This window comes from Pelodiscus sinensis, chromosome 8, assembly GCF_049634645.1.
Source record: "Pelodiscus sinensis isolate JC-2024 chromosome 8, ASM4963464v1, whole genome shotgun sequence".
Lineage (NCBI taxonomy): Eukaryota > Metazoa > Chordata > Testudines > Trionychidae > Pelodiscus > Pelodiscus sinensis.
The window spans coordinates 57,873,998-58,018,176 of NC_134718.1; the positions used below are offsets into that span (position 1 = coordinate 57,873,998).

Genomic DNA, 144,179 nt, shown 5'->3' on the forward strand with positions numbered 1-144,179 from the left:
TTTTAAAGTGCCGTGTACACCTATGGTGCTACATTAATAAAATCTGTGCATTAAACTATGCACTAATGTATATTTATTGTATTGTTATGCTAGGCCAAGAGGTCCCACTGCTAAAAGCCTAATGCCCATTAGATAACAAGGCACTCTCCCCAGAGTATATGGAACACTCTGAAGTAACTGAGAGCTAGATGGTACCCAGGTACACTGTAGGGCTGTGTCTAGACTGGCCAGTTTTTCCGGAAAATCAGCCACTTTTCCAGAAAAACTTGCCAACTGTCTACACTGGCCGCTTGAATTTCCGCATAAGCACTGACTTTCTACTGTAAGAAATCAGTACTTCTTGCGGAAATACTATTCTGCTCCCGTTCAGGCAAAAGTCCTTTTGCGCACAGCTTTTGCGCAAAAGGGCCAGTGTAGACAGCTGAGATTTGTTTTCTGCAAAAAAGCCCCGATCGTGAAAATGGCCATCGGGGCTTTTTTGTGGAAAAGCGCGTCTAAATTGGCATGGACGCTTTTCTGCAAAAAGTGCTTTTGCGGAAAAGCGTCCGTGCCAATCTAGACGCTCTATTCCAAAAATGCTTTTAACGGAAAACTTTTCCATTAAAAGCATTTCCGGAAAATCATGCCAATCTAGACACAGCCTAGGTGTGGTCAGGCACAACTGCAGCTTCTCCATTTTCCTGTAGGGTCTAGCCCTCCCTCCCCCAAAAAAGCGATTGGCTGGATGCATCCATCCCCTCAGAGAGATAGCAGGAGGCATGATCCCCCTGAATACTGGGGGTTTCTGGAAGATATGCCTTTCCTGAATGCCTACTTTTCCTGTTTCTGCTCTCAGTTCTTATACATTACTCAGCAGGGCCATGGCCTTCATTCACAAAATTACTATCATAACTTTGTTCCATGGTACTTGAAGTCCCAGGGCTCTATTAGAATGGTTTAATTCTGGAATAACCCAATAGAGTTACTCAGTATTTACATTGTATTAATTAACAGCAGAATTTGGCTCTTTCTTTAGGAATTGGTATGAATGAGTATAGTAGGGTAAATGTTTGATTCATGGACTGTGTCATATTTGTAGACACCAACTACTATAATTATGTATAATTATGGAATAAGACACTGTAAATCATGTATTAATTGTTTCCTGTACTGTGTAATAAATGTTCATCAAATTTTTGGTCTAATCTGTGCAGAGCAAAGGTGACCTTACCACTCCTTTGTTCTTGTTTGTGCTCTGTTCAATGACTATTCCTCCATCTCATCAGAGCAGTTTTTAGACCAACACTAAGTAGTCCCAAGAACCCAGAACTGCAGCCAAATCTAATTAGATTCACTCTTATTCACAAAACCATCTGTAAAATAAAAGAAGTTGGATTTGGAGCTTGACTCTGGTCTTGCTGATATCAGTATAAATCTGAGTCAGTGGAGTTATAGTGGTGTCAAACCAGAACCAGGCCTCTAATTTCTATCTTGAATCTTTAGGACAGTATTTTCTACCTCCTAGCAAATTACAAACATTCTCACTATGCTAGAAACCCTTGACTTATTGTACTGCATTGGAAAAAATAGAGATCCTGGACCTACCCCAATCTACAGTCAAGAAACTGAAAAAGATGGCTTTTAACATCCTAGATGTATTTCTAGTCTGAAACTTGCATCCACCCCAGCAGACATTTCCCAAATTTAACTGACTCTCAGCTGGTCTCTAGCTGCTCTTGATTTCAGGATTGCCCCATTGTTTTCCATAACAGCTTCACACTCCTCTTACACTGATTAGATGTTTCATGAAGTATGTAATTTTCTGAACGTCACAAAGAGCCTTGTTGTAATTCAGCTGGTTAGATGTTCTGGGATGAACTTCAAATTCTAATGTTTGAACTGCATGGTTTTCAAAGATGGAAACTGAATAATGTTTACTAAGCAAATACTGGGACAGATCCCTCTTGCAACAACTGCAGCTAACTCTTGGAACTTCTTTTTGCTTCCAAGGGTGCATCTACATATCACTCTAAACTCGATATAAGTTACACAATTTGCGTTATGCAAATTGCATATCTTATTTTGATTGAATTTCAAAATATGCCAAATTTCAAAATAGCCTGTCTACACAGCACCAAATTTTGAAACAACATGCTATTTCAGGACATCCCTTAACCCTCGTGGAATGAGGGTTACCAGGATGCCAAAATAGCACGTCCATTATTTCAAAAAATATTTTGGAATAATGGGCAGCTTGTCTAAACATGGGGTAGCTATTTCAGGATACCTTTGGTAGACGTAGTTAATGTAGCACTGGTGATTTGCAACACTTGTTATGGTTTACTAATGCAACCAAATTGGTGAACTTTCTCCTTACCAAAAAAAGATAACATGTAGATGTACAAAAACCCACATTTATGTGCAGTTTTATTGGTGCATTACAACATTACATTTCCTTCACATTAAGAGAGCATGAAATTAAAATACATTGATCTACAAAATGCCTTCCTTATGCTGACGTGCACTGGTAGTTGTAACTCTTATGGACCAAGTTTTATTTCATTAACTCTTTCATATTTTAATTACACCTTAATCAAAGCTTTTACATGGCCTGTTTTATTACTTTCCATTTAATTACATCCATTAAAAGTGCTTTATTTGCTGCATTGCAAAGTCCTTTTCTTCTGTTTATCTTGCAATATAACTTATGCTAAACAATATTTCATATTCCAGCATTTTCACAATTGTGTTTCTTCTCAGTGCTGTGTCAGCCTTTTACATCCCAACTAACAAGGGAAACAGAGCTTACTTGTATCAAAGTCCATTAAAATAGCAGGAATTTATACAGCACATTTAGGAGGCTCTACTCATTTTTAAGAATACAGCAGATTCATATAAAAATGTGCAAAATGCACTATGCCTCAGTAATAAACTTTTGATATGAGTTTCAGAATTTTTGAAATATTTGCATACATGCCAGAAGCCAAGTTTTTCCAGTGAAAGACAAAGCCAATGGAAAAGTCCTACAGAATTTATAGAAATGATAACTTTGCCAGAGGGTTTTTTTTTTAAAATCATCCTATATAAAATTAGTTCTCTGATATAGAATTCTATCAAATGGTGCAAAAAGTCTATATCAGGGAGATCAGTGCTTATTACATTTTCTCAGGTTTCTAGAGTAATGACTGGTCTACTCTAGCTGGGTTTTGTAGGTCAAGCTAAACTGGGAAAACCCTTCTAGTGAGGATGCAGTTAAACCAGCATAATTAGCTTATATTGGTTTAAGTGATGTCAGTTTGAGGAACTGGCATAAGTTATAATGGAATGGAATATAAAAACAGTTGTGCTGGTATAATTGTATCTTTGCTAGAATCTATAGCAGCTTAGTTATAGTGAGAAAATATGCCATCCCTAATTAACATGGTAAGTCTGGTATAAGTCGTAAGTCTAGCCCAGACCTAATTTTTATAGAATCCTTATTGGTCTCATCCCTATTACATTTTCTGTGACTTTTCCATATTAATGTATATTTTACAATTTTGTAGGTTTTCATCAAATGAGTTTGGCAGTATTCTTTGGGGTGCATTTTTTATTTATAAAAAGGGTCTTTAACTTTGTTTTTCTTCTATAAAAATTCAAGTGTCGCCAATCAGGGAATAGCTCGTCTCAAAAAATCTACAACGTTTACCTTTGACAAAAATAAATGACAAGCCTTTACACTGACACATACAGCTTTTTTGAATCACAAAACGCCTACAAGGCCAATACATATTCCAACAGGAACACATTAGTTGTAAGGTAGCTATGGTACCGGTCTCCTCCAGTCTAAAGCACCATAATGGATATTGTTGATCAAAGCTGTCACGATCACCTTCACTAGATTAGCTAGCCAAGAAATGTTCTCCTGTCAGGGTGTGATTTTAGAACATTTTACCTGCTCTTTCATAATCCATCTATTAAAAGAAATGCTGGAAGTTGACAACTCTGCCATTCCACGCACATTTCACTGGAGTGTGATATGTTTTTAGTGAATGGATATTGAATGGAAATAGGAACCTAAAAAAGCCCCCAAATTAACTAACATAGGTTGGTCAGACACATAGTTATCTCTTCTGCACCTCACCCAAATCTTATTGAAATGATTTCCATTGATTTAATAAGCTTTGTATCAGGCAACAAGATGACCCTTACAAATGCCTTGCTTATGACTACAACAAATTGAAAATGGGGAATGAAGTAATGGGGAATGAAGTAATATTTATCAGAATTCATTCAGGCATACAGTGCTGGAAACAGACAGAAGTATTCATACATATGAAGCCAATGCTCATGAGCCAAAGTCCTTACATTCTTTAAGAGCAGCACCAATGCTGCAGTGAGTCAGTAGACAATTCCACCAGGACAAGCACACAGATTCACAGAAAACATGGTATTTTTGCAACTGCACAGTTTTAGGATTTTTGCTTGTTTGTTTTTAAGATTGCAGTTTGTTGTATGTCATGGGAATTGCTGCAGTTTCATTCAATCTGGAAAATAATTACTGCTCGAGCCCTCAGAAAAAATGCTAATATTTTAATACCCAGTTTTTAATCCAATCTCCAAACATATGTTATTGCAACCTGACAATTTCCACAGTTTTGGCTCACTCTACTGTCAGCATCATCCTCCAAAACCCCTGATGTAAGTAGACTTGGCTCCTTTCAGACTCTTGCTCTTCATACATTTCAGCAACTGTTTAATTACCGAGCTCAGAATAACCCTGCCAAAACTTGACAAGGAGCACAAAGTATTTGAGAGATTGATTATGTTAGAAGACCACAACATAAACATAAGGAAGTTGCATCAAATGATATTAAGATATTAAGAAACAGACCAAGAGCTGATTCTAATAGTTGCTGAAAGGTTTTGGAAAGTGATGCCTACACTCAACACCTGCTGAAATCACTCAGGGTATGTCTACACTACCCCCTAGTTCGAACTAGGGGGGTAATGTATGCATACCGAACTTGCTAATGAAGCCCGGGATTTGAATTTCCCGGGCTTCATTAGCATAAAGCCGGCGCCGCCATTTTTAAAAGCCGGCTAGTGCGAACCCCGTGCCGCGCGGCTACACGCGGCACGGACTAGATAGTTCGGATTAGGAAGCCTAAACCAAACTATCTAGTCCGTGCCGCGTGTAGCCGCGCGGCACGGGGTTCGCACTAGCCGGCTTTTAAAAATGGCGGCGCCGGCTTTATGCTAATGCAGCCCGGGAAATTCAAATCCCGGGCTTCATTAGCAAGTTCGGTATGCATACATTACCCCCCTAGTTCGAACTAGGGGGGTAGTGTAGACATACCCTCAGAGTTTAGGACAATCTACTTTCTAGGTGGTACTCAGCATCAAACATCATCCACTGTTTTCAAATTGATTGTATCTTCAAATACCTCTCAAAACTATTCCTTTAACGAGCCTGGATTTGGCATGTTCTTTCTACTGACACTCTTCTCCCTGGATTTTTTTTGCTCTGGCGATGGACTTAAAACAGACACCTAGACAATACATTATGCATTGAAAACTGAACCTTAAAAGTAGGAGGATGTTACAGTGTGAAAAGGAATATCTTAAAAACATCACTGCTCGATTGTAATGTAGAAAACATCATGTTAAGAGGCCAGTTTGGAGGAATGTGAGAAGGGCTAAAAGTTCACGGTGCACATTCATTAGTCATACTGGTCCTTCAGTTATTCCCTCTAGAGGCAGGCCAGTTGCATTATCAGCTGTAGGTCTCTCTTCTTTCTTTGTTGAGGTCTGAACTAGGAGGCTGACATAAGGTTTATGGCAAGCCATGTTACCCAAAGGCGGGTAGTGCTGTCTGTAGCAAATATAAGCGAAAATTAGGCCAATGATTCCTCCGACAAAAGCATCTAGGTAGGAAAAGCAACAAAAAATAGTTAGTATTGAAATAGTAGCCAGTATTGATGGGAGTTCATGGGAAAATTAAAGCCTGCCTATAAAAAGATGCAAAAGATTTCCCTGGGTAGGAGCACTCAGCATCCTTTAATCTGCTCCTGGATTTATCCTCATACAGAGCACTCACAATGGAGGCCCACAAGAAACTGTGTGGGTTGCTGCCCAGCAGATGGCATCCTTATCCAGGGGCAGGTGGCTTGAGTCCCTGTGAGGAAATCTTTAAAAGTATTCATAGAAGCATAGAGCACTAGAACTAGAAGTGACCATGGGAGGTCATCAAGTCCAGTCCCCTGCACTCATGGCAGGACCAAGCACCCTCTAGACCAGGGCTACTCAATTTTGAAAGCCCTGGGGGACACATTGATACTCACAGCACATGCCAAAGGCTACAACTTAAGTGTGGTTTCATATACATGGAAATATATATGCAAATAGCTTCTTTCACACTGTCAGGCACAAATACAAAGATTAAGCGTTAAGCCGTGGCGCCGACCCCAAACATGGCCAGTGTAAGCCAGTCAGCACCTCTCAGACTCTGACCACAGGACGAAGTAGCCAGCACTTCCCACAATGCCCTGTCACTTCTGGCGCCTCCTCCCTGGGGTGCTAAAAATGCTAACACCCTGTACCCCTCTGTTCCAGCCAGCCCATCCACTAGCATCTTTCAATGCTCACCCCATCTGGGAGACACCTCTCCATTGTGGAGTGTGTTCCCAGCGGAGGCCATGTTCAAAGGATCCAACCCACAGGCCATGTGTTGAGCCCCGTGTAAACCCAAACTGTACTGCGAGCCACAAACAAATGGACTGTGGGCCGCATGTGGCCCGTGGGTCACGTGTTGTGTAAACCATCTCTGGTAGGTGTTTGTCTAACCTGATTTTAAAAATCTCCAGTGATGGAGATTCCACAACGTCCCTAGGTAATTTATTCCAGCACTTAACCACCTTCACAGTGAGGAAGATTTTTCTAATGTTCAACCTAAACCACCCATGCTGCAATTTAAGCCCATTGCTTTTTGTCCTATAATCTGATATTAAGGAGAACAATTTTTCTCCCTCCTCCATATATAACACCCGTTAGGTACTTGAAAGCTGTTATCATGTCCCCTCAATCTTTCTTCTCTTTTCCAGACTGAACAAACCCAGTTCTTTCAATCTTCTCTCATAAAGCCTGTTTTCTAGACATTTGATCATTTTTGTTGCTCTCCTCTGAACTTTCTCCAATTTCTCCACATTGTTCTTGAAATGGATGCCCAGAAATGGACACAATATTCCAGTTGAGGCCTAATCAGTACAACAGAGCAGAAGAATTACCTTCTGTGTCTTTCGTTAAACACTTCTACTAATACATCCCAGAATGGTGTTTCCTTTTTTGGCAACAGTGTCATACTGTTGATTCATATTTCGCTTGTGGTCCACTATGTCCCCAGATCCCTTTCTGAAGTATTCCTTCCTACATAATCGTTACCCATTTTGTATGTATGCAACTGATTGTTCCTTTCTAAATGGAGTACTTTGTATTTGTCCTTATTGAATTACATCCCATTTACCTCAGACTATATTCTCTTTGTGCACTGAAAATTATGAGGGCTGTGGCTGGTATGAGATGGGTAGGATTCTGCATTGCCTCTTTCCCTACAAGAGTTATGAGTCACTAAATGCACATATGGCTTTAAGAGTTTCTCTTTGACCACCACTTGCCATCTATAATTGTATACCTATTTGAGGTTTGCACAGAGCACCCCCTCTTAGCCTCTCCTCCTGTGTCCATCAGCCACTCAGCAACTTGCACTATTGGGCCATAACAATAATTTGCACCATTAATATCTTTTAGCCATTATATTCTAAATTGGGGGAGGGAAATATTCTTAAAGTTGCTAAGCTATATGGATACTGTAGCCACAAAATAGTTTTTATTGTAGCCACAGCAGTGGCATTTTTATATTTTTAAAACAACACATTCATCTGAAAACTAATACAATTATCTGGAAAGACAAACCCTTCATTAAACAGTTTGGCTTTTTGGTCTTTTCTTTCTGCTTCTGCCAGACATCACTCCCCTCTCCACGCCTGCAGTGATGCTTGGCAACAAAACTACTTTGAAGTCCTGAACACACCTGCAGGTATTAGGAAGGCACTAGCATGCCTGGGTTTGAAAGGAGAGTGATCATTAAAGTTTCTTCTCCCTGTAGCTTTCCTCTCCTGGGTGCCATCACTACAATGAACAAGATAACAGACTTCTTTGCAACACAACGGGATTTGCTTCCTAGGTTTTTTTTGTGGAACCGTTATTCTCTGTCTGAGAGAACAACAGTCTCTCATGTGCAAAATGCTTTCGCTGTTTGTCAAGGTATTTACTACATGCCCCTTAATACTAAATTTTCTTTGGGAAATTATTTATTTTCAAGTGAAGGGAAAATTCCCTCTAAATACACATAGGCTCGGAAAGGCCCCATATTTTCAAATGTAAACCACAGTGAAAGACACTGATTATTAAATGACATCACATGTTTAATATTGTTCAGGAACTTTAGCCTGATCAAAAAGGGGCCTAACAGATTTCTTTTGCACTTTCTTAAAGGAAATGACAATGTAATAAAATAGTGAAATTATTGTCTAATTACAAAGAGGAGCAAATTGCTAAAATAAAAAGCTTTTGCAGTCTTAAATGTGATGAGTAATTTAGAATTTAAACCTTAATTCAGTCAGTCTGGTGTAGATTAGAGCTATGGCTTAAGGTAACGTATGTATGTCACTCAGTCAGGCCTGCCAATGGGAGTGGAGCAGGCAAAATGGCACAGCTGCCCTAGAGGCATGGCAGTTGAAAAGGGCCCATGGGCTTCTGGCTGCTGCTACCGCTACTGCAGTAGTTATGGCGACCAAGGCTTTAAATAGCTGGTGGAGCGCTACATGGCACACTCTGGGCAGTGCTGAAGGCCCAGCTGGGGAAGGTTAGCTCCAGCTCTGTCCCTTCTGCTCAAGGGCCCAGAGGTGCAGAGCCGGCCCTCCTTCCCATCTTAGACACCCCAAAAAGTCATCGAGTCCAGTCCCCTGTCCTCACGGCAGGACCAAGCACTATCTAGACCATCCCTGATCAGTGTCTATTTAACCTGCTCTTAAATATCTCCAGTGATGGAGATTCCACAACCTCCCTAGGTAACTTATTCCAGTGTTTAACCACCCTGACAGTTAGGAAGTTTTTCCTCATGTCCAACCTAAACCTCCCTTGCTGCAATTTAAGCCCATTGCTTCTTATCCTATCCTCAGAGGCCAAGGAGAACAATTTTTCTCCTTGTAACACCCTTTTAGATACTTGAAAACTGCTATCATGTCCCCTCTCAGTCGTCTCTTTTTTAAACTTGCACAAGGCCCTGCAAGTCTGTTGGCCTCCCAGCACTTGGGGTGTGATTTAGCCATTCCCCTGAGCAACATAAATTAGGCTGACTTAAGCCCCAGTGTAGACAGTGCTGTGTTCATGGGGGAGTTTCTTTTGTTGGCTTAGACTATCCCCATAAGAGAACTGACAGTGGTGCAGTGACTTAGCATAATTCCCCTTGAAAGTGACCTGAAAATCCCATCTTTGATCTTTATTTCCTGACTTCAATCTCATCCCAAGGATCAGGGTTACAAAAAATTAACAATACCCCGTCACTTGGCAGAAATCACTATTCAGTGACTCCAATATGGGCAATAACATAGACTTTCAAAACTGGCTATATTTAACAAAAAATGTTTAGAATAAAATAATTTACACTGCAGCTACATGAAAGATTACTTGTGTCAGATGGTGTCATATCAATTCCATTAAAGTCAAAGAATGATTGAATGTGGATAGCTTTCTTCAGGCCTCATCAAATTCCCATTGAAATTAATGGAAAGACTCATACGTGAATGTAAGGAACATTAGACTGGGGCCTCGTAAGAACATAAGAATGGTCATCTTGGGTCAAATCAATGGTCCACTTATTGTCAGAGGCTTCAGAGTGAATGAACAGAAAAAGGCAATTTCAAGTGATCCATCCTAGTCACCCAGTCCCAGTTTCTGGCAGTTGGCAATGAATGGCCTCCCAGAACATAGGGTTGATGGACCTGCCCTCCATGAACTTTTTTGGAACCCAGCTACACTTTTAAGCCTTCACAGTATGCCCTGGCAAGCAGTTCCAGTTTCTGACTGTTGATTTCATGAAAAACTTCCTTTTGTTTGAATCCTTTGGCCTATTAATTGCTTAGGAGGATCCTTAGTTCTTCTGTTGAAGAGACATGTGAAGTGGCAAACAATCGTTCCATATTCACTTTCTCCATGGCATTCTTGATTACATAGACCCTCTATTATAGTGATCTCTATTCCCTCTGTCCTAACTGATAAGCATCACGTTGGAACTCCTATCAATATAATGACAACTCTCATTATCTTAATGAAGATGAAAGAGCAGCGCTTTTTTCATTTAGAGAGGCTACTAGGATACCCAGCGTATCCAGAGCTGTAAGCATACTGATAATCATTTATGTCCTTTTCACCGTGATCAACACAGTTAGCTTCAGAGTAATGAACTCCTTTTGACTGAAACTTCTCCTGACAGCTTTGGATTTTACAGATCAAGCATGAGTATTTGTTCTCTCTCTCAGGTTCTGCAAATACGAACACACCTGGGAAACCTGGTGTGCTGGTCCTTTCTAAAAGAGCTCATCCTTCCTGGAGGCTGAATTATGAGATAATAACTTAGGGAACATCTACACTGCATCCCTAGTTTGAACAAGGGATGCAAATGGAGACGACCGAAGTACAGGCAGTCCCCGGGTTACGTACAAGATAGGGACTATAGGTTTGTTCTTAAGTTGAATTTGTATGTAAGTCGGAACTGGCTCCAGATTCAGCCGCTGCTGCAACTGACCAGGGGCTGACTACAGGAAGCTGGAGGCAGAATTGCTCTGCCCCCAGCTTCCTGGAATCAGCCACTGATCAGTTTCAACAGCGGCTGAATCTCGAGCCTGGGACAGAACAGCTGGGCTGCCAGGTAGGTCCCTGCAGGACCAACCCGGCAGCTCTACCCCAGGGTCCACAACAAAAGCCTGGTCTGCTGGGGAGGGGGCGCACTAGCTGTGCCCCCCCTCCCCAGCAGACCAGGGACACGGGGAGCAAAGCCGCAGCGGCAGCGGGGTCCCGCCCCTCTGAGACTTTGCCAGAGCAAAGCCTCAGAGGCTGCAGCTTTGCTCCCGGTGTCCCTGGTCTGCTGGAGACAGTCCCCAGCAGACCAGAGGCACCGGAAGCAAAGCGGCAGCGGCGGCGGGGTGCCGCGCCTCCCCGGCTTTGCCAGAGCAAAGCCTCAGAGGCGCAGGACCCCTTCACCTCCCCGGCTTTGCTCCAGGTGTCCCTGGTCTGCTGGAGACGGTCCCCAGAAGACCAGGGGCACCGGGAGCCAAGCGGCAGCGGGGTGCCGTGCCTCTGAGGCTTTGTCAGAGCAAAGCCTCAGAGGCGCGGGACCCCTCCGCCTCCCCGGCTTTGCTCCAGGTGTCCCTGGTCTGCTGGAGACAGTCCCCAGCAGACCAGGGGCACCCGGAGCAGCTTTTCTCACCCCTTAGGTCGAGGTGGCGGGACCGCTGCGCTCTGGGCGGTCCCGCTGCCTGCGAGCTCCGGGGCGAGAAAGCCCCGTTCGTAAGTGCGGATCCAACGTAAGTCGGATCCGCGTAACTCGGGGACTGCCTGTAGTTAATGAAGCGGGGATTTAAATATTTTTTGAGGAGTAATGTTAGTTTGGACTAAGGGCTTTAGTCCAAACTAACACATCCTGGCGCGCACTTCCTGGTTCAAATCAGCTGTGATTCGAACTAGCGCGCCGGCGAGATCATGCTAATGAAGCACGGGATATTTAAATCCCCACTTCATTAACTACTTCGGTCATCTCCATTTGCATCTCTAGTCCGAACAAGGGATGCAGTGTAGACGTACCCTTATTTAGGTTATTGATATGCCTTGACTGGTAACTGAGGATTAATTTCTACCAGTCTTACAAGTACAGATTGGATCTCCCTGGTACGGCACCTTTGGGACCTGAGCAGTCCTGAACCAGGGATTTTGCTGGACCAGGGGAGATCAATGTTCCCCTGCTGGCTGCTCCACTCCCTGGCCCCTCTATCTGGGCCTCCCACCTTGTGGCCCTGCTCACTGCCATCAGGGGTTTCCCAGAGTTTTCCAGTTGGGGCCACCTGACCATCACCAGTTCCATTGCTAGGGCCAGTCCTGCTCCTGTTGGGGGTTCCTCTTCCCCAGGATTCCCTGGCCCAGGACTCTCTGGCTGCTACTTGGTCTGGCTAATGCCAGGGGTTCCCTGGCCAGGACAGGGGCTCCCTGTTCCCCATCTGGCCCTGATGGCTCCCCAGCCCCCACATTGTCCTGTATGGCTCCTGCTCCCACCTCCAGGGTTCTTTGGTTTAGCAACATCCATTGCCCTGCTGGACCATGGATGTAGCATGATCAAAGTCCCAGATTTGGGAAGTTCAAGCTGTAGTAAGTAGCACCTTACTCATGAGCATTCTGATGGACTGTTACTACTCACATGAGCATATTGCTATATATAGCTAGGATACACAATCAAGTGTTTCTACTTTATATTCTATGCTACTCCCATCTGTTATATCTCCTTAATCAGTGCTAGGACTGTGCAAATGTTTAAATTGGTGAACACAAGTTGACATGTAGAATCCCACTGACATCAAAGGGATTGCTTGTGTGAGTAAATGTTCACCAGTATGATCAAGTGTTTCAATTTCACCATTCATCAACTCTTGGGAGGGTAGGGACTGCTTTTAATGTATGTTTCTACAGCATCTACTACAATGGGACCCTAATACTGGCCAAGGCCTGTGGAAACGACCATGATAAAAACTAACCACATGACTGCAGTGCTTTACATATCTGGGTTGCTGATCTTGCCCCATGTAATCAGCAAAATTAGAATTTTGGTTTTCTCCAAGAAGATGCCTGTGTTTTATTTGAGATCCTAAGAGAGACAGCATTGGGAAAATGCTACTTTTAATTCATTTTTCAATCACAGAAAAGGAACATTGTTCCAGATTCATTGTTCACTGCTATTTCTATATTTATCTAGTTAATAAATTCATTGGAATCTTTTCAGATTAGAGAAAACAGTGTGTAAAGCTAGGGACTTATAATAGTCAATGTATTTGGGATTCAATACAGAAAATGCTAAAAATCCGTTGTAGTTCACTAATGCCAACACAAAGATTAGGAACACTATATTTTCCCATCAGAACTGAAGGAGCCACAGAGAATGCTCATAATATTCATTCTGAGATCCAATTCTATGGCTTCTTAATGTAAAAATATACTATTTCCTCTTACACCTACAGTTCACTGAGCCCTGTCCAGTATATTGATGGTCCTTGCTCATCTCCCACTGGACACTTATGGCTGTATCACAAAGCCACCATAAGTAATTTAATACAATTAGCTGTCTCCACTGAGCACAAAAGACAGGGGCTGAGCCACAATGCTAAATCTTGCAGAGTGACTTAGTCCTTCCCTAGAGAGTACAGTCTTTTCCACTAAGAATTAAAGTCACCCGCAGGGTAACATGGTTGCCTGAATAATCCCTGGCTTGTGAGCAGCCAGCAGAGTTTTCAGCATCTTCTACTAAGCTTCAAAGACAAACAGACACAGCTCATCTGTAATGAACGTAGTTGGTAACCCCTGGGTGTAATCTATTTCTACAACATATAAAACGCATCATAATGATCTGCCTCACAGCATACATTTTAGCCCATAAATAATTCTTGGCAGGATAAAACACATTGCAGACATGCACAGAAAAAGCTAGAGAAGAGCTGTGGATTTTTTTCTCACAAACACACGTAGTTTTAATACTACATTCCACAACATATCTATCTCAGACACACATGAATTTGCATAAATAATTAGCCTGTATTTTGAAGTGGTTATCTGATTTTTTAAATAATTGTGATATTTTAATTGATTTAAAATGTTCTACCATTCTTAATGTCTTATAGATAAACTGCTATAAAAAGACTTTCTCTGCATTTGAAATTGTTGCTATTTTAATGTACAATCTTGCTTATTTGTATACCTGGACACTGTTTAACCCACATTTTCTTGTTTCAGAAAATGTGATTTTATCTAACAACATTTTCTATAGGAAAATGTTGATTTTGACTGGATTTTTAAATTTTTCTAATAATAAAAAAGGAAAAGGAAAAAATTGAACAGGCTATACCCACTTTCCTATGTTTTGCTTTAAAATTAGTAAAAAAATACTTTTGTTTAAAAAGAACCAAACAATTGTTTTTAAAGTTTATATTTATTAATTTATTGAACAAACACCATTTCGTTTTTTAATTGTTTTGGGTGTTGTAGTTTCAATAGTAAGTAACAGCTTTGCAGGTTTAACAGAAAAGTATTTTAAAGAAAAAGCAAAACTGGCAAAATTAAACTATTTTAAATTGTTGACGGTTAAGTTGCTAAAGCAGATTTTTTTCTGAAATGACTTCTTGGGTAATTTCTCTTTGTTAACAAAATACCAGCTTAATACAGTGCTGCTACTGTACTGACTGAATTGAATATCAAGCTACTAAAATAAGGGCTCTTGCAACACCAAAGTTTTTGGTGATGTTTCTGATTGTTTTGTTTTCCAAATGTTTTGTTGTGGTTTTGTGTTTTCCCTCTTTGGATGTTGCAAAAGAACAGCAATTTGTTGATTCTTTTTTAAAGGAGGCAACAAACTTAAGTAAGAACGCCAGCAGAACTAAAGATTTTTTCCCCAAGTGTGCAATCAAACACTAGTGCATAAAATATTCGTGACTTGGGTAAATGTAAAGATTTAACTGTGTAAGTGGCAAAAGAGGGGGGTATTTTTTCCATCTTTACCCATCCTGGGCATACAATGAAGTTTGTTCTTAAACATCTTACAAATACATATCAGCAAGAGTTTTAGCTACAAATTAACCAAGTTGTAAGTTCTTGGTATTGTTAACATCTGGAAAATTTAACTGCAATGTTGGTAATATTTAATAAAGTAATATTTGTAAATCCCAGTATGAGAATAAGAAAATTAAAAATCTTACACAATAATTAAGTTTCTTTTCCATTTCCTTTCCCCCCTATATGCATGAGATAAAATGAGATTTTTCTTTGTAACTGTGATTTTTTTTGAACAAATGTCAGGTCCTAGGTGTAACTGCTTCATTAAAAAAAGGAATTATTTTATGATAATTGGGCCTATAAATTAATTCTAATTGTGAGCTCAACTGTAAAAAAAATATGTGAAAGGTCATAAAATGTCACATTAACCTTATAATAGCAAATGTTAATGCCAACAGGTACAAAAAAACTGACCAATGCTTCCCCCCCCCGCCCCCCCCGCCCCGAATTAGTCAAAACAAAAATGTCTCATGCTATAGTTCAAGATCTATGTCAAAACTGTGCTTGGTAAAGACAAAAGATATGTAACTGGATTATAAGGAACCGCAGTTGATGTGCCGGATATCAGATCTAATTGGTGAACAACATAACAAGCGGATGGGCTATTTCATCCATCATTCCCTTTACTTGGGACCTTAAGGAAATACTCTGGGGGGGAAATAGAACAGAAGGAAGTTACTGGCGTGAGATCCATCGCCATGGCTAACATCATCGTTTCCTAGAACCCTGCTCTTCTTTGCCCTGATCCTAGGGAAGTGCTGACCAGATCATGCTGGAGAAAGGGATTCAAATGTCATTGGTCTCCCTACCTACTTGAGCTAAATCCTAAAAATGTCTAAGGCCTTGGCTATACTTACCCATAGACTGACACTCTGGAGATCGATTTTCCAGGGACTGATTTAGCAGTTCTAGTAAGGACCCACTAAATCAACCACTGATGGTGCCCCTGTCAACCCTAGTACTTCACAGAGTTGTGAGGAGTAAGGGAAGTCAATGAGTTTCTCCTCTCGTCCTCCCACAATGGGGATGCTACAGAAATTCAACTTATTCTCGTAGCTGGAGTTGAGTATCTTAAGTCAGCTTTCACCCCCCAGTTTAGATCTGCCCTTAGATTAAGCAAAATAGGATTTTAACAATAGCAGCAGTAACAATAGCTCTAGCTCATCTCATCTAGGTTCTCTTTTACCGAAAAGGACAGTTATTTCTGCCTTTAGTACCATGTAATAGATTGCCAAAGAAGGTTTTTTTCCCCCTTCTGATAACTTTAGCTAAAGGGAAAATTCATGAAAACCTCACTTAATACTTTGCATTTCAAATGATTTAACTGTTTTTCCTTCTTTTTTTATCTTTAATGAAAGGTTAAAGAATTTTGAATGGTGTGTTTGCTATGGTACTAATCAGGCTCAGGTCTCGGTAGAAGCAAAAACTGTTTAATGTTGGACAGTGAGGGTATGTCTACACTGCCACCCTAGTTCGAACTAGGGTGGCTAATGTAGGCATTCGAATTTGCAAATGAAGCCTGGGATTTAAATATCCCGGGCTATATTTGCATGTTCCCAGGCGCCGCCATTTTTAAATGTCCCGTAGTTCGAACTCCCCACCCACGGCTACACGCGGCACAGACTAGGTAGTTCGAATTAAAGCTCCTAATTCGAATTACCATTACTCCTCCTGCGGCTCCCGTGTAGCCACGGGCAGGGAGTTCAAACTACGGGGCATTTAAAAATGGCGGCACCCGGGAACATGCAAATAAAGCCCGAGATATTTAAATCCCGGGCTTCATTTGCAAGTTCGAATGCCTACATTAGCCACCCTAGTTCGAACTAGGGTGGCAGTGTAGACATACCCTCACTGGCTTATGTTAACATCCTTTTATTCTATATACATTAATATTACAGTAGTAACATCTTCCCTAACTGCAGATCAGAAAAGCACTGCATGTTCCTCCCAAAAAAACCATGTTACAATAAAGTAAATTCTGAATATTTTACTTTGCAGTTGCAACTTAGTGAACATACATTGGTACAGCATACATTGTACATAACAAATCCAGTTCAGCGAACTCTGGGAATGAGTGCATCCTGAAATAAAACACTGGATTCAAAATATTAGCTGCCAGAAGCTATGGAAAATTATCATTTTGCATTGAACATGATGTGACTATGATAGATTTTTCTTACAAAATTGGGAAACAGGTGTTCTCATTCCTCCAAAGCCATAATGACTATAACCTTTTACCCAAACTTCTTTTTTACTAAAAAGTTTTAATAGGCTAGAAAATATACAGCTTTTCAGCAAAGCCTTCAGCTTGGGCAAAAGTTGTCACCATTCCTATTCTATTTTATGTCTTATTATGCCCAAATCCATCTAGTATCATTATGAAAAAGTCCTGTATTTTTCTGTCCTACTGTATTGGGCCAACACTTGTTCACAGGCATTCATCCGCATGTAAAAGCTCACAGCTATACTGGGCCTCTGTCATATTCACACACACTGTAGGGACCAAATGACACCTAGAAGTAGCATCAAGTCAACAAGCTATGACTGCCCCATCCCAGATGCTCTCAGAATGTTAACCACTGGATTACAGGGATAATAACAAGGAAAGGCATCACCATGACTCACCTTGCCAATGATGCTTATAGTCACACATGCGTGACAGGGCAATCATCATGGCACAATAGAGAGGCAGAATTGCTGCACAAAGCCGCCAGCTTTTCCCTCGGCCATTTTCAGTGAAGCAGTGCAACTTTCCAGCTAAGTAGAAGGTCGTAAAGCCAAGGCCTGAAAATGCAACTGCCAAAGAAAAACACAAATTACAGAATATGTAATTAAAAACTAGAGTAAGAATATGATCCTGGGAGGTTTAACAGAGAAGTGAAGGACCTGTGATTTATAGGAGCCAGAATATATGATATAGAGATTCCTTCTGCCTTAAGTGCTATGACTTTATGACAGATATCTCTCTCCTGGCGGAAGGTTCTGATCTTAGTACATGCTTGGCACCACTTTTAGGTTAGAGGCCGTTTGAACCAGAAGGATGTAAAAAACACAGGCCATGCATCCTGAACCTACATACATTCTAATGACCACATACAGGAACCACAGGTGCACAGTTCCTGGTGGGAGGCACTCAACATTTTTTAGGCTCAGACACACATTCACCAGGTAAACAGGTTGTCTCTGAATCTGGCTTTGGCCCACAGGCTGTCTATTGACTGTCCCTGTAAACCCTACACATATAATCAGTGAGAGGCCTGCAGAGTGATAACCCCAGCCTTCATTTTAACTGTATTGATACACTATTATATTTAATTTAACCTTCTTAAGTAGCTGATTTTTTAAATGGTTATTGCTAAAATAGTGGCATTAAAAATATTAGGCTCAAACCTACAAGTACTAAGCTGCTGGTTCTCAGTCCCATGCAAGATTGGACCTATTATTAATACATGCTTTCCCTATCTGTGATATACAGCTATACAGTAATACACGGTAATGAGGTTGAGCAAATACTTCAGAGTAAATCTACCCGACTTTCAAAAATGTGCAGCTCACACATAACCCACCATATCCCAAAATACTGGATCAGCTTATTCTTTTACTCTTTTCAATAAAGTTGTCTTTAGCAGTAAACTCTTTTCCTCTGGAAGAGTCAGGCCTCCTATCCAGTGTTGCATATTTATCTTTTTGCTTTATGGTTTCCAGTCCAACAAACACGTAAGCACATGCTTAACTTCAGGAACATGGTTAAAAGTGCTGCCGGACTGGGGCCTATGCTGAAAAGTCCAGGATTGATGGTGTAAAAGGATTCACTCATATAAAGGTATTTTATAGGATTTAAAAGATAGGATTGGCTCAATTTACTTGCTTCTGTATCACATTCTTAGCTAGCACTTATGGCAGAATCCAAATGCCAAGTTTTCATATACTGAGTATTTCAATATAGGTTCCTGTTCACATTCCTGACAGCTGGTGATGGATCTAGGGCAGCGATTTAACACATTTTTTTAAAAACTTTTAATTAAAAATATGTATATTATACATTTTAAATGTTTGTTGATGTAGTTAACGTAGCTGGGTACCTCCCTGCAACATTTGTAATGTGTTTATCACTGTAAGAACTAGACATTACTAATGTAAGGTAATAGGTCACGTTCATATGGTAAAATCCACAGATCTTGCTCTTTTTGAATTCAATGGCAAATTTCCCAGTAATGTTGGATCAAACCCAGATTTCTTTTCTAAATTTATGCTTAGGCCTTTCAAATGTCCTTCTGCACATACTTTCCATTGCTAAACAAAACAACGTAATTACCTTTGTGTCTGCAGATGAATTTAATAGTCAATTTTAGTTGATACCACAGTGGCATCAATTTCATACATTTTAACCCTGTCAGCAATTAAATATAAAAATTGCTTTTTACCTTTAAACTCAGAAACGAATGGTCTCTTCTGAACAGAACTTGCAGCTAGAGGAGAAATACATACTAACCATCAAACTGTGGCACTGATTACTTAATTTTCTGATAGCTCCCTGCTCACTATGGTGATTTCACTACATTCTTCTTGGCTGAAGAAGGTGGGAGGTGACCTCTCAAACAAAGGTAAGTATCTAACAGGGATGTGAATGATTAACCGGTTCACCAGTAAGCATCACCCTTACAGGTTATGGTTAACCTGTGGCCCAGCCGGGCTGGTACATTATGAACAGATGCAGGAACAGCCCTATTTCTTATACATCATGCAACTAAAAAACTGGAAGAGTCTCCCTTAACTTCTTTAAACTTTTTTATTTCCAGGCAAGTAATTTTCATATTCATGGTTCAAGATTGGGTTCTATTAAGATCCTCCAGTGCCACAGATTTGCAGTGAAACAAATATTAATCATAGCACAGCAGTACCCACCAAAATTTTAAAAAATGCACCGCATTGCATTTCAATGAACTTAATTAGCCCCTAAAGAAAGGACCTAAAACAAAACCAAAGTGATTTTATAGCTAAGATCATTAAAAGTTTCCAAAAGGGAATGGTAAGTACAGAACTTCCTTGATATTTATTATCTGCCTTATATTCTCAGGGGGATTCTCAGGGAACTTTGTGATGGAGGGCTATCCAAATTTGCTTCAAAACAGTACAATGCAAAGCAAAAGGAAACAACTTATCAATGGGGATTTCAAAACCTTCTTAATAAGGGACCCCTTCAAAGTATGCCTTTTGAGAAGAGAAACTTTTGTAATTTTGAAACACTGACAGTGATTTTAATTGTGCTGAAATGCCTTATTGCCAACTGAAATGAAAAATGTAGCGCCGTTGGCATCAGAGACATCTGATGCAGATTTGAACAGCTTAGTAGTGGCAGACTTTCCCCCCGCCATGTATATTATAAACATTCAGTCTCTTGCCATGGCTATTACTTGTCAAGTAGTGATTTTTCAGTTTGCTGGCAGTTCTCATTCTTTTTAAAATTTAAAATAACCAACAGGTTTTCAAAACTTTCAGCAAATCACAAAAGTTGGAAAATGTCCTTTGGGGTTGAATGAAATGCTTCCTTCAAAAGGAAATACTTTGTTTCATTTGGGGTGTTTGTTTAATAAACACAAAGGAAACTTTCAGGCTAGTGTCACAAAGGGAATTAGGAACCATTCCTAAACCCATGGTGGTGTACCAACCCCTTTTCCTTAGTGGGCACTAAACTGGGACATGGGGGACCCAGGTTAAAATCCCCACATTTGATATGAAAGTGTGCTAGAGAGTGAGACCGATTCTGTAGCTGGGCAGTCAACTTGGGCTCAAGTGCATATTTAAGTATTTATACAAAGTGAAACTGCTTCAATGGGAAAGACTAAGACAGACCCACACTGGAACAGCCAGTAGCCTAGAGGAGATATCTAAACCTACTTCTCCTATATACCAGGCTAGTGCACTAGAATATTCAGTATAAACCGAGGAGCCACCCTCCTTTTCCCCAGTTTTGTGAACAGCGCCTGAATCTAGCCAGAAAAATTGAAATGTTTCATTTTGAAAATGTTGAAGTATAGAAGCAGTAGACGCCCTATATCTTGACTTTAAAAGGTTTTTGATACTATCTCTTGTGACCTTCTCATAAACAAACTAGGGAAATACAACCTGGATCAGCAGTTCCCAATCTTTTCCAGATGGGGACCCATTTTGACAATTCAGGAAGACTTGGTGACCCAGGGCAATTTAAAAAAAATGTATGAATGGCTCCTTAAGAGCCACCTGGGGATACCCTGACCTAGATGGAGTTACTATAAGGTGGGTGCATAACTGGTTGGAAAACCATGTCCAGAGATTAGTTATCAGTCAAACTGTCAGTCAAACTGGATGAGCATAATGAATGAGGTCCCGCAAGGAACAGTTCTGGGTCAAGTTCAGTACTGAGATATTGACACAGAGTATACTTTTACAAAGTTTGCAGACCATACCAAAAGGAGAAGGGCTGCATGTGCTTTGGAAAATCACATTAAATTTCAAAATGTTCTGGACAAACTAGAGAAATGGTATGAAGTAAATAAAATGAAATTCATTAACTACAAATGTAAATTGCTCCACTTGCAAAGGAACAATCTGTTGTACATGTACAAAATGGGAAATTACTGCCTAGGAAGGAATACTGCAGAAAGCAATCTGGGGGTCATAGTGGAGCACAAGCCAAAGATGAGTGAACAGAATAACCCTGTATCAAAACAAAACAAAAAAAACCAAAAAAAAACCCCACGCAATTCTGAGGGGAATTAGCAGGAGTGTTATAAAGAAGAGATGAGACGTAATCCTTCCATTCTATTCTGTGCTTATCTGATTAGGCCTCAGCAGGAATATTGTGTCCAATTCTGGGTGCCATATTTCAGGAAATTTGTGGACAAATTGGGGAACATCCAGAGAAGAGTAAAAAATAATGTTTAACGGTCTAGGAAACATGACCTATGAAGGAAGATTGAAAGAATGGGATTTGTTTAGCTTGGAAAAGAGAAGACTGAGAGGGGACATAATAACAGCTTTCAAGTACCTAAAATAATGTTAAAGGTGGAGGGAGAAAAATGATTCTCCTTAACCTCTGATGGTAGGACAAGAAGCAATGGGTAGTTAAGCACTAGATTAAATTGCTTAGGGAGGCTGTGGAATCTCCAACACTGGATATTTAATGAACAGGTTAGACAAACACTTGACAGGGATAACAACAAGGAGTCCTGTGGCACCTTAGCCCTGGTCTACACTTATTTCAAAATAACAAGCAGAGCATTCACACTACCAAGCCCGTTATTTTGAAATAACAGGCTGGTTATTTTGAAATAGTAACTCCTGCTTTCCACGAGGAATTACACTTATTTCAAAATAGTTATTTCAAAATAGCAGTAGTGTGGACGCGCCACTGCTGCTATTTCGAAATAACTACTCCCCAGAGTCATTCAAAGAAATTACTCCCCAGTGCTTGCTGGGGCTCAAAGATGAAAGTAGCACATCCACATTAACTGAGGCTGCCTTGAATTAATTTTGAGGCTTCCCTGTCATGTGGACAGGCTACTTCAATTTTGGTATTTTGGAAGTTATTATTTCAAATTTAGTTATCTCAAAATAATTTCTTAGTGTACACATGCTCTTAGAGACTAAGATTTATTAGGGCATAAGCTTTCATGGGTACTAGATAATACATAGGCCATGTCTACACCTGACCTAGAAGATTGACTTAAGGTACGCAATTCCAGCTATGTAAAATACATAGCTGGAGTCAGCTTCCGTAAGCCAAGCATGGCGCTATTCCTAGGGCCGGATAAAGGGGGGGGGGCTAGCTGGGCAGCTGCCCAGGGCACCAACCTATGGGGGGCACCTGATTGAAGTGGTATGGGGCGCCGCGTGCCCAGGGGTGGGACCGCGCATGTGCCGCGCGCCCGCTGCCCAGGGCACAAGTATGGCTCAGTCTGGCACTGGCTATCCCTACTAGGAGAACCCATCAGGAGCAAATGCTCCCATTGGCTTCCCTTACTCCTTGCAACTTCGAGGAGTACAGACGCCAGCCGGAGATGCCCTCAGTGTTTGATCTATATTAGACCAGCTAAATCGAATGCCAGAACATCAATCTCTGAGGCAGTGAGTTGAAGACATGCCCTCAGTCCTGTTGTGAGGTCCCTTTCCGTTCTCTGATTATATGATTCTGATGTTTCTGAAATTATTTTTCAATTGTTTTCCAGTAAAAAATTTCACTTAAATTGACATGAATTTGTGAAATGTTTCAATTGTCTCAAAACTATAGTTTTCAGCAAAAAATCTGGATGAAAAATTGTGCCCACTTCTATTGAATAACATGAAGAAGCATGGCATCATCATGGTGGTGCCCTTTACCGAAAGGATCTGTGTATATTTTTATACTTTCCACAATTTCTGTACTTATTGTTAAGTCTTTAGGGAGATCATTAAAATCCTTCCTGCATGTAAAATCTTTTGCATTGTGAATTTCCACTCTGTGGCTTGGATTCTTTTACAGAATTCCCTTCATGATGATACTTCAATAAATGAAAAGCAGATAGGGCTGTAGCTAAATATACTCCATATAAACAATATATGGGTGTCACACAATGTTATAAATTACATGCTTTTCATTCTGAAGGCAACAAGGTAATTAAAACCATAGACTGAGAAGCTAAATCACAGTAAACTCTGACTCAAAAGAAGATAGGCAAAGCCAACCCTACCTGTATTAAGAAGCCTCGACATCTGCCTTGTATTCTGTCCTATTCAATCTAATCCACAATGCAATACCCAGAACTATAATGGATTTGCTCTATTGTTCCGAAGAATGCTGGCACAATCCACAGAAAAGAGCATCATTCAACCACGTGGTGGAATTTAGTGATAGATTTAGTTTGATAAGGCCTGGATTACATCCAATCAAAGACCCTGGTGAGGGGGGGAAAAATAAAAATGCTCCTTGCACTCCTGATCCCTTTCCCATGTGTGTTCCAAGCATGTAACATTTCCATTGAGGTCAGTGGAAGTTCTGCCTTATAAAAGAAGGCACAAGAAGGATCTATATTCACAGTACAGGTGGAGAAACAAATTTTGCCTTAAGCTGTGAGTTTTTAACTATGAACCGAAGGGCAGAAATAAAGATTGACTCTCACATTCCATGTTGGTGGGAGGTGGGAGGGAGGCTTATGCCCCACATAAGATGAAAAAGAGAAATAATGATGCTTTGGCTTGTGACCGTGAAACCAATATTCTCTACAGTGTTGTGAAATTGACTTTCTGCAACCTGGAATCTGTACATCCAGAACTGAGAGGCTTGTCTCCAGGGCCTCGGTGTGTACTGTCAGCAGCAGAGGAGACCACGGACTCAGCAGCTAACACCTCTCAGATGGAGGAGCATCAAATAGAGAAGTAAGAGTATCCTCCAATATCGCTGGAATACTGTGCACTCTGTCAAGGCTACTTCTTTGCCTGCTGACTGTATTTTGAAAGCCGTGGTCAGACAACAACATTCAGCAGGGCAATTCTGTACAAAGGGAAACCAATGTGGGATCATATGTGCAATTTACATTCAAGAACCAGCCAACCCACTGCATGTATTTGAGTTGATTTTTCTTTTCTACTATAGGAAAAGTCAACAACTTGTTTGTACGGCACATAATAGGCAGAGAACATACACAAAAGGACAGGTCATGCACATATTAGAACTAAACATGGAAATAAAACTGTCCAGTATCCCACTAAAATAGCTCTTATGAATACTGTATAAGAAAGATTTTAAACAACCAGTAGAACCATTGCTATTGACCTATATTTATCTTTTTGCTCCATTTTGAGCTATTTTGATCCCCTGGACCTGTGTTATTAATATTCTGAACCACTTGTATAATGGAGACAAGGGATGACATAAAATCCCAGCAGCCCTTCTGGGAAACAGACAGCACAAACAAAAACGAAGACGTCTGTCTGATTCAGCTGAAACAGTGTAACTAATGCTCAGGAAGATGTTGTGAAGTGCCAGTATAAATATTGAACTGGCGCTGAATTATGGAAGGAATGGGAGGAAGAAGAGGAATGATCCAAATGGGCATCACAGGAATATGTAACAATTTTCTGCCCTTTGTTTGTTCTGTTATTGCTGGTATCTTAGCGCACGCAGACCCCAGACAGCACCTCAAAGAGGGCAAACAGACCTTCCTAGATTGGTCACTAAGTTGAAAAACAATGTGGAACGTGGCATGTGTTGAATGAAGAAAACAGCCTGTTTAAAATGTGTGCGGTGCTATAATTATTTGTACGGTAGCATTGTGTAGCAGCCTACGCTAAGATTAGCTCCCTATTGTGCTACACCCTGTACAAACACGCCGTAAAGTCCCATCCCACAGAGTTTACATTCAAAACTGACTAAGGGTGGGAGAACTGAAAATACATACAGAAGGGAAATGACTTCCCCGAAGCTCACACACACCAAAACCAGAAATAGAAGCAGAACCAGAACTAAAGTCTCCTGGGCCCCAGACCAGTGCTTTGACCACAGAATTGTGCTGCCTCATAACAGTCATACAGCTTCTTTCTGCATTTCAATAGCAATCATAAAAGCTCTCTCTGAACAGGCTGGAATAGTCACAAAATATGCCCGTAGGGAGGGGAGTATTGGAATTAGGAAGCAGGATTTAGTTCTTACTGTTAATGGTTGTTACATGCTGACATCCAGGGAACAATAGACCCAAAAGTGACGAGGAAAATAGATTTAGCAAGACTCTATTCCTCCCGTTACAGTATGCTTACGTTTTCTAGCTCTGCTGACAGCATTAGAAAAAGGCATTGGGGACTACAGGGCTGCATTAGGTTCAATAAAGATTCTGTATTTGCAAACCTTTGTGCCATTTTGAATGGAAGCGGAAGCAGTCCTGGGATGTGTAGCGCCTGCCAAGGATTCTTTTAAAAAATGAATCCATTTTAAAATTTGTCTTCTACAGGTTGAAACTCCATAATCCGGACTTCCCTGGTCCAGCATCGTCAGGGTTACACCATGACTCACAGGGATAAGAAGCACTGCTAAACTAGAAGGCTGAGATGGAGCCCCGCGGAGGAGAGCTGCTGGGAGGATGTGGTCAGGAGAAGGGGGGATAGTGGAGTTCCCTGTAACTGGGATGGGGGAGGGTGGCAAAGGGGCTGCCAGGGGGAGTGTGGAGCCTCCCAGGCCACAGGGCAAGTCTCTGGGGGAGCGTAGAGCCACTGGGAGGAATGTGGCGCCCCCGCAAGTAGCAGCAGAGCCACTTGGCAGAACACAGAGCTCCTTGGACAGCAGCAGGATGGCTGGGGAAGCATGGAGCCGCCAGGTAGAATGTGAGCCCCGAACAGCAGTGGATAGAACATGGGTGGAACATGGAGCCCCAGGTGGCAGCAGAGTGCTGGGGGGAGCGCAGAGCCGCCGGGCTATAGTGGAGCCCCTGGGCAGCAGCAGAGCTGCTGGGGAGAAAGCGGAGCCCCCAGGCACCAGTGGGAGCACAAAGTCCCAGGTGGCAGTGAAGCCATTGGCAGTGAAGAGTGGGGGCTTCAGATGGCAGTGGAGCCTGGGGTGCCAGCAAAGCCTTGGTGAAGTGGAGCCCTTCCTCCTCACACTCACTGCCTGCTGTGGACAGAGCAGAACACTTGGGTGGCAGTGGAGCTGCCTGGGGAAAAGTGAAGTCCTGGAGTGGTCAGGAGGAAAGCAGAGCCCCTCTCACTGGGAACTCCCCCCGGTCGGGCAAATTCCCTGGTTCAGGACCAGTCAGGTCCTGAAGGTACCAGACCAGGGAGGTACAACCTGCATATTTAAAATGATTTAATTCAAAACCATCACTAGCAATGAAAGTTCGTTATCAAATACTGCCCTTAAGATCAAGGGGGTTGACAGGATTGCTGGGCCCTTGGGCAATGCGCTTGGGGTAGCTCTGTGCTCCCAGAAGGGTCAGAGCTAGTGCAGTCAGCCCCCAGCACCACCCAGACTGCGCCACACCACCCCCTCCCCCTTCCCGCCAGCCCTTTGAGCTATCCAGAGCACGCAGTGCAAAGCTCTGCAGCACACCATCTGGCACCTACTTAAAGGGCCCAGGAGCCCCAAGCACTTTAGAATTGCCAGGCCCCAATGAAAATTGCCCCTTTAGTCCCCTCTCCTCCCTCCTTCCCCCCCACCATTAGCAGGCCTCCTGAAGGTAATATACTCAGTGCCCAGTTAGCCATTTAAGCTTCTCTGCATGATTAATTAAATTCCCTGCCATTCTTTGCTATACTTACTCGTTTTATTTTTGCTTTTACTGCCTTACAGTTGGTTATACAGACTTGCAAGTCAGAAGTGTTGTAGATATATGTTTATAGAAGATTATAATTGAGAGACCTGCCCCCATAAGGACAAAGCAATTGGGAGATGTGCCATGGAGACAGGTGTGGGGAAATGCCACATGGCTATGTACAGCACTCACTGCAGTTCTCCAGTTTGTTTTATTAAATGTTATTCCTCTCTCATTTGTTTTGTTATTTAATGAACCCCAAGATCCTTCCAGATGTCTAACTAATTTTGCTTTCAGTATGGTTGCAAATCTATTCATTTACTCACTACACAGCATGTTCCATCAAACATTCCATGCCCAAGGGATGTTACAAAGGAATCTGCTGTCTTCCCTCTGTTCATCATAGACAATCCCCATTCTTAGCCACAGAACAAGGCTCTTTTGAGTACCAGTACACACTGGACCAACCTGCCACTGGCTTAGCTTGGATCTGGGCACAGTGAATTTACACTGCCCCGTTACTTACTCAGAACACTACCTAGGTCATTAGTGGAACAAGGCCTTTATAAAATTCCCATTAAAGCTTCCTCTTTGTCATTTGCTTTTATTTTAATATATTTCTGTCTGATTGACTATGTCCATACAGTTGCTGTGTGAAATGAACCCCAAATTATATGATGCTGTATATACATATTATCAACCCCTCTCTCCTAATTGCATCCCCATCCTGCTCTCAGAAGACTGATCTGAGATGAACACTTTGATTCTGTGCTTCTTATCAGGAAATGAGCAAGTCCTGTGAATATCAATTTAAAGGAACAGGTATTTACTCAGCACTAACACATTCACAAATGTTCTGAATCTGTAAGAGTCCTAGAATCATAGAATCATAGGACTGGAAGGGACCTCGAGAGGTCATCGAGTCCAGCCTCCCGCCCTTAAGGCAGGACCAAGCTCCGTCTACACCATCCCTGACAGATGTCTATCTAACCTGTTCTTAAATATCTCCAGAGAGGGAGATTCCACCACCTCCCTTGGCAATTTATTCCAATATTTGACCACCCTGACAGTTAGGAATTTTTTCCTAATGTCCAATCTAAACCTCCCCTGCTGCACTTTAAGCCCATTACTCCTTGTCCTGTCCTCAGAAACCAAGAGGAACAAATTTTCGCCTTCCTCCTTGTGACACCCTTTTAGATATTTGAAAACCGCTATCATGTCCCCCCTTAATCTTCTTTTTTCCAAACTAAACAAGCCCAGTTCATGAAGCCTGGCTTCATAGGTCATGTTCTCTAGGCCTTTAATCATTCTTGTCGCTCTTCTCTGTACCCTTTCCAATTTCTCCACATCTTTCTTGAAATGTGGCGCCCAGAACTGGACACAGTACTCCAGCTGAGGCCTAACTAGTGCAGAGTAGAGCGGCAGAATGACTTCACGAGTTTTGCTTACAACACACCTGTTGATACAACCTAGAATCATATTTGCTTTTTTTGCAACAGCATCACACTGTTGACTCATATTCAACTTGTGGTCCACTATGACCCCTAGATCCCTTTCCGCCATGCTCCTTCCTAGACAGTCGCTTCCCATCTTGTATGTATGGAACTGATTGTTCCTTCCTAAGTGGAGCACTTTGCATTTCTCTTTATTAAACCTCTTTGATCAAAGCACAACCTCTTATATTCATAGACTTTATGAGTCAGCTAGCTAAATGAAGCTGGCTCACTTTTTGCCTGCATTCCCAATTTGCTACCAGCTTGCTGTTCTGACGCTATTAATGGTATAGTAAGGTGATTAATCCTATAGATGGGACGAGAGAGAAACTTTTTATCTAACTCCTCTTTCCTGCTGAATACCTATGGTGCAGATGAAGTGAGACTCAGTCAAAAGCAAACCACAACTGACTTATTTTTGGTTTGACCAAAAAGAAGACTAAATCATGACCACTTTGGGCCCTGATTGTTGAATCGGGCCCTTAGACAATAAAGTACTTAGAATAGGATGGAGGAAAGAACAGATGCACACTGGGTGCTTTAGCAGTGATCTAGAGAATGATTCCTTAAATCCTCCATACAACACACCCATGTGTGTTGTTTTACTTCACAGTATTGGAGTACATGCACAGCTACTCACAAATATATGTCATTACATGTGTGCTTCACTCCTATGCTAATTCAGGACTAATTCTGCACCAGGGCCCCACATGGGGAAAAAAAAAGTACCTCCCCTCTTAGGGTACGTCTACACTACAGCGCTAGTTCGAACTAACTTAGTTCGAATTAGTTAATTCGAACTAAGCTAATTCGAACTAACGCATCTAGAACTAAAAACTAGTTCGAACTAGCGGTTTGCTAGTTCGAACTAGTAAGTCCACATTGAGTGGACTCTGAACAGGGCTTAAGGCTGGCCGGAAGCAGTGCCGGCAGGGCATAAAAGGAGGACTTAGAGCATGGAGATGCTGTCTCAGGCTAGCCGAGGGCTGCGCTTAAAGGGTCCCGACCCCCACCCCGGACACACAGTTCTCAGGGGTGCCCCGCTTGCAAAGAAGTTCTGGCTTGGAGTGCCCTGAGTGCCCACACTGAGCACATCACACCACTCGGCCATCAGCCCGGCTGCACTTGCCGCAGGCTGCCATCTGGGGAGAGGGGGTAATTGGGGGGCAGCAGGAGAGCTTCCACCCCCAGAAGCCCGCAGAGCCAGCCCAGTCCTCCCCATCGGGGGCTCGTACCCCATTCCTCCCTCACCTCCTTCCACTTACCCTTCCCTAGCCCCCCTTCTTATTGATGTACAAAATAAAGATAACGTTTCTTCCAACATTGACTCTGTCTTTATTGAAAAAAACTGGGGGAGACTGGGAAAAGGAGGTGGGAGAGGGGAAGAGAAAGGCTGGGAGAGGGGAGGGCAACTAACATGATCAGGGGTTGGGAACAGGTCCCAGATGAAGAAAGGCTACAGAGACTGGGACTGTTCAGCTTAGAAAAGAGGAGACGGAGGGGGGACAGGATAGAGGTCTCTAAAAGCAGGGGTTGGGTGGAGAGGGTGCAGTCAGAAAAGTTCTTCCTGAGTTCCCATAAAGAAGGACTAGAGGACACCAAAGGAAAGGAATGGGTAGCAGGCTTGAAACTAGTAAGAGAAAGTTGTTGTTCTTGACAAAGCAAATAGTTAACCTGTGGAACTCCTTGCTGCAGGAGGCTGTGAAGGCTACAACTAGAACAGAGTTTAAAGGGAAGTGAGATAAAGTGATGGAGGTTGGGTCCATGGAGTCCTATTAGCCAGAGGGTAGGAGTGGTGTCCCTGCCCAAAGTTTGTGGAAGGCTGGAGAGGGATGGCACGAGACAAATGGCTTGGTCATTGTCTTCGGTCCATCCCCTCCAGGGTCCCTAGGGTTGGCCGCTGTTGGCAGACAGGCTACTGGGCTAGATGGACCTTTGGTCTGACCCAGTACGGCCATTGTAAGCTCAGGGCTCAGGGTCGGGGGTCTCAGTGGACCCCCTTGATTTTCATGCACACCTGGTCCTGGGTGGCCAGGCTGGCAGCTCTCCTGCCCTAGACGGCCACTTTCCTGTGCCTAGTGCGGAGATCGTGGACGAGGTCCACGATGTCCGCACTAGCCCAGGAAGGTGCCCGCCTCTTGCGGTCCAGGGCAAACTCCCGGGAGCCGCCAGCCTGGTCCCGGCAAGAGGGGGTGGGCTGGGGGACATCGGGTGGGTGGCTCTGTGCCGTGCCAGGTGCAGGGTCTGCTGGCTGGGTGCTGGCAGGCTTGCACCTGGCACGGGCACCGTAGCCAGCCCGTGCCCCTTTAAGGGGTCCGGGGCCGGGAGGGGGGCATAGAGTTTCCCTGGTGTTGGCCAGAGTGGCCACCAGGGAAACCTGGGGAGGGCTAGCCTCCCACTAGTTCGAACTAAAGGGCTACACAGCCCTTAGTTCGAACTAGCTAGTTCGAACTAGGCGTTAGTCCTCGTAAAATGAGGTTTACCTAGTTCGAACTAAGCGCTCCGCTAGTTCGATTCAAATTCGAACTAGCGGAGCGCTAGTGTAGCACCTATTAAAGTTAGTTCGAACTAACGTCCGTTAGTTCGAACTAACTTTGTAGTGTAGACATACCCTTAGGTACATGTTAAAAAGGAAAAACCCTCTTCTTTTGTTTTAAGTGCAAACTGAATTTATTATTAGTATAAAGTGAACATCCTGCTGCCTTCCAAAAAATACCCTGTGACATGATATTGAGACACTGGCAGAATAGCAAATACAAAATCCCCAGCCCTTTGGTCATTAAAAAAAAAAATCAGAATGTTCACCTTGATTCTCTTTACTTAACCAATAGCAGTACTGTATGTATTTCACTTGTCATTTTACTGATCAGATATGCTGTTCAGACCCTACATCAGGGTCAAGACAGCCTCTGCAGGCCAGATCTGGCTGCCAAGCCAACTGATCTGATTTCTGGCTGCCCTGCTGCTCCCCTGGAACAGGTCTCCTCCAATCGAGACCTGAGGCAGAGGGAGTGCATGAAATTTTCTCCCCCCGCCAGGGGTGCACAATATCAGAGGGAGCCATTAGCTCTTTAAAACAGCTGGCGGTTGTCTCTAGACACCGCGTGCCCCTGGCAGGGCAGGGGTGGAGGGCAAAGATTTAATGTGCTTCCCTGCCCACAGACCCTGATTGTCCTGGGGCGGGGGGAGCATGCAAAGTCTCCCCCCACCACCAGGGGTCCACGGTGCCTAGAGGGAACCACCCGCTGCTGGCGGTTCTCTCTAGGCTCTGAGCAGACAGGGGGCAAAGACCTCATGCACTCCCCCAGGCCAGTCAGAGTCTGGGACGGGGGAGCAGGGGAAACCTCCTAGCCCTGCTCCTTATGCCTGAGGCCCCACCCTTTCCAGGGCAGTCCACAATCACTTCAGAAATTTGTGAAGTGGGCCTCGCATTCAGAAATTGCTCATCCCTGCCCTACATCATGTTCTACAGACCTGATGTATTTCTGTGCTTTTAATGGTGACTCAGTAGAGGAGCACAATAGATGTGACTAAGCACCAAGCTCTCATTCATAGGCGCTTTGCCGAGGTTATAAACCACTAAAACGCAGCAAAGAACGAGTTCCAGATTGATGATGTTGACATCCCAGAGCTCATACTTTTCCTTTCCATTACTGTACTTGGGAGTCTTTGCAAATTGCTGCAATCAACTCTCTGGGTAGCAGGGTGAAAACAAGAGACAGGCAGGAGTGAGAGTCCTTGAGTGCCAAAAGCTTTATGAAACAAAATACAGGACTATGTAGCACTTTAAAGACTAACAAGATGGTTTATTAGATGATGAGCTTTCGTGGGCCAGACCCACTTCCTCAGATCAAATAGTGGAAGAAAATAGTCACAACCATATATACCAAAGGATACAATTAAAAAAAATGAACACATGAAAAGGACAAATCACATTTCAGAACAGAAGGAGGATGCGGGGGCGGGGGGAAGGAAGGTAAATGTCTGTGAGTTAATGATATTAGAGGTGGGGAAGGGTAGATGTCTGCGAGTTAATGGTATTAGAGGTGATAATTGGGGAAGCTATCTTTGTAATGGGTAAGGTAGTTGGGGTTTTTGTTCAGCCCCCCACGGAGAGTGTCGAATTTTAGCTAAAATTTAAAGCTCATCATCTAATAAACCATCTTGTTAGTCTTTAAAGTGCTACATAGTCCTGTATTTTGTTTCAGCTACACCAGACTAACACGGCTACATTTTTAAAAGCTTTATGGTGATTTGATCGACCCCACTCCTGCAATGGTATGGCAGACCAGTTTGAGACACTTGTGCCCGCAGAGTATGTTGTTATGTATGATACAGTGCTTCAAAACAAAATGTTTAGGAATAGCTTATGTTAATAGCATGGAGGAACAGAAAGAAAACTAGGACTGGCATTTTGTCTGTGTAAGATGTCACTAAATGCCTTCACCAGATTGTTAATATTTATGTGCTGATTTGGCTGTGAAAGAGAGAGGAGTCTCAATGAGGTTTGGCAAGAGATGTCCCTCTTCCTTTTTAACAGAGAACTTTTAGATCATTGAGAACAGCAGGGGTAGAGGAGAGAAAAAGAAATAATGGGTGACTGTAGCCAGGTCTACACTACACCAGAAATAGCTTGACTTATAATAGCTCCAGCTATGAGGATTGTGTAGCTGGAGTGTGTTGTGTTTACAGATATATGCAAGGAAGTAAGATTTTTAAAGAAATATCAAAATACTTCTGTTGGAAAACACTACTTTATGTCTTGGAACAAGAAACTGAAACCTATGAAACACAAAGCAGGCTGCTCCAAGAGAGACATGTCTCACTTCACTATAGGCTGGCTTTCTGCAAACTGCTTCTGATGCCAAGCTTCCCTATAGAACAGCCAAGCCTGAAAGCAGGATCGGGAAACCCCTTGGCTGTGTCTAGACTGGCCAGTTTTTCCAGAAAATCGGCCGCTTTTCCGGAAAAACTTGCCAGCTGTCTACACTGGCCGCTTGAATTTCCGCAAAAGCACTAACTTCCTACTGTAAGAAATCAGTGCTTTTTGCGGAAATACTATGCTGCTCCCGTTCAGGCAAAAGTCCCTTTTGCGCAAAACTTTTGTGCAAAAGGGCCAGTGTAGACAGCTGAGATTTGTTTTGCGCAAAAAAGCCCCGATTGTGAAAATGGCGATCGGGGCTTTTTTGCACAAAAGCACGTCTAGATTGGCCACGGATGTTTTTCCACAAAAAGTGCTTTTGCGGAAAAGCGTCCTTGCCAATCTAGACGCTCTTTTCCGAAAATGCTTTTAACGGAAAACTTTTCTATTAAAAGCATTTCCGGAAAATCATACCAGTCTAGATGTAGCCCTTATGTTCAAAGTGGACATTTGTAATTATAACACAGTAAACAATGCACCCCAGGGTTATTTGTGCTTCTTTTGTTTCCTGTCATCTCCTCCCTCCAACCTCTCTGAACAGTGATTAGGGAAGAAAACTAGGATTTAGAGGCAGTATGCTCTAGAAGAGAGACCAGGCACCCCATCTTGCAAGGCTCCTAATGAATGCAAAGACCCACCTGCACAAATTCTTATGCAAGACTAAGACCCATGAAACTAGAAATGAGGAACAAGGGACTGATCTAAATCCCATTAAAATCAATGAGGTTCTTTCCATTTACTTCCCATGGTTCTTAGAACAGGTCCCAGGTGGGTTCTAATCCTCATTCTACTATTAATGTGCACTAATGCATTGAGGAAATCATTTAACTTCCAATCTCAGTTATCTCTTCTTAGGAATAACAATCTATCACCCATGAGTTTGGTAAATGTAGTTCATTGATATGTATCTATAGAATCATAAAAGAAAGCACTGTACAAATGTTAATTTAAATAGGATAGTTAATATTATATGGAAGTTTACTGGGAAAAATATTTTGTTGGTGTTTACTGAGAAGTAAACTACCCTCTCCAGAATACAAATCTTATGAAGTTTTAATGCCTGCTTTGCTAAACGTGTGTCTTCCATACTCATAGCTGCTTTTGTATTGAAGAAAAACTCCAACATATCTAAATAGCAACAAATTATGAAACTGAAAAACAACAATTTCCAAAACTGCCTATATAACAATCAGAGAAAATGATCCATCTCTTTGTAACACTTTATACTTGCAATCGTCACTGTATATTTTCCCAAATACAAGCAGATACCATTCATCACTGGAATTGCATAGCAGCCTGCTGCAATTTTAGCTGGGGTAACTGGTGTCTGTTTTCAGGATCACACTCTTCAGAGAATGGATGTTTATCTTTCCTAAAGGAAAATGTATGGTACCAGATGGTTGCGTAAATTTTATTGCTGCAACTCACTGCAAAGATGATTTGATAGAAATAAATTTTCATGAGAACATTTTGAGTTCTGTGTCACAGGCTTTTAGAATTTTTAAATAAGCATGAGAGTCAACCATCTTTTTTTGTTGTTGAATATTATTTGTTTTTAGAAGTAACAAAGACAGACAATTTAGTAGAAACAACATGGCAGAGATGTTAAGGAGTTAAGCGCACCACTATCTACTTATATTTAAGAGTTGATCTGTCTGTCTGTTCAAGAACTCCTCCAAAACAGTAAGAATTAGGACCACCAAATTCAGTATACTGCTTCCTTTTAACATAATTTAAAATAAGGTCAGGGTTTGGTTGTACCAGGAAAATGGGATGTGCCTGGAATGGGATTGCTTCTCATAAAACCGTACAGAAAAGAGACACAATCACCAGGCAGGTGAAAGGGACTGTTGGGAAGAGCACCCTTTTCCCCTCATCTGGGACTGCCCCAGCCCCAGCCTCTGACTCCCCAGGCACTGAGCCTGAAGCTTTCCTCCCCTTATTCATACAGGAACATTGCAGGCTGCTCCCCTTCATCAGGGAGCAGGGGAAGTGCATGGTTTCCTGCATGCCTCACTCTGGTTGGGGAGTGCAAGGGGCAGACAAACCTGGTCATGCCCCAGCTGGGGTTTGTGCCCAATGGAGCTGCAGTGGCCATGGAGAGGCATTTCTCACCTGGCCCCACGCTGCTCTGCTGAGAGAGGGAGGGGTGATCTTCTCTCCCTAGGGCAGCCTGCCTACTCAACCCTTCATCCCCAGCCCCACCCCAGAGCAATGATTTAAACGAGACGTGCACATTTTCATTTTATTTTCCAAACACCATAAATTAATTGCGATACAGACCTGAGCAATGCCAAGTAAATCTTCTAGTACCAAAGGGTATGTCTACACTACCACCCTAGTTCGAACTAGGGTGGAAATGTAGACAACCGGAGTTGCAAATGAAGCCTGGGATTTGAATTTCCCGGGTTTCATTTGCATAAAGCCGGGCGCCGCCATTTTTAAATGTCTGTTAGTGCGGACTCCGTGCCGCACGGCTACACGCGGCACGGACTAGGTAGTTCGGACTAGGCTTCCTAGTCTGAACTACTGTTACTCCTCATTTCCGTTACTCCTCAAATGAGGAGTAACGGTAGTTCGGACTAGGAAGCCTAGTCCGAACTACCTAGTCCGTGCCGCGTGTAGCCGTGCGGCACGGAGTCCGCACTAGCAGACATTTAAAAATGCGGCGCCCGGCTTTATGCAAATGAAACCCGGGAAATTCAAATCCCGGGCTTCATTTGCAACTCCGGTTGTCTACATTACCACCCTAGTTCGAACTAGGGTGGTAGTGTAGACATACCCAAACATAGGTGTATCCTATTGCCTGTCCCTGTGGTGCTCTGTACCTCTCTAGTGGCATTTAGACCACCTAGAGATTAATGAGTCACCTACAGTTTTAGTTAAAAGGAATGCAGCCTTTAGCTCCTGCAGTAGAGTCTCATATATTTAGTTCTAGTGATCTCATGTTCAATCCTGTCTGCTGACATCTGGGGTTTGCTGGGGTTACAAATACATATATCTAGAAAACAAAAGGGTGGTGGGGGCAGTTATCTGGGACAGGGGTATATGACTGAGATCATCACTAAGATTATTTTCACTATTGTTTTTGTTTTTTAGATCTGTAACTTTTTATTTCATTAACAGGTTCCAGATCTTTTAAGCCAAGTCATCATGTCTGAGGACATTTTTCTTTCTAAGGAGCATTTCACTGCTGCCAAAATTGAGAAACAAGCTTAACATTTTTCACTTGATATTCCCATTTCACAAGAAGGCCCAGAGGTTAATCATAGATCCACTATGCCCTAGTGATTCCCAGATGCTTAAGGGGAAGTTGGGGGAGGAGAGAAAGAGTACGCAGCCAGGCATATATAATAGATCTGAGAATGCAGACCCATAAAAGGGAACAAAGAAAGAAAGAAAACCATGAATAGTAGGTTTGGAAGTAGGTAAAGTCTCTCTGGTCACGTCTACACTCCAGAAAAGGTGTAATGTGTTAGTTCACATGTTTTAATATCCTAGTGTAGACACAGTGAGCTGTAATTTTAACACATTACCTGATCAAGGTCATCCTAGGTTTTACCTTAAGCAGCTAACACATGTTAAAAACCAGTGCTTAGTTTGTAATGAAGGAGGTGCTGGGGCTCAAGCAATTTTCTATGTTCATAACGAATGCAGCAAGTCCACAAGAGCCAGAACTACAAACTGCCAAGCCGAGAGGGTCCGAGGTTCAGCCCTGGCACAAATTAAGTATGGGTGAAAGTGTATGTTTTTCCCAGTGAAACCAAGTCATCTGTGTGGAGAGAGAAGAGTGAGTTTGTCCTTGAAGTTCTTTATCTCACATAAAGGAAGAGCATTGCCAGCAGATCTAGAGAAGTGATTATTCCCCTTTATTCGGCTCTGGTAAGGACACATCTGGAGTACTGTGTCCAGTTGTAGGCCCCGCAATATAGAAAGGATGTGGATACATTGGAGAGGATCCAGTGGAGGGCAACCAAAATTATTAGGAGGCTGGAGCGCATGACCTATGAAGAGAGATTGAGGGATTTGGGTTTGTTTAGTCTGCAGAAGAGAAGAGTGAGGGGGGATTTTATAGCAGCCTTCAACTTCCTGAAGGGAGGTTCCAAAGAGGATGGAGAGAGGCTGTTCTCAGTAGCGACAGATAGCAGAACAAGGAACAATTGTCTCAAGTTACAGTGGGAGAGATCTAGGTTGGATGTTAGGAAAAACTATTTCACTAGGAGGGTTTTGCAATGGGTTACCTGGGGAGGTGGTGGAATCTCCATCCCTAGAGGTTTTTAAACCCCCGCTTGACAAAGCCCTGGCTGGGTTGATTTAGTTGGGATCGGTCCTGCCTTGGGCAGAGGGCTGAACTTGATGACCTCCTGAGGTCTCTTCCAGCTCTATGGTTCTATGATCTCCATATAGATCTGCGGGAGCTGGCTCACTGCTAGTTCCTAAGAATGAAACTTTGTTGTGAACTATAGAGCTGAAACAGCCATAAGTTATTGCATATCTGAGAGGCAAATATGGGCACAACAGGACAATTTCTGCATATGCCTAGGACCAAATTAACAAGTTGATAAGCCCTAAAGGAGATTTCTTATTGCTTATCTGAGAAATCCTTTCCTTATTTTCCTGGACTCTCCTTTAAGTGGATGAAATATTTCAGACTGACATGGCAATGTAGTAGTTAATTAACAGTTTTATCTTGAAAATATGAAAGTAGAAGCAATTACAGCCAGGAACTTGGAGCTGGAAGCTAAACTATTACTTAAAGTGAACTATCAGTGCAGAAGGTAATATGCTTATCCTCCATGAAATTACTAAAGGAAGATAATTAACAGCTCAAATTCAGATATCCAACTATAATTATATGGGCTGGAGTAATATTTGATATTAATTCTCTGAGTACAGAAAACAGTCTGATTGAAATTAAATAATTTTTCCACTCTACTTAAAGTTTTAAAGTAATTAATTTGTTTTAAAATGTAAAAATATTGTCTTGTCTACAATTTAGTAGTGTTCCAATTACTTTACAGTAAAAGGATTGTGTAGTCCTTTTACCTCTGCTGTGCTGTGTTTTTCACTCATCTGTTTTCTTTTCTTTTCAATGGCAAGAGTAAGACATGCAACAAACTCTACACACATATGATGAATGCTTTACAAGACAAACATGGTGCTAGCATAACTGGCCTTGATATCATACTAGGGAAAGACTACTCCAGGGGTAATATGATGATACTGAACTATCCAGTGGTAAATTTCACCATTTTGAGGAGAATAAATAATGGCAAACCAAACACAAAAATGAAATAGTTAGTCATCCTAGATTCATGAGCTTGAAGGCTGCCACCATCAGTTTCCATGCCAATGGAAGACAGGTCCTTCACTTGGAACTCAGCTAAAACCACAAAGTCATTTCACATTGTCTCCCAATCCATTGGAAGTTTCGGACTTGTACAGTGCAGTAAAATTGTCCCTCCTTTCTCCAAACATCGAACAACTCATGAACATTCAGAACCCACCTCTGGGACCCTTCCTATTCAGATCAGCAGCAAACAGACACAACGTGAGACTGACACGAGTGCCGCTTGGTCCATTTTCTGAGTGGCTTCTGCTGTCTGAATTAAGATTGTGTGTTCAATGGTTGTCCCATTCTCACGGCAAATAACATACCCTCACAATGGGGGCCACAGCTTGAATTGGGGAGACACTAACCCGGGGGATCCAGAGAATGAGGAGAAAACACCTGATGATCACCCTGCGAACAAGGACAGCTGTGGGAAAGGGGAGACTTTATACTTTAAACCAGAGGCAAAAATTAATTAGAAAATATGCAAACCTGCCCATCCTGCAACCTTATATTGGGGTTGGGGGACTGAATGCTCATCACCCACACACAGGAAACACAGATGTACAGCTTCATTGTTGCCAACAACTATGACCAACTGAATCCCCCTCAAACTGCAACCTAAGTGGGATTTTGCTGGTGCATAGGCCTGCTATTGATCCCGAAAATTTCACTCTAGAAAACCTCTCAAAGTAAACATACATTATGTTACCACTTCAGGGCTATATCCTGCAAATGGATTCACCCCAACAAATCCCTTCTTCATGGCATAAAATATTGATTCCAGTGGAGCCCCTTTGCGTACTGAGATGCATAAAGCAAGACATTGCCTTACTGAGCACTACCAGAGGGTGCGATCCTTTCCCACTGCTTCAGAGTATAAATAAAGCATGTTTTCATTGGTGCAATCTGGTATTTCAGTTCTTAATAGCAACTGATTGTAAAAGGAATATTCAGTCTTCCAAGGCAGGTTCCAAGCCCAATCTTGCTGTCATTAATTGGGCAAAACTCATTAATTTCAATGTTTAGGGATGGATTATGGGAGACAGAGATGGCTGCTAGAATGAAGAATGCAAAATAAAATCCATAGGTTATGTCCATACTGCAGGCTTCTTGCGCAAGAGTTCTTGCGCAAAAGCACGTCCACACTGCCGTGCAGTGTGAACACTCTCTTGCACAAGAAAGCTCTGATGGGCATTTGACTCATTTCCCCTCCATACTAGCCTTTTTGCACAAGAGCTCTTGCACAAAAAGGCTTATTCCTCGTGGGGAGAGGAATAATTCTTTCATGAAAAGTCCTCTCTTCTGATCATCTACTGTAAACTTCCTTGTGCAAGAATGGGCTTGTAGTGTGGACGCGCCGCAAGTTTTAGGAGAAGAACGGCCATTCTTGCACAAGAAGCCTGCAGTGTAGACATAGCCTTATTGTTTATGGGAATATTAATATACAAAAGCATCCTTCAAACCATTTGATTTTGTTCCTATGTTGATTATAAATTAATTAGAGGACACATTCTAGATGTTATTTCTGGTGAAACCTACAAAGGAAAGCTATTATTAAGCCATCTTAGAATATGAATTATAATAGCTTCAGACCAGATCCAAACAAAGTTGTTCTGAGGCCTTTGACTCATTTATCAGATTGCAAAAATTCTAGTCATAGAGTTTAGAAAACATTGATTTAGTACAGATGAAAACAAGGGATTTCTAAAAGTATCTTCAAAGAAGAGGCATATAAAAGCTGGAAACAGGCAGGGTTGTTTATTCTACAACAAGCTCTGATGTAAATAAAAGAAGTTGTGTTTTCTTTTAAAAAGTATTTTGCATAAATATTTAGTGTGTAAAATGTATTAGCTAAAACACTGTTTTCAAGACTTCTTCAACATTTGTGTGATAGGAGACATTTTTGATTTTCAGTTATCTATCTGAGGACTTTATATATTGCAGCCCACCACTCTCAGAGTATAAATAAAAGAAACATCCACACAAAATTGGTATCAATTATAAAGAACCAAATATCCTTCCTGGAATCTCTGGTACATCTCTCTTTGTCCCTTTTTGGGGGTAAAGTTTTTATTTTGGGTTTTTTCAGATTTTATTGAATTATTGAATTTCTATTTTGCATCATTTAATTTGTTCGAAGGCTTTTAATTATGTATTGGTTTGTTTGGTTGGGATCTATTGGCTAGGCATAGGCGTCAGTGTGGTAGATGTTATTTCTGTGTGGAAAGTTGATTTGTTTATTTGTTTTTAAGAAGAAGATTTGGCAATGTTTCCTAAAGGTAATCAGACTCTGGCTTTGTGTGATCTCCTTTAGGATTTTGCTCCATAGCAGGATCCTCCACAACTGGGAAGGAGGTCCCACCTGCTTTGCCTTGAGCTTCACGATTTGTCCCTGAAGAGCAAAGTTATCACACTATCATAGATCAAAATTTACTGATTAATGTAGCTGGAGTTTGATCCATGATATGCTTTAAAAATTAGAACCCTAAAACCTTAAACTAGCATAAGAAGCTGACCAGGAGCTATTTCTTTCGAACATCAGTGAATCTACTGCAACTTTAAAATATATATATTTATAGTTAAAACAAGGTGTAGGTAGTGTAATGGGATGTTTACATTGGCCCAGCAATGCATTTAAGCATGTGAAGTCACAACCAAATCCTGCTCAAGCAAAATTCATGTGAAATTTGGTATAGATTCCAAGTAGGGATGTTAAGAGGTGGGTATTTAACTAAACTGAGTAGTCAATAAAAGTTCTATCAACTTCTCAATGAGTCAATAGGCAGCTCAGCTCAGTCCCTCTGCCCTCTGGCTCCTACTGCCTTTTAAATTGCAGAGCTACTGTGGGATTGGTCCTGGACTGGTGCAAGCTGGGACTGAGCTAGGCTGCTTGCCCAGCTAACAGCAGCCCCAGTCCATAGGAGGTCCCAGCGGGTACCAGACTAGGCTTCTCAGGTTGTCGAGTACTCCCTTACATCCCTAATTCCAAGCCGAACATTCACTTTACAAGAAACATTTTGATGAAGTAAGACTAAGGAGGAGAGAGAGAGATCATCAAGTTCCTGCCCAGAAGTGCTTCAAATAGCAAGGAGGTGGGGGGCGGGTAGTGCTCTCGCCAGACCATAGAGTTGGGAGAAGGGAGAGCGGTTGCAAAGAACTGCTCACACTTGCTCTGACGTCTGCCTATCCTGCCCAGAAGCATGCTTCTTTGAGCAACGCTGATTGGTTCACATTGGTTCATATTAAACGTCTAACATGCTGAACTGGTTTGCCCCTTAACTACAATTATCCCTTCAGTCTTTGTTTTTCATTGCTGCGTACTCTGCATGATTCCCTTCCCCACCTCCAGATTCAGATAAACCAAACCACACAGCGCAGGGAGCGAAATGAACAAGAGACTAAATGATGTGCCAACCACAACTCTTGAACCAAGGTGGTAACTTACTTTCTGTATAAACATCATCTGATTTTGGAGAAAAATATCTATTTTTGAAGATCTCCTCGGTATTGGTAAGGAATGTGTATGACTGGGCAAAATCAAGCTTTTTTTTTTTCTTTGGATAGCCTTCTGCAGATTTGCGTTGAGTCAGAACATCTCATGTTGCAAATCCTTCAGTGTGTTTAGTTAAAAGATTTGGTTCTTGAGAGTATTAAAGAGCAATAGAAGGCCGGTAAGAGAAAGGTAACACATTGTCCTTTTCACTTATGATTCAGTATATCATCAGACTGGTAAGTGTTGTGAGTCAGATAAAGGGCATATTAATGTAATTATGTCCATTTCATAAACAAAACAGCTTGCAAATGATTTTGGAAAGCTGCCTTCTTTACCAAAGCACCCTATCACCTGTGGGTGAACACTTTCCATGAAGCAACCACTCTCCATCTGATCCTATTGTGCAGGTTTCCTTCTCATCCTCCAAGGAAACCTGCACAACACTTTCAAAAGACAAGCCTAGGAGCTTACATTCCTTACTCTGACAGACACTAAAAACCATGGACAGAAGAGAGACACAGGATTTAGAGCTATTTACAACAACCTGTAACCTGTTCACCCCCTCCCCTTTTTGTTCTATAATTGCAGAGGTGTTAACAGGCCACTCTGCCTAGTATGGTCCCTTAAAATGTGTATCAACTCCTTATTCTAAACAATCTGTTCTGCCTTGCATTTAACTATAATGCTCCAGTACATTTCCCAGACCTGCAGAAGAGCTCTATGTGGCTCTAAACCAGGGCTACTCAACTTTGGAAGTCCTGTTGGCCACAATGATACCCACAGCACATACCAAAGGCCGCAACTTAAGTGTGGTTGCATGTACATGCAAATATATGCAAATCGTTTCTTTCACACCGACAGGCACGAATACAATTAAGGCAAGACTATACAACTCGCAGGCCCAATTTAAGTCAGTTCTGCTGATATTAATAAAATGCAATATTTACCCGATTTCCATCCACATGACAGCACTTTTAATGAGCACTTTTAGAAAGCAAATTGTATACCAGCATTTGGGGTGTTTACCTTGAAGCTTTTGGTTGTGCATTCCTCGGAGTGATTTTACTCAGAAAAAGTTTCCAAACCAGAGCGCTCCAACCTGCAGCGGGCAGGGAGCTGGGCGAGTCAGGCCAGACAGGAGAGGAAAAAAAGGACAGGTTCCCAGGAACCCCGTCCTGGATTCCCAGCAGGGCTGATGCCGCACACGGGTTTCTGTTGCTCCGTGCGGGATGGAGGAGGGCTGCCTTGCCATGGCTTTGGACCCAAATGTGGCCAGAGTGAGCCAGTCAGCACCTCTCAGGCTCTGCCCACAAGGCTAAGCAGTCAGCACTTCCCACAATGCCCCGGCACTCCCAGCACCTCCTCTGTGGGGGCTAAAAACGCTGATACCCTGTACCTGTCTGTTCCAGCCAGCTTGTCCGCTTGTGTCTTTCAACGGTCACCCCACCTGGGAGATGCCTCGCGTTGAGGAGCATGTTCCCAGTGGAAGCCATGTTCAAAGGATCCCACCCGTGTGCCCCACATAAACCCAAACCACACCGCGGGCTGCAAACAAACCGGCTATAGGCCGCATGTGGCCCATGGGCCGCGTGTTGAGTAACCCTGCTCTATACCTTGTCTCTGTCACCAGCAAAAGTTGGTCCAATTAAAGGTATTACCTCACTCCCTTTGTCTCTCTAATCTCCTGAGACCGACATGGCTAATGCACACTGCACACATTATCTTCCACTCTAATGCATGCTGTATCTGCTTAATGAATGTCTGGTTGGCACTGGTCCAGTGCACTCCAGAACATAATAGCCCATGGAAATTAACTGTCATTGGTTTGCAGGTGGGTGCTGAATAGTAACATGGAGCAGAATGAGTTTATTTGTGATCAGTCACCATTGGACCCTGCCCACAGGTGCTCCACAGACAGGGGACCTTTGCTATGCGGGCTATCCCATCTACCTCTGTGTCAGCATCTTTCCATTCCTGGACCTAATGGGCAGCCCTCTGTAGAAAGGGGGAAAGAGAAGGGTTGTGGGTGGGATCAGTGATGAATGCACTTTGTCCCCACCACCATTCTATGACAGTGTTTCTCAAAGTGTTCTGTTAGCCTGTGTTGGGAAAGCCACTAGCACGCCTGCACCAATTTGGTTACCTAAACGGTCTATAGCCATGGAACCTTGTGGCTCCCACTGGATCCAATTTGCCATTTATAGCTTTCTGTAGCTCCCGTTGGCTGGAGCTATCCCTCCCCCCACTCACCACACAAATGCTAGAAGTCTAAAAAATAGGACGGGTGAACTAGAGTGCCTTGTGTAAAAGGAGGATATTGATATAATAGGCATCACAGAAACCTGGTGGAGTGAGGACAATCAATGGGACACAACATTCCAGGATACAAAATATATCGGAAGGACAGAACAGGTCATGAGGGTGGGGTAGTGGCACTATATGTGAAAGAACATTTAGAATAAAAAGAAGTAAACATTTAGTAAAAATCATAAATGAATCAACATGTTCCATAGAATTGCTATGGATAATAATTCCCTGCTCTAATAAGAATATAACAGTAGGGATCTATTATTGACCACCTGACCAGGACAGTAATAGTGACTATGAAATGCTAAGGAAGATTAGAGAGGCTATCAAAATAAAGAACTCCATAATAGTGGAGGATTTCAACTATCCCCATATTGACTGGGTACCATGTCACATCAGGACGAGATGCAGAGACAAAATTTCATGATACCTTAAATGACTGCTTCTTGGAGCAGCTAGTACAGGAACCCACAAGAGGAGAGGCAATTCTCGATTTAGTCCTGAGTGGCATGCAGGCTCTGGACCAAGAGGTAACTATAACAGGACCGCTTGGAAATAGTGATCATAATATAATAACATTTAACATTCTTTTGGTGGGAAAAACACCTCAGAAGCCCAACACTGTGGCATTTAATTTCAAAAAGGGGAACTATGCAAAAATGAGGAGGTTAGTTAAACAGAAATTAAAAGGTACAGTGACTAAAGTAAAATCCCTGCAAGCTGCATGGACACTTTTAAAAGACACCGTAATAGAGGCCCAACTTAAATGTACACCCCAAATTAAAAAACATAGTAGAACTACTAAAAAAGAGTCCTTGTGGCTTAACAACCATGTAAAAGAAGCAGTGAGAGATAAAAAGACATCTTTTTAAAAGTGGAAATCTAATCCTAGTGAGGTAAATAGAATGGAGCATAAACACTCCCAAATTAAGTGTGAAAATGTAATAAAAAAAAGCCAAAAAAGAGTTTGAAGAACAGCTAGCCAAAAACTCAAAAGATAATAAAATGTTTTTTAAGTACATCAGAAGCAGGAAGTCTGCTAGACAACCAGTGGGGCCCCTGGACGATCGAGATACAAAAGGACCACTTAAAGATGATAAAGTCATTGTAGAGAAACTAAATGAATTCTTTGCTTCAGTCTTCATGGCTGAGGATATTAGGGAGATTCTCAAACCTGACCCGTCCTTTGTAGGTGACAAATCTGAGGACTTGTCACAGACTGAAGTGTCATTAGAGGAGGTTTTGAAATTAATTAATAAACTTAATAGTAACAAGTCACCAGGACCAGATGGCATTCACCCAAGAGTTCTGAAACAACTCAAATGTGAAATTGCGGAAGTATTAACTATGGTTTGTAACCTATCCTTTAAATCCGCTTCTGTACCCAATGATTGGAAGATAGCTAATATAACACCAATATTTAAAAAGGGCTCTAGAAGCGATCCCAGCAATTACAGACTGGTAAGTCTAATGACAGTACCGGGCAAATTAGTTGAAACAATAGTAAAGAATAAAATTGTCAGACAGATAGAACATACTTTGTTGAGCAAAAGTCAACATGGTTTCTGTAAAGGGAAATCATGTCTTACTAATCTATTAGAGATCTTTGAAGGGGTCAACAAACATGTGAAGAAGGGGGATCCAGTAGATATAGTGTACCTAGATTTCCAGAAGCCTTTGACAAGGTCCCTCATCAAAGGCTCTTACGTAAATTAAGTTGTCATGGGATAAGAGGGAAGATCCTTTCATGGACTGAGAACTGGTTAAAGACAGGAAACAAAGGGTAGGAATAAATGGTAAATTTTCAGAATGGGGTAGTGTTTTCCAATTGTCAGTCCTAGGACCAATCCTATTCAACTTATTCATAAATGATCTGGAGAAAGGGGTAAACAGTGAAGTGGCAAAGTTTGCAGATGACACTAAACTGTTCAAGGTAGTTAAGACCAAAGCAGACTGTGAAGAACTTCAAAAAGATCTCACCAAACTAAGTGATTGGGCAACAAAATGGCAAATGAAATGTAATGTGGATAAATGTAAAATAATGCACATTGGAAAAAATAACCCCAATTATACATATAATATGATGGGGGCTAATTTAGCTACAACTAATCAGGAAAGAGATCTTGGAATCATCGTGGATAGTTCTCTGAAGACGTTCACGCAGTGTGCAGTGGCAGTCAAAAAAGCTAACACGATGTTAGGAATCATTAAAAAAGGGATAGAGAATAAGATGGAGAATATCTTATTGCCCTTATATAAATCCATGGTACACCCACATCTTGAATACTGAGTACAGATGTGGTCATCTCATCTCAAAAAAGATATACTGGCATTAGAAAAGTTTCAGAAAAGGGCAACTAAAATGATTAGGGGTTTGGAACGGGTCCCAAATGAGGAGAGATTAAAGAGACTGGGACTTTTCAGCTTGGAAAAGAGGAGACTAAGGGGGGATATGATAGAGGTATATAAAATCATGAGTGGTGTGGAGAAAGTGAATAAGGAAAAGTTATTTACTTGTTCCCATAATATAAGAACTAGGGGCCACCAAATGAAACTAATGGGCAGCAGGTTTAAAATAAATAAAAGGAAGTTCTTCTTCACATAGCGCATACTCAATCTGTGGAACTCCTTGCCTGAGGAGGTTGTAAAGGTTAGGACTATAACAGGGTTTAAAAGAGAACTAGATAAATTCATGGAGGTTAAGTCCATTAATGGCTATTAGCCAGTATGGGTAAGGAATGGTGTCCCTAGCCTCTGTTGTCAGAAGGTGGAGATGGATGGCAGGAGAGAGATCGCTTGATCATTACCTGTTCGATTCACTCCCTATGGGACACCTGGCATTGGCCACTGTCGGCAGACAGGGTACTGGGCTGGATGGACCTTTGTTCTGACCCAGTATGGCCATTCTTATGTTCTTATGAGTTTGGGTTTAATTTCGCAAAACAATAATTAATGAGGAGATGGTACAAATCCCAAATCACCCCAAAATTACATAGTAAAAATTTGAAGTCTCTAGATATGATCAATGGGAAAATAAGAAACATCCTCAGTGCTAGCATATAGAATTTTTTGCATGAAAAAATGCTTCTGTTACTAAAAATAGTCCCTCAATGGGACTGTTTAACTTTCATTCTCACAGATTTAAGATTTGCTTTTAAAAGCATTTATTTCCTACAGAAGAAAGGGTCGTGCTAGGATTATATATATATATATATATATCAATTAACCATTTTTCTAGTTGCTTGCTGCTTTGATGATGAGGTAATACATGTCTTACTTTGCAAAAAAGAGCTAAGATAATTTCTTTTTTACTACCAAAGAGTCAGAATTCTTTCAGTCTTATCAAGAGCGCTCAGACATATCAAGAGATGATTAAGGAGTAACTAATTAAAAAAACATATGACACAAAAGCCACTTTTGTTGCACTTACAGCCAAACATGTTAATTCCATGCTTCATCTCAGGTTTCTAATTATATTCTCCGAATCCTTCAACTGTATTTAATAGTAATTGCTACAACAATTTTTCAGACAGTATAACGAAGCATAGGGATAGAAGAAACTACACAGAAATCAAAGAGATGGTTTCATGCACAGCAAGAGTTTAAGATTTGTGCTGGAAGCAGATAAATTTGAATCAAAATGCAACCAAAAACTATTTTAGAAATGGATGGGCCTTTCAATTAATGAGGATTCCATGGGCTATATGACCTAAGCTCAATGACTCAAATTCATTTAGGTTACTGACTTAAATCTAAAATAACAGAATCACAGAAATGGTATATGCAAAAGATCCATTAGGACATTTTTGTTCATGTTCTTGCCACTCTGAGTTTGTTTCATACAAAGCAGTATGCTTGCTATTAAATTTAATATCACTACATAAAACTAAACCTCGCCTGTCTATAACTTTGTTTCTCTCTGACAACTTTTATTTGTATCAGTTCTGTTTTTCATAGATGGCTAAATTCAAAGCCCACAGGATTAAACTGGAACCTTCCCATTTGGATCAATGACTTTGGATCAGGCTCCTATAAATAAAACCCAAGTTGGTGAGAGCTGAACTCACATGCGTAGTCCCTTTCATTAATTTTACTGGTAAAAATGCGTGATGGTAGCAGATTTCAAGTTGCATATATGAGTATTCATGGAAGTTAAGGACCTGATTCTCTACTTGTTACCTCAGAATTACACCCACAAAACATGGGTTCAGTGGTTACAGAATAAAAGCAAAACAGAACAGATGTAACAGAATGAATAATCAGGTCCCAAATATTCTAAATGTACATATTCACACAAAAAGTACTTCTGTGCTCATCAACAGGAAGCAGAAACAATATCACATATTGTATGAAACAGATTCTTTCTCTAAGAAACATAGCTCAAAGGCTGAATTTTCTTGATCAATCCACAAGTAAAACATTTAAAAACATTCAATAAATGAATTAGAATAATGAATGCATTTCTGAAACAACAGCAATCTGCTCACAGCTATTTCTGAGCAAAAAAAATAGAGACTAAAAAGAATAAATTATTCGTCACAAATTAGTTGTTTGTTTCTACTGAGCAAGCAAAATATGGCTAGAATATGGCATGTTATCTGCAAAGACTGTCTGTAGTTTTTGGGATGAAATGTTCTGTATCAGTGCCATTATGTATTCATATGAAAACTGTAAGGACCTGAGCCAGCATCTTCCAACAAAGGCCATTGTCTTCAATGGGCTCATGATCTGAGCCATTGCCTACAAATTCCTCCTTCAAGATTGTAGAAAAAAGAAACCATTGGAAAAGACACATATTTGCTAGGCAGTGATATCTAATTGGCTCATAATCTCTAATATTTGTCTCAAAAGTAAAACACTATATGCAGTAATTTTGCGTTAGTATTTATTTGCAGCACTCAAAAGCTTTTACATACTAGCAACTTTCCCTCATGGTATTTCATGTGTTAAATATATTAACATGCTAAGAAAGAACTGCTGTGTTTGTGAAGATGTTTCTTGTTGATACTACAAAACTAGAGCTCTCTCAAAATCTCCTTTTGGTTATTAAGCTGAGATGGATGGGCCTGCGTAGATTTGTTGGTAGACCTGCACACACCCTTCGTGTAGGATTTGGCTGGGTAAATTATATAAGTTTGAAAAGCTAATCTGAAAAAATCTTTTCTTCAGCTTTTATAACTACCCAGTGAACAGTTAAGCCATGTGAAGAAGGCAGCAGTTACTGGTAATTAGAGTCCCACCATCTGAGAAACAGAATGGTTTGCTTCCCTTCGCTTTCCCTGTAGCTAATTTATGAAGTTCAGAGTCAGAACCAAGACAACAAATCTACTTAGTGGGAAGATTAGAGACACAATGGTGTTGGCAGCCTACTCAACCGTGTCTGATTTTTTCCTTTATTGATCTGCATGCTTAATAACTGCTATATGAATCTGAGCCCTTGTTTGTTAAGGCTATGGTTGGACTGTAAGTACATCCAACTTTTATGATGCTCTTATTGGATGCAATTTAAACAAACACAGCACACTCTTTCTTTTCCCACAACAGAACTTTGTTTGCAGCCACACCTTCCATAGGGCCAATCAAGTTTGAAAAAGGAGAAAAATCTAGACAGCTGTGGCAGGAGTGGAGCAGCCAGCAAGCACCATCCCTGGGGATTCCCAGCAGAGCACGGCAGAAACGGGGCAGCCAGCAAGCCCTGGCTCCTTGGATTCCCGGGCAGGCAGTGGAGAAGCTGGGCTTTTGTGGCTGGGGAGCTTTGCCCCTGGGGAGCCTCAGTGGGCCGGAGCACAAATCTAAGCCTGAAGGCTGGAACCCAGTGGCAGTGGGAACAGAGTGGAGCCAGACACAGGGTGTGGGAGCGTCGTGGGAGGCCGGTGGCAGGGGACCTCCCCATATCCGGCAAATACCCTCATTCAGGACGGCTCAGGTCCTGAGAGTGCCGGACAAGGAAGGTCCAACCTGTATTACCCATGTTGTATGCATGGACATACACCAAGCACTAAGTGAGTACAGACTCAGTTAAAAACTGAATGTGGAAATGCTTTACAAGAGATTAGCCTAAATCAAAACCATAAATCTGCATTTTGGGGAAAGTACACACAGAGCTTGGTCTAAATTACAGGGGTCCGGTTTTTCTTCATTTGGCTGACAAACTTGAGAAACAACTGGATCTCAATACTGGCTTTACATATCCGACTCCTCCCTAGCTAAATTCACAGAAATTAATCTTTAAAATATCCTTTGTAATTCTAGCTGGCAGGTTTCAGGCAAGGGTGTCATTTCAGGAGAGCCGAAGGGGCAGAACTAAGGCGTTGCCTGCTTTTCTTCCCTTCCTTTGACTATCAGGGAGCAAGGGGAAAATACATAGGTTGTGTTCATGCCTCTCACTGGTGAGGGGAGGAGCAGAGACGTAATTCATGAAATCTGTGAAATCCTCTTGCTCCCTCAGGGAAACAGGAAGAAATGCAAGAAGCACCCCAGTATACATGGCTGCTGCCCCCTCCCCTACCTCCTGCTCTACAGAAATGGTGCCCTTAGTTTCAGGATTCAAGTATCAAGTTTTTGAAATGGTGGTTGAGTTATTTTATGCAACATAATTGAAAACATATTTTATAAGGCAAGGTACGATTTTTCAATTAGTTTTTCCTGTGGTGACATTTTGCTCTTGCTGAAAGAAGATACAAGAATAAAATCACAATACTACACAAGAGCCAGCTTTTTAAATAAATTTAGGCACCTAAAGATGCAGGTACATTCCTAACAGGATTTTCACTTAGGGCATGTCTACACTGGAAACCACAAGGCAAGCATCCACACTACGCAGCCTCTTATTTTGAAATAATGAACTTGTTATTTTGAAATAATAACTCCTGCTTGTGAAAAGGAATAAGCTTATTTCAAAATAGTTATTTCGGGAGTTATTATTTTGAAATAACTTATTTCAAAATAACCTGGTAGTGTAGATAAAGCCTTTGATCCAGAAATAAATGAAAATTAGACGTTTAAATATCTTTGAGGATCTGAGTCCAAGGAACTTTCAAAATTCCCACTGAATGCTGATCTCCATTTTTAGAAACTTAAATACCTTTGCAAATGCGTCCCTAAATCCTTTCTTGTATTGCCCTGATGGGAGATAATTAGAGGGAGAAGTCTCTTCTATGCAAACAACAAGGTAGGTCTCCACAGTAGATCAAATGGGTCTAGGAAATACATCTGGCATTGTCTACAGCCGCTGGCTATATATTTCAACACCACATTCTGAACGCAGAAGTTGCATGATAGCTCTTGTGCTGACTGGTAGCCAGCTCTGCTCCCAGAACCAATATGCATCTGGCTCCTTCAGGTGAGGGCAGGTGTTTTTATCCATTTTGACTGATACCTAAATCAGTCAAACAGTATTTGTAGTTTCTCAATTACTATTTGTTCAGGCAACAAAAATATGTGACATGCTACAAATGAAATTTGAGGTAACTGAATAGGCTGTACTTTCCTAAGAGCGAAAAGCAGGCTTTGTAACAAATTGTTGGAGCACTTAGAAAACTGGAATAGAATACAGCATAGTTTAATAGAGGAGAACATACTGAAACAAATTCAGAGCATTCTGAAATGACGCATCAAGTACAAAAAAGAGAAATATCCAATTACATGGTTCAAGATTAGATGAGAGAGAAATATATGCACTACATTGAACTTGCAAAAAAGAAATGGTTGAAGCAGCATCTGTTTTAAGTATAGCTTCCTGGCCTGTGGCCAAGGTAGTTCACTTTGTCTTTCTCTATGGCAGGTCAAGGAGGCAGAAAGACACAACATTCCAGCCTCTAATAATACCGTTCAGCACCCTGTGTAAAGGAGATGCAGCTCCTGTGATGACTGCACTCATTTTTAAAGATTTTTCTCAGCCCGGGAAAGGAAGTGAATTAGAATATGGATGCAATCAAAAACAAGGCAGGTAAACAGGTCTTAGAATACTTTGTTAATTTAGCAGGAATATTAGCTCTGGTACTAGCAACTTTCTGAGTTCTCTTTAGGAAAGTCCCGAAGAAACCCCTACGGTTCTCCGCTCCCAAGAAACTCCTAAAGCTTTCTACCATGAAATCAGGATAGTCTTCTCCTTTGCCCTTTGTGTGAAAGGTGAGCTGCACTTTCACTTCTCCTCCTCTTCTCCTTTATGGAAACATGAGGCCTCGTGTTGGAGAATCTATTCTGCATTCTTGTCACATTGGCTCATTGGGTACTTGAGATATGGCTCATTCCATTCAACAGAAAGTCAGAAACTTTGTCGTGTTGTTAAAGCTTACTAATATTGGGGAGATGGAGGCAGACAAAGAACCCAATCCTGCATGCCTGGCAGATCCAACATTCCCACTGAATTCAACAGGAGTTTTGAGCGTACAAGGAATTCACGAATACTCCCTACAGGAGGGAATTCACTTCCCAAGTAAAGCAATGGCAGAGATGGAGAGTTGGTTTTTGGTTTTATTTGCAAGCTACTCAGATTATTTGTGTTGAAGAGGACACAGAGCAGGTCAACTGATTTTATTCTCCATAGTCCCATGCTCATCATAAGGGATAAAATAATTCAGTAATGATATTTTAGGATGGCCATTAAACTATAAAACTGGAAACTGGGGTCCCAAAATGATTGAAAGACTGTATTCTGTTCCTCTCTTCCAAACTCTGTCACCCGAGCAAACTCAGACCCCTCTCGTCCACCGAGTACTAGCTGGAGCCTACTATCAAATATTCACTGCAAAACTAGCACTCAAAAATGATGCTCTGAGAAATCTCTGTTGAATTGGTAAATACACAAAGCTACTTACAGTAACAAAAGGCTGACAGATACTGAAAAGAACCTTTCTGATTTCATTTTCCATCTTTATCATTGGCCATCTGGTCTGCTTGGAATTGCTTTCCTGCATGTAAAACTGGAATTAGAAGGGTTTATTGCCCATGCATTTTCCCTGCACTCCATTGACGAAGTCAATAATGAAACTTAACAAGGATCCTTTATGTGATGGTGACTTTTTAACAACAGATATTCAAAAAGTCAGACATTACTGATTTTTCAATAAAGTACATGACAGAATGCCAGGCGCACTCACTGCTTTGTGAACCTGACACAGCCATCAAAATGACATCAGTCAATGATAAAGGTCAAAAAATCAATTATAGGAAGCTTTCTGTCCACCCCATCAGTATGCTGTACGTGTGATCAGTGTGCTTTTCAACTACTATGTGCCTGGCTTAATCAATTAAGTGGACTTTATTTACACACTGTATTCCCTCCCCATTTCAATATGTCAGATAATCATTCTGTTTTAGGTATCATTCTGTCCAATTTATTCAGACTACAATAGCTTTTACTGATTTCTGCCCAATTTGTGCTGTTTGTTGCGCTAAGCGTACCAGTGCATCAAGTCCACATTCTGTCCATTTTGTCCTTTAATGTTTATTCCAGTCAGCTTTCATTCTGCTACATTACAGGGCTGATTTAGTGCACCTGTTCATAGGGAGGAATAATCTGTCCCCTTGCACTGGGAGGAGTAACCTCAGAAGGGGCACAGACTCTCTTCCCCTGTACACTGAGATGGCTGCATCAGGGATAAGGGGGAAAGTTAGCTAGATCTTTTGCACAGGCATGCCAAAGACACTCCACCTGTCACTCAGGATAAATTATGCCTTTGAAAGGCACATTACTGACAGCCATCTCCAGAGGCACATCTGATTTCCTCCAACTTAGCTACCTCGCTACGTGTGCTGTAACTTACTCTGTTCCTGTGTGCTTTGACATATCTTTAGAGGTAGTAACCTGAAATAAAGTAAATAAAATAGCCACAATAGCAGCATTGCAATATCAAATTCAAAGAGTAGCCTTGCATTTTAGAAAGACTCTGCTGAGATTCAATGCAGAGTTGATGCTGGTGGTAAACTTTAAAGAGCAGGACCCCCGACTGAAACATTCTGAGATAAGAAGTTGAACTGGTATCAAGAATCCACAACCTCAGTTGTTTTACCAAAGGGATAACATGGGAGAAAGGTGGGAATAGGAATTGGGGGTTGTGTTGATTCCAAGCACTACCTCAGCATCCTTAGGTCAGACTCTAACCACAAATCAAAACGTTCCTATTCAGAAGAGAAGGTAGTGTCAGTGTCATTGTCTACTTTGGGGTTAATCCATTCCTCCCAATCTGAGCTCAGATGTTCAAACAGACATAATTTACAACTTCCTGTTCCACTACTAGTGAATCTGATCAGCTCTTTGCAAAGGATTGTGTATAGTTGGAAGTTTTCCCCAGAACTTTAGTTAGTTATAGGTTGTATTTAAAATGGTGTTTTGATCTGCAACCATCCAACTCACCTAAACCCCCATAAAATTCATGTTTAAATGAAAAATGGGATCCATGCTCTTTCATCATTCACAATAGGGTTGTTATATTTTGTCCATCATTTAGCCACAGGGTGAGTCTAATCCAGCAATTTCCATTGAAGTCTATTGTCTGCAGTGAGCTCTGGATCTGGCCCATCACTTATAAAAGCCTCACTCAAGAGTTTAAAAAAAGGAAACCAAAGAATATGGAGTTTTCATACAACAGTGGCACTTCCCAGTACCTCTATCAGAGAGGGAAGGACAGCAGTTTTCGGCAGTAGTCAGGGCTAACAGGAATCAGGATGCTGGACTAGAGAGGTTCAAAATTAAAAACAAAAGTATCCAAGCTGCATAAATCTTCCAGATGCACTTAAAAATAATTCTGTACCGCTTGCAAGAAGCAGTGAAACATATTTTACAGAGAAAAAACACTTTATGTGCTTCTAGCTCTTGCTGTCATCAGCTTTGGAGTTCAACTGCTAAATATAGTAGTCAAATCCTTTACCCTGAATAAACACACTCCTATATGATAAGGGTCCCTCTAAAGTAGAGTTTGTGTGAGACACCTGTCTACACTTGGAAAATTAACTTCATGTACAGTCACTCCACTCACAGATGACCAAGATAACAAATCTGCGATTCCATAAATGCATATCTTCCTCACCCTGGGAGGGCTGTTAATCAGCCTGAAGACCAAACCAACAGCACAGCCCAACACAATGCCCACAAATGACTCACTCTAACTTGGGTACAATTTTTATTTTTAACATTAAGGATCTGGATCTGTTCTTGTCCTACATACCTGGGGTTTTCACACTTTGGGTGTGTCTACACAGCACCTGAAACTCAAAATAAGATACGCAATTTGCACTACGCAAATTCCATAGCTTATTTCGAGTCTATTTCGAAATAGGTTATTTTCCAAATTTAGTGCTATCTACGCAGCGCCAAATTTTAAGATCACATGCTATTTCGAGTCATCCCTTAACCCTTGTGCACCGAGATTTACAGGGATGGCGAAACAGCACGCCCATTACTTCAAAAAATATTTTTGAAATAATGGGTGCATTTCTAAGATGCGGGGTAGCTATTTCGAGATACCATAGTATCCCAAAATATCTCCGCTGTGCAGACATACCCTTTGTGTCATGGTTTGGAAGGATAACCCTCTAGCTCAGTGGTTCCCAACGCGGTGCCCACAGGCACCATGGAGCCCACCGGGGGATTTCTGTGCGTCCGCTGAAACATCTGGGCTGGCCCCGCCCCCGGAGCACAGCACATGCATGGTGCCGGCTCCAGGCGTGGGACGCATGGGCAGCCCCTCCCCTGGGCGCGTGGCACATGCGCAGGGCCAGCCCAGGGTGCGTGGGTGGCCCCAGCCCCGGCCCCAGGGCACATGTGCGGTGCCGGCCTGGGGCGCGTGGCTCGTGGGCGGCCCCGGGTGCGCGGCCCATGCGCGGTGCCGGCCCGGGGTGCGTTGCCAGCCCCTGCCCCGGGCGCGCGGCACATGCGCAGTGCCGACCCCGGGCGCATGGCTTGTGGGTGGCCCCGCCCCCAGGTGCACGGCACATGCATGGCCCCGTCCCCATGTGCCCGGCACGTGAGTGGCTCTGCCCCCGGGCGCCCGGCAGCCACGCAACGTTGGGGACCACTGCTCTAGCTGGCTGCAAGATAGTAGCTGCAAGATGCTTTATTTACCTGAGAATCCACAGGCATGGCCACTTGCAGCTCCTAGCAGCTGCTTTACACTGTCCTAGACAATGGGAGCTCAGGAAGCGACGGTCCAGCCCACACCACTTCCTGCAGCTCCTATTGACTGGCCACGGGCAGCTGTGAGCAGCCATGCCTCAGACTCTCAGGTAAACAAAGCGTCTCATGGCCAACTAGCAACTTACCCTTACAAGCCACGACCCCATAGTTTGAATAACCCTGCTCTATACAGATGCTTGCAACTCCTGTAGCATTTTCCTGAAGATAGAAAGGAGCACTAGGAATCATGGGAAGATCCTTGAAAATAGGAAAGCTTTTTTGCTGATCTTCTTACCCCACCCCTGTTGAGATAAGTCACATATGGTTATAACCTATCTACCCTTGATAATCAACTAACATGTCAGTTTGTATCCTGGTTATTGCACTGCCATTCTGAATCATACCCCCTCCTTGAAACACCAGCCCTGAAAATGGTGCTTCCTCTAGTGAAGTCAAATGACTGGACCTCTCCAGTTGTACTCTTCAGTGATAGGACTCTGGAAAGGGCTTTCTGTAAGTGGCACCATTTACTGACTTGACATGAGCAAATTATAGCTTCCTAGCAGTTTTCAACCTTGCCAGGAAAAATCAGGTTATTATGAAATACAGTGGGTCTGGCCCACGAAAGCTCATCCCCTAATAAACCATCTTGTTAGTCTTTAAAGTGCTACATAGTCCTGTCTTTTGTTTCATACTTATAATCAGGCAGCTTAAGAATTATATAACTTGTTCAGTTCTCCAAGTGCAAGAGCAAGTCATACAAGGGCCTAGACTGCAAGAAAGGGGGGTTTCAAGATGGTATTACTGAACATGTAGTGTGAGGTGCCCCCATTGATGATCTGTCAGCATGACTGGCTTTGCTGTGCATTTATGTAGCACCATAGCCACAATAAATCTTCCTGTCAAAAGTCTTGCCTGCATTGATCAGGTATCAGATATTGTATAACAAGGCTTTTGACTGACTGCCTGGCTAAGGAATACTGTAAGGAATGTTGGCTTGAAGATGAAAATAGCTTTTGACTGAGGCTTTTATTTTCTCCTTACCAGCTGCTGGCCAGCATGTTACTTTCACTTGTGATTTATTTCCTTCCTATGTCCAAATGAAAAAGGAAATATCAAACTTCAGCAGGCTACTTTTAACTGTCAGTCCAATAGAGATACTGTGGTTTATCATATCAACTCTCATTCCTACCAGTGTGAGGATTTTTTTCTACCAGAAAAGCATGGAAAAACTACAAGCATCTTTGATGCGTAGTGAAGTGAAAGGGACATGGGGTAAAACTTGCCTCCAGGGCTGCTCCATACACTCTGCATGTTACAGCACAAAAGCTGCAAGGGAAGATAAGGAAGGAGCTAATGCAACACTAACTCCTATTTCCACTTGTGCCTTTGTAAATGTGGTGCAACTCAACTAATGTCAGAGGAGTTATTCTGGATTTACACCATGTAGTTGAGATGAGAATTTGTCCTTAAGAGCTAGATTCATACTTCTGTAACAGGTTGAATGGATTCTCCTGTTGTCCTGTCCTGCTGGCAAGTACTGGATCCAGGCAGGGAGCTGCTGGTTAATTACTACAGCTTAGACTTCCCTAGTCCAGCACCCTCTGGACCTGAGCTGTCTTCGACCAGGGAGTTTGCCGATCAGGAGATGTCAATGCTCCCCTGCTGGCTGCCCTGCTGCTGTCTCCTCTCCCTGGACTCCCTGCCCTGCAGCTGCCATGCTAAAGCTGACCTGGCTGAGGCTTCCAGCCCTGCTGCCCGCTGGTTATGCCAGGAGTTCTCAGGGGTTCCCAGCCAGCACCACGTGGGGTTCACTGGGGTTCGTCAGCCCCAGACCACCCAGCCACCCCTGGCCCCGGTACCACTGGGGATTCCTCTGCTGGGGCTGGGACTTCCAGAAGGGGTGATGGGAGAGGGATTGCTTGAAGATTCCCTGTTCTGTTCATTCCCTCTGGGGCATCTTCCAACAGTGGCCAATGCCAGATGCCCCAGAGGGAATGAACAGAACAGGGAATCTTCAAGCGATTCCTCTCCCATCACCCAGTCCCAGTCTCTGACAGAGGCTAGGAACACCATTCTGCCCATCCTGGCTAATAGCCACTGATAGACCTAACTTCCATAAATTTATCTAGTTCTTTCTTGAACTCTGTTAAAGGCCTGGTCTTCACAACCTCCGCTGGCAAGGCCGACTGTGTGCTGTGAGAAGAAAAACTTCCTTTTGTTTGTTTTAAACCTACTACCTATGGATTTCATTTGGTGACCCCTAGTTCTTATGTTATAGGAACAAGTTAATAACTTTTCCTTCTTCACTTTTTCCACACCAGTCATTTTATAGACCTCTATCATATCCTTAGTCTCCTCTTTTCTAAGCTGAAGAGTCCCAGTCTTTTTTAATCTCTCTTCATATGGGACCCGTTCCAAACCCCTAATCATTTTTGTTGCCCTTTTCTGAACCTTTTCCATCTTTTTTGAGATGAGGTGACCACATCTGTACAGAGCTGTACGCATTCCACATCTGTACACATCCCACCAAGAACATGGTCTATTGCTGCATTTTATGTGTTTCCTGCTCGCCACACTTAAGCCCAGAGCAGTAAGTTAAGGATGAAGTGGCAACAAGGAAATTAATTTACAATTATTGTGTTTTTTTTAAATTTAATTTTATAAACTCTTGTTAGTCCTATAATCTGAATACCCCCTGCCATGTGGAAATTTTGGTAGGTACTAATAGAAACTATTATAAGATTAGAGCTTTACTTTTTCCGCATAGAAATAAAACATTTATTTTAGACTGCTTTCTCAGTCTTCAGAGCATACAACACTGTCATATAATGGCATCAAATTGGACATAACTAAGAACTTGTAGCAAGGTTTCCAAATTGCTGTGCTTTAGTGTAGAATTACCAATAGATAACAACTGATGTGTGTACAACAGCCTCTCAGTCATATCACTTGGACATAAAAGTCTTTGTGGTTGAAAATATAATCAACTAAGCCATATAATAAAATTATGATAACCAGTGAAGGAAAATACTGTTCTCATAATTTTGGACTGTACCCTTACTGATGTTGCACAAAGTCAATTTATAAATCACTGCTTACAAATCTAATATAGTTTAAAAAAAATTGATCACAAACATACACTCTGGCCCCAGGGCACAACAATAATGTACTTTGCTATATGACAGGGAATCTTGGCATGGGAACAGAGGTTGGCTTCTGGGATGAGAGACAATATAAACCAGTGCACATTATAGCCAGGAAGTTCTTATCCTCTGGGGACAAGTACACTGAATGTCCTGTAGTACGTAGGGCTTTGGAGCCCCCAATTTAGAATATAATATGTTCCAGAATAGGGTAGCCACACTGTAATTCACATCACAGTAGTGTGGAACATTATGCTGTAGACTTGGAGCCATATTTTTAACATGCTGTCAGCAAAGCAGAGTCCCTAGATTTGCAGTACTTAAAGCAAGAATTCAGGTATCTAAATCTGTGGAGGTGTAATTCTTCACTATGCTGAACCAAGCTCATTACAACCAAATATAAGGAGCCAACATTGGGGGATGTATTGCAAATACTGCAAGTTACTTGAACATGACATGACATATGTACTATATGCATGCACTGTTTACCATATATGAGTTAGATCATGGGCTCGACACATGCCCAACATATGGGGTGAGGAGAAGCTATACTTAGTACCCTGCAAATCTGCAGATATCTGCAGCCATGGATGTGGATATGCACAGATCATTTTTGCAGATGCATGTACCATTTTAGTATCCACGCAGGGCTCTAGCTGTACTGTGTTAGCAGCAACCAGTGGACAGAACTACACCTCCATTTCCGCTATGTTCCAGACCAGCAAATAGTAATTTGTTACTAATCTACTGCCTGCCATTATGTGATGAATCACCTGTGCTAGCACATTTAAGGGTGGAGTCAAAGCTCTCCACGTACCTCCTTAGAATGAGCACACAGCTCTCATTTATCCCTGTCTGCTCAGAGCCGTTGACACAAGATAAGAATGTAAGTAAGGGGAAGCAATCTTAGTCCCTTTTATACCCTTCACAGTCCAGCCTTTAACACTGAAACAAAAGTAAAAACCCTAGGATAATATGGTAAGGGAACGTCACTGTGAAACTGTAAAGCTATTGATAAATGTAAACCTGTACAGATGAGCAAGCTTTGCATTCATGAAATGGAGCTAGGAAAAGTACTAATTAGGACATTAATTGCAATTTTTTCAAAACTCAAATTAATGAACCTGTGCTCAATTGAAGCAGATTTCGTCTGAATATAACTAGTAAGATAAAACATGATTTAATATTTGTAGACTCCAGCCAGTTCAGAGACTAGGGTCCAATACTGGAAACCTGTGACACAATACAGTTCTCAAGTCTGTCACCTTCTCTCACCTTGAATGGTTTCTTACCTTTCTGAAAGTCCAAATGAATTGAGTTGGTTGCCTGTGGAATGAGGAGGCAAGTCTATACTAGGAAATTATTTCAAAATAATAATTCCTGAAATAACAAACTCAAAATACTGTGGCCCCACTACAGGGAAACCTCGAAATAAGCCTGAGGCAGGTTCTGTTACTGTGGACACGCTACCTTGACTTAGAGCCCTAGGAAGCACCGGGGAGTAATTACTTCAAATTACTCTGGGGACCAGTTATTTCAAAATAGCAGCAGCAGAGCATCCCCCCACACACTATTTTGAATTAACTATTTTGAAATAAGTGTTATTCCCCAAGGAAAGCAGGGGTACGGATTTTGAAATAACCAGCCTACTATTTCAAAATAACAGGTTTTGTAGTGTGAACGCTCTGCTGCTTCTTTCGAAATAACTCCATAGCGTAGACCAAGGCTGGGAGAGCTCAAGGTCACAGAGGACCACAGAGTCAGAGTCTTAGTGTTTAAAAAGTTCAACCCAGATGTTTTCTGCAAAAGTCCTGGTGCCTCCAGCTAGGACCAGGTACATGATTTATCAGAAATAGCACTTAGCACATGGATGAGGCTAATGTTACCAAAGATGAGTGGAATTTGAACTTACAGGAAGAGTGGATACTTGGAAAGCTCTTTCTGCCTTCGGAAACCAAATCTGGATCACCTGTGCAGTGCATTTCAGGGTTCATTAATCCATCTGGAAAGCAGCGGTAAAAGAAATCGGGACGAGGTCTACAAAAAACACCATGGACATTTGAAATATAAGAGGTGTTGTTATAAATGAACCTCAAAGTGATTATTAAATATACTGACTATCCCATAGAGAGTTCATTTCCTTCTTCTTACCCTGTGTGTGGTAGCAATAGTTATGTCTCTTTATTCCTTTCCTTTGGCCAAACTTTTTCACACATACATGCTGTAGGAAAACTTCCAGGAGAGTGTGTTAGCAGCCTTTGGATGGTAGCATCTCTGCATTCCAACAGGCTCATTCCTGATGGACATACATGGGTTTGATCTTGAAAAAGGATGTGCAGGGTGATTCCTCGCATAATCCAGCCAACTTGCATATCGTACTCAGTGATCAAGCGCACTATCCAACATAGCAATAACTACCACACATGCTCCAAAAGGTTGCACGGGCCTTGTTGACTCTCTGCCCAGTAGCACCCTTACCAGTTACTGTAAGAGGTTAAACTAAACCTGATGGTTAGACTAAAGGACCGGGAACAAGGAACTACAGAATTCTAATCCCAACCCAGAGGTCCAGATCATCAGTGGTATTTAGGAACGAACTCCCATTTACTTCAACAGGAGTTAGGCACCTACCTACCTATGGAGGATCTGGCTTGACTCCACGGACAAGTCCATTAACTTCTCTGCATTGGTTTGACTATGTGTACAATCAAGCTAATGATACTTACCCATCTCCCAGGGCTCCTGTAAGGATCTGTTAGCTATGTGTCTAATACACTTTTAAAGTGAAAAGTGCTAAGTATTATGACAGACAACAGAGCAGTGTTGGGGTGGAGCAGGGTATGTCAAAATACAAGCAGGGATGGTCAGCATGCTGCACTCCTGAAAAATATGAGACAGCCTTTTTGGGAGTCCATTGGTTACCACACTCCTGGTCTTGGTAATTTGGATGGAGGAGCTCCTGGACAGTAAAAATGCATTACATGAAATGCAGAGCCAATAACTGATTTCAGTTTAGTGGTGCTAGTGGGAGCTGGCAAGTAACCATTGCAACTATTCCCCTTATTTATCACCAGGGAAATCTACCGATTTCAATTTACACCTTTTCTATAACCTTGTCTTGCTTGCCTGAATCTTCAGACTAGTCCACCTGCCACACAAATTCCAAAAGTTGACAGCATAATATCCTACAACAGTCAGATGTCACATAATAAATATATGCACCAACCTTTACAGGGGTGAGAGCAGGGTAACAGGAATCTCCGCTAATCCAGAGTGTTCTGGAGCCATGCTTAGTCTTTGTATTAAAAGGATTATAGATTGTCAACTCTATCTTAATTTCTTTGACAGTTTAAGCCATCACTAAAAACATGAGAAGACTTACCTCCCCACTATTAATTTAATAGTATTTGTGCAGACTCCATTCAGAGCTAGAGCCAAGGAAACAGCTAAAAAACAAAAAGAATGAACAGAACAATCAAAACCTAGGCAACCAGTTATAAACTCTAGAGTTACAGCACTTGATTTATGAACTGAAACTTGTAACAGATTGAAATTGGATTCTTCGGTACAGTGGAAATATTTTAATAACATTGTTTCTTTTATTATTGTGGCTGAATGTAAACTGCAGAACAGAGTAATAACCCTAGTCTGATTGGGTCGTGCCGAAGGAAAAAGGGTACAACATATTTTGCAAAAAATTAATAAAAACATGACTATTTTCCAACCAGTGTCAACATGATGATAATAATAATATTGTCAACATAATCATAAGAATAAATTAATGAGCAACTTTCTAATAAAATGTCATTCCATCATGGTATGAAAATATTGTACACTTTATTTAAGTAAAAGTTCACCAGTGTCTGCAAAGGACCTGATCTACTTCCCCCCGAAGCCTTTTCATTGACTTTATCAGACTCAAGTTCCTTTCTGTTTGGATTTAAATTGCTTCCCTGCTGCAATCTATGTTATAACTTTATACATGCACGTTAGGGATGCCAACGTGTAGTTGACTAAACAATTAACCTATAAGCCTAGGCTAATCAGCTACATGCACCACCTCCCGTTCCCTCCGCTGCCTTTGTATCGGAAGCAGCAGGATGGGGGGGGCAAGAGTCAGTGCATGTGAGCCCATGACCATCGGATCCCACGGATCCTCTTGCTCCCCCCACCACGCTGCTGCCTCTCTATCAGAGTCAGTGGGTGGGGGGCAGAGGAGGCTGCCACAGAGCCCAGACTTGTCGCGGACAGAGGCTGTTCCTTGGCATGCTAGTGCAGCCTCTGTCTGCAGATAGGTCAGGTCCTCCCGTGACAGGGGCTCCTCCATGGGATGCTGGCACAGCTCCTTTCGATGGGCAGCTTGGGCTCCCCACAGACAGGAGCTGCTGTTGCCCTACAATGCTACCTCTATATGGGTATGTCTACACTACCACCCTAGCTCTTACTAGGGTGGTTAATGTAGGCAACCAGAGTTGCAAATGAAGCCCGGGATTTGAATTTCCCGGGCTTCATTTGCATATTGCCAGGCGCCACCATTTTTAAATGTCCGCTAGTTTGGACTCCGTGCCCGCGGCTACACGCGGCACGAACTAGGTAGTTCGGATTAGGCTTCCTATTCCGAAATACCGGTACACCTCATTCCACGAGGAGTAACGGTAGTTCAGAATAGGAAGCCTAATCCGAAGTACCTAGTTCGTGCCGCATGTAGCCAAGGGCACGGAGTCCAAACTAGCGGACATTTAAAAATGGTGGCGCCCGGCAATATGCAAATGAAGCCCGGGAAATTCAAATCCCGGGCTTCATTTGCAACTCCCGTTGCCTACATTAACCACCCTAGTTCGAACTAGGGTGGTAGTGTAGACATACCCTATGAGAGGCAGCAGCGTGCGGTGGTCTGCAGGATATGGTCTGCGAAGGGAGACAGTTTAAAAACCAGCTCCCCATGCAGACCGGCTCCCACCTGCCACCCCTCACTGCTGCTTGTGAGAGACAGACAGCAGTGCGATATGGTGGGGGCTCCCTAGAAGTGGAGTGAGGAGCACACTGGATGCTGATGCCGGGGACTATCAAATAGTCATGTAACCACTAAAATTTGATGCAGTTACACAATTATTCAGTTAATCAACATCTAACATTCCTAATGCATGTTATATATGCTAGAATGGTTATAATGCAAGAACCATGGCATTCTATTTCTTCTGGGCAATCTTATCAGGCAGATTACTTATTTTTGGAGAACAATCAAGGCAACGTGATGTATCGTTATGGCTCCTGCATCAGGCTATTATGTATAAACTGGAATGCAGAGGAAGGACTTGAAGTGACAAGCCCCATCTAGATGTGACTAAAACTTGAAGATTGAGAAGTCAGGCTATTGTGTCACTGGATCGCTATTTCACTGGCACTTATCATTCTGTAGCCACAATGTCCTTCCCTGATGGCTCCGTACATCATAAGATACGGTAGGGGGACATACCAACTAAGGGAGGCCATGTGACCTCTGCACATGGCCCCCACATGACTCCGCCCAGCCTTCAGTCTGGAATCCCCATGCTCTTTCCCTCCTTCTCTTTCCTTCTACATCCCAAGTTACCTAAGGGGAAGGGAGAAGTGGGGGCCGTACGGAGGAGCTGGGGGCAGTTCCACTCCTTACCTGCCCGTCCATGGAGCTATTAGAGCTACAGGGCTGGGTAGGGTGAGGCTAGGAGTTCTGCTCCTTCCCCTGCTGGGAGGGGAATGGGAAAAGGAGCAGACCTGCGGACGCTGCTTCCCTCCATCCTGTACACGGAGCCAGAGCCAGGTGGAGTGGCTGGGGACGGGGCTGGGAGTTCTACTCCTTTTCCCGCTGCCCGCCTCACTGGTGTAAGTGGCAGTAGTACTAAGCCCTGGATTTAGTTAACATATATGTTACTGGCTATACAGAAGGCTAGGCAGTGGATCAGAACCAGTATCTTCAAACATTTTCCCTAGAGAATCAGAGTTCCAAAAGAAAATAATAGTTATAGAATAACCATTTCTTATTCTTTCAGGGCAGAGGGCAATGGGACAGAGCTTCATCTGATGAAAATCAGCATAGGATCATCATGCCGGCTGAAGATCACTCCTACTAATATTTTGAGTCTGAGTTTTCTTTTTGAATATAACCAGCCCCTGAATTTATGCAAATATTGAACATTGGGCTACTTTGCAAAATATTAAAAATATGGTTTCTTGTGTGACTGGACTTTTTTATGATTTGGGCTTTATGGGGCTAATAGTTTTGGCAGTCCAAAATCTCTCACAAAAATAGAGGATACTAATCAAATATCCCTGATCCATGGAGAGTGAATAAATCATGGAGACAGATCCAGAGCTCCTTTGCTTTTGAAATGAGAGACATAGAATGAAAACCAGCACCATGACTATGTTTTATATGTATAAATGCATGCTCCCCCGCCTACTAAATACATTTTCATCAATAAAACATTGCTCATGATAAATTTAACAGCCAACTGCAAAGATTGGCAGCATCAAAAACCAATCCCCATAATCTTTTCTCCAGCTGGTATAGCATCTGAATAGATGAATAAACTCACAGAGAATTCCACTCTTTCAAAAAATTGATTTAGCATTAATACTCTCTACATCCAGTCTTGCACAGGCAAAAGTCTTGGCAAATAGATGGGTGTCTGTTGATTTTCAGCTCATGGGCTAACTCAAGTCCTGCTTCACCAGCCAAAGGGGAGAGTTCCAGTCATGGATTCCTCACTACAAATGCCCTGCCACTAGGTTCCAAATATTTGAAATCATAATGCCTTGGCAAAAGTTCCTTGGCTGACCACAGACATTGGCAGGGGTGAAGTGTACAGAATCAATGTGAAGGTCCATTGTTGCAGGCAATAAGGATCCCAACCACAGACAGCTTTAAAAATTAACACCCTTGCCTTAAACAGCACTGGAAATAAACAGGAATCCAATGTGGCTTAGAAAATACAGGAGCATCTGTCACATATTCTAGCCAATCAGCATTAGAAAGATTTCAGCTGTGTTTCATTACCTTACCCAAGGCCCAGAATCTGATTTGATCAGTAGAATATAAAAATAAGTCATGGAACTCACAGCCTTAGAAGTGTATGCAAAAGAGAGATTTTTTTAAAGCTTTTCTTGAATTCAATGGAACCAGGATTTCACTCACAGATTTTTCAAGGCTTGGAATACTAATTAGAAAAATCACTGGTAGAAACTCTTATGCCCTTGCCATTTTGAAGTTCAATATGCTTTACCTAAGAAAGCTTCTTTAATTTCAGTCTTGTCTGTCCGCCGGATTATTTTCACCACAAAAATGACAGCCAGTGGCGTCAGGAATGAAATTGCCTGGGAGAGATAACAAATAATCATGTATGACAGCAACTCCCCACAGATTAATAATTAGTTCCAGTTAGCGCCATTTAGACTGGACTTCTGAATAATCTTTATCAAACTTATGACCTAGAGCAAAGTAGGATGATTCATATCTGTAACTAGAAGACAATGAATATACTTAAAAACTGTAACTTCATTGTGGGTTATAATTGATTTGTAATTACTTGGAGCTACATTTAAAGTGTCAGCTTTGTAAATGAAAAAGAACCGTCCATAAAGTTCATGACTTGGTATTGCCAACAACTACATCTCTTTGTTTATCGAAGTGAAAGAAAGTTCTTCACCTTTCCCATCTATTAGGGAACACATACGTCACCCATAACAATGTACTGTTCAATACAATAAAACATGTCAAGTTGTAGACGCTGAGCCTGCAAACAAAGAAGCAAGTTGATAACTTTATGTATTGAACAAAGGTGCCCATGTGCTTTAAGTGTCTGTGGGATCCAGACCATATTTTTGCAAATTAGACACTAGAAAATAGTATTGGACCTGATTCTGCCACCTTTGTGTTATGAAAAAATCTCAGTACGTAGGCAGTCCCACTGAATCTAATTTTATCAGTGAGGCTATTCACAGAGAAAGCTACTACTCAGTGTGACAAAGAATGTCAGATGGTACATTATTGGTACTGTTTTTCATGCAGGCTAGTCACAATTAACACCCTTGGTGAACAACTCACTATATATATATATAGATAGATAGATTGTGCAGAAGCGTAAAAAGAATGAACTATTTGACATATGTAACTGGCAGTACAGTACAAAAGCAAACAGCCTAGTTACTATTTTGCTGATCCAATATTTTCCTCTGTACAGATTCCTGACAGAAAAATATTTCTAATTGAACTCATTTGCTTCATGTACCTAAAAACGTCCTTTTTTTGGCTTTCATGAACAACAGGATTATGGGGCACTTTACAGTCTAGGGATGAAATGCTTGGGCTCATGGCTGTGAAACATACAATCGGTCACATATCCGATCCTACCTATCACAAATCTCCCCAAATCCACTAGTGTTGGAATCTGGCTGCCATTCTTTACTACTGCTCATTCACTGCACTGTAAGAAGAGGGTCTACAAACATGGCAATTACTTCAGAGTTGAGACAGGGCTCAGATTTAAAAACCTCATATTTAGCCCTCGATTCTCTTGTGTTGAATAGTGCTTTTCTTCACAAGAAAACTCATTCACTTCAACAGGACCACTTGAGAAGCAAGGCACTATTCAGTGGTCTCATCTACACTAGACCAGGTAGGCCAAGTTAAGGTACGCCATGGATTCAGTTTACCTTAAGCCGAACTGCCGCAGCATCTACAGTGTTAGGAGTACCGGATGCTGGTGGGGGCTGCCCTCAGTGTTCGATCTGAGAGTCTACACTAGAAGATTGACCTCCAGAAGGTAGCGTAGACATGCCCAGTGTCATTAAGAGTAGAAGAATCCACAACAAACTTTTTAAAAGTTTGGGGGAGCTTAAATTTTTTCTTAATATTTTTCTCAAATCTGCAAAAGTGCCATGCTTGCAGCAAAACATCCAAAAGAAGCACCAGAGTGCCCAGAGGTGGCTCTGGCTCCATGGTGCCCCGTTCTGTGGTGTCCCGAGTGAGGGCAACCAAGCAGGCAAAGAGAAAAATGCTTTGCTGTCCCTCATTGAGGTAGGCAAGCAAGCAGGGAAAGCTAAAAACCGTTTGTCCGGGGGGTCCTTTTAAGCACAAGCCTCAGATAGCCTCAGACAGCAGCCACACAAAGCAACTACTGGCCTGATGCCCTGCCAGAACCGGTTTCAGCTAGCCTTAAATGCGATTCAGTGTCCAATCAGTGTGGATGCGCTATTTCGATTTAGCAAAAAGCTATTTCAAATTGCATTTTGTGTATAGACTCGTTATTTCAAAATAACATTTCCAATTAACTATTTCTAATTAAGATATTTTGAAATAACGCTGTAGTGTAGACATACACTTACACCTTGAGTTGTCCCTTTTAAATTCAAGATGGAGAAATGGATGTAGACTGTGACAAGAGGACTCAATGTCCTAGATCACCCTTGTGAAGAAAAAAGAAGGAATTGCTATGCTAAGAACCAATATTAAGCTCTTTTAAATGATCAGAGGTAGCTGTATGAAAGTGCAAAGTTTCATATATCCTGCAGTAGATTCCACTCTCTCTTACATCCATGCAACCCCGTTGACTTGAGTGTAACACTGAGGGAAGGGGATGGCTCCTTATTTTTCCAGTTTATTAAGCATGCCATCAATTTCTGTGCAAGGCATCTTTTATTCCAGCTGAATCTCATACGAGGATTGGTGGCAGATTACTGATACCAGATTAAGAATGGACTTTATTACAGATGCCCTAGGAGCACAAATATTTCCATCTTGCTCTGAAAACAGAAATTAAACCCTATCGTCAGAGACAGTGAAAAAATGGTTAGGGTAAAATATTAAGTTATTATTATTATTATTATTAATAATAATAATAACAACAACAAAGAAGAAGGATTCTCAACAACAGCAAAACAATCTTCCCTTACTGAAGAATATGTCAAACAAGAATACGTCAATCTGCCTCATTGACAGATTTGTAGCTTACAGAGATGAAACAAAATAGATAGAAATCTTCTGAACAGGCAGGAGCAGCAGAAGACAATAGAGGATAGAAGTAAAGCAGAAACTACATTAAAATATTGCACAATACATCTGGTAACACTACAGAGTTTCACATATTTTTACCAAACTTGATGGATTTATGATGGAGATTCAGAATTCTTCACATCTGCAATGCATTGTGTTGACTGTTATTGCTCATTTAAAAACATCAATTGGTAACCCTCTGCTCTGGGTGTCCTGAAATCTCTGACTGCCATAAATTGGCAATGGTGACAGGAGATGGATCATTTGATAATTACTCCATTCTTTTCATTCCCTCTCAAGCATCTGGCATCAGCCACTGTTGGAAAACAGGATAATGGTGATGGACTGCCCTGGTATGGCCATTGTTATATTAGGAGGTCAATATGTATAAACTGAGCCTGGCTTGCAATAGATTCTCTTTTTCTTCTGCAATAGAGCCAGGCAGGGCTTACATCTATAATATATATCACAAGGGTCTAGCTAATAACATCCCCTTCATGATTCTGTCACATTTTCTTTTCCTACAGTAAAATCTTCTAATATTGCTTTGATGGGTGAGACACCAGTAAAAGTCTAGCACATTCATTATTTATCTTGGCAGCTTAAAGATAAATGGAGGTTGCACAAATCCCCCAGAAAGCGCTGGTGGTTGTCTCTGATTACTTCAATAAAGACCACTGGCACACAAGATTTAATTTGTGTGCTGAAAAATACTGATTTTCACTTAGAAGCTGTTTTATTGCTTAACAATGTTTTTTAATGGCTTTAGGGCAGTGTTTCTCAAAGTGGGCCGTGGGCCATGCTGCTTCCCATGGCTGGAAATAGTGAACCGGAGCTAAGGGAAGCCATGAGGCTCCATGGCTGAAGAGCCTTTTATAAACAAACCGGAGTGGCCTGTTAGCAGCTCTCTCAGGGTATGTCTATACTACATGGCTCCATCGACGGAGCCAAGTAGATGAGCTTTGCAGATATAGCAAAATGAAGCGGCGATTTAAATAATCGCCACTTCATTTACATCCAAATGGCTGCCGCGCTGTGCTAATCAGCTGTTTGTCGGCTCAGCGCGGTAGTCTGGACACTCGGCAGTCGACATCAAAAGCCTTTGTCGACCGCCCCGTTATGCCTTGTGGGATAACTCACTCTCCCGCTGCCTTGCCTCCTCCTGCAGCTGAGCCGCACTCCAAGAGTCCCGCAGCCCCAGCCATGCTGCGTGGCTTGCCGACGGCTGCCTTCCGCCGCCCTGCCTCTCTTCGTGGCCTGGGGAAGAGGGGTCGCAAGTGAAAAAATGAATCCAGATGCGACCCCCCTCTAAGTTGCTCGTGATCCTCCTGGGGGTCACAACCCATAGTTTGAGAAATGCTGTGTTAAGGATGAAATGTTCCATCCTTACATCCCTGCTATTAACCACCCACTGGATGTCTCTTATGACATTTAATGCCTTATTTTACCTGCTTCCCCAATGGCCATCTGACTTTTAATGCAATTTCCACACTGATGCAGTCCCATGCAGAATTATTTACGACTGCACTAACAACTTATCTGCTATATGCCCAAAGCAAATTTTGCACAGCATTCAGTCACCCTTTCACACTGAGGGCATGTCTACACTAGATTATTTCAAATTTACTACATTTGACTTCGGGGCACTTGATTTTACAAATTCAAACTTCTGTGTCCTCACTGCGGGGAAGAATCAAATGTAGTCCGTTAACATGGACGTGCTGCCTCAGACTCAGAGCCCCAGGAAGTACTCTGGAGAGCTGAAGAAGGCCTCCTGGAGGCCAATTAGTTAGAATTAGTAGCACTGGATCATCCACACTAATGTTATTTTGAATTTACAAGTTTGGGAATATCATTATTCCCCATGAAAAGCAGGACTACAGAGTTTGAATTTTGCAGCCCCTTATTTCAAAATAATGGGCTTGGTAGTGTGGGCACATCACGGACAAAATCAACCTGGGGGAGCCTATTTCGGACTAAGGTCCTACTGTAGACCAGGCCTGAGAGTCGTACTTTACTCTGCTGATTTTAGCAAGACTGTTCATGAAGCAGGATACTACTCGGTGTGAGTAAAGTCAGCAGAATTAGGCTCCTGGCTACATTAACTTCTATCTTTTTATGCTCTTCAAAATTTTCATTTAACCTGGAAAACAAACATTTTTACTCTATCGTAATTAGAAAATGCTTCATCAGGCTTCCTCCTAACTCAGTAATAACTGTAGCCTGGTCGATTAAACATTGTGGCCTTCCATTTCTGACTTTGGTCAGAATAGAATTATTGTCTTATAAATAAGAAACACACTCAACTTACCAGCTACACAAGTAAAATATTTATTAACATTGGACAAGAGAGTTAATCTAAAGACAAAAATCATCCAGTTACATTTTTTGTTGTACCTACCTTCTGAATTAAAGTCAATGGCTTTAAGACAAAGACTCATAGGGAAACCCTGGCCCCAGGAAAGTCAGTAGAAAACTTCCTTTGATTTCAGGGAACCCAGGTTTTCCACTCTACATGCCGCACTCATTCTAGAGTTAATTCCACTCAAGTTAGGGGAGATTTAATAAGGCTGAATTCACTCGTACAATTATATCCCCTATCTTCTAAAAAATACTGCTGTGTATGTAAAGGCAATTGGTATGATGGGAGTATTCAGTAGCAGAGAATTAACTCAAACAAATGTAATCTCTCTCCACAGTAAGGCTGTGTCCAGACTCAGGGGTTTTTTCAGGAAAAGTAGCCTTTTTCCGAAAAAACTTCCCCTGCGTCCAGACTCAAGCCGCGTTCTTTCGAAATTAAATCGAAAGAACGCGGCTTTTCTTTCGATGGAGGTAAACCTCATTTCACGAGGAAGAACGCCTTCTTTCGAAAGTTCCTCTTTCGAAAGAAGGCGTTCTTCAATGTAAATAGGGCTTCTTCGAAAGAGAGCATCCAGACTCACTGGATGCTTTCTTTCGAAAAAGCAAGCCGCTTTTTCGAAAGTTCAACGTGCAGTCTAGACGCTCTCTTTCGAAAGAGGCTCTTTCGAAAGTATCTTTCGAAAGAGCCTCTTTCGAAAGAGGCTTGCAGTCTAGACATAGCCTAAGTGCTCAGAGCTAACATTGTAAAGGTACCTTGATATTAGTTGCTCCCACTAGCTTAAAACCTTCCTGCATGAGCATATGAACCCTCCTAGGCGTGGCAAGTTGAACAATAGCACTGTCTTGTCAGGTTAATGTGAAAATGCTTTAGAGTCTGATTCTGCTGTATAGTATGCACCCTCGTCTCCCACTGACCCCTTGACACTTCGCAGAAAACCAACCCAAAGGGGATATAAACGTGAGCAAATAACAATGTAGAGATTTGGGGCAACAGTGTCAAAGATGCCTAAGGGCATTAGGAAAGTTAGTTAGGTATCCAGTATTGACCCAGACAGTCTGGTATTTTCACCTCCTGTCCAGTAAAAAAAATTCAGACACTACCGGACACTTAAAATGTCCAGTATTTTCTGTGGGTTTTTTTCCCTGTGAAAATACCGAACACCAGGCAACCCTACTACACACTCAGCAACTGGGCCCAGCCCCCAGATACCCTGGACTGCCCACCAGCACGCCACCTCTCCTCCCCCTGGATGCCCCCACTTACCTGGTTCTGCAGGGGCTTGTCTTGTGGCTGGAACAGAAAAACAAGATGGCCGCTGGCAAAAAAGCCTCTTCTTGAAGGGGCCATGCTGATTTTATTTATTTATTTTTATTATTATTATTATTATTTTTTACTTTATAACTGCTGTCGGGGTCCTTTTTTTTTCCTCAACAACTTTGGTCTCCCCGTTTTTTTTCCCCTCGACAATTTTTTCCCCAGTGGTTTCTTTTTGGGGGGGGTGTTCAGTATTTTTGGTTAAACCATCTAGCAACTGTAAAGGTAGTTAGTTGCCTAAAGATGCAGATAGATGCCTAGTGAGATTTTGAAAAGTGTTCAGACCCCTAATTTAGGAGTTGTTCTCTCATTCTTCACATCCATTAGTGAACTCTTGCTTAAATCTGAAACTGCACCATCAGTATTACAGAATTCAAAATATAGTACTTTTACCGCCACAGCTCTGCAAGATTTTTCATATTATGAATAAGTTCAGGGGAACATGGGTTTGAAATATCATAACCCTCTTACCAAATTAAAGTGTCTTTAGTTTACAGTTCATATCAACTATGAAATGATCCATTAAATCTCTGATACAGTACTTACAAACATGAGGCGTGTAGGTATGTTGTCTGATTGTACCAAAGGATTTTTATAGAGCCAGATCTCTTCTGGTTGGATAACTCTCTGGAATGGATCCAAAAACTCTGTAAAACTAAACACAACAATAGAAGATATTTTTTCATTTCAGAATGATGGGTATTAAAATAATAGATTGATGGAACCTCAACTCCAAAACTAAATTATTACACTATATCCATTAGTCATCCACACACATTACCATGTTACATCACTGTGATAGTTATATAACCTCAATACATACACACTCAGCAACATTGTTCAGAAAACTGCATGAACTGCACCTTTTTAAAGAGTATCTTAAACTGCACTCTAGGGCATAAATTGCCATTATTTTCTGCTCAAGGTACAACACTAGAACAAGACTGCAGGAGATGAAGGTGGTATGTGCAGAAAAAGAAATATGCAAATTAAGTCAAATAATTTTCAAGCCTCCAGATCCAAAGTTTGAGGTTCAAAAACTAGTAGTTCCATGGTCATTATGCAGATAGATAAAATGCAGAGAATGTCTTCCATTAATAGAAAGAACTGGATAATCTTTACCAAACAAGTTTTCCAAAAAACTGTTGTTCTCTAAAGAAAGACAGCTGGTGAGCTCTTTAGATTTGGAACACGGGTAAGTGACAGTATCCAGCCTTTGAAAATGGAAAGAGCTATGACTTAAATCTGAAGTCAAGCTAGCAAGTCCCATCTCTCTTGTTCAGATAACTTAGGTTGGATTGTCATTCAGCATCTGAAGTTTTTAATTAGAAAGAAATGTCCTCCAGAACTTTGGGGACAATCTGGAGGTCTAGATTTATTAGTATCTCTTGAAAACATTGCAGGCTGAAATCAATCTTCCATGTCCTCTGCTCATGCCATCTTGAGGCAAAAGTGAAATGGTAGAAAAGTAGAAAAATTCACAAGGAGGACAGGATGTTTATCTTAATATTGTAGAATGCAGATGGAGGCAATGGTATGACCCAACCATGAAGAGCAGGATTCAGAAGGGAAGAATGTAGGGCCACATTTATAAAAAAATATTTAGGTACCTAGTCGCATATACAAAAGCGCTTAAGGATTTTACATTCCTAACTCAAATTGAAGTCAATGGAAATCTTGCTTAATCACTTCTGCAAGTCCCGTAAGGCATCTTTCTGCATACCTTTGTAAATCTGAGCCATAGGAACACAAGTCTCACTGAAACAAAATCTCATTTAAGTCTCAGAGCTCTTTCAGAAATTCACCTGAATCTTCTTGTCAGTCTCATGACTAAGGCTATAAGAAACACCAAGGCAATAAAGGTGGCCAAATATATGCAAAAAAAACCCCAAACCACACCTTAATTTGGTGACTGGAAGCTCCTTCCTCCATTTTCTTCCCCACAACAAACATCCAAATTCGTTTAAAAGCTTGAATAGAAATCTAAACTATTTACAAATCTGTGATACACAATACATTCCGCTCCATTTACAGTAAGTCTGGGCCTAAACCCAAATGGAATAAAGCTGATATTTCAGAAAACCAGAAACTCTCTCAGGGTATGTCTACACTACCCTCCTATTTCGAAATAGGAGGGTAATGTAGGCATACCGCAATTGCAAATGAAGCCTGGGATTTGAATTTCCCGGGCTTCATTTGCATAAGCGGGGCGCCGCCATTTTTAAATCCCCGCTGGTTCGAACCCCGTGCCACGCGGCTACACGCGGCACGAACTAGGTAGTTCGAACTAGGCTTCCTAGTTCGAACTACCGTTACTCCTCGTGGAATGAGGAGTAACGGTAGTTCGAACTAGGAAGCCTAGTTCGAACTACCTAGTTCGTGCCGCGTGTAGCCGCGCGGCACGGGGTTCGAACCAGCGGGGATTTAAAAATGGCGGCGCCCCGCTTATGCAAATGAAGCCCGGGAAATTCAAATCCCAGGCTTCATTTGCAATTGCGGTATGCCTACATTACCCCGCTAGTTCGAACTAGCAGGGTAGTGTAGACATACCCTCATAGGGGCTGCAAACATTATGCCATACAAATGAATTATATCAATGATTTACGGATTCTGTTAGTTCTATTACAGTATCAAGGTTAATAAACCCAAAAATATTAAAAAGTCTAGAAATACTAAAACCTCTCTTTAGGTTAGTTCCTTAAAAAATATCTGCATGGTCTAGAAAAAACAACACACTTTCTCATGTATCTGTGATATTTTATCAGCTTTTAAAAGTCCTCAATTAAGAGAAATATTTCATGTAGATTCAATGGGAGATTTTCAAAGGAACAAATGGCAAACTCATGTTAAAACAAACAACCCTTCTATACTCACACTTTTCATACAATATTTTTCTTGCTCATTAGGTAGGGACTAATCAAGTCTGTTAAAATGCCAGGTGGCTGTTTGAGTGACACAGATTAAGAAGATGAAGATTTTTGTTGTAAACATGTTCTACAGTGCTAAAGATTTTACAATGAATTTTCTGTTGCTATGTTTGAAAAGCTCCAACTACTCACGTGCTAAACAAGTATGCAGTCCTCTTTGAGAAATATGTGCTTTGCTAAGGTTAACAAGGTCTAACTGTGGAGATACAATGATGCTGCCCAGTGGTTGAGAAAAAAATGCAGAGAATTTGTCAGACCCTGTCTTCTTGTCTGTTGGATACAGACAGAGACACACACCATTAATCGAAGCTGAACAAATCATTGGGATCCAGTTTGATACAAGGTATAGCAGGGTATAGCAACACTTGAGCTGGCAGGAAGACCCATGTAAATAGATCCATGCTAGTTCTGCTCAAGCTAGCACCTAAAAAAAACCCAGTGTGTCCATTGAACTGGACTAGACGCCTGAGAACATACCCAGGTGTTTAGGACTGCACTGTATTTCGACTAGCTAGCCCAAGTGGTTGCACATGCTACCAGAAACACAGCTAATTCTAAGGGCTAGCTCAAGCAAAGCTATCATGGGTACATCTATGCAAGGTAGGACTCGCACCTTCTAGCTCCAGTGAAAACATATCCTTTCCAGCTCTGCAGGAAATTCATACACCCATTGCACTGAGGATCTGGCCACAGTGATACATCAGCCAGGCCTAAGATGGATCACTGTAACTCACCGCATGTGGGACTGAATGTTGAAAATAAGGAAATGTACTACCTTTTGTAGACTGTTTGGCTGCCTCCTCAGCAGGCTGCTATGAGTATATGAGTGGCCAATTTGGAAAAGTACACTCCTTTCCGCTAGGCAGCTTTCAAAGTCCTGGACAAAATGCCTGAGAATTGGAGGTGAAGCATTCTTAGATGAGGGCATTCAGTGTTGGAACTATATGGTCTGGAAAAGATCTATCAGTAATTCAGTCTGGTCATTCAAATTATTCTGGGAAAGTTGAAAGCCTCCAAGGACCACTGTTCTACTATATCTAAGGCATGTCACGTCTCTGATTGTAAAAGTGGAAAGGCAAGAATTTCTCCTCAGAGTGCTTATCCAGTCATACATACAGAGACAAGCACACCAGACAATTAAACAAAAGCTGCTGCTAGAATTTCAGCAAATGCATTTATTGTAATGTCACATCTTCAATGACACCTTCCCCAGTGTATTTAGCCATTTCAGTGACTCAAGGATCTGCTGTTGCAAGGCATTGAAGATAGACATGCCAAGGAACACCCTGAAGCACAGCCACACTTTGATATAGCTAAGCACACTTCCTCAAGCTCTGAAGACCAATGAATACATGGGGATTGATGCTTCAAGGAAGTGCTCCTGGCCTCTAATTGTACGAGCATCAGTGCACTTCTTGAAATGTGTCACATTAGACCACACATTTATATAAACACACATTTGAGTATATAAACAAATGACAGCACAATTAAATGTTTGGGGACTTTCAGCTTTTTTGTCTTCTGTCTCCTGTTTTCCTCTTAAAAGCAAAAGGTATTGCTTAAACATTTGTTTGAGAAGTTAAACAGATGTAAAAAAATATAAATTGATAGTTTGCATAGGAACCAGCACCCAACCACAATGCAAATACATATTAAGGCACTAAAGTTAACCCCTTAGAAAAGTAACACAAACTATTATATATGCAGAGGAGAACAAATTATAATAAATAACATTAACATATTTTGGCTCTAGTAGGAATCATAACTGAATTTTCTGATTGTTAAGCTTCCAAAATCCTTGTAATCTTCCAAGGAGAGATTTAATTTTGTCTCAGCATCTAACCAACAATTATAATTATATAATTAGTAATAAAATGCTGTGTCCACATAGCTTATTAAATTTGATTACGAATGTGTTGCTTCCCTTTAATTGCGTTCTCCCTTCTTTCTATGAAATCTGATCAAGTACTGCATTGGAACTTAATGAACAAAAAGGAAAGCAATTTGCTGAAATTGAACAAAAATCAATTAAGCAAAATTATAACACAACCAGGGGAAGCAAGAGTGAAGGTGGTTGTTATGTGAGCAATAAAGAAAGAAATGACAGAACGAGAGGGAATGAAACAAAGAGACTGTACCAGAAAATAATCACATTTGTGTATAGAAAGACCAATTATTTTTCATACCAGTTCATATCACAGGTGGGTAACAGATTCTAAGAATTTACCAGCTTTGAATGCCTATGTCCCATTAATCAAATATGTGGATACTCTGGTTTCCTAAGTTTCCTGATACTGAATGATTTATGTGCCTTGGTCCTGCTTGATAGTACAGTCTATTACTATTAATAAACTAGCACAAGCTTGTTTGGATGAGTATATATATTAGTAATAGATGACTATAATCTTTTTTTTTTTTTGCACCAGGTCTTACCTGAAGAAAAATGGTTTCTATATGCTTTGTATCATAAATCAAAATTTAGCCACATCCATCCTTGAATTAAAAAAAAAATCTCATATTTCCTGGGCACGAGGCTGGATTAACTCTTCTGGGGGCTCAGAGCTATTAGATTTTATCCCCCTCCTCCAGGCTCAGGAGTGGGGTCAAAAATGAGGAGCTTCAGATAGGGATGTGAAATTTCAATTAATTGGCTAATCAAATCATTGATACAATTTGCATCTAGTCGATAAGGGCTAGATAAGGGCACCTCCACCTTTGAAGTGTAGCAACAACCTCAGGGCTGTTGCTACATTTTGAAGGTGAAAGCGCTGCGGAGAGAATGGGGCCAGCAGGGGACTCAAGCAATCCCCTGCTGGCCCCGTGCTCCCCTTGGTGTTTCAAAGCAGCAGTGACCCCGGGCTCCATATGGCGCTGCCACTTTGAAATGCCGCAAGGAGCCTGGAGTCAGGCTCCACACAGAATTTCAAAGCAGCAGCGCCATATGGAGCCCAGGGTGAACAGGAGACTCCTAGCTGGCCCCAGGTTGAACGCGACATTTCAAAGCGTCAGACCCCGGGCTCCACACAGTGCTGCTGCTTCGAAATGCCACAAACAGCCCAGGTGAACTGGGAATGTAGTGCGGCCACTTTGAAGCACCCCCTCCTTTTTCCCCTCCCCTTGTTGCTGCTCTTTCTGATAAAAGCAGCAAGGGGGGAAAGCAACTAATCAATTAGAGTGTTGATTATCCGATGAGCATTTGCTTATCAGATAGTCGACTAATCGTTCACATCCCTAGGTTAAGAGTGCAGGAGCGAGCTGCAGGTTGAGGCAGAAGATTTGGGTATGGAAGGGGGTGAGGGCTCTGGCTGGGGATGCAGGCTCTGGGGTGGAGGTGGGGCTGAGGATGAGGCATTTGGGATGCAGAAGGGGACTCCAGGCTAGAGGCAAAGAGTTTGGAGTGTGGGAAGGGGCTCTGGGTAGTAGGTGAAGTAGGAAGTGTGGGCTATGAGTAGGAGATAGGATGTGGGATGGGGCTCAGGGCTGGGACAGGAAGTTGAGGTGAGGGGCAATTACCTGAGGCAGTTCCCCTTCTCTGTCATAGGCCCTGGGGAGGGGAAAGGGCAGGTGGCTTGACACACTGTCCTGCACTTGCCAGCACGCACCGCCCCTCACAGCTCCCATTGGCCATGATTCCCACCCAATAGGAGCTGCAGAAGCAAATCCTGCAGGCATGGGAAGTGTGCAGATGGAGCTCTGGGTGCAGTCTTTTCTGGCTCGACAGCAAAGGACCCCTAGTAAAGGGTGCAAAGAGATCCACTTGCCCCAGTAGTCTGCCACTTTGAGCAGTGTGTGGGGAAGTGGCAAGCAGGCAGCCTGCCTGAGAGGCCTGCTGGGTCGCCATTCTGGAGCCACCTACGGTAAGTGCCTCCTGGCCAGAACCTACACCCAGCATCCACTCCCATGTCCCAATCCCCTCCTGCTCCCAAACCCACCCTCTCCATTAATATAGTAGAAAACTGTGGCCCATGATAACTGACAAAATACTTGGGAGTGCCCCCCATGAAAATTATTGTGCACCCTTGAGCTAGACATACACTGGAATTAAGGCTTATGTTTTTAACCATTGGAACAATTTACCATGGGTCATCATGGATCACTGTCCATTTAAATCAGTATTAGATGATTTTTCCAGACGATTATATGGAAGATCAGACAACATGGTCACAATGGACCCTTCTTGTCTTGGAATCTATTAATAGAGCTCATCAGATTTTTTTTGTGAATCATCATCATCTGATGAATTCATATAATTATTTTTTCTGTTCACAAATATTCCAAGAACTGGCTGCAATTTACATTTCTTCATCTAATAACTGATGGAAATGTGTATCACATGGAATGATTTGCCTTCCCTGGAATACCACATGGCCAACCCAAATGCAGGACATTGTAAGGGAAGTGGCTAATTATCCACTACAGCTTATTCATAAATTGGTAACTATTTGATTTTTGTATTTCCTGCCACATGAGGTAAAAATTTTCAAATGTTTCCCTATTCCAGTCAGGCTCCCTAGTCTTGCACACTTTTTTTCCCCCTTGATTTGACAATCTAAATTGTATAAATAAGAGAAGTCCATTGCCTTTTGAAAATTACCCTCAAAACTGGTCAAGATTTTGAGGACTTTTCCCACTATTTATATTCATTCCTATATTCATTTATTATAATCAAAACTACAGATGTTGCTTATAAGCCAGAAAAATGTGCACCCTAGAAACATTAGTTGTGCTTCCTCACCCACAGAGCCAAAGGTAATGGACCACAAAATTAATAAATCAAAAGCACTTGTCCAAGTCTTTGAGGAAATAAAAAGAAGTAAGCAAGCTGCCCATGGGAAACTCTAAGAATATTTGCAAATGTTTTCTTCTGCTAACATTTGCATGGTTTAAACTTTTTTACAACCATTCTTGGAAACAAAACTTCCATCCCCTAAACGTTTGTGAAAGGTGCTGAATTTCCATGGGAATTAACTTTGTGAAGGATCAAGCCCTCTCTCAGTCATTAAAGCCTGGGGCAAAGTCAGGAATTGAATTAGCTCTCCAGATACCCATCCTAGTAGCTTAGCCACAAGACCAGACTTCAACTATGGTGTAAGGGCTCCCACTCTGAATGGATAAATGCAGAAACTAATAGGCATTGAAACTCCAGAAGAATTAACTATTCACAGAGATGAATGAGTTTTATCTGCCAGCAAATGAGTTCAAATCAAGAGAGAAATGGGTGAGGAAATCAATCTTCTTCCAACTTCAGAACGTGCACAATGCTGAGCTTTACATATTTCAAGTAGCCATTGTCCATTATCAAGCCAAAGTGTCATAGTAGTGTCTCCTCTTCTGCCCAGGGTGCTATGTCTGAGTGAGTGACTCCAATGTGCAGTTAGAAGGATGGCAGGCAAAAAGGAGAGAGCACTAGCAGGGAATGCAGACAGAAGGCATAATTCAAAAGATCCAATTAGTAATGGAGCTGGAGGATAAAATGGATTAAAAAAAAACTGGCAGAGGAGAAAAGGAGAAGACATTGAGAACTGGGTGTGAGAAAGGAAACAAACATGAGAAAGAAGGAGGTATCATAAAGAGAGAAAGAAGCCAAAAGGAAGCAGGAGAGCATTTACCATCAGTGAAACAAGGAGCCAGAAAAGTCTGCCCACAGAAAAACCACTTTAGGAATCTGAATTGCAGAAGGAAGAACTATAGATTAAGGCAAAGGAATTTAAATACATGTCCCAAGGAAAAAAATGTTGTATGAATGGGTGTTGTTTGGAAGAGAGGTGGGGAATGTTGCTCCCGAAATGGCAAGCCATGGGCAGGTGCAGAATTATGCAGCCTATTTAGCTCTAGCTGGAGCTTTCTCTCCAAGAAATATAGAAAGCAAACTATGCCTATGGTTAAAAATTTTCAGAGGGGTAGCCATGTTAGTCTGTAACTGGAAAAACTTAAAACATGAGTAGTCTTAGAGACAAACAAAAAAATGTAGATGGTATGAGCACATCCCCGTTGGCACAACCCAGTGTAGCTATAGCTATGTGTAGCTGTAGCTGTGTAAGTTGCAGGATATTAGAGAGAGACCAGGTGGGTGAGGTAATATCTTTTACTGAACCAAACTCAACAGCGTGTCTTTCTCACCAACAAAAAATGGTCCAATAAAAGATATTACCTCACCCACCTTGCAGGAAAAATGCTCAAGTGAAGGTGGAATGTTTAATACAAAAGACTAGAAAATAGGCTGGCTCCTATTCCTACCCAGATTGGTAGGGATTGAAAGGGGTTGTGTGCGGACTGGTGAATTATGAGAGATGAATCTGCTGGTCTCAATCCAGTTCTTAATGGATAGCAAAATGGTAACCACTTGAGACTATGGAACCTGATCTCAGTTATGTGAGGACACTGACTCCCTGGTTCTTGCTATCCAGGATGGGGTTGGCTACTATGTTGAGGGATGTAATACTTGACATCTTGAGCTGCCTTAATGTTGCTAGGGGTTTAGAGGTGATCACACATAAGCTCCAGAGTGATTGCAAGGTTATGGCATCCTACAAGCACACATTGCAACTGGATAACCCTGACCTCTCCAGTTGCCTGCCTTGCAGGAGGAATAACAGGTAGTTCGATTTAGGCTTTAATTCGAAATACCGGGTCCCTTCCGCGTGTAGATGCAGGCAGTTAGTCCGGACGTGTAAATTTCAAAAATGGCGACCAGCCGGGAAGATGCAAATCAAACGTGGGATACCGGGCTTGATTTGCAACTTCGAATGCCTACATTAGCCTCCCTAGTTCGAGCTGGTGCCGCACCAAGCAGTTTGTTACAATAGCTGAAAGAATAGGAAGTCCAGCTAGATACTATAGAAGCAAGAAAGGAAGAAAGAACAGCAGAAATAAAGTCAAGTGAAAATGAAATATGAAAGAAATTCCTCTCCTATTTTGTGGTTGTGGCAGGTATTTGTCACTGATGATTTTTTCATTCTTAAATGCCAGGAGATTAGACTTCTCTTTCTTCTAAGCAATACCTGTAGGCAAATGGATCTAAGCCTGGAACTGCTTTCTGTATAGTTCCCTATCTGCCCTATTAAAGTAACAGCAAAATTATGAAGGTCAATGAATCTCTCACATAAGAGGCTGTTTAAAATAAAGGAATGGAAATTAGAGTAATTTCAGTAAAATAAAGATAAATATTCACTCTTTAAATATGAATTGGTTGTCTAATATTCTTCACAATTCTCAGCATGAGCTACCTTATCAATATTTACCTCACAGGCAAAGACTAGCAAAGTACTGGTCTCCATTCCCTTTTAAGTGAATTAATGGCTCGCATATGGATAACCTCTGTGCCTGAATATTTTCACAGCCACTGTGGATTTCAGCAGTTGAATGTAATAATAAAAACATTTAGAGCACATCTTTAACTTTAAACGGTTTTGCAAATTTTGACCCTTATACTGTAACTTGATCCAGGTGTAAGGGGGTGGGAGGAGAACCAGCAGAAGCTGAGGTGGTTCTTTATGAGGGATGTGAAAGTTGATTAATCAATAAGCAAAAGCATATAGGTTAATGCTATAGACTACATGCATTCCCCCTCCCCTACTTGACAGTAAATTTTTTTTGCAGGCTGGCCAGCAGCCCAGCTCAGTTCCGGCTTGTGCCAGATCTGGGAGCTCAGGCCAGATTAGACAGGGGCTGCTGCCACCCCACGCTGCTGCCTTTTCATCAGAGGCAACAGCACAAGGCGACAGCACAGGTCCAGAAAGGGAGCTGGGTTTTAAACTGGTTCCCCTCACAGACCAGGTCCCACCTGGCACCCCGTGCTACTGTCTCTGATACAGTGACAGCTGCGCTGAGTGGCAAGGGTCTTCTCGGGAATGAGGGCGGAGCACACTGTCTACTGGCTCCGCCTCCAGGGACTATAGACTAGTCAACTAACCGATAAGAATTCATGAGATTATGCGACTATTCAACTAACCGATATTTAACATCCTTATTCTTTATGGGTTGATTTGATTATGGGACATGTGCATTTTTTACACATATACAAAGAGCATAAGGTGTGGGGAGAGGAAAATACTGGCCACAGATGACTGGAAAAATTTTTACTCTTAGAAAAAAATGCCATGGGATCTTTAATGTCAGGACAGCAGATATTTAATGTCTGGGAACCTTTAATGTCTAGGAACGTAATGTTGTTAAGTTGTAAAAAACTCTATTTTCCATTGTAGGGAAGGAGCTGCTGGGAGTTGAATGTGAGATTTAACTTACTAAATCTTCTCCTCCAGGTGCAATATGTACCCTTTAGGGTACATATTGCAGGATTTTGGCAGGATTATTATTGGTGAGTCAACTACTCAGCTACTCCCTTACATCCCTATTAGGCAACTCAATTAGCAGTTTGATTTTCACAGATCTGGAATATCCACAACTGACTGGTCTCAAAGCAGGAAAATACTCACCTTAACTTCTCCGTTTGTCAGTTTCCCAGTCTATAAAATGTGGCTTCATTAGATCTATCCCTTAGCAAGGATGTTGTGAGAGCTCAGCTATTAATGTCTGTGAAGTATTGTGGGATGATTTGACAGAAGGTGGTTATTATAACACATTACAGCTGCACTGAAACAAGGAGGTAAAATAAATATCAAATTTCCACCTGCACTGAAAGGAGATAAAGAAACAGCTATAGTGTTTAAGAGGGAACTTTGTCACCTTCCTTTTATTAGCTAAAATATGGCATTATATACTCCCAAAAACAATGAGCTGTAATGTTTACACTCTATTGATTAACTGTCTATAATCCTGATGTGAAACTTTACTTGTCCTGAGGGACACAGGCTATTTAACATTAATCAGAAACACTGATAATCCAGAAATTGTTTTTATTGTTCCAGAAATTAACTCATCGTGACTCTGTGATTATGGGCTGGTATTTATTATGACTGTAGGAATAGCAACAGAAAAAATAGATTAGAAATGGCCTAGCTGCAAAGCCTCCCCCCCCCCCCATACACACTCAAGGGGTCCTTCCTTTTATAGATGATAAGAGGACCACTTCAGACACTTTTCAAGTAGCCCCAGGACACCCGAGAAGGTGCAGGGCCAAGACACTTCCTGCTTCCCTGTCCACAGATCCTGATTGGTCTGGCTGTGGGTGAGCATGTGAAGTCTTTGCCACTGCTACCGCCCCTCAAGAGAACCACCGACTGTTCTGAACAGCTGGCGGTTCCCTGTAGGTGCTCGTGCCCCTGATGGTAGAAGGAGACTTCACACGCTTCCCTTCACCCCCTGGCCAATCAGAACTTGTTGGCGGGGGAGAGCACATGAAGTCTCCTGCCCTGCCCTCCTCCTGCAAGGAGCACGTGGTACTAAGAAGTGCCACGCCCCCTGCAGGGCACGAGAAGACTGGCCTGGGGGCAGGTGGGATCACAAAGTCTCACACTCCCTGCCCGCAGGGGCATGGGTCTTAGAGTCAACCACCAGGGTCGACTAAGCACTGCATACTCCCAGTCCTTAGGCCCTAATTGGCCTGGAGGAGGGGGAGCAGCAGGACCTCCACAGGCCGGGTCAATCCACTTGGTGGGCCAGATCCGGCCCATGGAGGCCCTTTTACTGACCCCTGCTGTATGGTCTTTGCAGCAAGAACTGATTTCTTCTGTACTCAGAAAGCACCTAACATATGGTAAGCAATAATAATAAATAATATCAATTAGCAGCTAAAACTGTGGGGGAAAGAAAGTTGCACAGATGCTGTGCACTAAGGTTGCTGCAGTACAGAGAAGGATGAAGGTTTATTGGAGAGATCACTGCTCACTGGCATTCTGTGGCAGGAATACAGCTAACCGACTACAGGTTGAACCTCTCCATTCCAGCACCTCGGGACCTGACCAGTGCTTGACCAGAGAATTTGCGGAAGCACTTGGAAGTCAATATTGTCTAGCAGCATTACCAACACTTCCACTGCTTACTGAGTTGTCAAAAGGAATTTAGGAGTAAGTTAGAGCTACATAACAGCACAGAACACTGAGAGCCAGGACTGGTGGCTATAAACAAACTTTATGGGACAGCGGAAAACTTGGCCACACTCATGAAAGTGGACAGCGGCCAACTAAAATCATGCCAAACCATGGATGTTGACAGACCAGAGAATGATGGATTAGAGATGGTCAACCTGTAGTACTGATATTTTCAAGGCCAATAAACTTTTCCAAGCTGTGATCAGATGATCTTTTATCACTGAGAAATCGTGTTTACTCAGCCTCCCACTAATTTGCAATCCTCACACTCTCCTGGGTATTGTGAATAAATAAGCTACAGTGTTTATACTAAATTAACAATGTTTCCTCTGTGACATCAAACTTTGCTCCATGTAAAAAAACATAAAAAATTCAGCATGTTTTTGCCCAGGAGATGTTTGAAGGAAATCAGTAGGGAAAGCATCAAATAATTGTGAATCAAAAGAGAAGTGCATTAGGAGTTGGGGGCGGAGGGAGGGGCAAAAGGACCATAAAATAAATTTGCTTCCATGCTAATCTAAGAACACACATTTCCCCCTTGCTGAGGAATCACTTCTGGAGCTTCAGATATCCCAGTTGAAATCCCGGATGACCCCTACTTGTAATGCTGATAAACAGAACCGAACCTGAAACCTCTAGAGTTTAATGCATGAGCTAAAAGCCAGCTGGCTCTCAGGTAAGGCTGTAAAGAAGCAGACTCATTATTCTCTCTGTACATGGTCTAAAAGCCATGTACAGATTTGTTATGTGGGAGTTAGAGAACTTTTACTCAGACCTTTTCATGACTCTCACCACACCCAGCCATGTGTGGATTACACTTGCACTAATTCATATGGTCCTATGAAACCTAAGAGGAATGGGCATTCGTTAAGTGAACTTGCATAAGCCACACAAGTACATTTGAAAAACACAGCAGCATAATTTCACTGACATGGATCTAACATTTGTTTTATAGTGCCAAAAGAATCTGAGATCCTAAAGCCTTTAGAAGCTCTTATTTGGTATCATGAATAGCATTGTATCTTACTAGGTATGGGTATGTCTACACTACAGCGCTAATTCGAACTAACTTAGTTCGAATTAGTTAATTTGAACTAACGCGTCTAGAACTAAAAACTAGTTCGAATTAGCGTTTTGCTAATTCGAACTAGCATGTCCACATTAAGTGGACCCTGAACCGGGCTTAAGGATGGCCGGAAGCAGTGCCGGCAGGGCATCAGAGGAGGACTTAGAGCATGGAGATGCTGTCTCAGGCTAGCCGAGGGCTGCGCTTAAAGGGTCCCGACCCCCACCCCGGACAGACAGTTCTCAGGGGTGCCCCGCTTGCAAAGCAGTTCTGGCTTGGAGTGCCCGGACTACCCACACTGGGTGCATACAGAAAAGTTCTTCATTAGTTCCCATAAAGAAGGACTAGAGGACACCAAAGGAAAGGAATGGGTAGCAGGCTTCAAACTAGTAACAGAAAGTTGTTCTTCACAAAGCAAAGAGTCAACCTGTGGAACTCCTTGCTGCAGGAGGCTGTGAAGGCTAGAACTGGAACAGAGTTTAAAGGGACATGACATCAAGTCATGGAGGTTGGGTCCATGGAGCGCTATTAGCCAGGGGGTAGGAGTGGTGTCCCTGCCCAAGGTTTGTGGAAGACTGGAGAGGGATGGCACGAGACAAATGGCTTGGTCACTGTCTTCGGTCCATCCCCTCCAAGGTCCCTAGGGTTGGCCACTGTCGGCAGACAGGCTACTGGGCTAGATGGACCTTTGGTCTGACCCAGTACGGCCATTGTAAGCTCAGGGTCGGGGGTCTCAGTGGACCACCTTGATTTTCATGCAAACCTGCTCCTGGGTGGCCAGGCTGGCAGCTCTCCTGCCCTAGCTGGCCACTTTCCTGTGCCTAGTGCGGAGATCGTGGACGAAGTCCACGATGTCCGCACTAGCCCAGGCGGGTGCCTGCCTCTTGCGGTCCCGGGCAAGCTCCCGGGAGCCGCCAGCCTGGTCCCGGGAAGAGGGGGAGGGCTGGGTGGCAGCGGGTGGCTGGCTCGAGCCGTGCCAGGTGCAGGGTCTGCTGGCTGGGTGCTGGCAGGCTTGCACCTGGCACGGGCACCGTAGCCAGCCCGTGCCCCTTTAAGGGGTCCGGGGCCAGGAGGGGGGCAAATGAGTTTCCCTGGTGTTGGCCAGAGTTGCCACCAGGGAAACCTGGGGAGGGCTAGCCTCCCACTAGTTCGAATTAAGGGGCTACACACCCCTTAATTCGAACTAGCTAGTTCGAACTAGGCTTAATCCTCGTAAAATGAGGATTACCTAGTTCGAACTAAGCGCTCCGCTAGTTCGAATTAAGTTCGAACTAGCGGAGCGCTAGTGTAGCGCCTATGAAAGTTAGTTCGAACTAACGTCTGTTAGTTCGAACTAACTTTGTAGTGTAGACATACCCCAAGTGTGTACAATTGGGAAGGAGGGAGATGGAGCAAGAAAACCTACATGAAACGCAAAAGAGATTTGTTATGTGGGAGTTAAGAGAACTTTTACTCCGACCTTTTCATGACTCTCACCCATACAGAGGGAAATGATCAAAGTGAGAAGGAAGAAGTAGATTTACACCACAGCTCTGAACAAGGTAGCAGATTGCAGGGTGATTACGGTGAAGCAGGAAAAAAAAAATCACCACAGCAGAACTAGTCCAATTCTTATATTTTGGGTTCTCTTTGCTTCTTTTAGTCAAAGGTCATTTCTTTAACCTATTTAATTCTGTCTTTGCATCATTTGCTTTCTGTTCATCTCAATATGTAAGAATCACTTTAAAATAAAACATACCCATGTTGGCATTCAGCTCCTCCAGGGATACTTCAATTAATCTACATAGTTGCCTAGTTTTAGAACATACTACATAAAAGTACAGGCAGTCCCCGGGTTACGTACAAGATAGGGACTGTAGGTTTGTTCTTAAGTTGAATCTGTATGTAAGTCGGAACTGGCGTCCAGATTCAGACACTGCTGAAACTGACCGCCAGTTCTGACTTACATACAGAATCAACTTAAGAACCCCAGGCGTCCCCAAGTCAGCTGCTGCTGAAACTGATCAGCAGCTGATTCCAGGAAGCCCGGGGCAGAGCAACTCTGCCTTGGGCTTCCTGTAGTCAGCGCTGGTCAGTTTCAGCAGAAGCTGACTTGGGGACGCCTGGGGCAGAGCAGCTGGGGTGCTGCCGGGTTGGTCCAGTACTGCCCAGAGCGGGCGCTGCAGGACCAATCGGCAGCGCCCCAGCTGCTCTGCCCCAGAGTCCAAAACAAAAGCCTGGTCTGCTGGGGAGGGGGAGCACACTAGCTGCGCCCCCCCCCAGCAGACCAGGGACACGGGGAGCAGAGCCGCAGCGGCAGCGGGGTGCCGCGCCTCTGAGGCTTTGCTCTGGCAAAGCCTCAGAGGCGAGGGACCCCGCTGCGGCTGCGGCTTCAGTCTGGGTGCCTGTGGTCTGCTGGGGACGGTCCCCAGCAGACCACAGGCTCCCGGACTGGAGCCGCAGCCACGGGGGGGTCCCGCGCCTCTGAGGCTTTGCCAGAGCAAAGCCTCAGAGGCGCGGGGAACCGCCGCTGCTGGCGCTTCAGTCTGGGTGCCTGTGGTCTGCTGGGACTTGCTTATACTGCTCCATCTACTATACATGGATATCTAAGTACATTATTTATATTCCAATTGATTTATAATTATATGGTAAAAATGAGAAAGTAAGCATTTTTTCAGTAATAGTGTGCTATGACACTTTTGTATTTTTATGTCTGATTTTGTAAGCAAGTAGTTTTTCAGTGAAATGAAACTTGGGAGTATGCAAGATAAATCAAACTGCAAGGGGAGTAGTAGTCTGGAAAGACAGAGAAGCACTACAGTTCCTTAAATGTCTGCAGAAACTGTTAACTGTGTTAAAATACAGTATTATGGACTCTGAACAGTCATTGGACCCCTTTTATAATAATAATTACAATTAATTTTTATTAGATGAAATATAAATATAATATCACATGCTTATGGCTGCTCAGTAATGGGCTTAATAGCATGGACATTATGGGGATGCTATGAGGTAAATGCTTTAGTAAATTGAAATCATTGACTGTTCTGTGTTCTGCAATACAGTCCAGAGTACAAACACCAAAAAACACGACAGGGGACAGTATAGCTCTGAAGTCAGTGAAACATCTGGGCTGTGTCTACATTGGCACCCTTTTCCGGAAATGCTTAAAACGGAACAGTGTCTGATGTTTTCCAAGTGTCAGAATTGCAGAAGCATCTGAGATTAATCACAATAGACTGCTCCACTGTGAAAATCAACAGTGATAAATAGCCCTCAGCTATCTCATTTCCTTTCTGTAACAGGAGGTCTGTTGTGCTGTAGTCTAAAACTTGGAAGGAATAGGACAAGGGGATGGATCTAATAAAGGGGCTTTTAGCTCTTTCTCCAACAAATATGTAGTGCTCATTTGTCAAGTAACAAGTACATCTGAGCCTAAAACATTATAGCTTACTACTGGTTTGGGATAGATATCTGCACCCACAGTATTGGCTAAGCAGCATACTGCCTGTGAGCAGGATGTATGCCTTGAGAGAGGTATGAGCTCTTGATGGGTGAAAAGGTCAGAAATTTTGATTGGTACAACATCCGGACATCGAAATGCATCTCAATTCTCATCACATCTGAAACTGATAAGTTGAAGCTGGAAATCTTCTAAAACTACTCCAGACATTTCTGCATTTCTGCTTAGGGTTGCCAGGTGTCCAGTATTCTACTGGACAGTCCGGTATTTGCACTGTTTGTCCGGTAAAAAAAAATCAGATAATACCGGACACGTGCAATGTCGGATATTCTCTGATTTTTCCGGCTGCGAACCGGATGGAAGCCTGGCATGGGCGGGGGGAGCAGCTGGAAGGCGGGGCCATGATCGGCAGTAGGAGCCTGTGATTGTGCAGGAGTATGACAGGGGCGGGGGAAGTGGCTGAGACTCCCAACCACTCCTCACTCCCCCACAAGGCTTCTGTGCAATCACAGGCTCCCAGCGCCAATCGTAGCCCCGCCTATCAGCCTGGGAGTCCCAGCTGGGAGGCGGGGTTGCAATCGCTGCTCAGGGCACCCCAGAACGGGGGAGGGGGCTTATTATCCCACGTTCCTTTTTTTTTTTTTTTTGCTCGACCAAAAAGTACCATCTGACAACCCTATTTCTCCTTCCGGACATGACAAAAGTCTGGAAAAGTAAACAAAAACAAAATGGTGGTGGGAGCAAAGATTGAAACAAGCAAAGAGAGTAAAGTTTAGGGTAAAGGTTCTGGTTATTTCTTATTTCACCCTAACTGACTCTCTTAGCCCTAATTCTGGGCACATGACCTGGAAAGTGGGTGGGGGAAAATGGGTTTGTTTGCTTATTTTTATGATGTATAAAGAAGGCTTTTTTTTTTTTAAGAAATTTAGGTCCTGGTTACTGTTTTCTTCCTACAAGATTCTGTGCATGACTGACATGCCAATAGAGAGAAAGAATGGCCTTATGGGTAAGGCACAACAGTGGAATTCAGGGAGAGATTGGTTCAATTCTTAGCTGTGCCATGGACTTCCTGTCTGACTCTGCAGTAAATCAATCTTCCTGTTCTTTACTTCAGCCAACAGGAGGATCATACTTCCTCCTCTGACCCTTTGTCTTGTTTAATTGCAAGCCCTTTGAGGCTAGCACTCTCTCTCAACCTGTGTATGTACAGCACCTAGCCCAATGTATCATCTCTGCACTGGTGTAGCAGAAATAACTAAGAAGAATGGTAGGCCTGTGATAGCACAGATACCAAGAAATGATACCTTATTCCTCATCCCACCAGCTAATATTTTTATTGAATTATTTTTGATTCTATGTATCAGTGAATGATTTATGTTAAGTACTGTTGCCCAGAGGGTTTCTCTCTCGCTCGCTCGCTTTTTTTGGGACAAAACTTAATTTAGGAGTTTAAGCTACTTAATGTCCCTTTAATCTCTGTGGGTATGTCTACACTACAGCGCTATTTCGAATTAGCTTAATTTGAATTAACTATTTTGAATTAAGTTAATTCGAAATAATGAATCTATACACAAAAAGTATTTCAAAATAGCGTTTTGTTATTTCAAAATAGCATGTCCACACTGAGTGGACCCTGAACGAAAGTTAAGGCTGGCCGGAACCAGTGCCAGCAGGGTATCAGGTTAGGGCTTAGTGTGTGGGGCTGCTGCCTGAGGCTAACTGAGCTCCATTCTTAAAGGGACCCTACCCCCACTCTGGACAGACACTTCTCAGGGTTCCCCGCTTACTTGTCTACCTCAATGATGGACAGCAAAGCAGTCCTGTGTTGGAGTGCCCTGAGTGCCTGCACTCGGGACACAACAGCACTCGGCCACATGGAGCCAGAGCTGCCCCGAGCATGCCAGTGCGTCTCGTGGGGTCGTTGCCATCAGCCCGGCTGCACTTGCTGCAGGCTGCTATCCGGGAGGGCCTATCGGAGGGCTGTCAGGATCCAGGAGGCCCTGCAGGAGAGCATCTACCCCGAGGAGCCCTCACAGCCTTCCCAGTCCTCCCCACTGGGGGCTCGTGCCCCATTCCTCCCTCATGTCCTTCCACTTACCCCTCCCTAGCCCCCCTTCCTGATGTCAAATAAAAGACACGTATGTTAAAAAATATAAACTCTATTTATTTAACAAAACTGGGTGGAGAGATAAACCTCTGGGGAGACTGGGAAAAGGAGGTGGGAGAGGGGAAGAGAGAGGGTGGGAGAGGGAAGGGGGAAACCTGGGAGGAGGGAGCTAGAAGGGGGAAGCAAGGGGAAGAAGAGGGAGGGGAAGCTCAGGGCTCAGGGTTGGGGGTCTCGCCAGACCAACTTGAGTTTCATGCCAATCTGCTCCTGGGTTCGTATGTGGCCTTTGGTGTCCAGGTTGACAGCTATCCTGCCGTAGATGGCTGCATTCCTCCATCTAGTGCAGAGATCATGGATGTTGGGGGCATCCCCCTCAAACCTGAATAAGGTCCATGATCTCCACACTGGACCAGGAAGGCGCCCACCTTCTCCAGCCCCTGTCAGGCTCCTGGGAGCTGGCAGACTGCTCCGGGGGAGTGGTGGAGGGCTGGCTGCCAGTGGCTTCCTGGCTTATGTTTTGGGGCCACTGGGTCAGGGGCCCTGGTGGCCACTGTTGGCTCTGGGCTGGCAGGCTTGGAGCTGGCACAGGCACTGTGGCCAGGGTCTACCTCTTTAATGGCTCTGGGGCTGGGGGAGAGAAGAATAAGTTTTCCTGGTTGTGCCCAGCTCCACCAGGGCTCCCTGGGAAGGGCTGGAGGCCCCCTATTTCAAATTAAGTGTCTACACAGCACTTAAATCGAAATAGCTATTTCGAACTTGGCGTTACTCCTCGTAGAATGAGGTTTACCAAATTCGAATTAAGGGCTCCACTATTTCGATTTAAATTTGAAATAGCGGTTTGCACGTATAGACACTATTAAAGTTAATTTGAAATAACAGTTATTTCAAATTAACTTTGCAGTGTAGACATATCCTGTGAAAATAAACATAGCCCTAAGCAGTTAAAATGCTGACACAGCAGTAGGCGATTTCACAAGGCTTTGTTCTGCCAGTGATTTGACTGAAAGCAGGCTGTTTTCTATTCTTGAGAACGCACAGAAAAACATAATTCCTATTGTACACTTAATCACCCAAGTACATTAATAATTAATCAAACTATATTGCAGACAGCCAAAAAGTTTTATTGTTGCTACTTCTTAATGTTTGATTTTTCTCATACCTCAAAGAGTCTTTGCTTTCAACAAAAATGCTCCCAGAATTCCCTGGAACATTTGCTTAATGTTCACAGATAGTTTGATAAAGCAGCACACACTCCATCTTTATTTGTATATTGTCCTTTTGTTGGCTGTGAAATGAGGAAATGAAACCGCAAGGAAGACAAAGAGATTTAATTTCTGTTGGTGACCTTAATTTTCCTTCCCCCTTCCTTTCATCCTCTCAGTACCTCCCTGCTAGAAGTCCCTTTGTATTTCACTGTCATCTCCATGCTAACCTCTAAACTGATAAGCACTTGCCCCCTTCTTTAAATCTAGTAGCTCGACACCAAGGCTGTGTTGGGTCCCATTATTGATCTGTTTCGATTGTGTGCCACCTTTGAGCCATTAGTAGAGGCTGATGGTTTTGATGTGAAGTGAAAGAACAAATTTTGAGTGAGTTTCAAAACAAAAGGTGACATCAATGTGCAGAAATCAACATTGAAGAGGTGATCTGCATTTTTCACATAGTCCCTGTGCAGGGAAACAGCTGAGCTTTGTACAGTTTGTTCTAAGTTTTCTGAGCGTGCTATTTAATGGTTTTCTTTTTTGCTCTATCAAAACATTTTTTTTTGTAGTTTTCACTGGAACCCAGCCATAACTCTGGGGATGAATGAAAAGGCTTAGAGGTGTCATTACACCTTCAGCTTTCACTCTTCTGCTGCAGAAAAGATGCAGATCAGAAGCAACATTTTCTGTTTAATAGGAAGAGACAAGTAGGAAGATCCATGCCATGCCAAGGATCAGTGAGCAATTGTGTCATACAAGATTCTAGAAAATTGTGTTAACCAGGAGAGGAATCCTTGCACGAAATATCATGTGAAATACTGATGCAGTCTAGGGAATCTCCGAAAGCATATAAACAGTAAAAAAAGGGGGTTTCTCAAGAGTCAGTCCTGTGTTAACATAACTCGGCCTTCTCAAGCAATTGGCTTCCATTCCCCCAATCCTAACAAGCTGGAAGTAGCTGTGTAGTTCTGGCAGCTTGTCCATAGGCAGCATCAGCTTTAGCATATAGAAAATGTAATTGTTGAGGTAGACATTCCACCATTTCCCCCCTTGCTTCTGCTCTTCAAGGTCCCACATCATAAGAATAGTGATAGAAATGTAGCCGTGTTAGTCTGGGGGAACAGGATACCATACTCAAAGAGGCTCTGGGAGACAGACCCATAGTCTCCTATAGACAACCACCTAACCTCAAGATGATTCTTACCAACCACCACAGGACATACCACACTAATACCAACCCTGGTACCTTCCCTTGCAACAAACCCCGTTGCCAGCTTTATCCACATATTCATTCTGCTGATACCATTATTGGACCTAACCAAGTGAGTTATAAGATCAAGAACACATATTCCTGCGCATCCAGAAATATAATCTATGCTATCATGTGCCGAAAGTGTCCGTCTGCTATGTACATTGGACAAACATCTCAGACACTTCGCCAAAGGATTAATGCCCACAAAACAGATATCAGACAAGATCACAAAGAGAAAACAGTTTCTTGCCATTTTAACCAGAAAGGACACTCTCTCAATGACTTGACCACCTGCATTCTGCTACAAAGACCTTTTACATCTGCACTTGAAAGGGAATCCTCTGAACTGTCATTCATGTTAAAATTCGACACTTGCCAACAAGGACTTAAACATTTGAACTATCTCACCCATTACCAAGACAGTTTCCCCAATTATCACCTCTAATACCATTAACTCACAAACATCCCACTCTCCCCACCTCTAATATCATCAATTCACAGACACTTACCTTCCTTCCTTCCCCCCCCCCCTGCATCCCCCTCCTGTTCTGCAATGTGATTTGTCCTTTTCATATTTGTTCATTTTTTTTAATTGTATCCTTTGGTATATATGGTTGTGACTACTTTCTTCCACTATTTGATCTGAGGAAGTGGGTCTGGCCCACGAAAGCTCATCATCTAACAAACCATCTTGTTAGTCTTTAAAGTGCTACATTGTCCTGCATTTTGCTTCCACATCATAAGGACTTCAAACCCAGCTAAGGAGAGACAAACATGGCGGCTTGTACCTCCATCACTTTTCTAGACAATTTTCAACGGCTAAGTCACTCGTGACACTTTCATTTTGAGTGTTCATGTTTCATTATTCATAATGTGCAATCAGTCACCTTAAACACATGGGCCTCATCTAGATTGCATCCCTTTTTTGTAAAAGGGATGCAAATTAGACGTATTGCAATTGCTAATGAAGCGAGGATTTAAATCCCCCCCGCTTCATTAGCATAAAAACAGCTGCTGCTTTTTTCGGCACGGAGCTTTGCCAGAAAAAAGCGCCAGTCTAGACGCGGATCTTTCGGAAAATAAAGCCTTTTCCGAAAGATCCCTTATCCCTTATTTTAAGAGGGATATTTAACTTATTTTAAGAGGGATAAGGGATCTTTCAGAAAAGGCTTTATTTTCTGAAACATCTGCGTCTAGACTGGCACTTTTTTCCAGCAAAGCTCCGTGCCGGAAAAAAGCAGCAGCCGTTTTTATGCTAATGAAGCGGGGGAGATTTAAATCCCCGTTTCATTAGCAATTGCGATACGTCTAATTTGCATCCCTTTTCCGAAAAAGGGATGCAATCTAGATGTAGCCATGTGTGACGGGGTGCCCTCGGCCCCGTGCACTCCCACGGACAGCCCCGAGATCCAGGGGCAGGGAGGGGAGACTGACTCGCTCCCCCGAAGGTGCGGCGCATGCGCTCAGGTCCGCGCGCCACATTTAAAAAGCAGCCAGACCAGCTGGTCGGGGAGGGAGGCGGCCGGAAGCGGGGAGTCATCGCGAGAGTCCCAGCAAGAGGCCGGGGACGCGCAGCGGGAGAACCAGCGACTGGAGCTACTGGGTGGCGACGGAGTTGCCCGAGACCGCGGAGCAGGCGCAGGCCTCCCAGCGGGCAGCCGGAGGTGCGGGACGGTGGAAAAAGGGGCTGAAGCCGGCAGGGGCAGGCGGGAAGCACCGCGCGCGGGCAGCCTGAGGGGCCGACTCGGCAGAGACTGCCAGGAGGTCGCCAGAAGACAGGAGACCCCGGGGCACACGCGAGACCCGTGGCCGCGACGCCCGGAGACCCCAACCCTGACAGCACTCCTGACAGACTCGGAAGGGCCATGAGTAACCCCACGGCGGGCGCCGAGCTCACCCCACCCCAGACAACTGGTGATCCTGCACCAACCACAGGGACCTATAGGGCTTGCTGGGCGGTAGGTTGGTCTCTCCCAAGTACCTTGGCGTAGACCGATACCTAGTCCCCTTAACAGTACAAGCCCAGAACAAAGCTAGGGAGCGGGGCATCCGTGCCATTAATGCGAGGATCCACTCCCACACGAACCTGGGGAGGGAGGAGGGTGAGGGGAATTCGTGACACCATGGTATAATTTTTGCAGAAAAAGTAGATTAACGAAAAACAAATAGACTTGTTCACAAGCAAATCCAAGATTAGTAACACTAGCCAATCAGCAGACAGTAGTGTGAACAAAGATGTGTACAAAGCGGCTAGTTAATAGTGGATGAAAAGGAAATTGAACATGGGCAAGATTACTATCCCAATTCAGTTTCCACACCCTTTGCCAATCTCTACTAGCAGTATTCATCCATCCTGACAAAGAGCTTTGGGTACTTGTCGGGGGGCTCCCCCCTGGTTTGGGGTTGCCACCCCCATCCGGGGCATAGTTCGGCCCCACCTGGGCCTAGCCCCCAAAGTACAATGCCCCTCTCCTAGGGGAAATACGGCCCGCTGGCCTAGTCCCAAAGTACAATGCCCCTCTCTTAGGAGAGATACGGCCCACTGGCCTAGTCCCAAAGTACGATGCCCCTCTCTTAGGGGAAATACGGCCTCCTGGTCTAGTCCTCTGGATGCCGGCTCTGCAGCCTAGTCCTCTGGCTGAGCTTCCCACTTGCCGGGGTTCTGGGCAGCAGGGCTAAGGGGGCCTGGGCCCTCCCTCTCCACCGGGCCCCAACCCAGGGCCCTATCAGTGGCGGGTGGCTCCCACCACTAGCTCGGCAATTTGTGCTATGAAGATATTTAGCCAGATAAAGTGGAAGCCAATTGGAATATGCCAGCTTATTCTAAGTGAGGATCTAGCCCATTGCTTCTAGAGAAAACATGCTATCCATAACACAGGACTATGAGCTTCATTACCTAATAAACCATCTTGTTAGTCTTTAAAGTGCTGCATAGTCCTGTCTTTTGTTTCAGCTAGACCGGACTAACACAGCTGCACCTCTATCACTATACTATCCATAGTACACCTAGCAGAATCCCATAAGCATTCTGAAATCCTTCTTAAGAAGAAATATTGTTTAGCTGACAGCTACCCCTTTGCTATAAATTTCAAGGACAGCAGCAAAACTCTTGTTCTTTCAGAGTATTATAGAAGTATTTGACTACAAGTCTGCAGGATAAGATGGAGGACTAACCAAGTCTTAAGGTTGCCAAACCTCCAGGATTCTCTTGGATCCTCCAAAAATAAAGATTAATCTTTAATTAAATATTATGTCATTTGATGGATCTTCCAAGAATACATCTAACCAAAACTGGCAACCCTACCAAGTCTGAGATTTCTATTTCCCACGATCACTCCCAGATACAGGATATTTAACGATGATACCTGAGTGCAGTGGTGTCCTCATGTCTGTACAAGCCTGCAGGTGAGTTCATGCTCAGTTCCTGAAACTGCTCAGTATCCTCCCAAGAAGGGTGTATATTGCTACAGTCTTTGCCTTCCATTACCTATCCCTGTAAATGCAATTTATTTTACAGGACATTGCTGTTAGTTCATTTGAGTTTTTTCAATGGCTTCTATACATATTGTGCCAGAGCTCAGCTAGGGTAAGTCACAGTAGCTCCACTGAAGATGATTTACACTAGCTGAAGATTTATTGCTATGGGTGCATTTCTGATTCATAGCTGTTTTGCCATTTGATTCATTTCACTGCATGAGCAATCTTAATATAAGCAACAACACAGCCTGTAAACACTGTTACCTTACCCCCAAACAAAAGCAATCCAGTTACTCTGGTTCCTTTGCCTCCAGTTTGGTTGTAATAAAATTTCAATGAACACGTAGTAACAAAAATGAATGTTTGACCACCTGGATTGTTGAAGCTGACACTCTTATACAGTGCAAATAGACAGTAAAATACAATATAGACAATTACTGTAACAGCCTTTCCCTTCTGCCTTGGGGGTGGGGAGCTTCCCTAGGGGAAGGTTCATGGCTCAGCACCTGGGCCCATGGCAGCCCACACAGCGCTACCTGCCGCTTGTCCTGCTGCTAGTCTGAAGACAGCAACAACTTGGCTCAGAGACTGGGTGGGGGGTAACCAGGAAGGGACCCAGCCAGGGGGTGAGAGGTGATGACTCCCACAGTAGCATGCCACAGGCTCCCAGCACCTCTGCAGAGAGGGGAAAGGATTCCACCTGGCTATGCCAATGAGTGTCCATGCTATTTTTGCAGAATTACACAGTGATCTCCCTTCTCTACCTGGGTCTTACCCCCAGTGTAGGTAAGGGACTCCCTGTCTTGCTTAGAGCCAATTGAATGGCTCTGTGCTGACTCCTCCCCCATAAAGCTCCCAAGATAGGGGCATTTTGGAAGAAAACTAGAGCAGTGCTGCACTGTGCTTATTCTTGGCCTCCTATGACTTCTATGGAACTGTGCAGTGCAGATTTAGAGTAGCCTTGAGGATAATTTAACATGCAACAGCAGCTGACTTGCTTCTGGCAAGATGGAAAATACAGAGGCACTAAGGGAGCTTAGAAACATTTTTCACTCTTTCAGCATTCCTGCATCGATGCACTGTGGTCATGCCTTAGTATTAGAGATGGTAAATATCGATTGATTGAATAATCGATTAAACTCGTTAATTCTTATTGGTTACTCAACCATTCTATAGTCCCCAGGGATGATGCAGGCAGCCAGTGCATTCTGGCTCCACTCCTGAGGATCAGCCCCCTGCCAGTCCAAGCTGCTGCCTCTGTATCAGAGGCAGCGGCGTGTGGTGCCAGACAGGAGCTTATCCACAAAGGGAACAAGTTTAAAAACCAACTCCCCTCACGGACTGGCTGCCTATCACCTTGTGCTGCTGTCTCTAATACAGAGGCAGCAGCATGAGGTGGCAGCAGCTTCTGTCCAGGTTGGGAGTTGAACTCCCAGACCCAGTGTGAGTTGGAAATGAGCTGGGCTGCTTGCTCGCCTGGCTCCTAGTACACTTTAAATGCAGAGCCGTAGTGGGGGTAGGTCCCAGACCTGGCGCAAGCCAGCCTGTTAAAAAATTTACTGGCAAGGGCGAGGAGGGGGAAAATGTATGTCGTGCTATAGCATTAACCTATAATGCTTTTGCTTATTGGTTAATCGGTTAATCGACTACAATATTGCATCCCTACTTGGTATGTAATAAAAGTGGAGAGATGCTGTAGTTCAAACTTTTGTGCTGGATCTCATACATCTGATATTGCTGGCAAATGCTCTAATATGCTTTGGTGTTTTGATTTCTAATAGTAAGCACAGAACTGGAAGTGAGATCATCTGATCCAGCTGGGGGAGGGTTTGGAAGAGGACTATAAACAGAGGAAGTTGGCTACTGAAAATTTTTCAGTATTAATTTTCTTTGTATTTGACTTTCTTTGTATTTCTTTGCATATTTCATGCACCGTGTTAATTATCCTTTGTTTTAGTATTCTTTCTTCCATAACATTTTACAAAATACATATAAGATATTTGTTAATTACTTGGGAGCCACAGTGGCACACATTCAAACAAGTGCACATGACCTCAATAAATGGTGCATAAGACACAACTCACTCCATGCATGGATGGAAAATCTTAGAGGGAACACTGTCCCAGACCCTTTACAACGCAGTTCCAGACAGGAAAATTACCTGACTGTCACTAACAAATAACCATTTCCTAGTCTTGCATAACAAACAAACTTCTGCACTCTACATGGCATCACTTCTAGATCCCTCTGAAGGAAATTAACACCATTAGCCATACAGAACCCCTGCATAAAAATTCTTGCAGAATTAAATAAGGCAGCACTTCAGCAAATCCACAAATTCTATCAGGCATATCACAAAGAGTCATGATGGACTCCTGTCATTAGATCATGATCATCTGGAGTTGTGTATGATGCTATAATCTCTCCTCTATTCACCAAGACACTACTTAGAATGATCATGAGATGCCTCAGATTTATGTATCGTCAGTTTGCTGATGATGGACAGCTGTATGTCTCCTGCAGTGAAGAAGCCTAAGAGTACGTCTAGACTACATGCCTCTGGCGACAGAGGCATGTAGATTAGGCTACCCGACACAGTAAAATGAAGCGGCGATTTAAATAATCGCCGCTTCATTTAAATTTACATGGCTGCCGCGCTGAGCCGACAAACAGCTGATCAGCTGTTTGTCGGCTCAGCGCGATAGTCTGGACGCTCCCCTGCCGACATCAAAGGTATTTGTCGACCACCCAGGTATGCCTCATCCCAGGAGGCATACGTGGGTGGTCGACAAATAGCTGATCAGCTGTTTGTCGGATCAGCGCGGCAGCCATGTAAATTTAAATGAAGCGGCGATTATTTAAATCGCCGCTTCATTTTACTGTGTCGGGTAGCCTAATCTACATGCCTCTGTCGCCAGAGGCATGTAGTCTAGACGTATCCTAAGACAACAGGAAGATGCTCCTGGAATGGAAAAGAGGTAGGGAGCATTTGGCTCTATCACAGCTTAGGAAAGGTAGAAAGGACATTGGTAGGGAAAGGGAAATGCCAGGTCTCTAGTCTCACCAACAAATGAGGGCATCAAACTCTATATTATCAAACCCATATAAATGCCGCAAGTGTTAGGATAAGGAAGCCCTTCTTTTATTTATACCCATGCCCTTCCACACAATAATTCAACCTCATACAGTGAGCAATGTTTCCTTCTCTTTCAGGGTAAGCTACTGCAACTCATTCTGTCTGGGTTCAATGCAAGTATTTTAGAGAGTTTGTCTGTTTGATCAAGAACTCCTCCTAAATGGTAAGAGTTAGGACCACCAAAATTGGCATACAGCTTCCTCTCATCATAACTTAAAGCAATATGAGGATTTGGTTGTGCCAGAAAAATGGGATGTACCTGGAATGGGATTGCATCTCATAAAACCAAACAGAATCAAGACAGAATCAACAAAACAAATACAGTCCTCAAAACTGACATAATTGCGTGCATGTTGAAAGAGAATGAACCAAGATTAATCAGAAAAAATAGAATCAACCTGGAATAGGATTGCTTCTCAGTAAACCTTACAGAAAAGAGATACAACAGAGAAATTTTGAGTAGTGCTCAGTTGTTGCAAAGCTAAATCAATGCATAAGCTTTGAAAAGTAGAAGACAGTGTTATTGGAAACCAAATTGACTAGAGACCTTTTTTTGTTAAAACACAGTGATGCTAAGAGTTTATAGGATTGAAGAAAGAAAATATACTTGATGGAATTCCCAAATTACAAACCCAAGCAACACCAGGCAAATCTGCTAGTGAGCAATAAAAGACAATGCAGACACAACCATGCTATGACTTCAGATCCTCCCTGCTTACCCATTCATTTTAGAACAAACGTTCAAGTTCTGGTCCTAATCTACAACAATAGACAGTAGATAAGAAAAGTCTACTGAAGAAAGCTCACCTGTCTAGGTAATTAGTCTCAGAGAAGTAGCCATGTTAGTCTGTAACTTTAAAAACAAGTAGTCCTGTGGCACCTTAGAGACTAACAACTATATTAGATCATGAGCTTTCATGAGTAAAACCCACTTCATCAGTTAATGTAAGATATATTAATAATGAAAGAGGAAAAGCATACTATGGAAAGTAGTAGGCTGAGTTAATTAGTGCTATGATCTATTGTTTACAAATATTCATCTCTGTTGTAGATAAAGCACACACAGTAAACAATAATATAAATATTATACACATATATGTATATAATACATATGTATATTAGCTGGCAGATAAATATATATCTTCCAGAAATGCCGTTAACAAGATTGTGCTGGTGGGAAGATATCCAATTACCCTGAGTAGCATTTATATTGTAATTACATCATATTCACTGAAGAGCTCAAGGTTTGATGAAGCAGTCCTGAAAGATTTTCTTTTTAATCAGTTGGAAGCAGCTTGAGAAATGTTAGGGATATGTTGTTCATTTAAAAATCCTCACGCTAAACCGTCAACAATGAACACCAGTACTCATAGCCTCACTTTAACCCAATGGTGTGATGTTCTGAGACATCCAAGAAATGGTTGAAAAGGATTCTCTTTCACAATATAGATTACTAGGTAATTCCTATCTGCAATCATCCTTAAAATATAATAGCAACACTCCATGAATATTTCCTTTTTTATGTTAAAGACCAATATACCCTGAGATTTTTCTATAGCTTCCTCTAATTGTCAGGTCAGTAAAGACTGTCTTATCAAATCTCCAATGACTGGCAAAAGTTAGTTACCGTGTATCAGTTGAAAGGTTAAATTTAACATGCTTCTGCATCAATAAGACACCATCAAAAATATTATGAGTCTTAGGAATAACTACAAATACATGAGGCACAAAATGTGTTCAGTTCATGGAACCATCCAAACTATTTTTTTAATTATTTTAAGAATAAAGGATTAAACTCTTAAGTTTGTAATATCAACAATGGGTCTCCACAATCCTAAATATCTGGCTTTGTAACTTCAGAGTAGTATTTATTTTTAATGCAGAGTAATTTTAAAAAGCAACATGAAGTTCAAATTAATTATTAAAATGGTTGAGTTGATTTTAAAAGGTATTTGATTTTATTGAACCAAATATAAAATTTGCCTTCACTTACATTATAAAGCTGATGAACTCCTACAGTTTAAAAGCATTCCTTTGCCTATATGTGATCATATCCGTTCTCAGAAGGATGGTCTCAGTCAGCCCATGTTATGATGCTGAATATTTTTTAACACGGAAGGAAACGTAGTTCATCAGAAGAAAACTGTACAGAATAAAAAAACAACACTACATTTTCCTATGTTTGCAGTTATGGGTGGAGGTTGTTTCACTCAATGCACTCAAAGAAAATTTACCCTTCATTTCAGGAAAGTGTGCATCAGCCTATGTTTTTCCTTGTAAACAATTTAGCAAGTTGTGGTTCAGAACTGTAGGAAGCAAAATAAATAAATATTACTAATCTCACCTCTCCTTCAGTAGCAATAAGCCTTGAGGAGTAAAATAATCTTCAGCACATGATCCTTATGAAAGCACATGACCTTGTCACTTGATTTTAATAGCTAAGATGTGCCTTGTTTATCAAGTGTAGATAAAGACACCAACTTAAATGATTTCTCAAACTGCTTCGTTATTATGATTGTATTAGTCTGAACTAGAGAATTATTCCAACTCCATGTTTGTACGTGCCAAACGGGTGCATAAATTATGGTGGTTTGTGGTATTATTTTCAAAAAGAACTTCAGAAACTTTCAAGACTACAATTGTTTGTCATCACAAGAAGAGTGATGGTGGTTACCAGCCCTACAGAGAGAAAAATTTGCTAGTCTTTTAAATACAGGGGATACAGCTGTTGCAGTATATTTTCAAACTAGACATATAGTGAATTTCAACAACTGTCAACAAAGTTACCTGAACTACTATATCAAATATTCCACTTTCACATATTTCAGCACTTCAGGAAATACGACAGTCATCACCAGCCAATGTTATGGCACTGAAAATGCATTTTTCTCTTTTGTGTGTCACAGTGAAAAATGCTCCAGTATATTATTTTGAGTTAGTCTGAAGATTGAAGCTAAAAATCCATCTGGGGGGAACAGACAACTCTCAAAGGATTGGTTCCACAGGTTATTACCATTCTCCTAAAGTAAACATTCTAAGTCTGTGAAGATTGACCCAAAAAAATCAACAAAATACATTCAGTTTACAAAGATGTTCTCAATCCAGTTTCTAGAGGACAAATACAGTATCCACATTTCAATGGGCAATTTCAGTATAGAAATGCCCTCCATGCTCACTGAAGTCAATGGGTGTCTTTCCCTAATGAAGGATGGAGACCACAAAGCCTTCTGAATCCTTCTGCATTTGACGAAGTGGGTCTTTGCCCATGAAAGCTTATGCTCCAATACATCTGTTAGGCTATAAGGTGCCACAGGACTCCTTGTCACTTTTGTTGAATCCTAGAGCATCTCAATGCTAGATGGTTGCTCCAGGCCAATACTGGGACAGCATAGGAAAATTTGTAATATTGCGGTCTAGATAGTCAGAGAGCTTCGGACTTCAAGGACTGACAATTTTCCGGATTTCGTTAATACTGGTAGAATAATGGGGGGTTTTAAGATATCTGAAAGATCTCTCCTCCCTATAATGACTCCATGAATTGTATTACAAGTTGTAACAAAAACGCAAATAAAATATAAAGCTGTACGAGCTAACAACATTTCAGAAGTAGAGTTCCTTCTTCTCTCACAACAAAAAAATTATTAGAAAGGAAAATACAGAGATTAGAAAGTAGTGTCTATCATAGGCAGTGCTCCCTTTAAGACTTTTCATCCCTGAACAGAGTGAGTTTTGTCTTGTGCACCAACATTGACATCATGTGTGCTTGTTCGGATATGCACCAGTTACTAACAAAACACACACACACATAAATACACGGTTCAGAGAGAGAGAGAGAGAGATTTAACTTGTTATACAAAAAAAATCCTAAACCAAGGGATAATTAACATGGTGCATGACTCTTTGGTACAGGAATCAGGACAAGGGGTGGGAGGTATGGGGGGGGGGGGCTCAGGCCAGAGGGTACAGGATTCAGGGCAGAGCGGAGCTCAGTATGGGAGGCTGAAAGGTTGGGGAGGTAGCAGCTTCTTGCTGAGGGGTGGCTGAAGCTGAGTTGCCCATTTCTCTGGTGGTTTCTTGCAGGGTATGGCCCCAGGACTGGGCTACCTGACCCCTCCGGAAGCTGTTTGCTGGGGGGAGGGACATGGAGCTGGGCTGCCCAACCCCTAGCCAGCTGGCAGCTCTTTATAGGAGGAAGGGCTGGGGCTGGGATGCCCAGTTCCATCAACTGGGGAGCAAGGGAAGAGCCCAGTGCTACCAGCCAGCTGCCCACCTGGCCAATGCTGCAACCGAGAGCCTCAGCCAGGGCCACCAGAGCAGCTGCCACCACCCGCCACGCAGCTCCAGCCCTGGCTCGGCCATGGGATCCTGCCTGCCATAGCTAGAACCAGGCCTGGTGAGGCTGCTCCAGCAGGGACAGTGTCACCGTGTCCCAGCTTCAGCTGGAGCAAACGGGGGCAGTCGCCTGCTACCACATGGCCTCACCAGAACGCATCAGGCCACTACCACCACCACCACTCATCTTCCAGTCCAGCAGGAAAGCGAGTGGTGGTGAGTGCCGTGGTGCGGCTCTGCAGGCTAAGTGAGCAGCTTACAATTTTTTGTGCACAGCTTAAAGGGAGCCCTGATAATCGTATGACCACACACCTTCTGGGTGTGGTGTACTGTCCCGTCATGGGGCACTGAGACCACTTAGAGAAAGAGAATAATGAGTTGGCTCTACAGCATGAGCTAAAAGCCAGCTGGCTATCAGCTAATGTGGTAGAGGTTCACACTCCATGTTCCAGAGGTCACAAATGCGATGGGTTAGAACAGTGGTCCCCAACGCGGTGCCTGCGGGCGCCATGGCGCCCGCCGGGGCATTTGTAGGCGCCCGCCGACAACCCGGGCTGGCCCCGCCCCCCGGCGCGCGGCGCACTGGAAGCGCAGGCCCCAGGCGTGCGACACTCACCGGCGCCTGGTGCGCGGCGCTCGGGCGGCCCCAGCCCCGGGGCACATGCGGGTGCGCGGCGCCCGTGCCGGCCCCAGGCACGCAGTCGGGCGGCGGCGCCAGCCCCGGGCCCACGGCACAAGGGGCTCGGGCGGTCCCGGCCCTGGCGTGCCCCAGGACGCGCGGCCCCGCCCCCGGGCGCCCGGCGCGTGAGTGGCCCCGCCCCCGGGCGCCCGGCGCGTGAGTGGCCCCGCCCCCGGGCGCCCGGGAGCCCATAAAGGGTGGGGACCACTGGGTTAGAATATCTGCCAGGGTTACAATATCAGTAGGGTTGCCAGATACTTTCACAAAAAATCCCAAACATGATAGGGAAAAAAATTGGTTAAGCAAAAAAAAAAAAAAAAAACAAAAAAAAACCATGGGGAGCCAAACTTGTTGAGCTCCCCGTGCTCCCCGCCCACACCTTCCATCCAAGAAAAACAGAAAATACCGGACATTTTATATGTCCAGTATTTTCTAGGTTTTTTTCTGGACAGAAGACGCAATGACCGGACTGTCTGAGCGAAAACCGGATGCCAGCCACCCCTAATTTATCAGCAAACAGCAGTGTGAAGCTAAGATTATCAGAATACTCCCATTCTACCCAGAGATCCTATCCTTATAACTATTATAGTTTAATGTGCAAACGTTCATAAACCAAAATACGTACCCAGATGTGAGTTTCAAATGATATGACTTCAGTACTTTTAGAAGTCATGATCTCTTCTTTGCCAAATGGATGCTGAAAATATCTTACTCTGTGTGTATGTGTGCGCGCACACATAGGCTGTGTCTAGACTGGCCACTTTTTCCGGAAAAGCACTTGCTTTTCCGGAAAAACTTGCCAGCTGTCTACACTGGCCGCTTGAATTTCCGCAAAAGCACTAACGATCTCATGTAAGATTGTCAGTGCTTTTGCGGAAATACTATGCTGCTCCCATTCGGGCAAAAGTCTTTTTCCGAAAAACTTTTGCGCAAAAGGGCCAGTGTAGACAGCAGAGATTTGTTTTCCGCAAAAAAGCCCCGATCGCGAAAATGGCGATTGGGGCTTTTTTGCAGAAAAGCGCGTCTAGATTGGCCACGGACGCTTTTCCGCAAAAAGTGCTTTTGCGGAAAAGCGTCCTGCCAATCTAGACACGCTTTTCTGAAAATGCTTTTAACGGAAAACTTTTCCGTTAAAAGCATTTCCGGAAAATCATGCCAGTGTACAGGTAGCCATATATTTAAAAACCAGAACTACTAGAAGGCAAAAGTGGAAGACTAGCCATATGAAAGGGCTAGTCTTGTATGATAAGTTATTGTGCTTTTGGAATTTGTATGATGTTACCTAAAGCATTTCTTTCCACCATTACAAGCTGTGAACTACTAAATCAAGAACATCGATGGATGCTGTTGTAGGAAGGAGACCATCTGGGAATAGGAGGAGTCCAGCTAACCAAGAAGGCAAGGAGCACCTTCATGCACTGGTTCACCAATTTATTGAGGAGGGCTTTGAACTAAGTTCAAAGGTGACTGAGGAGGGACATGGAAAACTATAGCAGAGTCATAGGAGCTGCAAAAATGAAATTGGGGTAGAATCCTCTTAACATCTTAGACATGGGTACACCAGCGGGGATGACAGAACTGACAAAATTTTGGGCAAGGTGTGGGGCGAGGCCATATTTAGAAGGGGCGGGGATGGAGCAGCCATCTTAACTGTGTGGCCAGTGCTCCAGCAAGGATTTAAATGGCCCGGGGTAGCTGGCATGGTAGTAGCAGCAGCAGCCAGAAGCTCTGTGCCTTTTTGAATCGCCGGGCCCCAGGGAAGTTATCCCCTCCCCCCATAAGTGGTCCGCTCTACACAAATGCAAGACCAATTGGAAATAAACAGGAAGAACTGGAAGTATTAATACATAAACTAAATTGTTACTTAACTGACATTACAAAGACTTGATGGGATATAGCTCATGACTGGAATAATAGTATGGGGGTATAGCTTGTACCAGCCAAACAGGTAAGGAAAAAAGGAGAAGGTGCATTATAAATCAAAAATATGTATATTTGTTCTGAGGTCCAGAAGCAGGTGAGAGCAGATGGAAAGCTAGGAAGAATACCATCAGGAACTCTTTAAAGATCTGAAAATCAAAAAGAAATACTACAAAAAGTAGAATAGTGATAGAGATGCAGCCGTGTTAGTCTGGTGTAGCTGAAACAAAAGACAGAACTATGTAGCACTTTAAAGACTAACAAGATGGTTGTGCCGATTTTCTTCCACATATTGATCTGAGGAAGTGGGTCTGGCCCACAAAAGCTCATCGCCTAATAAACCATCTTGTTAGTCTTTAAAGTGCTACAAAAAGTAGAAACATGGATGAATTGCTAAGGAGGAGTATAAAAGAATAACATAAGTATGTAAAGACAAAATCTTAGAGGCTAAGGCACAAAATGTACAGAACCTAAAAGGCTATAAGAAGAGAAAGGAGAATGTGGATTATCTATTTAGCAATGAAGGAGAGCCAATAACTTATGACATCAAGAAAGCTTAGCTGTTTCATTCCAATTTTGCTTCAGTCTTCACTAGAAAGATGTATTTAAGTTGGAAGGGCCAGATAAAATTCATATTAGGAACTAGCTATTGCAATCTTGGAACCATTAGCAATTATCTTTGAGAACTTCCAGAAGATGGGTGAGCTCCCAGACGAATGGAGAAGGGCAAAACACAAAACTGTATTTTTACAAAGAAATAACAAAACATACCCGGGGACTTATAGACTAGCCAGCCCATCTTCAATACTCCCAAAAGGGACAAACAAAAAAATTTGTCAATCACCTAGAGAATAACAGAGTTTTCAGAAAGAGCCAGCGTGAATTTGTTAAGAAAAATTCTTTAAAAGGTCCACTGACCTGGTAGATGAGGGGTGGGAAGCAGCAAATATGATCTTGATCCTAGTAAGGCTTTGACACAGTCCCATGGCAATTCTCATCAGCAAAATAGGGAAATGTGGTCTAGATGAAATTACAATGAGATTGATATACAACTGGTTGAAAGACTGTAATTAAAGTAGTTACCAGTGATTTGATGTCAAACTGGGAAGATGTATCTAAGGGTGTTCCACAAGTGTCAGTCTTGAGTCCAATACAAATTAATGAAAGTACTGAAATCACAGATTCTGGAGTGGAAAGTATGCTTATAAAATTTGTAAAGGAGAACAAGCTGTGAGGTGTTAAAAGCATGTTAGACAAGATTAGAATTCAAAATTACCTTGATAAATTAGATAATTGGTTTGAAGTCTAAAAGAGGACATTCAGTACGGTCAAGTGAAAAATAATTCATTTAAGAAGGAAAAATTCACAGCTACAATGGGAAATAACTGTCTAGGTTGGAGTAAGGCTCTTGGAGTTATAGTGGATCACAAATGAAATAAGGATCAATAATGTGATGGAGTTATGAAAAACACTAATATTCTGGGGTGTATTAATAGGATTGTCATATGTAAGACACAAGAGATAATTATCGCACTTCACTTCACACTTGTGACGCCTCCCCTGAGGTATTGTGTTCAGTTCTGGGTGCTATGTTCAATTCTGGGTGATGTGGACAATTAAGGTATCTCTACTCTGTGCGACTATTTTGGGATACCTCTGGTCTACCCCACGTCTTAAAAAGCTGCCAGTTATTTCAAATAGTTTTCGAAATAAGGGGCAAGCTATTTTGTCGTCCTGGTAACCCTCATTCCATGAGGATTAAGGGATGTCTCGAAATAGTGCATTATTTCGAAATTTGGTGCTATGTAGACTTGCCAAATTTCAAAATAGTCTATTTTAAAATAAATAAGATACACAATTTGCACAGTGCAAATTGTGTATCTTATTTCGAGTTTAGGATGCTGTTTAGATGCACCCTTAGAAAAAGTCCACAGGACAAGAGAGGAACAAAAATGATTAAAGGTTTAGACAATCTAGCCTATGGGAAAGATTTAAAAAAAAAACCAAGCCATATTTAGTCTTGAGAAAAGAAGACTCGGAAGGGACCTTCAAATATGTTAAGGGCTGTTATAAAAAGGAAAGTGATCAATTGTTCTCATTTGATGAAGGTTAGACAAGAGGTAAGTGTCTTAATCTGTGACAACAATTGAGATTTAGGGTAACAGGAAAAACTGTCTAGCTATAGGTTTAAGCTCAGGAAAGGCTTCCAAAAGAGGTTGTGGATTCTCCATCACTTGGAGGTTGGTCAAACTTTTGCTATGGTTTGGTCTAGGTTTACTTGGTCTTCTCTCAGTGCAGGGGACTGGGCTTGATGCCCTCTCAAGGTGCCAGCCCAACTCTTCTATGAGTCAATGAAAAATATCAGGATTTAGATCAAAAGGAAGATGTCGCATTTATCCAATGCGCTTCATTTCTCATAAAAGACCTGCCTTAATATTTTTTTTAAATAAGAGCTTTGAAGATTGTTAGCTAGAAGTATATTATGCTCATTAGCAATGACAGACTCAGGTAGAAATAAAATCAAAGGATTCAGATATTACTAGCTGTGAGGCAATGTCTATGTGTACTATTTTTATATGTGTTGGTGTCAAACCAGATTCATAGTTAAGTAGGTAAAAAATAAACAAGGTTTTTAAAAATTCCATCCAGTGGCAATAACCTTCATTTGATCAAAGAAACTGCTGCAGTTTCACTTACACTATAGAGATCGCAAAGTTTGATAATACATATTTTAAACATTTAGCTGCTGAATAATAAACCCATTTAAAATCAAGTTTTTTATTGTTCAAATTTCTAAAGTGTGACAGATTCTATCAAAGGAAAAAAGGGATTGTTACATTTTATTGGTTTAAGATTTGATGCAGGGAAAATTACTGTACAACAATAGTAATTATTTGACAAGGAATAAGAAGGAAATAGAGTAGCTATAGAAAACACTTGTATTTCTCCCAGAATCTTAAAAAGTCAGTTTTCCAACATCTCAGCTTCCTTTGTACAAATACAAATACACACTTTATAACCTTAACTACTATATTTTTATGTTCATGTGACTAGTCTTTCTTAGGAATCATGATGTTGCTCTTTTTTCATGAATGCATGTCCTTGGAATGTGAGCTGAAGATTCTGAAAGAGGCATGACACTCTGACACCCAGCTAGTTGTTTCAAGGCTGTGATATATTAGCTATGAAATTTAAAATAACACTGATCTAAAAGAAAAGACCACCTGCTCGCTCACTCACGCTCCCTCCCTCCCCGCAAATTGGGATTTTTATTTATTTATTGGTCCTTGACACATCATTGTTGTCCCAGCATAGATAGGGCATCGCTGTCTTTTTATTCATATTCTTTACAGATTATCCTCGGGACACAACGAAATTCATTGCAGCAGCTCTAGAGCCTTCAAAAACATCTGTGACAAGAAAGGGGTAGGAAGGAACCATCGGTCCCTACTATCCTACGTTCCTATTTTCTGAGATCGGCGAATAGCAACAGTTCTCCCTTCACTTAAAGCTACAGTGGGCGCCACCGAAACTGAATACACGGCTGGAAACGACCGTGCACACACACAGACGGACACGGCTTCCTCATTACAAGCCCCAAGATACAGCACTCAGGCAAAGGCTAGGAAGGCGTCGAGGAGTCAGTTGTTAGGAGCATGCATCGGTGTTGACTGGATTGATTAAACCCTTCTGTTTGGAGTTCTCCCCTGCTCCCCACCTTCGACATCAAGTAAAGCCAGGAGCTTATTAAGAAAGAAGCTGGGCAAAAATAAGAGGAAGGACTGACGGCCAGGGATACAGACAGACGCCTGGCGTGCATCCATCCTACTTCTGCAGTCCCTTGCTCCTCGAGTTCTATTTTCCTTCGAGCCCGTCCAGTCCCACCTGGCTCTCTTGATCAAACCCGTTTGACTTTAAAAATGGGAAGGCACTGAGCAGGAAACACTCCAGCCCATGCATGCAAAGCTCTGGACGTCCTTTCTGGAAGGCATTTTAGATGTGGTTCTATATCTAAAAAGGATGGAGCGTGTGTGTGTAAAAGGACAGAGGGCGGGATGGACTCGATGACTTCCTGAGGGCGATTCTATGTTGCGATTCTAGGATTCGATTCTAGAATTCTAGGATTCGATTCTAGGAATCGATTCTAGAATTCTATGTATGGGGGAGGATTCTGTAGCAAAGCAATGGGAGGGGGGCGGATAGCAAAGAAAGTCACAGGCAACTCAAGGGGGGCAGGGAGAAGTTCGGGCGCTCGGCAGCAGCAGCGGGGGCAGCCAGGAGCGAGTTCTCCCTCGGGCGGGTACTTACACGAAGACACCAAAGAGCAGAACTCGTATCCCGATCTCGAGAGCTAGATCCCGCATGGTTCGGCCGAGCGGCGGAGGGCAGGATCCAGGCAGGCGTCGGCCACTTCAGCACCCCACCTTCAATTCCATCCGCCAGAGCCGCGGCCGCGGGGTGCGGGGCTCGGCTGCTCTCGCCCGGCCAGACGCCCGCTGGGGGAACCAGGCGCTGGGCAAATCAGCAGCCCCCGCAGAGCCCGAGCAAGCCCCGGGCCCTTCCTGCCCATTCCCTCCCCGCCTGGGCTGAGAGTCAGCGGCGGGACACGGCTGGGCCGGGCTCGCAGTGGCGGCAGCCGCAGGCAACGCTCGGTCTCCCCGCGGAGCAGCGCACCTGGCGCCGGGCTGTGCTGACTGCCAGCCACGCTGACACCTGCGCCCGTGCGGCGGCGGCGGCGGCTGCTATTGATCCGCTCGTGCCCAGGCGCAGAAGGGGGAGGGTCCCCAGACTAACTTCCAGACGGGGGCGGGGGAGAATCCTGGGGAATTCCCCTCCCCCGCCCTGCCCTCCCCTCCCCTCCTACCCCACTCCGCAAACTCTGCTGCCTGCCCGTGGCTGTTCAGGCTCCGCCCAGCAGCCCAAAGGAACTATCCCCCCCCCCCCTCCCGCTAGCCACGCAGCTCCATCGCTCGTGTCGCCCCCCTTCCGTGCAGCTCTCAGCCTCGTCGGTGCTTTCCCGTTGTCTCTGATGCGCAGGGATTTCACAGGCCGTCCCCCGCCCTTCCAGACAGCCCCCCTCGCCCCAAGGGGGTTTTACCGTTCCCGACGGACGAGACTCCCCCGCTGGCTCGGTGAAGTTGGAAATCCCCACGCTCTCTGGAAAAGGGGGATTCCCACAGCTCCCAAGCAGACACCTGCGGCGCCGCGTTCTTTGCCCGGGACCCATCTGGATTCATGCACCCGGCTGCGTTGTAGGGACACCCACTGTAATCAGGAAAGATTGTCTGAGCAGCGGCTCATTTCCGTGGATTGTGACGGCTCCCCAGGTACTTTCAGGTTTGCAGCATTTCACACTTGCCTCTAAATCGAAGGCTGAATATTCCTTCGGAACACCAGTCCTAATCTCCCAGCCTCCCCTCTTAGAAGGGACTTCCGTTACTGAGGGCTGTTCACATTCATCAAAGGACCCTCTACTTGTGTTGAGTTTTGGGGTAACACTGGGAAAGAATGTTCTTGCATATTGCTGCTGCACTGAAATGAAGAGACAGTTTAAATTTTCAGTGCATTTTCAATGAGAATGAAATTAACAAATTGGCCTTTATTATAGAGTCTTTGTTGCCATTTTAATCTTTGGGGAAATCTACTCAGACACACCCTGGAAAACGCTGAGTCACAGACCCCTCTAAACCTGTGTTATTTAAACAAATAGCATCCAAGATCAGGATTCGACATTTTGAGTTCCTTCTCTTGTAACTGGCTCACAAAGCAGGAATTTGCAGTAAGAAATGGACCAGGCAAAAAGAGAGGAAGAGCAAAGGATATTGTTGTAAGCAGCTTTAATTGCTGGTAACTTGTGTAGCTGGCAGTTACAAGCCAAACTCATATTCATCATATTTAGCATAGGTTCTCTACTGAGCTTGGGCACTGACATCTTAACTACATTTGTTGCCAGTGCAAGTAAGAGATTAATCTTAATCTCTGATCATATGTATGATTTATATAGCACTTAACATTCTGTTAAATGCTTCACAGTCATGTAAAAAGTCAAACTTCTGTATTTATAATACAAGTACTAAATTGTGCCACATTTGTTCAGTCAGTAACCCCATTGATTTCAGTGGTGTTGTTTGTAAGACCAAATGGCAGAATCTGCATCCATACCATCAATGAACAGACAGAGAGGCAACATGAGGCCTTTTCCAGTTCTCCATTATGTCTATTGTAACATCAGTGATATTAATAGAATATCATGTATAGCTTCCTTTCAGAAAGCAGCTGCTAATATATTTTCTGAATCAGTAGTTCTAATATTTAGGCAATGAAATCTGTTTTGCATCTCAGTTTGTGATAAACCAGCAGTTGTCCCTTGCCCTCAGTCCCTAATCCTTCTTGTAAATTGATCCAAATAAACTTCCCTATTGCTTATGGATCTCTGTGTATAACCAAGGCAGAGTGTTTTGACTGAATTCTTCTCTTGTAGCTTTAGGGATGAGGTTTTGTTCCCAGAACTACATTTTTTTCTGCACACAATGTCCAACTAATATCTGAAATTAGATTTATGCAAGTGCATTTGGCTCAATGTCTCTGTGCAGATTGGCAAACACAAACCTCACTTAGGTTCCTCTTTCCTGAATGCATATGGGGACTTGAATTATTTTTGGTATATTCACCATGTGGGAGTTCAGAATCACTGAAGTTAATGCAAAAGAGTAACTCAGTTTTATTTACATAAACTCCAAACTTACTTTCATGTGGCCTTTGAAAATATATATTTTTGGAAAGTGTGTGTGGTTATGATTACAGCATACAGATACAAAGTAAACAGCATTGCAACATGTAGGCACAAACTCATTTCAGTGTATTCATACTTAGATACCTAACTGCATGCTCTGGATTGTTTCTATAATCCAGGAGGGAGGGGCACTTCACATACTGCCTGTCCTGCAAACAGGCAGCTGCTATTGGCCTGAAACTGGGCAATGGGAGCTCTTGGGGGCGGGAGCAGTGTGAGACTCCTCAGCTCTCTCCCTGGAGCTCTCAGCATTCAGAGATGCACATGGCCTTGCAGTAGCTGCCTTCACTAAGGGTATGTCTACACTAGCCCCCTAGTTCAATCTAGGGAGCATAATGAGGGTGACCAAAATTGCAAATAAAGTGCGGGATTTAAATATCCCACACTTCATTAGCATGTTCCTGGCCGGTCGCCATTTTAGAAATTGACTAGCCTGAAGTAACTGCCGAACATTCCTTCTGCAATGAGGTTTACCAGCTAATTTGAGTTAGGACTTGAATTTGGAATCCAATTTCACTGCTGCGTGTATATGCGGGTAGTTACTTCGGGTTAGTCAATTTCTAAAATGGCAACCGGCCGGGAACATGCAAATCAAGCACAGGATATTTAAATCCTGTGTTTCATTTGCAGTTTTGGTTGCCCTCATTAGCCTCTTTAGATCGAACTGGGGACTAGTGTAGACATACCCTAAGTGCCAAATGGGGGCAGAACAGGCAGGGAGCTAGCTGAGGCTCTTGCGGGCCGTCTACAGATCATATTTTGCCTAGTCCTGTTCTAGGCAGTATTTGAGATGCACCTGATTAAATACAATGGAATTACTTCCTTTGAAAAGAGTGGTTGAAGCACAGTGCATATGACTCACAAAGGGTGAGTCCTCATCTGGAACACAGACGCATTTCAAGAACTCATATTGTTGCATAGCTACTGAAAAGACATTTCTTAGCAACTCATCTTTATTATTGTTTATTTGTGGCTTGCACTGATTTTTAATAAAAATCAGATTTGTATTGGGTAAAGATATGTCATTAGACGTGCACTATGCTCACATTTTTATCTTTGGTCCTTGTGCATTAATATACTCCTTTGTGTGTAAATAAGTGAGACAAGTAACTGGGGCCATAAAACAAGTTTCAGAAGCTTGGGGGGGGGGAGGTGGAGGAAAGTCTACCATAGGGCTAGAGTGTATTCCTTGCATGGCCATAAATAGGAAATAGAGTTTAGAGCCTTCCTTTCACATTTTCTTGGTTTTTAAAAATAATTATGACCTCAGTTCAGCAAGATATTTAAACATGTGCTTAATTATGTGAGTAGTCCCACTGAGGCCTCTATACCTGATTGCTCTTTTAAATGAAGTTAATCTCCTTCTCCATTGAAAAGACTTAATTGGTATGCCTTCCATTGTCAAACATTTTCTAACCTAGCTGATACATACACACACACAATACATACACACACACTACTTCCTTTCCTCCCTCTCTCTCTCCCTCCCTCCTGTGTTTGTGCATCACCTCTGCAGAGATATATGAATAACCCTTATTCATGGGAGTAATCCTCACTGACATCCAGCCACCCAGGAGAGATTCAAATGCCACCTAGCTGATTAGCAGAGATCCCACAGTCTCCCACAGCAAGCAACGTGTATTTCTACTGGTGGTGCACATCCACATACAAATTTTTCTCTGCAGACAGATTGACAAAAAGTAGAGGGAACATTGCTCACATCCCATTGGATAGGTCCAGAGCTGCTAAAGGCAGGGGAGAGGAAGCTTGTGAAGGGTGTTCCCTCTCAGCTGTGGCAGCACAGCTTCACAGGTGATGAATTAGCCCCACCCAGTCAATCTGCTCCTGCATGGAGCCTTGAGCCTCTGACTGGACAGGGCTGATTCATCACCTGTGAATCTGTGCTGCCTGGCAGATTAGAGAGAACACGACTTGGGAGTGACATCCATACACTTCCCTGCACCTGGTGAGAAGAAAGCCACAGTCTAACTTAATAACTTTATACCAAATTCAGGGTATGTCTACACTCCATTCCTCTTCCGAGAGAGGAATGCAAATACAGACACCCAAAATTGCAAATGAAGCACAGATTTGAATTTCCTGCGCTTCATTTGCATAGTCGCAGAATAGCGCTATTTCGAGAAAAAAATTGGGGTTACTTCAAGATAAAACCCTCCTTTTTTTATCTTGAAATAACCCCATTTTTTTTCTCGAAATAGCACTATTCCACAATAGCGCCATAACATGATTATGCAAATGAAGCGCAGGAAATTCAAATGCACGCTTCTTTTGCAATTTTGGGTGTCTGCATTTGCATTCCTCTCTCAGAAGAGGAATGAAATGTAGACATACCCTAAAGCTACGTCTAGACTGCAAGCCTCTTTCGAAAGAGGCTTTTTCAAAAGATATTTTCAAAAAAGCCTCTTTCGAAAAAGAGCGTCTAGACTGCAAGCAGTACTTTCGAAAAAGCAAGCCACTTTTTCGAAAGAGAGCACCCAGGCAGTCTGGATGCTCTCTTTCGAAAAAGCCCTGTTTGCATTCAAGAATGCCTTTTTTCGAAAGAGCACTTTCGAAAAAAGGCGTTCTTCCTCGTGAAATGAGGAGTACCGCCGTCAAAAGAAAAGCCGTGTTCTTTCGATTTAATTTCGAAAGAACGCGGCTGTAGTCTAGACGCAGGTGAAGTTTTTTCAAAAAAAGGCTACTTTTTTCGTAAAAACCCTGCAGTCTAGACACAGCCTAAGGGAGAAGAGCAGACAGAAACAACTACCCAGGGCTATCTTTGTTCAGCATGGTTGGCAAGGTGCTCTCAAGGTTCCTGCTGAAAAACATCAAGTTCTTGCTGAGATAATTTATCCTGAGAGCCTTTGTGGGTTCAGAACTGGATGCTCTGTAACTGAAATGTGCTCGACAATGTGCTTATTGCAAGAAAAAAGCCATGGACAGCAAGCACCTCTCTATGTAGCATTTTCCAACCTTCAAAAGGCATTCAACATAGTTGGCCTTGTTTGCAATGAGTTTAGCACTGATATTGGCATAAAATAAGGCTGTGTTGTAGCACCTAGTGGGTGCGTCTAGACTGGCAAGATTTTGCGCAAAAGCACTGATGTTCTACTGTCCGAAATCAGTGCTTCTTGAGCAAATGCTTTGACATTCCCGTTTGGGAAAAAGCCCTTTTCCGGAAATGTTTTTGCACAAAAGGGCCAGTGTAGATAGGCAGCTAAGACGTTTTGTGCAAAAGCAGGCTAAACGGAAAAAAGCCCTAGTGGACGCTTGGAGGCTCTGTAGGCAATCAGCTCCTGGACTCCCTGGTAACCCGAGCCCCCTTAAAGCAGATGCTGAGGTCACAAGGCAGGAGCCCTTCTCCGACCTCTGGCCACAGCTCTGCCACATGGCCCCTGCCATGCAGCAGACACCCCCCAAGCATGATGGCAGCTCTAGGTGGGGATCAGCCACCCGCACCCCCAGCATAGGAGGCCCCTAGGGCCAGAAAAAGAAGGGCCCCATCCTGGTTCCCGGGGGGGCTGGAAGCCCTCCTGGATCTCTGGCAGGAGGAGGAGGCCCTGCACGAGACCCATTCCTGGCGCCAGAACGCGGACATTTTTTCCCGCATGGCCCAGGCGCTCGCCCAGCAGAGCCATCCAGCCTGGACCCTGGAGCAAGTCCGGGCTAAAGTAAAGGAGCTGCGCCTGGGCTACGTCCAGGCCAGCGAGGGCCAGGAGCCAACACCTGGCCCCATTACCAACGGCTCCACACCATCCTGGGCCAGCCAGCACCAGAGACACTAGGGGTACATCTAAACTACATGCCTCCGTCGACGGAGGCATGTAGATTAGCCAGATCGGCAGAGGGAAATGAAGCCGCGATTAAAATAATTGCGGCTTCATTTAAATTTAAATGGCTGCCCCGCTCGGCCGATCAGCTGTTTGTCGGCAGATCGGGGCAGTCTGGACGCGACGCGCCGACAAAGAAGCCTTTCTTGATCGGCACAGGTAAACCTGGTTTCACGAGGCATACCTGTGCCGATCAAGAAAGGCTTCTTTGTCGGTGCGTCGCATCCAGACTGCCCCGATCTGCCGACAAAGAGCTGATCGGCAGAGCGGGGCAGCCATTTAAATTTAAATGAAGCCGCAATTATTTTAATCGCGGCTTCATTTCCCTCTGCCGATCTGGCTAATCTACATGCCTCCGTCGACGGAGGCATGTAGTTTAGACGTACCCTAGATATCCCCGTGGACAGCAGCATGCGCCTTCTCCTCCCCCCCCCCCCGTCACCAGGACCTCCGAGGCGGGGGAAGGAGACATCAGCAGTGCGTCGGAGGACGAGGCCAGCACTGCCACCCTGCAGGCCCCCTCCAGCAGCCCCAATGTCTCCCATGCATCCACAGAGGCCGGGGAAGGATCCACCGGTGAGTGTTACACTTTGCACTCACAAGGGCGCGGGGGAGGGGCCAGGCGCCCGGAGGAGGGTGGGGGAGAGCGCATCACTCAGGCCGCATGAGCTGCATGCTGTGTAGCATTAGGCAGGAAGCAGCACATGCAACCACATGCAGCCTGGTGACCGAGCAGCATGTGGCCACGGCAGGCAGCTGCAGGGCACGCCTGGGACCATGCTGCTCACACACATCCGGCAGGACCAGGGGGGAAGGGTGGATGCTGGCTGGAACCTCCCAGAGACTCAGGCCAAAGCCCGCACCTCCACAAGGGTGCAGCACACAGAACGGCACACTGTCCCATGCCATGCTGTGAGGCGCAGCCAACTGCTCCTGGGAAAACCGCAGCATCACAGCCCATGAGTGTGACCCCCACTGAGCCCCTCCCCTGCTCCCGGTGCCTTGGCTGGCTCCCCGAGGGAAGTCCCCACTGCGGCCACACATGTCCTTGGGCTACATCTGTGAGGGCTAACGAGGGGGGGAGGAGGGAGGAAGTGCTCGGGCCGGCCCTACGGCCACCTGAGTTTTGCTGCAAGGATGGTACACTCCCCAGTCACCCCTGGTTCTGTCCAGGAGACATCCCACGTGATGGGGATCTGAGAGCCCAGACCACGTCTGTCAGACGTGCTCCCAGGCACTGTGTTGGGATTCATCTCGCTCTCTGTCAAACACCATTGATTAGCCCAAAGCCTAACAGCCTCCACCGGCAGGGAGTTCCACAGGTGAACTCAGCACAAGCGCCCTCCCACCCTTCAGGGGGCCAGGACACAGACTGGTGGTTACAATACATGGAGGAGGACTCTACTCCAGGAGCAGTCCTGTATGCAAACATACAACATGGGGGGAAGATGGGTAACCGAGTGGGCCCAAGCCACACTACTGTGATGTCACCTGGGCTCAGGAGTGGAGGGCATGAGGGGTGGGAACAGTGGCTGGGCTGCCTGACTGACCCATCCTTTCTTCTCCTCCCTGCAGCGGGACCAAGCACAAGCCGGGGACCCTCTAGTCCTGCAGCAGCAGCGGCAGCAGCATTACCCCCAGCTGCCCAACCATCAAGGCGGTGGCTCTGCCACCGGGACCAGCTCCTTCAGCGCCACATGCAGGCCGTCGAGTGCGTCGAGGCAGCCATCACTCGGCGCATGGAGGTGGACCTGCAGTGGTGCCAGGAGGCCTGGGGCACCTTCCAGGCCCAGTGCGTCCGCATGGCGGATAAGATCGCCACCCTCACCGCCCACATTGGCCATGCCATCCATCATGGCCTGGCCTTGCCCCATGCCCCCGCCATCCCTCCCCTAGCACTGCCTCTGCCCCCTCCTGCAATGGCCCCTCCTGCTCCTGTCCCTGCCCCTCCTGCTCCTGCCACTCCTGCCCACCTCCCCGTGCAGCCTTCCCCGATGCAGCCTGCCCCCCATGTGCAGGTCTGCCCCTGCAGGAGTGCTCACAGGGGCCGCCCCTCCCAGGAGTAACTCCTCCCCCTCCCAGTTGAAGATCTCCTCCGCCTCTCCCCCTTGTACCATATATTCCGGCGTACAAGACGACCTCTGATGTTAAAAAACATCCCCCAAAAATCAGGGGTCGTCTTGTACGCTGGGTATACATCCCAGGCGCGCCTGGGATGCCCCGCCGCCGGCTTCCCCCGAGGCTTTCAAAGCTGTTGCGGCTTTGCTCCCGGTGCCTCTGGTCTGCTGGGGACCATCTCCAGCAGACCAGGGACACCGGGAGCAAAGGAGGCGGAGGGGTGCTGGGGTATAAGATGAAACCCTATCTTTTAATTAAAAAAATAGGGGGTCGTCTTATACGCCCAGTCGCCCTATACGCCGGAAAATACGGTAAATAAAAAAATACAAGTTTTTTCTGTTCAAAACAAAACTTGTGTTTGGTATTTATTGGGAGGTAAGGAGAGGGGAAGGGAGGGGGAAGAGTAGGGAATGGGAGGGAGTTGTAAAGGGAGACCGAGGCGACCCTACTATGGGGCCTGGGCAAACATGTCCGTTAGGGCCTCCCGGATGTGCACCCCATCCTGGTGCGCCTGGCGGATGGCAGCTGTGTGGGGCTGTTCTTAGGCCTGGCCCTCAGCTGTCATCCATGCAGGGAGGAAGGCCTCCCCCCTCCACTCCCCAAGATTGTGGAGCATGCAGCACGCAGCCACTACCTCCGTGGCATTCTGCTCACCCATCTCGAGACGGGTGAGCAAACACCGGAAGCGGACTTTCAAGCGGCCAAAGGCACACTCCACATGATTGAAGGCCCAGTTGAGGTGGTCGTTGAACTGGGCCAGGTTCTGGTCCGGCCGCCCCGTGTAGGGCTGCATTGGCCAGGGCAGCAGGGGGTAGGCCACGTCCCTGATGACACATATGGGCATAGGTACATCCCCAACAGTCAACTCCCACCGGGGGAAGTAGGTGCCCGCCTCCAGCCTGAGAAACAGACTAGAGTGCCGGAGGATGCGGGAGTCATGTGCCCTGCTGGACCAGCCCGCATAAACGTCTAAGAAGTGGCCACGGTGGTCCATGAGAGCCTGGAGTACAATGGAGCAGTACCCCTTCCTGTTCATAAAATGGGCCACTCAATGCTCCGGGGCCCAGACAGGGATGTGGGTTGCATCCAGGGCTCCCCCGCAGTTGGGGAACCCGAAGGCAGCGAAACCGGCCACGGTAGCGTCCACATCGCACAGGCGGATGACTCTTGGGAGCAGGACATCGTTGATGGCGTGGACGATCTGCAGAAGGGTGCAGAAAAACACAGGGGAACACATCACATAAGGCAGGGTGAGTGTGTGCTCCCTTGGGCCCCTCCCCCCGCGTGATGCCCTCTGTGCTCACGCACACACACACAGACAGCAGGGCCCCCTCACCCCATGCCCCTCCCCACCAGCAGGCCTGTGCAAGGGAGGGATGGCCCAAACCCCTGGGTGACCCAGCCTGGAGTCTTGGCTGCCCCTGGGCATGGAGTGCAACACCCTCCCCCCACCCTACTCCCCCTGGGACTTACCTCCATCACGACAGCACCGATGGTCAATCTGCCCACCCCGAACTGGTGTGCCACAAATCGGTAGCTGTCCAGGGTGGTCAGCTTCCATAGTGCGATGGCGACCCTCTTCTCGACGGGGTTGGGTGCTCGCAGCTGGGTGGTGGCTCTCTGGAGCGCAGGGGCGAGCCAGGCACACAGCTCCAGGAACATCTGGTTTTGCATGTGAAAGTTCTGGAGCCATTGCTCATCGCCCCATTGCCCCGGGACCAGCCGGTCTCACCAGTCCATACCGGTGTCCAGTCTCCACAGTGGCCTCTCCACGCTGGGGTGGGAATGCTCAGGGACGCCATGGCCTCCGTGGTGAGGGAATCCAAAGTGATCTGCGCCTCCATGTCCTGGAACAGGAGGGCAGCAGCCTGGAGCACCAGCTGCAGGCACTCCAAAATGGCCGGCAGGGGCCAGAGCAGGCACATGGCCACCCCTGGCTCCATGGCAGAAAAAATAAGGGAGATGAAAAAAAAACAAGCAAAGGCACTAAGTGGCAAAAGGCAGTGGTGACCAAAAAGGCAGAGGGCAACCACCAAAACTGCTACGGCTGACAGTTCCTGCAAGAGGTCCTATAGCACGCAGCAGGAGAGAAACGGCTGTCCAGGGAGATCCCTTTAAGCACGTGTCTCAAAGGAGCTCCAGCCCCCGCCCCCAGAAAGGGCTGGTGCCCTTTTGCCTTTTGCAAAATGATTCTGGGCTTCTGCTTGTGTGCAAAAGCATCCTACCAATGTAGACATACTTTTGCGCAAAAGGGCATCGTTATAACAATAACTCCGGGACCAATCTAGACGTGCTTTTGCGGAAATATGTTTAACGGAAAAACTTTTCCGTTAAAAGTATTTCCGGAAAATCATGCCAGTCTAGATGTAGCCAATGGGTTTAGAATCTTTTCCTCTAGTCTTCCTAAACATGCTTTCAGAAACATTCACTCTGGAGTATTAATCAAATTGAGGACAATGCGCAAGACAATTTTTAGCACAAATGTAATGTCACCCAACTCATTATTTGGTATCTGCTCTTTGCAGATGACACTGCATTCTTCCCTGACTCACCCAGTGAACTACGGGTCATAATGAATAAATCTTCTGATGCATGTATCCAGTTTGGCATGGTAATCACTATCAAAAAACAGTTGTCACTTCACATATCACCAACATGCCATTCTCAGAGCTATGTCCATAATGAAACTCCAGACAATGTGTATTGTGATGGCTTATCTTGGCTCAACTTTAACCAGTGCACTTAGCCTTGTGAGGGAACTTGATGTGAGAATTGGCAATGCTCATCATTGGAAAACTTACCTCACGTGTCTGGGGCAACAAGCTGCTAATCCTGAACATAAAGGCATCTGGTTATTGGGGTTTGTGTCCTCAGTACCTTCTTTTATGGCTGTAAAATCTGGGTCACATACTCCAGATAGAACAGCTTCCACCTTTCACCTTTGCTGTCTCAGTAAAACCTCTTGCAGTTACTTGGGACCAATGGATCACTAGTAACAAGATCCTTGAGCGAACTAGTCAATGGTGTGTGCTGGATGCTTGCAAGCTTCTCTGTCTGGGACATGTGGAGAGTATGTTGCAAGGTCGTCTGCCAAAGCCAACCTAAGAACCATGCATACTACCTATATGTCCTCATTTGGCCTTAGTCAACCCTTATTTGAATAGAAAATAATTTTAAAATGAATCAAAAGTTATCCTATTGCAGTTATCTGTTTACTAATGTCTGATTCCAAAATCTTTACTGCTCCTGGTAATTTATGAAACATAAATGTCTCAGATTGGTTTTCTGATACAAAGTTGCATCTGGATACAATTTGTTCTGATTCTTCAACTTTCCAATACCCCATTAGATATAAGGACATCTCAGGGGGAAGGGGGCAATATTAATGTCTATATTGAGGCCAAATCTGCACTAGAGCTGGAAGGTCAGCTTAAGGTAGGCAACTCCAGCTCCATAGAATATGTAGCTTGCATTGGTTTACCTTAAACTGAGCTTGGCCGTGTCCCCACAGCGGGAGGCCGATGGGAGCAAATGCTCCTGTCAGCTTCCCTTACTCCTTGCAACTTCAAAGAGTATGGATGCCAGCTGGAACTGCCCTCAGCGTTCAATTTGCAGATCTTACCTAGACCCACTAAACTGAACACCAGAATGTTGACCTCTGACACAGTGAGGGAAGACATGCCCTGAGTCATTTAGGCACAGCCCTGAATTAGGAGAGGCACAAGCCTGCTCTGCACTGGCAGATTTTCTTACAACCATTGTGTCTTTGAAAGGCACCATTCCTCCTGGAGCTCAGACTGCTGTGGAAACTTGGTCATTGCCTATCCCAGAAAGGAGGTGCAGCATTTGCTTTTCTCAGTGGCTTCCCTGTTCGGCCTTCTATTATGGAGGCATGAGCTTATGATCCCAACTTTTCCCTGCTTCTTTTAGAATGGCTCTCAGGCTACCAGTACTCTTAAAGGAGCTTGCTCCACTTGGTCTGTCTGACCAGGAACAGCCATAGTCTCTAAGGGCTTGTCTACACTACATGCTGGATTAATGGGCAGTGATCAATCCAGCAAAGTCGATTTATTGTGCCTAACATAGTATAGTCATGATATATTGCCTGCTGAGTGTTCTCTTCTCAACTCCACCAGAATGAGAAGCACAGGCAGAATCGATGAGAAAGTATCAGCTGTTGACTTACCACAATGAAGATACCGTGGTAGGTAGATCTAAGTATGCTGACTTCAGCTACAGCACCAAGGAGTCCTATGGCACCTTAAAGACTAACAAAATTATTTGGACATTAGCTTTCACGATCTGGAACCCACTTCATCAGATGAATGTCATTATTCACTGGTTAAGGCCAACTAGTAAAGGGTACATTACTGTAAGTCAACAACTCTTAACGGGTCTGACAAACTTATTATACCTAGCAAGTCACTTTCCTAATATTTATCTATAAAGAAAATTATATGAGATACCAATTCTCATATTGTTGTGAGATGTATATACTGGTGATAATTAAGGCATGTGTATATGTACTAAAAAGATCTTTTTAAATATGTGTTCCAGGCAGTCAGGACGATCAGTTTTGCTGGAAAAAGGAAATGTAGAATAATCTGTCTACCTTGGTTCATAATAAGCCAATTCAGACAAAGCCCTATTTTGCATATGGAATCAACATAAGGATGTGACAGACAACTTGGAACCAGAACACCAGGAAGGTAGCATGGAATGAAGAGAGAGGAAGGGTCATCCTAACTCTATGGACAAAAACAATGAGTTTTGGTAAATATAAGGAGAAGCAACGAAGACACTTTGTTATCCATTCACTGATATTCATGAATGCTTGGATTCTGGCTAACTGACAACCAGCTAGCTCTATGAAAGACTGAATCCTTGTGGGAAAATTTGCTTTATTATATAGGAAAGATAACTAATGATAAGTATAGACACAGGTTTGCATTTTATTTTCTGTTTTATATGGAACAATTTCTTGTTTGTATTATTCTTATTTTATATCTCTTAAATCTTAGCCTTTAATAATAAACTTATGATTGTGGTATGAGTGTAAAAAGGACATGATGCTGACTTGTGCTGGCCAAGTTCTGTATATACTGTTCTCCTGGGAACAGCTAGCCTGGTAATTTCTGTGAATATCCAGTGACAGGCGATGGATATTACAAGAGGCTACTTTCAGAAGGACTTGTGGGATAACATAACCTGTGAGGCAAAGGAAAAGCTGGTAGAGCCCTGAGGAAACTGTTGGGTGGCCAACAGACTAGTGATATAAGGGAGCTGACACCCAGTTAAATACAAGCAAGTCTTCCTGTCTCTGGATGCAAGGAGGGTAATGAAATGACTCACAGATCAAAGCACCCCAGAATTCTGAACGTTTATTTCATAGCTACTCATCTCCACATCCTTGCTAAAGAATAAATGACTGAGATCCTGATGTAAAACCTATTGAAGTCAATGGGAGTCTTTCTCCTAACTGGATTGGGCTTTGGTTCAGGACCTTACATACAATATAACTTGTAAATAATAATTACTTTTTTTTTTTTAAATGACCTTTTGGCAGAAAGCAAGAATAAGGTAGTTCAACCCCAGTGGAGCACTAACTTCTGTAAGTGACATAGGGAGTCCAAATAAAAAAATCTCTTTTAGTCTTTGTTTTAGTATTGTTGCCTCAGTGCTGTGATCCCATCAGTTCTTTGTGTTTGTACCAGATCTATCTACAAGAGAGAGAGAAATCAGTGTTAGAGTTCATTCTGGGAAGGATTTGAGTCATATAGCACAATCAAAAATAGCCAAATCAATCATAATCACAGTAAACAGACAAATCAATTATATGAAATGAAAAGGATCATCTTTCTTATAGTTGAGGGTTATGTAAATATCTTGATTTTAACGTTCTCTCCACATCTATGTAGCTGTTGTTTCTTGCTAAATTGACTTCTACCCAATTGAAGGCACCAAATACACAGTTCTTGAATGATATCACTGGTTATGCGTGATGAGGATTTAAACACATTCTGATATAATTATAATGCCAAATGTTTTGTTGAGTCAGATCCACTAACATTGATTTTTGGGGAACAGTGCAAGTCATGAAAGTTCTTATGCCAAATTCGGCCCTGCAGATTTCATTCATTTAAATGAAATTATAACTGTATGACCCACATGATTTCTGCTAATATCCCACCACTAAACAGAAATTACTACCTGCTTGTCCATGCTGTGTGGCTGTAAACATGCTTCTAAACAGAAATTATTACCTCCTTGTTCATGCTGAGTGGCTATAAACATGGGAGATCATAACTATGAAAGCTTTTTCACTCAAAGAACTAAGTAAAAGTGCACGGGGAATGATTTTTCTATTCTGGGAAAATGTTCAACATTTTGAAAAAAAATCCCTTCCCAAACTGGAAAAAAATATATGAAATCTCAAAATGTGTATCATACTAGTATTTCAAAAAAGCTTAAATAGGTTTGGGTCAATTGAAGTAGTTTATTTTGAAGTTGACAATTTTAAATTTAAAACACATTTTTTCCTGGAACTTAGATTTCAAAACAAATAGTCATTTTGAACCAAGAAAATTAAACTTTTAATTTAGCAAACATAAAAATGTCCTATTTTAACAACTTCCCTGATATTTTTTACATTAATCAAAACTATCCAATTTCCATGCCGAGTTTTAGTTTCACTGAACCAGTACTTATCAACAAAAAAAACTTTGGTGAACAATTCCCAACTTGCTCTAGTCTTAAGGTTGAACATTTTTCCAGTCGACTTTCTGTCCTTTGCTCCCTACTTCAGTTAGTGATTTTAGTGATAGTGAAGAAGATTGATAGCACTAGAAATTCAAGCCCAATTTCTACACAGAACAGGTCCCACTTGGGCAGTAACAGTGTAAATTTCCTTATACTGCTCTGCTAGTGTCATTGAATTTTGAGTTAAGGGACCATCTTGAAGGGCAAGATGGATTTCAAAATCTTGCCCGTGGTCCCTAACTTCAGATCTCCAACAAGGGAACCAATAAATGAAAATTGAATCTTCACTCTCTAGTGAGTAGTGTACAGGCAAACCCTTGTGTCCACCCAGAGCCTTGAAGTCAGTGTACAGCTACAGGAATTTACCTAGCGTTTGCAGTGCAAGAACAGGGTCTGTGTGATCATGGGTCAAGTGATGTGACAACACATGCATTAACAACTAGACTGCTACCAACTCATTTCACTTGCATCATTGAACAATTTTGTCCCCATAGCCTTGGAATGAACTTTGCGCATAGCTTTGTAGATTAAAAGTCCCATAGCTTAACACAATGTACCATCTGTTATTTCAGGTTATTTATCAAAACCATTATAAGCAGTAAAAATTATGGAAAATGTAGAATACATTTGTTTGCATCATTTATTTCTGGCTAAATTTCGATGTATATGGATGAATATCTGATAAGCGAACTTTAAGATTTATATAGGTCATTCCTTAGTTACTAAAATTCACTCCAGAATGAATTAGCCTATATTTTTGCTTATAAAAAATCAGAGAGAAAAAAACATACTTACAGAGGTAGGGTTTCAGATGGCTGTGAAGAGACAAGTATATGGTACATATATACCACTGGAAGTGGGCCAGAGCCAGCACCCCATATTAATTAACAGAAGAAAAAAGACCAATACCATATTTGCAAGTACAATTTAGTAGTTGTGAGATATGGGTCATCAAAGAGGTCCTCTGGAGTGCAAAGCCAAGCTTAGATATTGAGACTTGGCAGGTAAAAAGATGACTAAACTACCTGAGATAGTCTTGCTCCCTAAGCGACATATTCTGCTGTCTCAACACATGGATATATATGGCACAAAATCACTAAGCCATTCCATTGAATTACTTCACTCAGCTGAAGCCACCAAGTGAAAGTGACTCCATTAAAATTGCTCTGCTTACATATAGGTATAACAGAGCAAAAGTTATTCTATATTTTTTCATACTGGTACAACTGTTATTAAAGGCAATAGAAACTTTACTTTTGTAGGGGAAATTGGTCCCACTGGTGAGAAAATCTGCCATACAGCCCTAAAAGTGATCTCTATACATCACAGAAAAAATATTTCAGAAAAGAAGAAAATCAAATCTCCACCAAAATCATGCAAGATGTTTGGAATGAAATCTGAAACCAAAAATCTCTTCTGGTTCGATTTTTCATTCAGCCCAAGTTTGTCAAATGATTTGCTAAGACTTGAGTGAACTTGAGCCAAGCTTTTCATTTTAGTCAAATCTTAACAGTTCTGATGCCAAATTCATTGTTCTTTGAGTGTTAGGGCTGTCCGAAGCTGCCACCCAAAGCCCAAATTGCTGGGGTGAGCCCAGACAGCTAAAAACAAAGAAAATGTCCAGATGAACCAACATTTATCAACTGCATTATTCTGCAGCCCTCTGTCTTGTGTTCAATGTATATCCATGCAAGTCTATTTTTAAAAAGATGCAAAGCCAACTCAAGAAGATGCTGAATCCAAGGGATAGACCCAATTCTACCTTTACAAAAATTCCAGCTTAAAAAGAAACAATCTGCTTATTCTTCCACATAAGGAAGAAGTAGTTTGGACTCCCTTCCGTCACCTGGACTTTCTGCCTTCAATGATACTAGAGCTATCCATGCTTTAACTTTGGGACTGCTGTCCCTGACTCTCTTCTGTATGACTGCCTGACCCATTGACTCAACAGCTACTGAGGGAAAATTCACTCTCTTTCCCAGCTACACAGCTCATATTTATGATTCTCTGAACATACTCAAGAAGTCATCCTGACATTATTCCTTCCAGTGCTCATTGACTTTCATGGCAATCAGGATTAAGGGATCTATAGGGCTCTATTCTAGGAATGTGGTAACAAACAAGTTGAGTCTCAGACTTCCACAGTTTACATCACTGAAGGATTTAACCTACTGAATTAGGTAATGATTTCTGTGTTACAGAATTTCCACAGGGCAGAATTTTTAAAGACACTCTCGGGTGATTTTGTCTGCTGTGCACACATACTTATTTATGTATCTAGCAAAAGAATTTTGCATAAATGCACATATTTTTGCCAACAAAACCTGCTTCTTGGGCCGCATATGCTTGCAGTATATGTACTTTTGCATAGTTCACAATAGCGTTCTTATTATGGAAATGGTTTTGAAATGGGCACATCACTGAAAAAAATACATCCATTCTGACTGTAAATGTGCCATTACACAAATAGAGATGTTATTCCTGCTTGGAACAAACATAGCCTGTGCAGGTAAAGACATTTAATTGCCACTGCTAGATCATAGACATTACACTGCACACACACATGGTATGCTACATAACCCTTAACCTTAGGCATCACATTAGAACATGTACTGTATTACTCTGGTGACAAATAACTTTTGTAGAGAGAACCAGAATCTAGGTAGAAAATGGGCTTTGGAGTAGGGACATAGAGTGGTTTGGTGTCTAAATATCTACTATTCTGTCTATTGATGATTGTTTTTTACCTTAAAGTGGTCTCTAACAGGCAAAAGAAACTTCAATGATTACATCTCAAAAGAATTACAAACCTCGATCTTTTTGATGTAATCATGTAATCATTTTGAATGAATATCATATTTAAACCTTTATGGAAGAAAATTGTTAGCATTTCTCTTTAGTTACTGTCTAAGTATCTATAATAGTCTCATGATTGTGCCTAATTAGACAGTTATTCTGAACATTAAAGTATCAGTGCATTTCACTACTCCTCATTTAATGAAATTATGTCAAATACACATGCTGAAAATTTATTAAGCCCTGAATGCATGTGCTTAGAGCCATCTTGTGGCCTAGAACTACACCACAATAAGTATAAGTTACTCACTGCATCTACCTACTGAAGCAGAATTTTCTAATATGTATACAGTGATACAGATACCACTGACTCAACAGGGTAAGCTATGTAAGTTCCTTAAATTACAGAGCCCAGCAAAGTGTAACATTGATTCCAGTGGACTTCATCATTTCTCACCTGACCTTGGAAAAAGAGCTTTGAAATAGGTTAACTATATTTCCATATTTGCTCCCATGGATGTGGGCATGTCTTCACGCTAGCGCTAAATAGTGCAATGCTTATATCATGTTAAAGAGCCAGTTGGCTATTTGTGACACTGCAGTCAGCAAGTTTTCCAGTACAATACGTACTTCCTACTTTGTTATGCTCATAAAACCAATTAATGATCCTATATACCTGTGTTAAATCTGCTTTCTAACAATAACACTGTACAGTGATCTGTATTAAAGCATCCATAAGGTTGTATGTAATAGGAGAATCACTTCTCATTACAAAACTTCTTTACAGACTTGGACACAGTTGGTGGTCACCATTCATTCCTGCTCATGACTTGTTCTTCTATTAAATGCAGTCTGGTCATTCCGGGCATATAATATCCTGTGGCCAGCACCTAAGTCTGATTGACCTTGGTTGAGTTCACATATTTTCTTTTGACATGCTTTCATGTGTTTTCTATTGTGTTTGCACTGCCACAAGCTTTTCAGTTGAAGTCAATCCTGTACCCACATCCTACTTACCTCCTAGCTTTTCATTTTCTTTAATATTATTCCACTTTATACCTGCCATCTTCCAAAACTCTCTCTTCTCTACTGAATCTAGTTTTCTGTTGTCTGTTTTGTTTAATGCAACTGTTTCCAGACAATAGATTAATGCTGCTAGTACAGGGTTTCATAAGTTTTCACTTTGGCACCAAATGTAGTGTTTTTATAATAAATTTCTCTTCAGTTCTTGTAGCTAAAGCACAACTATTTTTTAATGCCTCATCCTTGATGGAGCCATTGGCAATGATCAAGCTTCCTAGGTACACATAAGATGTTACTTGTTCTATGAGTACTTCGTTGCTGCATTTGTATACTTTATCTACTGTCCCCCACCCAAGATGCTACCATTTTGTCTTCTTGGCATTTATTGTAATTCCAAGTTAAACTATAGCCATTTTCTCCCTTGATGCCAAATTCTGATACCTTTACTCTTAATTGCACTTTACATCATAATCTCATTATAGGTATTAGTGCATTAAGTTCCTGTAAAGCAAGTGAAGGTATCAGAATCTTGCCCTTGATTAGCAAACTCACTTCATTGAAATGAGAGACACAAAGTATGTCAGATCTTTTATTGGACCCCAAGTCATCTGTTGGCAAAAGAGGCAAGCTTTTGAGCTCACCGATCTCTACTTCAGGTCATTTGTTGAAAATTGACATTTAGCCACCAGATAAAAAAAGTTACACTAAACAGGAAATGTAAAACTGAGGTGGAATTCAAGGAGAAAGAATGAATAAACCTAACACCATGAGATAATAAAATGGAATGGCTCCCTCCTTGAATATGCACAAGTTGAAAAATTTGAATCCTTGAGAGTTTGGATCTGGGATGCTGTCTGGCCACATTGTAAAAGCCAGAGCTCATTCACAAAAGTTATATCTGAGTAGCCCAGAACTTCAGTTGTTCTGATCTGGAACCTTGGTTCTGTCTCATCTCTGCTTGAACCTAATCTGAGAGGTCATGAGAAGGGACAGGTTCCAATAACTTAATGGGTGCCAATTTAGCCTTTTATTATCTTCCGATCAGGAAAGCCAGGATTACGAGTGTTGTTATGATGCCAGGTAAGTCATATCCTGAGGATTCCTCTTTTGTGATAATGCAGTGGCTCTGGTCTTGATTTGACATTTCATAATAGCCTACCCATGCCAGGAGCCTCTGTAACAGTAACAATAAGAGAAGCAGTAATATTTTTGCAATGAAATGTCTCTGGTCAAAATCCTGTTTGGTGCAACTTCAGTGGAGTTATACCAGGGGTGAGACTGGTCCAGCACACTTTACTTACCTTATAGAAGGTCCTGAGGTGCACACTATCAGTAGGCAGACTGCTTCACTACCTAGCCAGAGCCCTTCCAAATGCACAAACTAATTCACAATGCTGGAAGAAGTTAAAATGTTCAGCTATGGCTGTACTCAATGCAACCATACCTTCAAGTAAGCAGAAGAACTGTGCCCAGAGGGTTTCCCACTGTGAATCATGTTACATTATTATTCAACAGGCTACCACAACCCTAGAATGTGTCAGTGATAATGTGACAGGGAAAGTGAAGTTTCTCTGATGAGTAATTGTGACAACAGCTGCTAAGCTATAGCTTCTGTGAGTAAGATGTGAATTCTGTTCCTAAATAGGTACCAGATAATGCTAAAGGAAAGTTCTTTCCTACTTGAAATTCTTAGGCCATTGTCAGATTTGGTTCATGTACTCGTGTGACAGAACCAGCAGAGCAAATCTTCTCTCACAATCGTGTCATCTTAACCCAGTGAATGCTGAACTACATACTCAAAAGCTGCAACTCTTAGAGGGTACACCTTTATTTTGTATGTATCATAGGGACATGCAGAAGATGTTTTGTTAGACATATTGGGTAAGCTCATGGAGTACAGAAGGAGTTCTGATTTTATATCAGTTTATTTCTCAGACCACTTCTGAAGGGGATCTTATGCCCAGTCTGGGTAACTGATGTCACCCACAGCTCGTGCCAAAGATGAGAAAATCTGACCTAAGTATTCTCCAGCCCAGAAGGTAGAACTTTGGCGTCATTAAGAATACATTATATATGTGTTTGTATATAAAGGTACAAGTCACAGCTGTTCAACCCATCAATCAAATGTAGAGTTCAACCAATGAAAATATCCTGTTTAATCTGTAAGTATATTGTGTCCTCCCATAGAATTCATGCAGTTTCAACAGAGGACTAATGCAGGACATATTTTGCAGACTTTGATTAGATGATATTTAAAATTGACATCACTCGTAAGGAAACCATGTTCCAGAAAAATAGGGCACCTATATGAATTTGCCATCTTGCAGCATCAGCTAGCTCTACAATCCAAGATGATAACACTATCAGAAATACCCTGGGAGACTAGGCATACATTAATGTAATCTTTATTGTGACCAATATGCAAATGTAGTTTCTGTTTAATTAAAGGCTTCACCAATGTATGAAATGAGAATCAAAAAGCTGATCCATGCAAGCTAGCAAGCATTTCTTTAACTTGACTATGTAATATGCAGTTACCATGTGACCATCTATAGATCTCGTCCTGCAATGCTCCCAACCCTTTAAACACCGAGTCTCCATCAGAAAATAAATCCCACCTATAGTAAAGTGGCCTTTATGAGGTTCACTCTCGATAGTGGGAATTTTTCCTGCCCTATTTTGTTCTGTGATGCAATTGAATAAAACAGCAAGTTCCCAGCTTCCAGTATTGTGAGTAGAGCCTTCTGCTTGTTGCATTGGAAGATCTCTTTAATAAAAAAAAAATCATGCCCTGCAACCTTGCCTCCTCCTTACACCCTGGCAATTTCCAGCAGCTCTGTGAATTTTGGGGGGAATTAGCAGCCAGTGTAACCCTGACACTGCAATTCTTAGGCTGTTTTGGCTTGGGTTACAGGACATGACTAGCACACAACCTGCCAGGATCAGGCAAAGCACGACATTGTTGAGGGTTAGGATTGAGTTAACAACAAATATTTCCAGTATTTAGTTTTGCCTTCTCTGAACAGATGCAACCTACAGAGTTCATGAAGATGGTGTTCAGTCATTTGGTATTACTGATTAGCTGCTTGGAAAATGTATTAATAATTTAATTGTTCCCTGTAATGCAGCCTAGAAATGCCTATGAGACTATGGTGCTTATATTTGCTTTAGCATTAGTGTCATCTTAAATGTTCTCTTTCTTTTGCTTTCCTTGCCTTTTGTCTTGCCTGCATTAAAGGATGTGACAAAAACAGCAGCCAAATGAACAGACCACACCACTGATTTTGTGTGTGTGTTACTGGTAATTTCATGCAGCCTATGGCATTTCGTCAAAGGGAAGGCTGATTATTAAGTAAATGAGCTGGTATTGTTCCAGTTCACAATGCAAAGCAGCCTCTTATTCCACATCAGTTAAATTCATTAGTCAATTTGATACACGGTTGTTTGCAATGTGCAGAACTACACATTTATGCCATTGTCTGGTAATCCTGCAGTTTATCACCAAGCAAATAAAATCTGAAATATATTTATTTGCCAAATTAAGCATGAGTTTGCTTGTCTTGCCCAAATGCATTGAAAGTAGTAATAGCTATTGGTGAAGATGGATAAGAATATACTATGTCAGATCTTCAGCTGGTTTCAACGGGCATTTATTTCAGTGGAGCCATGCCAGTTTATACCAGCTGATGATCTAGCCCTCTGTATGGGCATGAACCAGAGTTAGATTTTTATTTTTGACTGGGTAGTTGTAGCGCTTGTCAGATAAAAAGATAAGAAAGTATTATGATGGATCCCACACAGTCTTGGCTGAAAGACAGAATATAAGATCAGGCATAAATATTAATAATTTCTCTGTATATATTTTTAAAGTACTGAGAAGTTTTATGTAATTAAAATTCAGAAACAATGTAATGGAGTAAATTAGATGACATCCACTTTTTACAGTCTAGTCATTCTGATTACTTTCCCATCCAGAAATTTTTTTAGCAGCCAACTTTTAGAGATTAATGTTTTATAATGTTTGAAAGGTGTTTACTCTCTCAGATGATATACATCATTGGCTTTTTTTCTGCAGGGAGGGAGACCATGGCCACTAGACTTGAGAATTGAAGTAAAGGGAGTAAAGGCAAAGAGTGTAATAGGAATAATATTTTAAATAACACTGTCAGTTAAGCACAGTTAACTCATGTGAGTAACTCAGAAAAGTAATTGCAATTTTAAAAAATAATTACAATTAACTGCACTTGTAAAAATAGAATGCCAATTTATTACATTTATTAAATGTTTTGGATGTTTGTCTACATTTTCAATATTGATTTTAATTACAATACAGAGTACAAGGTTTATTGTACTCACTTTGTGGTATTATTTTTGGTTAAAAATATATGCGCTGTAAAAATGATAAACAAAAGAAACTATATTTTTCATTTCACTTCACACAAGTACTGAAATGCAACCTCTTCATTGTGAAAGCACAATTTACAAATATAGATTTTTCTTTGGTTACATAACTACTGAAAAACAAAACAATGTAAAACTTTAGAGCCTACAAGTCCAATCATTTCTATCTCTTGTTCTGCCAGTGGCTAAGACAAAAATGTTTATTTACACTGATGGGAGACACCAGAAAGTGAGAAGAGGCCATTCACATGGCACTTTTGTAGCTGATGGTGCAGGGTACTAACTGTCAGATATGCAAAACATTCTTATGCCCTTTCATTCTTCCACCATCATTCCAGAGGACATGATTCCATGCTGATGATGTTTAAAAAAATGCATCAATTAAATTTGTGACTGAGGGACTGGGGAAAAATTGTGTCTCCTGTGCTGCCATATATTTCATGTTATAGCAGTCTTGGATGATGACCCAGCATGTTCATTTTAAGAATGCTTTCACAGCAGATTTGTCACAACACAAAGACAGTACCAATGTAAAATTCCTAAAAAATGCTTCAGCACTCAGCTCAAAGCTTAAGAATCTGAAGTGTTGTCCAAAATCTGGTGGGTCGAGATATGGAGCATGATTTCAGAAGTTTAATGTAAATATCTTACAACACCAGCTACAACAGTGTCATTCAAATACTTATTCTTGCTTTCAGGTGACATTGTAAACAAGAAGCATTCTATTCTGCAAATTCTAACCAATCTTATTTGATTGAGAAGTTGGCTGAACAAGAACATAAGAATGGCTGTACTGGGTCAGACCAAAGGTCCATCTAGCCCAGTAGCCTGTCTGCCGACAGTGGCCAGCACCAGGTACCCCAGAGAGGGTGGACTGAAGACAATGATCAGCGATTTGTCTCCTGCCATCCTTCTCCAGCCTCTGACAAAGAGGCTAGGGACATCACTTCTAGCCCCTGACTAATATCCTTTTATGGACCTAACCTCCATGAAATTATCTAGCTTCTCTTTAGAGAAGGACTGAGTGGACTTGCAAGCGCTAAAGTTTTACATTGTTTTATTTTCAAATGCAGTTATTTTTGTACATAACTCTACATTTGATAAAGAGGTTGCATTAAAATGTTTGTCTAAAGTGAATAGAAAATATGTTTTTGTTTTTTGAATTGCAAATATTTGTAATAAAAAGAAATACAAAGTCAGCACTGTATACTTTGTATTCTGTGTAGTAATTGAAATCAATATATTTAAAAATGTAGAAAACATCCAAAATATTTAAAATGAATGGTATTCTGTTATTAACAGCACAATTGTGCAATTAATCACAATTAATATTTTTAATCATGAAACTAATTACAATACATTTTTAATTGCTCGACAGCCCTCATTTGAAGTTTAGAAAAACAAGATGACTTGGTGAGAGAAACAAGCTATTAATCAACATAGAGCTCTTCTTTACATCTTAAAATGTCACATAAAAACACAAGAACGACCATGCTGGGTCAGACCAAAGGTCCATCTAGCCCAGTATCCTGTCTGTCGACAGTGGCCAATACCAGATGCCCCAGAGGGAGGGATCACAACAGGTAAACCTCACGTGATCCCTCCCCTGTCTCCCACTTCCAGAGAAACAGAGGCTAGGGATACCATTTCTACCCATCCTGGCTAATAGATTCATGGAGGTTAGGTCCATCAATGGCTATCTAGATCTTTTTTGAACCCTGTTACAGTTCTAGCCTTCACCACATCCTCTTGCAAAGAGTTCCACAGGTTGACAGTGCACTGAGTGAAGAAAAACTTCCTTTTGTTTGTTTTAAACCTACTGCCTATTAATTTCATTTGGTGACTCCTAGTTCTTATATTGTGGGAATAAGTAAATAACTTAACCTTATTCACTTTTTCTACACCAGTCATGATTTCATAGACCTCTATCATATCCCCCCCTTAGTCTCCTCTTTTCTAAGCTGAAAAGTCCAAGTCCTTTTAATGTCTCTTCATATGGGACCCTTTCCAAACCCCTAATCATTTTTGTTGCCCTTTTCTGAACCTTTTCCAATGCCAATATATCTTTTTTGAGATGAGGCAACTACATTTGTATCCAGTATTCAAGATGTGAGTGTACCATGCTTTTATAAAGAAGCAATACGATATTTTCTGTCTTATTCTCTATTCCTTTTTTAATTACCCCTAACATTCTATTTGCTTTTTTAAATGATTTCTAGTGTCTAGCAAAGTTACGAATTAAGGTCCCAGACTCATCTTTTAAAAATATTGTGCAGGTTTCCTCTGAGGATGAGGACTGACAGATCAGCTATAGAATGATTATTTTGAGAAAAGTGCTTGCCCACAGGTGATAGGGGCAAGTTTTGTCTTTTATCATTTGCCTGTGTTAATTCAACAATACAGTTATGAGAGAATTTAGTCCATGGGAGGAGGTACATCACATGTTGCGATAGGGATGTGTAGGATCTATGGAGCATAAAAGATGTAATGTAGGGGATGTTGATCATTAGAACAATGGAGCAATGACTACACGTTTTACATCTGGGCTGTGTCTAGACTGGCAAGTTTTTCCGGAAAATCAGCAGCTTTTCCGGAAAAGCTTGCCAGCTGTCTACACTGGCCACTTGAATTTCCAGAAAAGCACTGACGAGCTCATGTAAAATCATCAGTGCTTTTCCAGAAAAACTATGCTGCTCCCGTTCGGGCAAAAGTCTTTTTCCGAAAGACTTTTGCCCAAAAGGGCCAGTGTAGACAGCATTGTACTGTTTTCTGCAAAAAAGCCCCGATCGTGAAAATGGCGATTGGGGCTTTTTTGCGGAAAACCGCGTCTAGATTGGCCACGGACGCTTTTCCGCAAAAAGTGCTTTTGCGGAAAAGCATCCTGCCAATCTAGACGCGCTTTTCCGAAAATGCTTTTAACAGAAAACTTTTCCGTTAAAAGCATTTTCAGAAATTCATGCCAGTGGAGACGTAGCCCTATTGTTCAGGCAGGGTCCGGTGCTGCTCTGAGTTAGTGTGTCCTGGTTTGTGGGAAGCTTGCTTCTGATGCTTGGAAATAGTGGGGGTTGTTTGAAAACACTGAAAACCATGCTCTTAATAGAGACATCGGCTACGTCTATACTGGCCCCAAATTCCGGAAAAGTGATGCAAAGCAGGTAAGTCAGAATAGGGAAATCCGCGGGGGATTTAAATATCCCCCGCGGATTTAAATAAACATGTCTGCCGCTTTTTTTCCGGCTTGGGGAAAAGCCGGAAAAAAGCGTCTAGACTGGCGCGATCCTCCGGAATAAATCCCTTTCCTGAAAGTAGGAATAAGAGATCCTCCGGAAAAGGGCTTTATTCCGGAGTATCGCGCCAGTCTAGACGCTTTTTTCCGGCTTTTCCCCAAGCCGGAAAAAAAGCGGCGGACATGTTTATTTAAATCCGCGGGGGATATTTAAATCCCCCGCGGATTTCCCTATTCTGACTTACCTGCTTTACATCACTTTTCCGGAATTTGGGGCCAGTGTAGACGTAGCCATTGGGTTTATGTCCTATAATAACAATCTGTAATTTACTGGCCTGCCCTTTCCCCCTTTTTGCCATATGACAACAGGAGTGTTATCAGGAAATCCCTTACAATATGTGTTAACTACTTATGCTAAACTATCTGTTTGACCTTGTATTTAGCTATGACACTCAAAATACCTTTCCCAGCCCTGAGGAAGAGCTCTGTATAGCTTGAAAACATGTCTTTCTCACTAATAAAAACTGGCCCAATGAAAGATATTATCTGGCCCATCTTTTCTCTTCAATTTCCTGGAACTAGCTGGGCTCCAAGAACATACAACTATTTTAGGTTTGACATCTACCAGGCTGAAAAAACTTGTTGTAGATTGTTGTCAGGGCCCCCTTTTTCACACATGTGAAATAATATGAAATGAAATGACAAAGTACTTTAAAAACCATAAAAAAATAAAAATCACAGAGTAGCAGCAACTCCCACAGCTCCTGTCCCATGGAACAATATTCATCTCCCCACTTCAGGTGTTTTCACTTTGTACAAAGTCTCAGCACTATTCAGGCCAGGTTTGCACTATGCCAGAAATTCAACTTATAATACGCAACTCTAGCTATGAGAATTGCATAGCTGAAGTAGATTTTTCTTAAAGCAAATTTCTGGGGCAGTCCCACTGCAGGAGGTTGTTAGGAGATACTCTCCCATCAACTTCCTTTACTCCTCGCAATCCTATAGAGTACAGGAGTTGATGGGGGTGCCATCAGCATTCAGTTTATCATTACTAGACACACTATATTGAACCCCAGAAGATCGATCACTAGAGCATTGATCTCCACATAAGTAAAGACAAGGAAGGCCTCAGGTTTGGCCCAGCCACACCTCTGCCAAACCTGGAATGTGCCAAGACCTTGTGTCAGGTCTCAATGAATATGGAGTGGGGAACCAACCTCAGGGGCAGGATGTGCCAAAGTGGGGTGAGTGTTGGATGGTCTCATTCTACAACACATCCAGGGACTCCCACACTACAGGGGCATTGTGTAAATTCAGAGTAATGCCACAATGGAGCCCAATTCCGCACTCAGTAACACTGCTGTCCATCAGATGTAACTTCACAAGAGGCGGTCCCGATTTGTACTAATACACCTGGCTGTTATCAGAAGGCCATTGTAATAATTGGAAAAACTCCCATTATTTTTAGCTGATTTTAGATCAAGCCTAAATGACAGCTAGACTGACATGCTGGTTTCCAATTCTAGCTTCTGTACCAGATATTCAATTAAAAATAGATAAAAACAGAAATGTAGGGCTGGAAGGGACTTCAGTCTAGTCCAGTCCCCTGTGCTGTGTCAGAACTAAATATTATCTAGACCATCCCTGACAGATATTTGTCTAAATCATTTTTAAAATCTCCAATGACAGATTCCACTACCTCCCTAGGCAATTTGTTCCAATGCTTAACTATCATGACAGTTGGGAAGATTTTCCTAACGTCAAACCTAATTCTCCCTTGGTGCAATTTAATCCCATTACTTCTTGTCATGTCCTCAGCAGTTAAGGAGATCAATTTATCACCCTACTCTTTATAACTTTGAAGACTCTTTTACTTTGAAGACGGTTATCATGTCCCTCCTCAGCCGTGTCTTTTCCTGACTAAACAAACTCTTTATTCAGTCTTTTCTCATGTCATGCTGTCTAGACTTTTAATCATTTTTGTTGCTCTCCCCTGAACTTTCTCCAATTTTTTCATGCCTTTCGTTTAGTGTGGTGCCCAGAACTGGACACAAGACTCCAGTTGACACTTCATCAGCTCTGAGTGGAGTGGAAGAATTGCTTTTCATATCTTGCTTACAAGTTAGATGGTTGTAACTTAGGGCATGTCTACACTAGGAAATTATTTTGAAATAACTTATTTCAAAATAACCTCCTAAATAATCATTTTGAAATAACATGTCCACACTATGGGGAAGCCTCAAAATTAGTCTAGGGCAGATTCCATTAATATAGCCACACTACCTCAACTTAGAACCTCAGGAAGCACTGGCAAGTAACAAGTATGAATTACTCTGGAGAGTAGTCATTTTGAAATAGTGACACCGGAGCATCCACACTACCGCTATTTTGAAATAACTACCTCAAAATTAGTGTTATTCCTCATGGAAAGCAAGAGTTATTATTTCAAAATAACCACTCTATTATTTCAAAATAACGGGCTTGGTAGTATGGACGCTCTACTTGTTATTTCGAAATAAGGGGAGTTATTTTGAAATAACTTACTAGGGTAGATCAGGGCTTACAGGCAGAATTTAACTCTGTATGAGTCAATCAGAAGGATTGGCGCTCAGTTCCTCCAGTGCTAATACAAAGTAATTATGCAGGCACTGATGGAGGTTAATCTGATGCAACTATAACTTAGTCCATATCTACACTAGGAAATTATTCTGAATTTACTAAATTCGATTTATGGACTCCCGATTTAATAAATCTGAACTTCTGGGTCCTCACTACGAGGAAGCATCAAAATTAGTCCAAGGTAGGCTCCGTTAATGTGGACTCACTGCCTCGGACTGAGAGCCCCAGGAAGCACTATGGGGAGCTGCAGGAGGCTTCCCGGGGGCCAATTAGTTTGAATTAGCAACACCAGAGCATCCCCATTACTATTATTTCGGACTTACACATTCAGAATTAGTGTTATTCCTCATGAAAAGCGGGAGTACAGAGTTCAAATTCCACGGCACCTTATTTCGGCATTATGGACTTGGTAGTGTGAATGCACCACTTACAAATTCGAACTTGGGGAGATTATTTTGAACTAAGGTCCAAGTGCAGACCAGGCCTAAGAGCAGAATCTCACCACACGATTTATATACTCAGATCCTATTTCTGTTCTATTCCATTAGCCACAATTGTGACCCTGTAGAGAAAGCCACATTACACTGTGAGATGAGAAACCAATATTGTTGTATTCAAATACCACACTGAAGTTGTTGAAAGATTCCACTTCCTCTTCTATAAGTGTATATAAAGATTCTTATTGTGACTATCAGTATCAAAAGGGATAGCCGTTTTGAAGAGGATATCAATTAAAACAACACAAGGGGATTCCTACAAACTTTGGTACTACATTCAAATTAATTCTAAGTGTGTTCATCATAATTGATGTTGTTCCAATGAATACCAAAGGAATTAATGATTATTCACTTCTTGTTGAGTGTTAGGGAAGAATCTAACACCACTCACAGTTTGCAGTCTCTGTACACAAAAGAACATTTCTGTTAATAATGTAGCCCATAACTATAACACAATTTCTGCCAAAGTTTCCAAGGCTCCGAAATGTTTCATGCTCTAATTTGTTCTAAAGGGAGCTTTTAACTGAACTTCAATTAGACATAGAGGTACAAGTAAACAGTAGAGGAAACTTGATCCTAGAGGCTCCTGCATTGAGGTTGTACTATAACAGTATCATAGATTTATAGTATCTGTAAAATGCTTGTAAAACTATTCCTTGAAATGGATTTGATTAGTCTCACTAGAGCTTCCTGTGTAAGTAATAAAGTTTTATTAATCTTCCATCAGGATGCTTTTGCTATTAATTCAGAGATGGGAAACTCTGAATACCTGGGAAATTCCCTCATACCTGGGTTTTGAAAAAACAGGGAAAAAAAAGAGGAGAAAACTGCTATTCCAAAAAAGGTGCTTTAGGGTGTGTCTATATGGCAGTAGAGGTCAAAATAAGACATGCAATTTGAGCAATGTTTATTGCATATCTATTTCGATGTAA

General features: G+C 42.8%; 1 protein-coding gene across 5 annotated transcripts; it reads right to left on the minus strand.

Annotated features, from left to right (window-relative positions):
• Nucleotides 1–2,389: 2,389 nt before the first annotated feature.
• PLPP4 (phospholipid phosphatase 4) lies at nt 2,390–114,300 on the minus strand. 5 transcript variants are annotated; one of them, XM_075935351.1, is made up of 9 exons: nt 113,491–114,125; nt 110,101–110,202; nt 74,200–74,308; nt 67,210–67,300; nt 63,330–63,393; nt 61,860–61,984; nt 17,509–17,679; nt 5,314–5,885; nt 2,390–4,940 (listed from the first exon to the last, which is right to left on the minus strand). In XM_075935351.1, exons 1-8 carry the CDS (start codon nt 113,544–113,546, stop codon nt 5,686–5,688), a joined length of 918 nt encoding a protein of 305 aa, XP_075791466.1. In that variant the 5' UTR covers nt 113,547–114,125; the 3' UTR covers nt 2,390–4,940; nt 5,314–5,685. The 5 variants fall into 5 exon arrangements, with proteins under 5 accessions (XP_075791466.1, XP_075791470.1, XP_075791468.1 ...); XM_075935355.1 differs by lacking the exons at nt 110,101–110,202; nt 113,491–114,125 and adding an exon at nt 114,281–114,300; XM_075935353.1 differs by lacking the exon at nt 17,509–17,679 and having other exon boundaries at nt 113,491–114,231.
• Nucleotides 114,301–144,179: the final 29,879 nt, after the last annotated feature.

Excerpts from the sequence above, each read along its gene's own strand:
- PLPP4 (XM_075935351.1), bottom strand. The coding sequence starts at position 113,546 with ATGCGGGATCTAGCTCTCGAGATCGGGATACGAGTTCTGCTCTTTGGT. Across the intron at positions 61,985-63,329 it reads ATTAAATTAATAGTGGGGAG|ACCTCGTCCCGATTTCTTTT; the intron begins GTAAGTCTTCTC and ends TGTTTTTTGTAG. Across the intron at positions 17,680-61,859 it reads TCCAAGTATCCACTCTTCCT|TTGCATTTTCAGGCCTTGGC; the intron begins GTAAGTTCAAAT and ends TTTCTTTGGCAG.